This window comes from Ahaetulla prasina, chromosome 2 (assembly GCF_028640845.1).
Source record: "Ahaetulla prasina isolate Xishuangbanna chromosome 2, ASM2864084v1, whole genome shotgun sequence".
Lineage (NCBI taxonomy): Eukaryota > Metazoa > Chordata > Lepidosauria > Squamata > Colubridae > Ahaetulla > Ahaetulla prasina.
In genome coordinates, this window is record NC_080540.1 from 55,675,731 (window position 1) to 55,819,909 (window position 144,179).

General features: G+C 39.6%; 2 protein-coding genes across 2 annotated transcripts; both read right to left on the reverse strand.

Moving 5' to 3' along the window:
* Positions 1–2,678: 2,678 nt before the first annotated feature.
* C2H3orf20 (chromosome 2 C3orf20 homolog) lies at positions 2,679–74,836 on the reverse strand. The gene is made up of 16 exons (XM_058167818.1): positions 74,242–74,836; positions 72,823–72,930; positions 68,343–68,471; positions 65,843–65,945; positions 61,673–61,864; positions 58,677–58,826; positions 56,745–56,865; positions 55,331–55,462; positions 50,608–50,728; positions 48,047–48,251; positions 44,743–45,055; positions 43,023–43,130; positions 32,424–32,566; positions 7,283–7,330; positions 3,819–3,956; positions 2,679–3,159 (listed from the first exon to the last, which is right to left on the reverse strand). The coding sequence occupies exons 1-15, from the start codon at positions 74,834–74,836 to the stop codon at positions 3,836–3,838; spliced, it is 2,589 nt and encodes an 862-aa protein (XP_058023801.1). The 3' UTR covers positions 2,679–3,159; positions 3,819–3,835.
* A 7,031-nt stretch (positions 74,837–81,867) lies between these two features.
* On the reverse strand, positions 81,868–101,746 carry CCDC174 (coiled-coil domain containing 174). The gene is made up of 12 exons (XM_058172670.1): positions 101,595–101,746; positions 101,086–101,190; positions 100,578–100,678; positions 99,842–99,900; positions 97,541–97,721; positions 96,918–97,013; positions 89,310–89,312; positions 87,252–87,388; positions 85,909–86,003; positions 84,466–84,589; positions 83,328–83,480; positions 81,868–82,323 (listed from the first exon to the last, which is right to left on the reverse strand). Exons 1-12 carry the CDS (start codon positions 101,634–101,636, stop codon positions 82,007–82,009), a joined length of 1,413 nt encoding a protein of 470 aa, XP_058028653.1. The 5' UTR covers positions 101,637–101,746; the 3' UTR covers positions 81,868–82,006.
* Positions 101,747–144,179: the final 42,433 nt, after the last annotated feature.

Below are 144,179 nucleotides of genomic sequence, written 5' to 3' on the forward strand. Positions count from 1 at the left end.
CCAGCAGCTAAAACAAACAAACTAATTCCACTTTTTGTTTCCAAGTTCCACTTGTATCAATTCAGCAAACATCTTTTAGATGCTTTTTCTGTTGTCAGAAATGAGGACTAAAATTAGTTATACACCATAGACTTTTTAATGAATTAATTCATGCTGTCTTTGCAGAAAACATATGGCCAGGCCAAGATCCAGATGGATTTGGACTGCTGAGGTAGTAAGTTACAATCTCTCTGCCAGAATGAGGTCCCAATTACAAAGAGTAAGTTACCAGGTAGAACAGGTTGCAGAAGTCCCTGTTTGGGAAAAGGGATGTGGCATGCCACTGCCATGGTTAATATATTCTGTCCCCCCTTCCCTAATAGCAGCATATGGAAAAAAAGTAATGCCATTTCTTCCAGATTCATCCCTTGGGTTCATGAAGCATTTTCTGTTCACTGTAAGGCTTTTTAATATGAGCTATTTATCTTTGATAGCCTAATTTTTTGTTACTGTATATACTCATGGATAAACTGTGAATTTTAGGTTTCAAAATATACCCACCCACCTCCAAGTGGGTAATTTTATCTACAAATAGACTTACAAATGAGTATATATATTTGGGTTTTCCCTCAGCTTTTTAAAAGTACCCGTATGCCCCCCATAAACTTGTGGATAAGTCTATCTGTGGATAAATCCAAAATTTTCACCTGCAGATAAGCCAATTGTAAAAATTAAAACATACAAAAAAAATTGAGGGTTGGCTTGTCTGCAAGTATTGCATTTTTATGCTGTTTTGATTTAAAAATTGAGGGTTTGCTCATCCATAGATGGGCTTATCTGCAAGTATATACAGTCCTCCATTAAGGACTGAGTCTACCAGGCAGGCAGGCATGCTACAACTGATGAAAGCCCCAGAATGCACAAAGCAGCAGCCTTCTGGTTTGTGGATCAGTTGAGGCTAAGACTTCAAGCATGTTCTACCATGGACAGCTCCTCACCCAACCTGAACATATATCGGTATGTGGGTAAATTTGCTATTTTTATGAACAGGAGAAACTTGACACAAATCTCAGTTTATGTGGTGGCAACTTCCTCCCAGTCGGTTAATGATGGAAAACAAGTCCAGAGGACACAGACTTATTTATAAACATTTTAAGTTCAGACATTATCCTAAACAATATGTAGTTCAGTTCTGACTTTGTATATTTTTCTCGATCTAGCCATTGTGGTTTGTATACTATGTTTATGGTTTAATATGTGAACTCGTCTTAGCAATTTTTAAAATAATCTCTGTGTAATATTTTTGGAAATTGAGTGATGATAGCATAACTGATGTCTCAGAAATAACTAGATGAGCAAAACTCAGGATTGATATGAAATTTGGTATATTTTACTTTGTGGAAGATAATGACCGGTTCAAAATCTTCCAAAACTTTATGTCTGAGTGAGGATTTGCATTTGGGTCTTCCTTGATCAGCCCACTAACCCACACACTGCAATGGCCTTCTAATAATAATGTGCTTTAGCAAGGTCATTCTAGTATTGCCATCAAGCATATCTTTGTAGGATTTGATGATCGGCTTCTAAGAGAAAGCAATGCAAAATAAAGCAACCATACATATTCTCCTATGATCTAATTCAGCCACATCATCTTCTTGCTAATTTTATTTCTTTACAGCATTCACATGTCAAATTCATGCAGTGTTTTCTAGATAATGAGAATGTGCCTATCTGGGGGAAGACAGAAAACAAGCCTAGTAAAATGTCACTTTAACTCTGGCAATTTTCAGACCCATATTAATTTATTACAGCCTCTAGGGGACATTTGGTTTCAAAGCTATTACATCCAACACTTGCTTGCTTTATTGAAAGGTGACAAACTGAAAAACAAAATAGAAAAACCCAACAACCCCCCATATACATGCACACAAATCTCTAGTGTTGGGGGGGGGGTGGATCAAAACCATACTAATTTACCATGAACGTAACAGAAAATGTGACTGTAATTAAATGGAAATATTATAAGAAATTATTTTTCTGTCTTCCATTTTTTCAAGTAATGTCATTGTGCAAATAATCATCTTTATTGTAGAACATAATGAAGATGAAATGTTTCTTTCCAAAAACTAAGTTCTTTTGTTAATTTATTTATTCAATTTCTATAGCCATCCAATTCAACCAAGTGAGTCTAGGCAGGTTTAGAAGTATAGTGAATCAATTGTAACGTAATCTATACCTTTCCCTTTGAATTTAAACTGGAGATTTTTAATCAGAAAAACTCTTTGGCACATTCAGGTCAAGAAAATACTAAAACTGTCCTACCCCTTTCTGGATAACTTGGTATACCAGCTTCTTATTAAATAAGTTATTTGCTAGATCTGACTTCAGTTGATCTCTAAAAAGATTCAGTCTATTGTTAATATGAGGTCATGATCTCTTCTACTTCAATGAACATCTTCTCTAGTAACAAATTAGTTTAACTAACTGTAGCTTGATAGCTGACATTGCCTACTGGATAGCTTCATGTATATTCATTGTTTCTGATGGTTAAGATACCAGCACTGATCAAAGGATTTGGATAAACACATTAACAGCCTTTGAAATTCTACAGACATTGCTACATAAAGAGTAAATTCAATCTATGATATATTGTATGCTATTATTTGTTCCATGTATGGTATTATTAATGAGAAATGGGGTATGCAGGAGAAATTGAACATACACAGTGGCCAATATCAGATTATATATTTATTTATCACATATGTACTTCACTGTAGATTTCTTACACTATATACTTGTTTAAGCTGAAAGGTGAGACATAATCTCACTTTATTATCAGATAGAAGTGCAAGATTTCCATTGGGTGTCACAGCTGAGTCCAGGTGTCCTGTCAAATCTAGCCCTCATATCTAAGACATGGATGCAGCATTGTGGCCTTCCAAATATTGTTCAACTCTCATCAGCCTTAGTCAGTTCTACTTATGGTTAGGATAAGAACAGCTGCTGCCACATGATGTACAGAAAGCTATAGGCATCCACAATTTAGCAGGGGATTTTAAGATTCCAAGTGAAAAGATTAAGGCTTCTTGCTGGAAAATCAATGTATAAGGAAGGATGGTATTTTTTTCCAAGTGCTGGACATCATTGTATGGTTTTGAAGGAGGTTGTGGGTGCCAAAAACTAAAACAAAACAAAACAAATCCATGTGTTAATTTCACCCTTACTATTTCACATCATCTGTCAAATGCTTAAACAACCCCTCAAGCAAAACAACTCCTTAATATATCAAAATATTGGTATTCTTTCTATATCGCTGTTAGAAATCCCATAAGATTTCGTATGAGGTCCATGAGGGTATACCATACCATGAGGATAGTGATGATGATAATTTAACTAATTCTATTTTCAGTGACCTCTAATGGCCCTTCATTTCATTTGTTTATTTGCTGTATCCCATCTTAGCTGTCCATGCCTCTCTGCCCTATCAACTCACCAAACTTGCTATGCTTCCTGCATATTAGTCTGACCACAACTTTTGTTTTCTTTCCAAAGCCTTGAGATGTTTTATTTCTGCAGAACAAAGTAAGGAGATTCTTGCTAGGATCTGTAATATTTGCTGGGAATTGATCTCCAGATGTTTTAGAAAGTTTTATGGAAAGAAAGAAGCTCCTTTATGGGATGGTTGATGATAATAAGGCAGATACTTTTGGGATGTGGTTTGCTGTATAATGGATGCAATCCACTTGGCTATATCTGTATTGAACATCTGTAACTGCATTACATTCAGACTAGCATGAATGTATGTGCTAAACAAACAAACAAATAAATAACAGTAACACCTTCTAATCTCATTATACTATTTCTTTGTTTTCTTCTTTCCACGGCCAGCACGTTTGATCTTCTCTTCTACTTCTATCTTCTCTTCAACAATAGGCTCTTGCTCTTCTTCATATTCCTTAACATTGGTAGTATAAATACTGGATATGGAGAAAAATCAAAGATAAGTTTTCGCGGTAGATTGGTTAGCAGTCATAGATAATCACAACTTTAAAACATGTTCCATTTTCATGTTTCTCATATGAACACTAGCATCCATTTAAAGACCATACTCTGTACAGACCTTAGCAGAGCTTTTTATTAGATAACAGAGTTTCTTCTCCTAATCATTCCAGGGGTCAATCCACTGATGTGCAGAGATTTTATAACATCAGGGGGGGGGGAACCCCACATTAAAATGTATGTATTGTATCCCAGTATTAAAGGGGAAGGGAAGGGAGAAAGGAAGGAAGTGAAAGAAACTCTGAAATTCCCTAAATCTATGGATATTGTAAAATGGCAGCTAAGAAATAAATACAAGCTATGATTTCAAAATATTTTTTTTAAAACTGGAAAAAATAAATAGAAACTTTGTTTTAAAAACAGAAAGAAAAATATAAAAACCACATAAGCAATGACTGGTTAAATGTTTTTAAAATGAAAGCTGGGTAGACTAAATTTCATTTAACAAGTGATAATAATGCCCTTTAAAGCTTATGAAAAGCCAAAGTTGCCCTATTTAATTGCTTCTTTCAATAAATGCTTGTCCTTTTTTTGTTCTCAGGCTGCCACCTTGTAGCAAAAAACCTGAAGACAAGTCTCAGCAGCAAAATGCATTATGAAAAGCAGGTAGATACAAATTTAATTTGCATAGTTTACTATAAATGCATAACCTGAGTTTTGCTAGAAAGTGCAAGCAACACTATATTCAAAGGGCATTCAGCAGGTTTAAGTGGCAAGTTCTATACATTTAGCTTGGAAAAAAATCCATTAATTTAATAGAATTGATTTCCGAGAATCTAATTATGGATACAGTATATTTCAGGTTATTACACTTCCTAAAGCAATTCTTGGTCAGGAACGATCAACTTTCAGGTACCACTGAAACTGAAATACTTAAGCATCAACACAATTTTGAAGATTACTGCACCACTTATTTCTGTGATAAATTCTGAGGGAAGCAAATGGGCTTGTTCTGACTTCCCATAGCTTCTTGTGGCCACAATCCTGGAAACTTTTCAAGTAGTGCTTCATATGTAACATAAACATTTGGAGTTTCAAATTGGAATGTTTTGGTTCAGAATCCTAAACGAAGGATATTCTCATTGCCATTAACACTATTCACCATTCGCCTGTTCAATTTAGTTTTAGTTTATGGATATTTTTATTATTTATTTATTAAATTTGTATGCCATCCATCTCACTGTTTAAGGTGACCAGGCGGCTTACAGTATAAGAAGTGGCAGAAAAGGCTCTTCTCTTGATGGGGTCTGAGTGGTCCCTTCTGTCGGAATGAGTGGGGAGGACCACTCTCCTTGGAGAAAGGTGGTTCCTCAGATATCCTGGACTCATGCCATAGAACAGGGGTACAGAACAATGGCCCCTTTATGACTTGTGGACTTCAACTCCCAGAATTCCTGAGCCAGCATGGCTCCACAAGTCATAAAGAGGCCATTGTTCCCCACCTCTGCCATAGAGGGTTTTAAAAGTGATGATCAACAACCTGAATTGAACATTTTTATTATTCCTAATGACTCTATAAAGAATTGGGCAGCATATATATTTAAAAACATATACATGCACATTAAAATAAAATAAAAATAAATAAATTAAGTAAATAAAACCTTTTCTTTCCTTTGAAAGCAAATCCAGCCTACAGGTTTCAAAGAAGATGGGCCAATTTTGGGGGGAGAAATTTCTCAAACAGGGCATGAATTTGAATGACTGTTCCTACTTAGCACCTGCTCTACAATGCTACATTGCCTCTGTACAGGAGATTTCTCAGGAAAGGCAGTATTTGATTTAGCTTCCTACAATTTGGTCACTGGTTATGGATTCAAAGAAAAACACCTCTGGGAATGTGATGCATCTTATCTTCTTTTTAGCTACTTGAATGATTGCTCTTCGATCCCGCTAGTTAATACATTGAAAAGATTCAGCCTTTATCCTCTCCCCTAAACAACCTCAACAACAATATGCCAACTATGGCAGTCCTATTTACTGATACGCCACATATGCATTCAGTATTAAATACATAGATTGGATTTTGTCAACTGTATTGTGATCTTCAGATTCTCTGCACCTAATTGTCAGCTTTATTCTGAACTGAACTGACTTGTCAGAAAAGTCAGGAAGGACAAAGAAGCAAAAGATAGATAAGAAAAAAATATATGAAAAGCTACTTTTAAAAAAAAAAACCTAAGAAAATTTGACCCTTGATTTACTTTTTCAACAAAGATAAAACATTTAGGACTATCTTGGCCTAAATTCATTTCCTCCAAAAAGCGTGGAAATATCTCTAAATCAATCTGATAAAACCATGGTTTGTAGGCAAAAAGCTTTAAAAAAGTCATTTGCAAGCTAAATAAAGTGGAATTTTTAAAAAGAGGAATGCCGCAATATCTTTTCAGTTGTCATTAATTAAAAGGTAGTAAATACCAATAAAGAAAAAAAGGGTATAAAAATACTCCACCCTTTATCCACCCACCTCTAACTTCTAGAATTAAAGGACCTTTTGGGCCCTTTTAGATAAGGGGTGTCAAACTTGCATCGTCACGGTGGTGTCACGTGACATATTGTGACTTCCACCCCCCTTCGCTAAACTGGGCATGGGCATGGCCAGTGCATGACGCATCTGGCCCATGGGCCGCGAGTTTGACAGCCCTGTTTTAGATTATAGACTGTAATTTAGGTCCTTTTCTCTTCTCTTCTATGTAGCATAATAAGAGGCAACCTGGTGCATCTAGATATTTTGGGCTATAGCTTCAAAATTCTTTTCCTGCACTTGCTGCAGGAGGCGATAAGAGTCAAGGTCTAAAATCATCTGGAGATTGTCTGATTGTCTGCCCTATTTATTGTGATGCTTGTTCTACTTTTTTTTTTTTAAGCCAATTCAAAACCTCCTGGCTTGTTCAAAAAACAGATGAAGTGTGTGTGTGTTTTTCCTAGTGCCAGATGGTCTCAAGAGGGAGCTAGAGCAAAAAAAAAAAATTGTTACTGGAACCCGCTGCAGCCTAGTATCATATATTGAGCTTGAAGGACAATAGGCTTCTTGGCATCAGGAAACCTATATTGATAAAAAAAAATCTCTTAATCTCTTAGTTATACATGTTTGTCACTATGTTTATATTACATATTTATCTATCAATATTATGTATTGATAAATTTATAAGCCACTTCAGTCCAGGCTAGTCTCAGCAATATACAAAACCCACAGCCACAGCCAATGCCGTAACGTTAAAATCCCATGCTATTTAATCACACTGACCTTTCTATACTTTGGTAAGAGGGTTTCTTCGGAGGTTCAGCAATAGGACTGGGGAAAAAGAACAAATCTCTTTTGAGGAACGTGCAAAGTCATTTTGTTCCACCCATTATACATACCTGCAATGAACTGCTCAAATGCTTATTATGTATCTCGCCTTAAAACAAAAGTTGCAAATAGCACAAACTAAGAATACATAAATCAGCTTGGACTGCAGTGTGGAAGAGTGGTTAAGGCAGCAGCACCTTCTGGTTCTTATCATTGGAAAAGGATTGGGGCTTGTGTTACAGCACCGGATGCTCTGGCATCACTATACCCATTGCCATCCCTGGGGGTAGCATTCGTTCAAACGTTTTATTTAGGACTAGAGAGATCTAGATTCAAATCCACTGACAACTCTGGGTGGTCCCTTTAGGTCTGATAGCCCAAGAAGCCTCAAAGAAAGGGCAAGGGGTAGAAAGGAAAAAAATGTGCTCAACACCCACCCACCCCGTTATCATGGATACCATAGTACATATACATCAAGAAGAAGAGAATGAAAGCTTGAACATCAATGCACTGGGGGGGGGAATGTAGGAAATGAATTGATTGCCCTCTCTTGTTATCACACTTTTTCTCTCACACATAGCCCACCAACGTTTTATCAGTTGTAGTATTATTTCTATGAAACTTAGAGTCATGTTGTAGCAATGAGAATGTTGGACTGGAATCCCAAAACCAAGGACTTACTTGACCGCAGAACACAGTGAGTGACAGATCGATCATTTTTTCTCAACCCATCCTATCTCATAGAGTATGAACACAAATTAAGCTCCTTAGAAGAAAGTTAACATGTAGGACATTAATACTGTATTTTATTTTATTTCTTTCCTATCTCCATTTTAACCTCACAACAATGCTGCAAATTACATTAGGTTGAATCACATGAATGCCCACTTAACTCCGTAGATGAAGACTAAAGATTTGAACTCAAACCCAACAACTGAATTACTATCTTGCTATGCATCCTCCCATGATAACTTCAGGATTAAGTAACATGTATCCATTATTCAAACTATTCCAAAAACACAGTCCATGAGAAAGAAGATCTACTCCAAAAGCAACATATATACAACGAATTACAACTCGGTACTCATGCTTGAAAAATATCCCTATCCCTACTGCAATTACATGTCACATTGTTTCCACTTAGATCAAAGGTTAAATGTTCTTACAATATATTTTTAAAAAGCCTGTCTTGCTTTTAAGTGCTAAGAGATGCAGAAACCAAGTCTACAAAGAGTTAAATAATTTTAGCAGAGAACATTTCTGAAAGTCCTACCTCACCTGCTAAAGATTTCAGAGAAGTAAAACAACATTATCATGTGAAACTCATGGCTTGATCACTTAATTATTTTTTAATTTTAAAATTTAATCAACACGAACAGGAAATAGATGGTCTACAGTAAACACTATTCTAATTAGCTAGTGTTGAATGAATGACAATAGGTTGTTGCTTGGTTTCCTTCTACCCCAGCCACATAAACATCAAACTTGGATTGCTCAGAGTGAAACGCTTATAACTTCCCATATATAAGATTTCAAGTTTTCTTTAGTTTGGCAATTCTAAAAATCTTACCAACTGCTGACATTTTTATGTGAAATTCTGATGGCTTCACATCAAAGTGGATGCAGTTTTCTATCATGTGTGAATATATATATGGTATCTGCACAGGTGCATCATGACATGGATTTGTATGCTGATGTTTAAAAAGACTACCAATCCCCAATTTAGAGTCCGAGAATGCAAGTGTTAAAATGAACCTTGGTGGTCCATTTAGTCAGTCATTTAGTTTGGACCTTTGGCCCAAACCAGAAAGTATTTTATTTTTGTTTTGCAAAGTTTAGTTGTATATGCTTATGAAATGGGATGGTCTTATCCAACAAAGGATATATTTCTTGCAGATGTGAAGATTGCAGAGCAAGTTAGATTTTTGTTCAGCAAGTGCGGTGATAATTGCAAAAAGTCATTGAAATTCTCATTTCTAAGCAGATGTGGATTCTCTGTTCCAAGCAGCATAAATAAGTCTTTTTCTGTTAGAGTGGTCTATCTATATCAGCAAACTAGGTGAGCTGCAGAGGACAACGAGATAAGTTGAGCACCAATTTTTTTGAGGGGAAAAAATCCAAATAAAAAAAGTTATAATTTTTGAGGTTATGTGGATACTAATTGCATGGTTTGTCTAGGGCAGGTGTGTCAAACTCAATTTCATTGAGGGCTGCATCAGGGTGTGTTTGGCCGGGGGGCGGTGCAGGGGGACATGGCCAGGGTGGGTGTGGCTAGTTCGATGTCACTCCTGTGGTGGCCAAGTGCTAAGGCAGGACTTCCCTCAGACCCACCCTCACTTTCATTATAATCTACTTCCTTCCTTCCTTCCTTCCTTCCTTCCTTCCTTCCTTCCTTCCTTCCTTCCTTCCTTCCTTCCTTCCTTCCTTCCCTCCCTCCCTCCCTCCCTCTCCCTTTCTTCTCTTCTTTTTCCTTCTCTCTTCATTCTTTCTTCTTCCTTCTCCTCTTTCCTTATTTTTCCTTATTTTTCCTTGTCTTTCTTTTTTCCCTTTCTCCTTTCCTGTCCCTTCTTGCATGCTCAAATGCAAAGGGGGAAACATTTCTCCTTTTGTTTTGTTTTTAGCTTGTTTTGCTAGTCCTCTGCCAGCAAAAACAGAGCCTGCTCAAAAACTATCCGTTTTTGCTGGCAGAGAGCTGCAGGAGGGTGTTGTGGCTGAAAATGAAACCCAGGAGGGCCATGCGGGCTGGATCAGCGGGCCTTGAGTTTGACACCCCTGGTCTAGGGCATCTGGCCTGGGGCAACTACTGTTTCTTTGAATTCACTCAATTAGTTCTGATCAAGGAAAAGTTAAAATAGAAACTATTATCTACCATCATAGGAAGCCACTGGGCATTGAGGTAAAAACACACGTACATAGCAGAACCTTTGTTTATCCTTGTATTTGTTATTTCCCAATTAAAATGGAGACGAAGCACAGTCAAGACTCCTTTTCCCCCCCTTAAGATTTGTGCCTCTGTGACTGCAGTGAATGAATGAAAGTAGAGGGATTGCATCTTGATCTAAAGAGACACCATCAATTTCTTTTTCTTATCCCTGCACAAAATCTAAGGAAGATTTAGTTTACAGTTGGGACAGATAAGGACCAGAACAAATCCCAGGGGGGTCAGCAAAGTAATTCACTCCTATGACCCATCTTTCTCTAAAGCTCAGGGGCCTTGCTATAGAAAGGAAAATGTCTTTTGCAAAGACCAGCTTATTGGATGCTTTGTTGAAGTGAAGTTATGGCTATAGCAGCAAATACATCCTGGCAATAAACGCATGGTATTTTTCATGCAGTTTTGAGACAGCGGTTGACACAAACATTCAGTTTTGAATTTCACCAGCATGAACTTGGCTCTCACCGAGGAGGTCATTAACAGTCAAAAGAATAAAAGACCCCAGATTTGTCTGTGTATTTGTACTGTAGTGAGATGAATTTGTAAGAGAAAAAGTATGTTTTTTTCAAATGTTCCTTAGGTTCCTTTGCTTTATGGTGGATTTGTGTGTGTGTGTGTACCTACATCACACACACACACACACACACATCATCATCATCCATATCACCAAACATTCCTTAACAAATACATCTATTATTATGAACAAGCCAAAAGGTACCGCATGATATTCAGTCTAATCAGGAATACAGAAGCAAGCTACATCTGTTCAAATATACAAAATCAAACATGCAAGAGAAAGGAATGGCTTTGTTTGTAGGACAAAGAGCAAATGCCATGATATCTATGGCTCTTGTGCATTAAAAATACTGAAAACTGAAATGCCAGGAACCCTCGCTATTTATCAAAATGACATCTAAAAATAAAACATCAAGTCAAGACCAACGGAAACCTAAGAGTTGTAGTCCTTAAGATGTAATCTATTAAAAATTGAAAGAACCCACCATTCCATACAGACCCTATGATTAAAAATATTGTTTCTTTCCCTTCTTGACTACACTCATCTTCCTCCCTGGTCTCCACTTGTTTCTTGAGGTTATTTTACTCTATATAAAATTATTCACTCGAAACATGTGACAGCCAGCCTATTTCCTCACTCTTTTTGCATTCATTATTTTTTTTTTATTTACATTTATATCCCGCTCTTCTCCAAAGACTCAGGGCAGCTTACATTGTGTAAGGCAATAGTCTCATTCTATTTGTATATTTATATACAAAGTCAACTTATTGCCCCCACAACAATCTGGGTCCTCATTTTACCTACCTTATAAAGGATGGAAGGCTGAGTCAACCTTGGGCCTGGTGGGACTTGAACCTGCAGTAATTGCAGGCAGCTGTGTTTAATAACAGGCTATCTTACAGCCTGAGCCACACCGCGGCCCACACCGCGGCCCTTTAAAATTGAATTTAAAGTTCTCCAATTGCTTTTGATTTTAGTCCATTTTTTGCTAATCATCCTCCAAGTTCAAGGTTTAATCTGTATTTTCATCCCATTTGAAATAAAGCCAATACTAGTGTTTGATCAGAAATGCTATCCCACCCAGAAGATATCAACTGCAAGAGAAGGAACCATCCTGTCTCCCAGCAAGTTCCCACAGAAGTTTTTATCCCCATTTCTCCTCGTCCCTTTTCAAAGGGAGACTACACTGTGCTGCATAGATCTGTTCCAATCAAGAAAGAGAGCTAGGTTCTTCCAGCCATGTGATCTACAGTAGTGGCCAAAATTGTGGAAACCTTTTGGGGAAAGTATTTTCTAAAACTAGTTAAAAACACCACTTTTTTTGGCAGTAGTACCATAAAATTATATATCAGTGAAAAGATAATTTAATCAAGAATGTAACGCAATAACTTTTATGAAGGATTTGCTATTAGAATAGCAATTACTATATAAAGAATATAAATGAAACACATAGAAAAAATGAGATATACAAAAATTATCACATCCGTTAATACTTAGTTGAGTAACCTTTAGCATGAATTACAGCCTTACAAAGTCTTCCCATGGAGTGAACCAAGTCCACTCTGTTCTGCAGCTGTTATATGTGAAACTAAGATTGAATGATTGCTTCTATTAACTGGGTTTTATTGCTGGGTCGCTTCTGACTAACAAGATTCTTTAGTCAGCTTCATAGATTTTCAGTTGGGTTCAGGTCTAGGCTAGTCCCAGGCCATTCCAGCAGTGGAATATGATTATCTTGAAACTCAAAAAAAAAAAAAAAAGGTGGTGTTATTAGCCATCAAACCTCAAAAATACACTTTTCCCAAAAGGTTTCCACAATTTTGGCCACTAAGTTCTGTTACCCCTGGATAGATGACATGAAGGATGGAGTTTCCTGCCACTTCACCCTTTTTTTATGCCCATGACCTGTCAGATGGAATTTTTGGACCATGGGTTTAATGCTTTTTCAGAATAATGCTAGACCCTCTGTCAGAAAGCAGCCCAAATGACACATCACAGGTGCACAGAAGTTCCATAACCATATTAGTCAGGCAACAGATGGCTATACCTAGTGTTCCAAGCACCCAAATACTCACCTAACCTTCCCCAAATTCATTTTGTTTTTCTGCTGGCTGGCATGTTAGATGGTAGGAGAAATATTGCTGGTGGAACATAGCAATTTGCATTCCTGCCCTGTATTGAATCAATAATTACAGCATGACTTGCTAGCCTCATTACTATGGCAAGGTGGACTTGGCAACCAGGGCAGCAACTGATGTATTGGATCAGGGACTGAAAGATAGCATTTTAACATCATTATATGGCTGTGCCCCTTATATAGCCACTGTTTGGCATAATATTTGCATAATCACTGAAACATTTCCATCTAGAAAGCCCATTTTTGTCAAGGCTGGATGGGAAAGAATAATGAGTAAGTACACTAGTAACATAAAAACTTAACTCTGTTAATCCTTGGTGCTGGATTTACTGAATATTACATTGGGAACTTTCTTGTATCATTCATAATAGTATTTTTAATGTTCTTTGTATTAGAAAGGTATATTCTTCACAGAAAAGTATTAAGGGAAAGGTGCATCAGAAAATACAATACGACTTGCAAAAATGGAACAACTAAGACAAGAAAGACCGATCTAAGGCTCATGAACCATCAGTTTTCCCTAAATACTTTCTTTTATGGTTCGTGGTCTTGACACTTTTTTCTCGCCTCAAGATAAGTAACAGAGCTTTGCAAGAAAACTAATTTCAAAGGGATGAAGTAAACAGGAAAACTTCATTATAGTAGGCTGGGATTATGGCTTTGTCTAATGAAGTGATCAGCAGAGCCTATTATGAAGACCATCTGAACACAGTTCTCTTGTTAAGGCCCAATGCCATCTTGTCATTTCCTCTTATTTTAGCCTCATTCTTTTTCATTCTTAGTCATTTGGGAGTGGAAAGGTAAATTAAATCATCAACACTTACCTAACTGCAGGTTACCATTGTAAAGTATTTACTGGAATTGCTAAATATGCATCATATTTATCCAAGGTGCATCAGTGCGCTGAGACATTTATTTTATTGTGTCACATCAACAAAACAGGCTCAAGTACAGGTAGTCCTCCACTTACAACCATCTGCTTAGTGACTCTTCAAAGTTGCAACAACGAATAAAAGTGACTTATGACTGTTTTTCACACTTATGACTGTTGTAGCAACCCCCTGGTCACATGATCAATTGCAGTGATTCACTTAGCACCTAGCAAGAAAGGTTGCAAAATGCAACAAAACTCACTTAACTGCCTCAACATAAATGTTGGGCTCAGTCGTGGTCATCAGTCAACATCTGCCCGTATGCAACTGGAGGAATGGAATTTGAAAAGTAAGGGCTTTCTATTACATGTAGATAAAAATGTATGCACCAATCTTCTGCTCAGAATCCTTTTCGTAGAACTGCCTTTTAAACAATAGCCACAGGCAGGTGTAGGATTCAGCTGGTTCTGACGATCAGCTGAGAGCAAACTGGTTCGCTCCAACAATCAGCTGAGCCCACCCACCCGCCCCTGCACTAAACCAACCTATATTTCCTTTGTTTGAAGCCCAGCTGATAAGCGCAGCAGAGTGGATTACCACGCCTCAGCTGTTTTACTCACCGGGGCTGCAGTAGAAGATCAGTTTTAGAGCTATTTTCAAATTCACTGTGCATGCGCAAAGCAAGTGCTCAGTGAACTGGTTGTTATACCGGTTAAATCCCACTGCTGGCCACAGGACTTTGGTTACACATAGATTCTCATGAGTTGGCAATTGTACCTAGGGATTCTCCTCCTTTACTGAACAGTATTTCCCTTTTCAAACTCTTGGAGCAAAACAGGCAGGAATCCCCATCATGTATAAATATGGTTTCTCAGTCAACTCCCCCTTTCTGCCTCTCCTCCCAGCCAGTACAATAGTTGGCTAGAAAATAAATGCCATGAGCAGATACATTATGAGGGTCAACAAATACACACCTTGTAATTCAAGAAACTGATTTTAATAAACTCAGTAACAATAACTATCGGGGAAAGCCTTATAGGAATTACTGTATGTGGATGTTCTTTAAAAAGGAGATGCTAAAAGCAGAATCATAAGCAATTTCCCAGATATAAAACTGTAAGAGAAGGTGTTATGGTTGTACAAACATTTTAGTGACAACATAGGTGTTGGAAAGAAGAATAAATTGGTAAGGAAGAGTACAGGCCAGCAGGCATGTTATCAGGAAAGTGGAAAGCCCAATGAGTTTAGACCAGTGGTAGTCAACCTGGTCCCTACCGCCCACTAGTAGGCGTTCCAGCTTTCATGGTGGGTGGTAGGGGTTTTGTGATACTGAAGCACTTTCCTTTTTTAAAATTTAATTGACTTTTTTAAAAAAATTCATAGCATTATTTAAAAACATTTTCATTAGGTTTTCAAAAAATTCCCTGTGACAATTTAAATTTCGGAAAGTATACTATTTGTATCACCCATGCATAAGTTTAGTTCACGTTACTTAAGTGAAACTAAATGGTGCTATAGTGCGACCGCAAGCAAAAGAGCCTCATCCCAGAACAGCTCGTGCATCTCCCCCCACACCACCCAGCTGTAATAGACAAGCAGAGATGGTAGCCGGCGCCCCCCCGCCCCAAACCTAGTCCACAATGCGCAAGAGGCATGCGCAGATGACGATACACAGCGCATTACTGTGGAACCAGTGGGCGGTTAGAAAATTTTACTACTAATAGAGATACAAAAGTAGGCAGTAGGTGTAATATATTTGAAATTTTGGAGGGAAATTTAGGCGGGAAAATACACGTTGCTGATTGGCTGGTGCCTCAGCCAAAATACTATATAAAATACTTACGGGACCGCTGCTGTTACCGCATGCCTCCCACCGACCCGTATGCTCTCACAGAGGGACTTCTCAGGGTGCTGTCCGCCAAGCAATGTCGGCTGGCGGCCCCCAGGGGAAGGTCCTTCTCTGTGGGGGCTCCCACACTCTGGAACGAGCTTCCCCCGGGTTTACGCCAAATACCTGACCTTCGGACCTTCCGCCGCGAACTGAAGACACATCTTTTCATTTGCACGGGGCTGGCTTAAATTTTATCGATTTTAAATTTTATCGATTTTAAATTTTTTAATATTAATTTTAATGGGGTTTTAGTTTTATATATTTTAAAGTTTTTTAGGCCAATTATAAAATAAGTTTTTTAATTTGTATTTTAAATTGTATATTGTATTGTCTGTTTTTACTTTTGGCTGTATACCGCCCTGAGTCCTTCGGGAGAAGGGCGGTATAAAAATCTAATAAATAATAATAAAATAATAATAATAATAATAATAAAGAGAGGTGTTTGCCTGTTGTCTTTGCTGGGTTTCACAATAAACTAAAGAGCTGTTGTCACTTGCATCGTCTCCTGCCTCTTCATTGCCCAAACTTAACATTGGCGACGAAGGTGGGATATTGAAGGCAGTGAGACTAGGAAAAGAACTGAAGGAGCAACTTAGTTTCAAACCCAGCCAGTTATCAAGGACGGATACATAGCGATGTCTAGCTATACGCCGCCAGCGCCATTCGACCCAGCCAAGGAAAAATGGGGGTCATACATGGCTTGTTTCGAGTGTTTCCTCGAAGCCAACGAACTGCAAGGAGTATCAGATAATCGAAAGCGTGCTTACTTCCTGAGCCACTGCGGACCAGAAGTCTTCGATACCGCCGAATCGCTGTTGGAACCAACGCCGGTTCAGTCGGTACCGTGGCCAGTGCTACAGACAACGCTACGAGCACACTACGCGCTGGTGCCATCGAAGTTCTTGCAACATTTCGAACTAAGGCAAAGAGTTCAGTGAGAGGGTGAATCGATCAGCGTGTACATGGCCGCATTAAGAAAAGCCGCAACCCACTGTGAGTACAGGGACTTGGAGGACACTCTATTAGAACAACTCATTTGTGGAGTCAGGGACATCCAACTACAGAGGCGGCTGCTTTCGAAAAGCAACCTAACCCTAGCGATAGCCCTAGATGAGGCCAGGGCGCATGAGATGTCCACCAAAGCGGCGGAAACCTTACAGAAGCTGAACACGCCAAATTCCTCAGCGAAAGTGACGCCGATTCACAGCGAGGAAATCCAGGCAGAGTGGGAAGATGAAGAAGAGGAAGAGGTTTTCCACACTGGGAGGCCGGAAAGAAGCGACTGTGACGAGTGTGTGAGTTGCGGAGGCCAACACCAACGACAGAATTGCCGGTTCAAAGACGCAATTTGTCGGAGGTGTGAAAAGAAAGGACACATAGCTCAGGCTTGCCGAGCCTCCCAACCTTGCCGCCAAAAATTCAAACCGGCCAATCAGCAAGGCACTGGTTTCGCGAGGCGCACAGGGATTGTCCAATTCAAAAAAGGCACGAAGTCAAATCACACCATTGTGCGAGTGGGCAACGCATCGACACGACTGGAAAAGAAAATATTCACCAAGACCTACGTCGAAGGAGTGCAGTGTAAGATGGAGGTGGATAGCGGCTCATCAATCACGATTATGTCCTGGGACACAATCGCAAGGGACCTGCCAGAAGTCGCGAAACGCCAGCTGCAACCCCAAAAGCTGAGAGTGCAAGACTACCAGGGAAACCGAATCCCTGTTCGAGGAGTCACGTCGGTCAGAGTGAGATATGGACAATTCAATAAAACCCTGCCGATCACCATCGTCGATGGAAACTTGCCCAGCTTGCTGGGTCTCGATTGGTTCCGAGCCTTGGGAATGGGCATTACCGGGGTTCACAGCATCGGCGGCACACTGAAGGAGGAACTGTTGCGGGAATTCGATTACGTTTTTCAAGACAGCCTGGGCAAGTACATGGGGACCCCCATTTCATTCAATTTAGACCTCCAGGTAGCTCCGATTAGGCTAAAAGCAAGGAGGGTTCCATTCACGCTCAAACCCAAAATTGACAGGGAATTAGACAAACTAGTAAACCAGGGAATCCTAGTCCCAGTCGACCATGCAAAATGGGAGACGCCAATAGTGACCCCAGTCAAACCGGACAGATCTGTCCGTATTTGTGCTGACTATAAGGCAACGCTTAACAAAGCATTGCAAAAGAGTGCTTACCCTGTCCCCATCGTACAACATTTGTTGCACTCGTTAGGGCAGGGACAGGTTTTTGCCAAACTCGACCTGGCACAGGCCTACCAACAGTTACCAGTTGACAACGAAACGGCCGAAGCACAGACAATTGTCACACACAGGGGCGCTTTTAAATGCACTCGACTTCAGTTCGGAGTTAGTGTAGCCCCTGGGTTATTCCAAAACCTCATGGAATGGCTCCTACAGGGTCTACTGGGAGTAGTCCCATATTTTGACGATGTGTTAATATCAGCCACAGATTTGGGAGAGTTAAGGGTCAAATTGCGGAAGGTTTTGGAAATTTTCAGGACTGCGGGGCTTAAGGTTAAACTTAACAAATGCCATATTGGAGTTGAATCAGTAGAATTTTTGGGTTATCGGATAGATAAGGAAGGCATCCATCCCATGGAGAGCAAGGTGCGAGCCATTAGGAAGGCTCCACCCCCAAAAAACAAAGCAGAATTACAAGCATTTTTGGGGCTTGTAAACTTCTATGCTGTATTTTTAAAAAATAAGGCAATGGTAGCCGAACCACTACATAAGCTGCTAGTGAAAAACTCTGTATGTACTTGGGGCAGGGTTGAGGCTAAGGCATTTGAAGGCGTTAAAAGACTTTTGTCCAGCGACAGCCTTTTAATACAGTATAATGGGAAAATGCCATTAGTATTGGTATGTGATGCCTCACCCTATGGGGTAGGAGCTGTCCTCAGCCACAAGTTACCGAACGATTTGGAAGCCCCTATCGCATATTTTTCCATTAGTCTCTGGGGTAAAGAAATTCCACGAGTATCTGTTTGGGCGGTGATTTGAAATAGTCACAGACCACAGACATTTATTGGGACTCTTGGCGGGGGACCGTCCAACACCGGTTGCATTATCACCCAGGCTGACCCATTGGACTATTTTCCTGGCAGCGTACTCGTACCAACTGTCTCACCGACCGGGCAAGGACTTGGGACATGCGGACGCTTTAAGTAGATGCCCATTGCCAGAGACTATTGAAGACCCAACCCCAGGGACACCTGTATTGCTAATTGACTCTCTGGACTCTGGCCCGGTCACATCCACAGAAGTGACTAGGGCATCTTACAAAGATATTATTGTCTGGACTGTAATCGGCTGGGTGCAGAGGGGATGGCCAACTGCACCGGGAAAATGATTTAAAGAGTTTACCAAAAAGCATTCAGAACTGTCGGTACAAGGGGGTTGATTGTTATGGGGGGATAGAGTGGTTATTCCAGAGAAATTACGAGGGCATGGAACTATTACATGTGGGCCACCCAGGGATTGTGAGGATGAAAAGTCTAGTGAGAAGCTATGTGTGGTGGCCACAAATGGACAAAGACATTAGCGACCGGGTGGGGAAATGCCAAGCTTGCCAAGAATCAAGACCACTACCCCCCACAGCCCCCATAAGGGAATGGGAAAAACCCCAAGGACCTTGGTCTAGGATCCACATAGATTTTGCCGGGCCTTTCCATGGGCAAACCTTTTTGATTGTGGTAGATGCCTACTCGAAGTGGTTGGAAATTATACTCATGAAAACCACAACAGCTGAGGCCGTAATAACAGTTTTGCGGCGACTATTTTTGACACATGGGTTGCCCAACACCATAGTGTCTGATAACAGCCCACAATTCACAGCCACCCAGTTTGAGGGGTACTTGGCCGGAGAGGGCATCCGACATGCCCACTCGGCACCATTCCATCCGGCGACAAATGGACCTGCAGAACGCTTCATGCGCAGTGCCAAGGAAGCGCTATCCAGAATTAGCCCAGGAGATTGGCAATCCAAAATTGACACCTTCCTGGCAGTCCAACATAGAACAACCTGTGTGGCCACCGGCCGCAGCCCATCAGAGCCCATCGGAGTTATTAATGGGGAGGAGACTCCGGTGCCCCTTAGATCGGTTAAACCCAACCCTGATGGGTACCAGAATACGTGGGACAAAACTAGAACAATGACCACGGACGACCTGGTATGGGCACACAACTACAGTGAGGGTCCACCGTGGCTAAAGGGAACAATTGTGGGAGTGACAGGCCCAAAATCATATTTAGTGGACATGGGGGATGGCCGAGTGTGAAAACGCCACATAGATCAATTACGAAAAAGAGTGCAAAACAATCCAGAGACCAAACAGCCAGATCCTGACTACCAAATATTTGAACCAACAGCTAGCTCAATTCCAAGGAGGACTTAGCTGAATCAGAGGAAGTCCAGCGACGCCAACCAGCTCCTCCAGAGGACAGCAGGGATGACTCTGCCAATAATCCAGGGCCGGAGGTCCCAGAGGAGGAGCTGGGAGGAACAAACAGTCCCTCCAACCAGCTCAACTCCCTCCCAGGGAATGATTTGCACAGGTCAGAAAGAGTTAGGAGTCGCCCTGTCTACCTGCGTGACTACGTGGAGAAATAAACATGCAAATTTTATGTAAATAATGGGCTAAATGCATTCTAGGAGGGGAGGAGTGTAATGTATTTGAAATTTTGGAGGGAAATTTGGGCGGGAAAATACACGTTGCTGATTGGCTGGTGCCTCAGCCAAAATACTATATAAAGAGAGGTGTTTGCCTGTTGTTTTTGCTGGGTTTCACAATAAACTAAAGAGCTGTTGTCACTTGCATCGTTTCCTGCCTCTTCATTGCCCAAACTTAACAGTAGGTATAAAAAGGTTGACTACCCCGGTTTAGACTAAGAGTACAGAAAATAGCGAAAACAACCTTCTTCTGAAACATTCAAAATAAAGGAGGAGGGAAGCAGACCAGTTGCTGCAATTTCAGCTATATAGTAGCTGAGCTAGCAATAAATTAGCTCAGCTCCCAGCTACAGCTAAGATCAGGCAAACACAAAGCTTATTTTGAACTGATGCAAAATATCTATGAAGTCCTCTCAGCCTTCCCTGAAAAAAGGATATGCATTCCATTGGGCAATTTGTGAAGTGCTGGTTGAAGGAGTCGAGCACAAACTTAAGCACGACAGAAAAATAGGCGGGAAATATCTGCTGACCTTGAATAAGTTCAATTCTGTAAAGCCAGGTGGATTTTATCCTACAATGTTAAAGAAAGTTGCTGAGCTGGGCAACTATGTACAGTATTTGAGTAAATTGAGGGTGGAGGTTGGGTGAGCTTGTGGGTGGGTTTCTGAACGTTTTGTTATCAGACAACATCTTCAGCAGAATTTAGGGGATATCAGTAGGGGGGGGGTTTCTTCTGCTTATAAGTGCTTTGTGTGATCAGTATGTCTTGGGATAGTAAGATCATGACAGATGAGATCAGGTTCAGGTGATGGGTCAGGTGTGGGTTGTGTCAAGTGAGGGTCTTGTGATGGGGAACTCACATCAGGTAAGAGTCATCAGGAGGTAATGTGCTGGAAGGGGGGTTTTGTGGGTTAATTGAGGGATGGTACTATCTCTGGCTTGTTGTGTGACTGATTTGAATTCCGAGGGGTTCGTAGGCTGGTTGTAGGTCAATGTGCCTGTTGATGGAATTACTTGTGGAGTGCCAAGCTTTGATAAACTCATGAGTGTGGCAAATGGTAGTTGGCTGATTATTTTTGTACTGCTCCAATCGAATTGGTGCTGTTCTGTATCAGTGTGGATAGAGATTAGGGATTTGGGATTGTGGCATTTGACTGCCAGCTGGTGTTCATAAATCTTGGTTTTCAATTGATTTGATGTTTGTCCCACCTAGAACTGGTTGCAATTGTTACAGTTGATATTAGAAATTACATTGTTTTTTCATCCTTCTGTACCTTGACTTTCATTCTGGATAATTCTTGGAGGAATGTGGCTATGGGTTTATGGTAGGGGTGAAATCTAAAAATTTTCCCTACCGGTTCTGTGGGCGTGGCTTAATTGGTGGGCATGGCTTGGTGGTCAGATGACTGGGTGGGTGTGGCCAATAACAATAAATAATAAAAATAATTAACAAGGTATAAAAAATAATAAGAGGTACCAAAAACCAACTTTCACACTTTACACACACACAACACAACACAACACAACTGACTTACACACAATGTAAAAGCAGCTGCACTTCACACTTCACACAGCCACAAAAAGCTCAAAAACCAACTTTCACACTTTACACACACACAACTCACTCACACACTCACACACACACACACACACACAAACACAAAATTCCACATACAGCTTTCTGAGATATTGTGTGTTTGTGTAGTTAGAGTGAAACACTACAGAAACACACCAAATCTCAGAAAGCTGCAAAAATATTTTATTTTATTTTATTTTATTTTATTTTATTTTATTTTATTTTATTATTTTATTTTATTTTATTTTATTTTATTTTATTTTATTTTATTATTTTATTATTTTATTTTATTTTATTTTATTTTATTTTATTTTATTTTATTTTATTTTTATTTTTATTTTATTTTATTGTGGACTTCAAATCCCAGAGTTCCTCAGCCAGCAAAGCCAACCAGTTGATCACTGAGGAAATAGATTAGCTAAGCAATTGATTCTGTCTGGCTGAAAGTGAAACTGCTTTCGGGCTGGAAAAAGAGCTATGCATTCATCAGTAATCAGGTAAGTGCCTTAGAATCTCTACTCTTACTTGTAGAAAACATGTTTTCTACAAGTAAGAGTACAAGTAAGGTTCTGCTGATGAGGAACTCAGGTGAGATCGCCAGAGGAGACTTTATTTTTTTTTAAGTTTAAAGTCTCTGCCGATCTCAGCTGAGGAGCGGGATCCTCAAACGTTTTTTTTTCCTTTTAAAGGCATGTTTCGGCTGAAGCAAAACCGGCTTTTAAAACTAAAAAAAAAACCCCTCTGCTGATGGTGCAGAGGCAGCCGGGTGGGGCCAGGGATTTTTGCTACCGATCCTCCAAACCAGCAGCTGCTATCGCTACCGGATCATGCAAGCCCGTCCGATCCGGGAGCATTTCACCCCTGGTTTATGGGCTTATTGCTATGCCTAGAGGTTGGAGAATTCTGGCTGTCATCCCTGACACCCCTTTTGTGTATGGTAGGGTTTGAGTAAGTGTTAACTCCTGGCAACTGTCTGGACATGTCCCTGCAGTTTCAGAAGTAGTTTGCAGTCTATGAGTACCTTGAAAGTAATGCATTGATTGTTCCAAAGGTGCTTTTTCAAGAGACAACTGGACATTGTTTTTCTTTGAAGTCATTTTGCTTCTAAAAACAAACAAACAAGAAAGTCCAGTTGCTTCTTGAAAAGCATCTTTGGGACAACCATGACCTGGATGACTTAGAATCTCCAGAGACATTTAGTTCATCGATTACTAATCCATCTGGCATGGATTTGTTAAAAAAGGATTATCTGTAATATCTATTCTTATTAATTTCCTTAATAGAATGGGGGGATGATGCAGACATGTCTTAATTTCACCAAAATATTTGGCAAAGTAAACAGTGACATTCTGATTTGTGAATTACTTAGATTAAATAGGGATAACTAAATGGACTTGAAAACAGTTCGTATCTTGTTAAACTAGTGTAAAATATCAAGTCTCATACTTTTAGCCCAATGTTCCAATTTTCTTGAACGTTTTAATTTAATGTAGGTAAAGAGGTAAAGGGTATGCTTATCAAAGGTGACAAAAGGTAGGTGGGATAACCTTCTGGATAAAACTGCAGCACCTACAAAGTTCAAAATAATATGAAATTGGTTAAAGAGGTATGATGTGATTACAAAAAAGGAAAATGACATTTTAAACTATCAAAGTATCATTTTCAAATTATGGGAAGTCATGGTTCCACCATGTTTTACTCTGATCAAATATTACCTTAAGCATTATAATCAATTTTGGGCACCATACTTCAAGAAAACTCCAAGAAAACTGGAACAGTTGAAGAGAAGCTAAATCTTAAAACAAGGAACTGAAGCAACTAGGCATTTGTGGCTTTGAAAAAAGATTTATAAAGGATATCACAATACTTTACAGTGACCAAAAAGCCTGTGCAGGATGGAGAATATTAAGTTATGAAAAAGAACTTCCAATTGATTTGATTTGTGATTGACTCCCTGTTATTATTCCAATATCCCTTGAAACATGATGGCTCAGTGGCTAAGATGCTGAGCTTGTCAATCAAAAGGTCAGCAATTCAGCGGTTCAAATCCCTAGTGCTGTGTAATGGAGTGAGCTCCCGTTACTTGTCCCAGCTTCTGCCAACCTAGCAGTTCGAAAGCACGTAAAAAATGCAAGTAGTAAAATAGGGACCACTTTGGTGGGAAGGTAACAACGTTCTTCACGCCTTCAGCATTTAGTCATGCCAGCCACATGACCATGGAGACGTCTTCGGACAGCGCTGGCTCTTCAGCTTAAAAACGGAGATGAGCCGGAAACGACTAGTACGCATGTGCGGGGGAACCTTTACCTTTACCTATCCCTTGGTTGAGGACTGAGTCAGAGTATAGCAACTAAATATTGTTTTGATGGCTTTTAGGCTTGGATCTCCATCCACCCCATATTACTATAAGTATTTTAAAACAAGTGTGCAGCCTTTTAAAATCATTCTCTATAGCAAAATGCTACCAAACATGAATTCACATTGTTGGAAAACAGATGTGTGTCCTCTCAGTTCTCTGCATGATCTGACATGGTGCAAGGAAACAACTTCAAAATAAGAAAATTCTACAGCCCGGGTGCTTGCAACTTAGCTGGTGCAAAAAGATGATACATAGTGCCTTTGTGGTGTTGCTTTTATGTCAAATGCTATGATTTTCATACTGTAATTGCAGCCATTTAAATGCTGTCTCATTTTTAAGAGACACTAGGCTTATGCAGGGAAAGTCTCCAGAAGGAATTTGTTTCAAAGTTTATTTTAACAACCTCCAAACTGCCCACAACAAAGACCCAAATATATTGGGCCTGGCTATGATTTACAAACAATATTGCTGTTTCTTCCATTATTTGCTTTTATTAACAAAAGTCTAGCACGTGTCACCACACTCAGTTATTCACAGAGATGTTGACCAACTGCAGATGCATGAATGTAATTTAGGGATGTGCAATGTCAGCTCCCCAATTATTTATTCTGGATGATTATGCAGACGAAGAGAAAGTTGGGAGATTACTTACAATAAATTCACAGCCAATAATCCATCACAAACAAAATATATACTGCATATGCCCAGATCCTTAGGGTTTTGGGGATTTAAATTTCTATTACCAAGGTGATTTTGTTTCTCTTTAATTCAGCTGTTCCAGAATAATTCAGATCACAAATACACATCTTTCTACATAGACAGAAAAAAAGCTAAATTCCAGCACACCAAAAAGGTATATTCACTCTATGACAATTTGAGGTTGACATTTTCTTGAAGTCCACAATTAATTTTAAAAAGAATTCTAGTAGACTTGCTAGCATCCACCTACATAAAATCAGAACAAAAAGTCATAGGCCATATAAATAGGTATTCCGAATACTGCTAGTAGTTCTGAGTACTGCTAAACTGTTCGTTCCTAAAGAAAATGTGTTGCCATATTATATTAATACTACCCTGAAATCCTCCAGTTCTCTCTCTCTCCCCGCACTCCCTCCCTCTCTCTCTCTCATATAAATCTAATGATTATGGAATTATAAGTTAGGGTATGTAACTGGATTCTCTTTTAAAATTTCATATTAGTTGCAAATTAGAAACAACTAGCTTCATTGCTGTTTCTGTTAGTTTATTTGGCTACAATGATTACAGTACTCTTGCAGTTGGGAAACCTATATTATCCTAGAGCTATGGATTTGAAATATGTTTTTAAAAGTTAAAATGGTCCGGATTAATGCATCCAGCAAGAAGGAGTATGTAAACATCCATATCCAATATTCTAATAGTATGTGTGGATCTTGACATCGCCATAAGGAGGGCTACACAGAACATAGCATTGGGATGGAAACCCCTAATAAGAGAAAATATGCCGAAACACTCCACAGTTAAGAAAGAAGTGAAAAAAACATACCAGCTAATTTGAGAGAAATTGAAAACCTGGGAAGAAATGGAATAATTTACGGGATGACATGATTAATCTGAACATGTTTATCATTTAGTCACCACCTTTGGTTTTGCTTATTTTATTTCCAGTGAAATGCTTGTGGGTGCATCTCTTCCTAACTGCCTTGATCTGCCTTGTTTTAGCCAGAAGGATATTGATTATGCACCAGAAACATTTAATAGTCTATGCAAACAAAAGGATGTGGAATATACTTATTTCTAAAAGCTGCCCTCCCTGTAATAGTCAACTACCTTCAACTTTTTCTGAAAGGCATGTGAGAGATTTGTCTTGCTGACCTTTGAATGCACATACTTTACTTTCTGCTGCTTTCTAGCATTCCTCTGCTATGTCAAATGGACCCTATCTATCAGGCCTGAATCCTGCCCTGAATCTCAGGCAGCTCACATTGGAAAGCAGCAAATGTAGCTGCTGTATATTTACATGTGCTTCAGAGTCACTGATCAAACTGAGACCATTACTCTCAACTTAAGTTGGGCCATGTTAATGCAGAGGGATTCACAAAATGCTAATTGATTACTCTGATTTTTTTTTACTCTGGGTTTTGTTTTTGTTTTTTTAAAAAAACCTTAACACACTTCTCTTTGATGGATCATATAATTGAAGTTATTTCGGATTCTCAGCTCAATGAAAGCATTAACTTCCAAAAACATTTAAGTCATTCACTGTTGCTCTCCCATTGCCAGTTCTTTATTATCATCTCTGCAAAGAAGGAAGCATAAATGATCGTAATCATCTATATTTTTGCAAATTTTCCCAAACGGTTAACAACTCTTTATTCATTCTTTGCCCTACACAGATATGGATATTTATGGTCCTCTCTAATTTAGGCCAAGTGCTTGACTCCAGGATCCCTTCCATACACAAAGCCTGTTCCAGTTTAAGCTCAGAATCATTCCCTCTTCCTACATCCCTGTAAACTGAAGTGATTAACTTGGTGCTACAGAAGAAACTCAGCAAAGATAATTTGCAGCATTTCTTCCTGAGCTGAGGATTGGCAAATTGAGGCTAAATCATGGTTGGCTGGAAGTGTCTATGCCAAGTTAGTGTGTGCTATATTAAACTGAGGTCCCTGCCATACTTCAACTGGCACTTCTTAAATTAGCATTACAAAGCAAAACTGCAAAACATTTGATAATGGTCATCAGATGCAGTGCCTAGAAGGAAATTACAAAGTCTACTTCATGCTAAATAGCCTGTTGTGACCCAGGCCCAAGTAGGTAGTAATAAACTTAGTCCGTGGAAAAACAAACTTCATTCGAACAGCTGGGAATTACTTCATTCCCAGCGTCGTTCAACTCAAAGTAAAACAAATGCCTCCCAACACAAATTCCACAGTTATCTCGCAAACCTTGGTCCAATTAGGAAAACTACTAAAGGCCCTTCCTGGCAAATGTCCAGAAGTCACAAAAACAAAGACGTAGACAAAGCAGAAGACGAAGCAGAAGACACAGCTACAACGTTGTTTTCCGGCAAAGCTCAAATGCTGGTGCTGGTCTGTTTTAAGCCTTATGGGAGGGGCCAATCATCTCTTGGCCCTACTCCCGAGTTATCCTCTCTGCTTGAGCTGCTCTTGCCTTCTGGCAGCTCTTCTCATGCGTGCATTCGGAACAGGCTCCTCCTGTTCCTCTGCCTCACTATGATCAGGCTCTGGAGGCTCTGGAGTCCGCACCTCACTTCCCGATGGCCCTGGCCTCACCTCACCCTCATCGCTGTCCGACTCCGTTGCCAGCTCCGTAGGCTGCTGATGGACCACAACATAGCCCAGACCATTCTAGCATCTCTGTGACTGATGCGGTGGCCTAGAGTTGGAGCTCTCGCCTCATAATCAGGAGGATGTGAGTCGGGGTGGTATTCACTTACCTTCACTACCGGTTCACAAATGTGAACATGTGTAAAGCGTCAAAAACAGGACATCATGACATCCAGGCAGGTGGGCAGAGCCTCTTGCAGCCGCCGTTACTGGTTCACCCAAACCAGATAGAACTGGCTGAATACCACCACTGCTGTGAGTTCAACCCTAGGTAGAGGCAATTATTTCTCTCTCTGGGCACACTGAGAATATATCTGTTGAATATAACTCCGAAGAGCATCCAGCCAGTAAACACTCAGCTCCACTCAGTTGCCCAGACTCCATCTCGTAAGGGATTATGGGGTCATTAAAAGAAGATGATGATTCTAGCATCTATGTCATGTATTTGACTATTTAAATTATTTTTAGAAACAAGATCAGACTGGTAGCATCTGTTTTTAAATGTTAACCAGACAACCAGATTCTCAGTCCTAAAAGTTTTTATTTAAAAAGCTTTGAGAACTTTTGACCTTGGAAAATGCCAGCAAGAAAAGCCATCAATTCCCCCCTCCTTTTTCTTTTGCACGGAGACTATTGCACAGAGAGAATGAATAGCTGCAAACAGGGGTACTGAAATGCTTCCTGGTTTCCTAGTTATTTTGATGTTCTCCATCAGTAAATGTTAGCAAAATCCCAAGCAAATTCCGGTGAGACATAAAATGCTTCCTCTTTTCTCCAGTTCACACTGAGGAATCTTGTTATCAGCAGAGAATTTACTGATTCCTGGAATTTTTGACTCAGTCAGTAATAACAATCATAAAAGAATTAGTAATAACAAAATTCTACTAAAAAATAAAAACAGAACAGAACTCATATGACTCACAGCCTCATGCCCACAAACTGTAACTTTTTTTCCTGAGTTCTGTGTGTCCTGCCTACAAATACCTACTTTCTAGAATATTAAATCAACACTATATTCAAAAAGAATGGAACAAAATGGCTCCTTTCTTAATTATGAAGTTCTCACTCTTCAAATTCCTATGTGAAGTTAGTTTCAGACAGCACTTCTTGTTATCTGATTAATACTGTACTAAGGTTTGGTTTGTTTGCTTGTTTGTTGTTTGTTTGTACTAAGGTCAGTCCTGGAGGAGATCAACCCTGACTGCTCTTTAGAAGGGCAGATCCTGAAGATGAAACTCAAATACTTTGGCCACCTAATGAGAAGGAAGGACTCGCTGGAGAAGAGCCTAATGCTGGGAAAGATTGAGGGCAAAAGAAGAAAGGGACGACAGAGAACGAGGTGACTGGATGGAGTCACTGAAGCAGTAGGCATGAGTTTAAATGGACTCCAGAGGATGGTAGAGGACAGGAAGGCCTGGAGGAACGTTGTCCATGGGATCATGATGGGTCAGACATGACTTTGCAACTAACAACAACAACAAAGGTTTTTTTATGGCATAGAAAGAATCCCATGAAGTCTAGTATATTTACTCCTAAAAAAATGTTAAGTATTGAAAGGGAGATCAATAAACACAAGAACAACAAATTTGCTTGGAGCAGGTAAGAGACAAGTTTGGGGTTTCCCCCTCTGCCTTGTTCCCCTTTTGGTTCCCCTTTTATTTCCTTATCCATAAAATCTTTGTTATTTGACCACAGTGAGGAAAACTCTCCGGTTTCTCTTTCTTTCTCAGATACGTTTTATATTTCTAAGGTAAAGCTGCTGCCATTTCAATGTGATCTTGGTAGATGACAAAGCTAACCTGCAGGTTAATTACATTGGAGGTGCCCCGTCAAGTTGGATCAAGGGGTCAAAGGAAGTTTCCTTGGTATGAAAGAGAGTCTGAACATGGGGGAGGGAACCTAAAATGCTATCTCATCATCCTGACTGTATCAACTTGGGGATGGTTCTGTGAAACTATCCTGCTCAATGAAAATAATAAGATAGATGCACTATTAGAGTGATATTACGATAGTGAGGCAAGCACAAGACTTTCTTGATCTCTGTTTTAGAAGGATGTCTTTCTCAGGAATGCACTGTTTCCATGGCTATGTTGACCCCACAACGTTAATATTGTGGTGGGGGGAGAGAGAAAGAAGAAGAGATTGTGGAAGCTGGGTAGGCAATTTCTCTAACAACCAAGGGAAAATGGCAAGTCACTATATCCAGGGATTGGAGGGAGGGAAGCCAGCCTGCACCAGATTTGCCAGGTAAAATAAGAGCAGATACCTGTCCTTAACTGCATCTTCCCCAGACTCAGGAGCATCCATGGAGGTAAAATAAAAGTCAAAATGGCAACTGCAACTGCAGCTCTATCCCATATGCTTTGCTTTTCTTAGTCATAAATAGTAGTGAGATATTAAAGAATCGGGGGCCGCGGTGGCTCATGTGGTAAGACGCTGAGCCTGCGCTCTGCTGTGGTTGGCAGCTTGGCAGCTTGATTCCCGTGAGCGAATAAACCGTGTAGGGACAGGAAAGGAGCCTCCCCCAATTGCCTACTGGCATTCAGGCATCCCGCAATTAAAAGATCACACTGTCCCAAAAAATTCCTTTCACAGAGGCAGCCAGCCACCTCAGTGATCCCTGGCTAACACAAATTTAAAATACTAAAAACAAATTTAAAAATTAAAAAATCAAATTGAATAGTACTTTGGATAGGAAGGTTATAATCATTAGTACCCAAGAAAAAGTGTGATGCAAATAATCTCTTATGTTCCATGAGTGTTGAAAAGTGTAGCTGGTATAATTGGTGTAGTTTGAAAATAAGGATGCAGGTTGTCTCACGGACTGTGCAACTTGCTTTTTACTTATTTATTTATTGTATTTTGCCCTTATTATTTTTACAATTTTTATTTATTTATTTATTTATTTATTTATTTATTTATTTATTTATTTATTTATTTATTTATTTATTTATTTATTTATTTATAATCGAATTTGTACACCGCCCTTCTCCCAAAGGACTCAGGGCGGTTAACAGCCAGTTTAAAAACACAATATAATACAAGTTAAAAACAATATAAAATTAATATAATTTATGGCCAAAATACTAAAAACTAACAATAACAATAAACACTAAAACCCCATTAAAACTACATTTTTAGGCTACCTCTGCTCGATGGAATAAAAGAGTCTTCAGCTCATGGCGGAAGGTCCGGAGGTTGGGGAGTTGACGAAGCCCCAGAGGCAACTCATTCCAGAGGGCAGGAGCCCCCACAGAGAAGGACCTCCCCCTGGGGGCCGCCAGTCGACATTGTTTAGCTGATGGTACCCCGAGGAGGCCCTCCCTGTGGGAGCACACAGGTCGATGGGAGGCTGTTGGTGGCAGTAGGCGGTCCCGTAAATAGCCCGGTCCTAAGCCATGGAGCGCTTTAAAGGTGGTAACTAACACCTTGAATTGCACCCGTAAGAACACCGGAAGCCAGTGCAGACCGCGCAGGAGAGGTGTCACATGGGAGCCACGAGGTGCTCCCTCTATCACCCGCGCGGCCACTTTCTGGACCAGTTGGAGCTTCCGGGTGCTCTTCAAGGGGAGCCCCATGTAGAGAGCATTGTAGTAGTCCAGGCGGGATGTAACGAGGGCATGAGTGACTGTGCAAAGGGAAACCCAGTCTAGAAAGGGACGCAACTGGCGAATCAGGCGGACCTGATAAAAAGCTCCCCTGGCGATGGCCATCAAATGATCTTCTAGAGGCAGCCGTGCATCCAGGAGGACGCCTAAATTGCGAACCCTCTCCGTGTTTACTCAAGGTGTATAACTCAAGGTGGCGAACATATCTCACACATCTTCCTCCTCCTATTTCCCCCACAACCAGAATCCTCTGAAGTGGGCTGGGCTAAAAGAGAGTGATTGTTTCAAGGACACCCAGCTGGTTTTCATGGCTAAAGCAGGACTCATGGCCGTTTGCTTTCTAGCCGGGTGCCTTAAACCAGGGGTCTCCAACCTTGGCAACCTTAAGCCTGGAGGACTTCAACTCCCAGAATGCCCCAGCCAGCTAAGTTAAGGCTAAACTAAGCAAAAGGCAGAGCAAATAGTGGTGTCAAAAGAGAAAATTGGTGGCCCCCTCCACTGGTGCCATGGACACGATTAACCTCAAGGAAATGTGGCCTCTAACAGACGATAGAATCATAGATTTGGAAAGGCTCTTAAACCATTGAGTCAAAGCCTCTGTGAGCAGAAGAACTCAAATGGAAACATCCTCAAGATCTCTGCTTGAATAATTCTAGTGTGTCGAAGCCTACCATTAGTTTGATGAACTGCTTTGCTGGCTGGGGAATTCTGAGAGTTGAAGTCCTCCAGGCTTAAAAGTTGCCAAGGTTGGAGACCTCTGCCTTAAACAATGTATACGAACATTGTTTCTGCGCCATGTGACTGTAGGAATGAAATTATTATTCCCTATGCAAAGGGGAAAGGTAGCCAGAGTAAGTATAAAAAGTATAGGGGGGTCACTTCAAGAAGTCTGCTTGGGAAGAAGATTTGACAAAATTGTAAATTAGATGGTGCAAGAAGTAACAATAGGAATACTTTTATAAATTAAGTTCTGAATGTGTTCAGAGACCAATTGTTAAAACCATTAACCATAACAAGAATGAATGTGCTACCAAATTATTGCTACTGTTATCCCGCTCCTCCTCCTCTACTCCAGGTCACTCACCCTACAATGAGTTTATGGAATTTCATTCCTTTCATTGCAACACATTCTTGTCAAGTTAATGTTGTAGACATTCTTACTTTCCTCCTTAATTTTCTGTTTTACCTAAATTTGAAGCTCTGTGGCAGGAAGTGACCTCTTCTGCAGTCAAGGCAAACTTGGTTGATCTGTTTCATCAGGTCCTTCTTACTGTAGCTGTATCCGTTGAAAACACAGCTCCCAAAGAGCAGCTTCCCTCCGGCATACATCTGTTGACAAACAGACAGGAAAGAGAGGAACAAAAATGCTTTGCAACAAAAAAAAATAATAAAAATAAAAAATAAGGTTGAGTTTGAAGACTTGGACCAAATGGTTTCCTTTTCCTGTTTTGTATTGGAACTTTAAATGTTTTCACTCAGACATAAAGGCCTCTGACAGCTATATGCACACACACACACACACATACACACACACACACACACACACACACACACACACACAGAGTCTTCCTTTACGTCATTTAATACTACTAATGCTGAGTATTTTAATACTGTTTTAAATCTCATACAAGCTACATCAACATTCTCAAGAAATAAATTTGACTTCTATATTTTAAAATAATCCATTCACTTCGCCAGTTAAAAGGCGGCATTGGTTTTATTTTATCAATTCAATCCTAATTGCAATTATTCAGAAATCAGCTCCATTTAGTTCAGTAACACTTACTTTCAGGTTATGTGATTCGGTGAAACTATACAAAGTCTGTTGTCTGTAAGATGTGAAGTACGGCTAACGAACAAATAGAGAGCCTGACTGTAAGCTTATATTTCAATACCAGACCAAGGCTTGGTTGCTGATATAGAACAGCCTTTCCGCATGTTTAAACCACCTCTATTCTTAGTTTGCAAGCAACTGGACCAAATGCTGACTGCTTGAAATTATTCTTTGAAAAGAGTTATCCTATTGTAGAAGATTGCTCTTTCAATTAATAGAGGTATGCAGACTGGACCAGGACCCTAGTCCTATGCCTTTAAACCAGGGGTGTTAGGGAAAGAGGAGAGGAGGGAGGGACAGAGAGAGAGAGAGAGAGAATGAATATGGGATCCCATTAGACATTTTTTTTTATTTGCATTTATATCCCGCCCTTCTCCAAAGACTCAGGGCGGCTTACACTATGTTAGCAATAGTCTTCATTCTATTTGTATATTTATATACAAAGTCAACTTATTGCCCCCAACAATCTGGGTCCTCATTTTACCTACCTTATAAAGGATGGAAGGCTGAGTCAACCTTGGGCCTGGTGGGACTAGAACCTGCAGTAATTGCAGGCAGCTGCTGTTAATAACAGACTGCATTACCATAGAGCATTCAGTCTGTCTTGTCACCTGATCTTTATTGGTAGGATAAGAAAAAAACCCACTGTGTTTTTTGTTCTACTGTATTATCCATCCTTGTTATCATATATAATAGTACATTTCATATCTTGGATGCTGAGGTTTGGGATTCAGTAGAATCCATTGCTGAGAGTTGCCCTGTCCTCTGGTCTTAAAAAAAAAAACTGCCGCAGCACTCTAAACAGTATTGGGAACCTGAGTCTAGCTGACACAGTAATTTTCTACAATGCCTCATCTGTAACAAAACTCTGAGGTGTTATGGAAAATTACAGTGGTGATGCCAGTGAGAGCAGAATTCAAGTTGTACAGAGGGACACTTTGTCAAAGGCAATTTCCTGCCCTGTAGAGCAATATTTTACAGTAATTTAATCAGAGAAATAATCATATATCCTAAAGAATGGCAATAGGCTTCTTTAATTGAAAAGGCAGCAAAAAGGATAATACTGATGAGTTATGGGGAATTGGACAAGCCTTATAGATGATTCTGATTGGGTAAAAGAAAGTGTTACATTGCAGCACAAGAAAGACCTTTCGGGATTTCTTTTCCTGTGCAGAATCAGAATAATGTATGCCTATCACTACCACATCCGTGTGTGTTTACTTTGTCACTTGAATATCTGCATAATAAGTGCAATGCTACAAAATGGATAAAGGCAATTGAAAAGAGTAGATATTTATTTATTTATTTATTTGATTTGATTTTTATACCGCGTGAGGTAAATGGGGAGTTCAAAGAATGGGTGGGCATAAAATCAGAACAAGGGAGAGGGTAGAAAAGCCGATTGGCCAGGAAGGCATAAAAAAAGGGTGGTACACCTATTTGAATCATCATAATGAGATGGAGAGTAGAAGGCATAAAGTGGGGGGGAAGTGGAGGTGCAGAAGTAAGGAGAGAAAAGTAGGAGACATTTAGGAAAACAAGGTGGAGAGCAGAGAGAAACTTGTATGGGTGAGGTTATAGAGGAACGTGGATGAGGGGGGGAGTGTAAGGACACTCATTGGAAATGGATAGCTGGCAACCACTTGCTCACCTTGTTGATTTCACACAAGGAACAAAGAGTGCATTTTGCAGCCACAGAACTTGGCTGTTTTCACTGCTCACAACTCTCCCTCTTCAGAGAGCCAGCAGTTCCCTCTAGTGGGCTGCAGATATAAATATTAAAGACCAACCCTTGTTACAATCCCTCTCAAAAAAAAAATGTTATTAAAACTATGTTTGTTCAGGCAGAATTGAAAGTGCTAAAGGTAATTTCTATAATTTCCCCAAGAAATGATTTCATCCCTATTGCTAGTAAGATTTCACAATTTATTAATAATCAGTAGCTCCCTGGAAAGTTTTCATCTGCTGGGATAAAGAAGTAAGATGATTAAGATCAAGTGAAGAAAGTTACATTTTCCTTTTCACAACTGATTCTGTCAGACTTCAACATTCTAAAGCACCAATTCTACAATTCCGCAACAATAAGATGTGTGGATTTCAGCTCCTATAATTCTCCTAGCCAGCATGCTGACTGACCTGTATTTGACATTCTTCAATGCTTCAATCTTTCAATCTTGGGTAAATGGTTAGTCAAAACTTGCATTCCCCAGTCTGATGCCTTCAGCATCTGTCAGATTACAACTCTTACTGCTGTTAGTCATGGAAGTCAAGAAATAGCTATTTCCTGAAATGAATTCAGGATAAAACAAATTGAATTCTAACATTATGAATGAATGAAATTGTGGGTATTGTTCTTGAAAAATCACAGAGAAAGGGTTAATTTCTAGAAGATGGGAGGAAGGCAGATACTGTAGTTACCCTATTTTTTTAAAATAATCCAAGCCAGTGTGAATTGAGAAAATTGTAAAGTGGATAAAAAAGCAATCATTATACAAATGTCTTGAAAATAATGTGATGATTACTAGATGTTAGAGTAGATTTATCAAGAATAAATCTTGCACTAGATTAATTTTGTGTCAATTTTTAAATGAGGAACTTTCTTAGTAGATTTTGGGAATAATAGCATTTGTCAAAACAATGACATTCTGATTAATACACTACTTAAATGTGAATTCGGTGGCATGGCAATTCAATGGATAGAAGAGAATATCTGTAACTTAAGAGTTGAACTCTGAAATTCTTTATCTTTTCTGAATTTGGTTTTTGCTTGCAGATGTTTCATTACCTAACTGGGTAATACTATCAATGTGAAACACAAATATCATTTGGAATACAACAGGGCTTCATCAGTCTTCAATTCTTCTGTTAAATTAGGGCTGGGTACAATAGTTAAACTAATATCTTTGAACAATAAAATATTCTGAAGATATTTCATCTGTGGACCTTAACCTGTCTGTCTCTTTCTTATTGGTTTCTTTTTCTAAAAAATTTCCCTGACTTCAGATTTAATTGTAAAACTGTGAACTTACAGGAGTTATGCAAAATAAATAAATAAATGCAGTGCTATAGAGCACTGCACACCAGAACAACTAGACACAAGAACAGTTTTTTCCCAAAGGCCATCACTCTGCTAAACAAATAATTCCATCAACACTGTCAAACTATTTACTGAATCTGCACTACTATTAATCTTCTCATAGTTTCCATCACCAATCTCTTTCCATTTATGACTGTATGACTATAACTTGTTGCTGGCAATCCTTATGATTTATATTGATATATTGACCATTAATTGTGTTGTAAATGTTGTACCTTGATGAACGTCTCTTTTCTTTTATGTACACTGAGAGCATATGCACCAAGACAAATTCCTTGTGTGTCCAATAACACTTGGCCAATAAAAAATTCTATTCTATTCTATTCTATTCTATTCTATTCTATTCTATTCTATTCTATTCTATTCTATTCTATTCTATTCTATTCTAAATAAACAAATAAATAAATGCAAATAAATTTTTCTTGCTGTAGTGATAATCTAACTATATCAGCAGTCCCCAACTTTTGCAGCCTGACTGGGGAAGGAAGAGGAGAACTGGGCCACGTGAATGGTGGGTCGGTGTGCACACACAATCCTTGCACAAGTGGCAGGCAGTCTGGCAACTATAAACAGGCCAAGATACCATAGTCTGCATGGTACATGGAAAATCAGACTGGCTCAGATGGGTAAAGTAATGAGACAAGGGTGTATCCCTTATTTATTCAACCTTTTGCTCAGCTTATATTAAGAGAAGCTTGATTGGAAGACGAGTATAGTTTTAACACTCGAGGATGAAAAATCAATAACCTGTGCTATGCTGATAACACTATAGCGAAATGAAAATGTGCTGTTAACTCTGTAATGAAAGTTACAGCGCACAGTGAAAAAATGGGACTGAATTTAAATATATAGAAGGCCAACTAATCTAAACAGATTCAGCAACCAGCCTTAGAATTGATAATGAGAATATTAAAGTGGTGAACAGCTTTTACCGTTTACAATTGACTATAAACAGTAAAGGAGCCAGCAGTCAAGATATATGACATAGAGCAGGGGTCTGCAAACTTGGCTCTTTTAAGACTTGTGGACTTCAACTCCCAGAATTCCTCAGCCAGCAAAGCTGGCTGCGGAACTCTGGGAGTTGAAGTCCACAAGTCTTAAAAGAGCCAAGTTTGCAGATCCCTGACATAGAATAACACTTGATAAGATAGCAGTGAAGGCCTTGGAAAACATATTCAAACACCAGAATGTGGCCTTACCTATGAAAATCAGAATCATGCAGATCATGGTATTCCCCATGACACGATAGCAGGATAGAAAATTATTAATGCTTTTGAACTTTGATGTTGGATAAGACTTCTAAGAATACCTGGACAGGTAAGGAAACAAATATATAATAGAAGAAATCACTCCAGAATTCTTACTCAAGGGATGCACGACCAGGATCAAGTGAAGATCTATAATAGCTCTTTGGAGAAGTCTATAAATCTGAGAAAGATGGAAGGACAAAAAAAGAAGAGGACAACCAGCAACAAGGTAGATGGAGTCAATTACAGTGGCAATGCCTACACTATTAGAAGACTTGAAAGACCAGGTTAGAGAAAGATCATTCTAGAGAAGATGTATCTATGTGATCCCTAACAATTGACTTTGACATGATGACACATAATCAAAGTTACTGTAGACAACCTTTATGTGTTTAGATTTCCCTCTTGAAAGAGTTTGAGGTGACCTTTAGAAGAAGAAAATGGAAGCTAAAATTCCTGATTATCCCATAGGGAAATTATATTTTTATCCTATTGGTTTTTCTGTGCCAATAATATTGCTGGGGTCGCTTTATGATTATCAGAGGTGTAGGGTGGAATAATACAAGGAAGAAACTTAACTGTATTTGGGGAATTGCCATATTTACCAAACTCTTTATTACTGAAAATATATCTCCACATTGTTTACATTCTTGGAAATTCTGCTTTTGTGTAAGCAGGTTGTAATTTTATAACTCATATGTTAAAAGAATTTAACTATGATTTGGGTTTAATATTGTCTGGTATTAATGATTTTTATGATGTTAGCAGAAGGAAACGTCTAGGATTTATGGTGTGCATGTGTCCCTGTGTGTTTAAATAATAAATAACTAAATTTTAATTCATGGAAAAGCACTTTAAACTTTCAGTCCAAAGCAATTTTAACTAGGAGCATCTCCTCAACACATTACTAGCAGTTATTTCCATGTAAGCATGCAGACTGTTAGTTAATTTTGCCCACCGTAGAAAGCTGAATTGTTCTTCTACGTTTGAATGATTGCTATTGCTTGCTAGTGGCTATTCCAGCAGCCTGAACAGAAGACCCTGTGTTTTCATGGTTGAACAAGCAATCATTGGCTAACATCAAGGGACAGATGTCTTGACTTTTGCAAAATCAGCACTGATGAACCTTATGTTTGCAGCTAACTCTGCTCAGTTCAGGATCATTTGAAAATCCCTTTGTGCAGCAGTTTTGCTCTCAAACCAGACACTGCATCATTATTTTGATCACCTTGTAGGATGCTTGTGTAGTTTTCAGCAGAATGATTTATTATTCTCTGAATGTTAAAGTCCTGCTAGAGCCAGCAAGGCAACCTTTCATAAGCTGGCTAGCTTGCTGGTATGCCTATTGATATATAGTGAACAGAAATTAATTAATCTGCCATAATTAATTTGTTGCTTGTACTATGGTTGGCAATTGACTCTGTGTACCTAATCTATGGATCAAGACATTACCAGTAACTGCTTTTGCTATTTTTAAATTCAGGATGGACAAATTTAAGTTTGTGATACACTCAGGAAGTTTTTGAAGTGATTTTTTCCCCCCCGGTTAATGCTAATTATAACCATAAGCAATGGCTATATGCAATATTTTGAATAGGATTGGGCAGAGTTCAGATTTGTTAGTTCTATTTTGCTTTACATTAGATTAACCTGCCAAGAGAACATAATGAAGAAATAAATTAAGATTCCCAAAACTTTGCATCTTTTCACAGACAAAACTACTCCAGGTACTCCCATGGTATTTTAATTTCAGCGGCACGTCTACTATTTTATTTATTTATTTATTTATTATTTTGATTTTTATACCGCCCTTCTCCCGAAGGACTCAGGGCGGTGTACAGGCAAAAATAAAACAGGCAATACAATGTACAATTTAAAATGCAAATTAAAAAACGTATTTTATAATTAGCCTAAAAAGTTTAAAATATATAATAAACTAAAACCCCATTTAAAATTATTAATAAAAAATTTAAAATCGATAAAATTTAAGCCAGCCCCGCGCGAATGAAAAGATGTGTCTTCAGTTCGCGACGGAAGGTCCGAAGGTCAGGTATTTGGCGTAAACCCGGGGGAAGCTCGTTCCAGAGTGTGGGAGCCCCCACAGAGAAGGACCTTCCCCTGGGGGCCGCCAGCCGACATTGCTTGGCGGACGGCACCCTGAGAAGTCCCTCTCTGTGAGAGCGTACGGGTCGGTGGGAGGCATGCAGTAACAGCAGGCGGTCCCGTAAGTACCCAGGCCCTAAGCCATGGAGCGCTATTGTTGAACAACTGGATGTTTGATGTCCTTGCTAATCTATGTCATATCCCAGCCTGGATTTTTTTCCACACACCTAAATGGCCATCTAAACATTTCATACATGCTATTTTCATATCAAGACCACACTCACAAAACAAGAATCGTCCTTCACTCTCACATTCTTTAGAAAGATAGATATTTTCACTAAAAAGCATGAAAGATAATATAGAACCTTGTGTTGCTAGCCTGACATCCAGTTAATATCCACATTATTAATTGTCCCTGTCACATACACTATTATGGCTGAAATACCAAAGGTTAGCTATATTTACTTAAAAATCAAGTCACATATTGCAAAGAAGATATGTAAAGAAGGGATCCTTGATGTTCTCTGAGCTTGCTTGTTTTCTTGCAGACGTTTCATTATCCTAACTAGGTAACATCATCAGTGCTAGTAAGGACTGTTATTTGCTGTCAGTTTATATTCTGGTGACTTGCTTATCTGTGTGGGTGGGGCTGGTCTTGTAGACAAATAAGGTGAACTCTTAAGCTGTTTCAGCTGAAAATTCAAGGTAATAAGCTAACTAAATTAAATTGGGAAATGGGACTAGGGCAGAGGTGGGTTTCAGCAGGTTCTGACCAGTTTTGGAGAATCGGTAGCGGAAATTTTGAGTCGTTCGGAGAACCGGTAGTAAAAATTCTGACTGGCCCCATTCCCATCTATTCTCTGCCTCCCAAGTCCCAGCTGATCGGGAGGAAATGGGGATTTTACAGTAACCTTCCCCTGCCATGCCCACCAAGACACGCCCACCAAGTCATGCCATTCCCACCAAGCCATGCCCACAGAACCGGTAGTAAAAAAAGTTTGAAATCCACCACTGGACTACAGGAATCTATGAAAAAGTTGAAAAATAATACTGTCAGTTGAAATATAAATGTAACCCGCTATAGAAGCAGATTTTTAAGGACTGGCAAAATGAACTCTAATGTGTATTAGACAGCAACAGTACTGAATGGATCCACTAGCATTTATTTTTCTTTTCTAGTAAAAAGTTCTTGCTAGAAAAAAAAGTATAAAAAAAAGCATAGAAAGCATTAATTTCTGAAAGCTGCTTTCAAAAACATATCTCGGGAGTGAAAAAAAATGTAAGATTTAAAAAAATAAAATAAAAAAAAATGTGTTAAATTATGCATTAAAACTTATGTTGAAAATGGTAAGTGTTAGGGAAAGTTACACACTAAATTTCCATAGGGTAAACTGAATAAATGTGGATTAAAAAAGGAGCTGATTAATAATGACCTTCATAGGTCTAGATATTATTTTTAAAATAATCCTTGCAACATTTAAATCTGAAAGTGAAATCCATCTGCACATTTCTTAATTTGATAATTATGTTTCTTTCCAAATAGGTGTGAGGTTTTTTGTTTTTGTTTTTTGCTAAAATAAACAGAAACAGATTAATAGATATTTTCACAAATATCAGCTGTATTTTCCTCATAGCATTTCAATACCAAGTGGTAACCAATAGCTTCTGATATGCTGAAAGGAAAATGCTGCTTCTACAGCAGCAGAATCCTTGGAAATGCTGAGTATGTCCACCCAAGGCATTACCCTTCCAGACTGAGGGATTCACAAGCAATAAAAAAAGCAGTACTGAAACACAAAAAGATTCTGCGTTTACTAGAAGTCTCTGTTTTATCTGAGTAGGCGCCTCTGTCAATGGACTTGAACAATGAATAACTCCCTTTATGTGCCAAAGACCCTAAAATAAGTTTAATGTACTCCAAGTATAACTAGAACTATTATTTAACACAATTGTGTGATTTTGGCACATGGCATGAGATTTGGGGCAGTGAATAGGATTCCTATCCCGGACATTCACTTACTGCATGTTTATATATATGAAAAAGACCTTTTCTTGATGCTTCTATTTTCCTTTAAACTGAGATCAGGATGTTAATTTCACAGATCAGGTAAATAGATTAAATCAGAAAGAGACTGAGAATTAAGTCTTTTCTAAAAAAAGGAAATTAAATAGCAGTCAAATCTTTCACAACTTATCTGTGAATGTTATTAAAAGTCTGGTTAAAAGTCTGTAGAGATTCTCAGTCATCCAGGTCATGATTGTCCCAAAGGTGCTTTTTCAGGAGGCAACTGGACTTCCTTGTTTTTTTCTTTTGAAGACTTTTCGCTTCTCATCCAAGAAGTTTCTTCAGCTCTAAGATGGTTAGAGCTCTAAAAGCTGAAGAAGCTTCTTGGATGAGAAGCAAAATGTCTTCAAAAAAACAACAGGGAAGTCCAGTTGCCTCCTGAAAAAGCACCTTTGGGATAAGCCTAGTTAATTAACAATCCTGTTGAACCAGTGAGGCAAATGTATCACCATATGGATCTTTTTTTTAATTTAATCACACACAAAAAACACGACTCTCTAAATGTTAATTGCGACATCAGAGAAGTTTTGTTGAGACTTTGGAGTAAAATAATAAAGGGAAATTTCTTCATACCTACCAACCCCTTGTTGCCAAAGTTATCTACGATTTGCCATGTGTTTTCTTTAGAACAAAAGAAGTATTGCAGAATATTGTCAGAAATGCAGTTAGTGTCTGCCTCAGCAACAGGGTTACAGCACCTGACTGACTTTGTCTAGATAGGAACTTGCAAGAGGTGAACCAGGATTGATCCTGATTAGTACTTGCCCAATAGGATACCAGAAAACTTGACCAGGAAAGTCTAAAAAAAACATCCCAGAAAAATCCTTCCTTACCATTTAAGGAGTCAAGGTACTGCTGGTTGCTTTGAGCCTATATGTTAATAATGACAGTACACCAAGAAATAATTCTGTACGCCTTTGTTGCATCTGTGACATAACAGTCAGAAGCACAATTTAGATAAGCCCAGACTCTGTTAGCAAAATCTTAGCCAAAAGGTCAGTCAATTAAGCATATTAATATCACTTGCATTGGCTCTGAGCTGCAATCTCGATCTTTGCTTCTTAAATTGAGCCTGTGGCTCTCAAGAGTGGACAGGTTTGAAGCCATCTCTGCCACCTGTAAATATTGCTCACCTGGTTGATTCAAGCTGCCAGGAAGGGGACAAAGATCTAAGTTTAGAAAGTAGAGTTTAAAGTTAAAGAAATATCTTTGACTGTTTCTATCACTGCCCATTAGCAGAATGCATGGTATTTTCTCAATGTTTTGGACTCTCAACACTCATATCTTCTGATCAGCAAATACGGTTGTGGATTATAAAGTTATTTGGAGAGTACTGGGTTATGGAAAATTGCCTCAATGCATTATGAGGAAATAATTTCTGCAGAGTCAATGAAATGAAAAGGTCAATAGGCATTGCAAGAAGACCATCAGATACTTGCCACCACCATTCCAGGAACGACACCGTGTTTCTGCACCAGAAGAGGAGGCGTTTCATTCAGTGGATTCTCTAGATCATATTTCAGAAAACGGTAGGAATCATGTTTGCTCTGGAAAGGCAGTAAATTATTGTATTATTTTATGGAAATGTCCTGTGCGCTTGTCTCATAAACATTTTTTTCTCAAATGGAGAAACAATGCTTCACTATGCAGACAGGGTGAAGTGGATATTGCTAAAGCTCTTTCTGATCACAGGTAGGAGACTTATTTTTCTGTCTGCATCACCTCAGTCAAAACTTGTCAGATTTACATTCTGGCTGTGTGAATGGTCAGAGCCTGGTGGATGGCTTGTTAAACCCAAAGTCCATATGATAGATAAATGTCTGCATGTAGCTTTTATCTGCAGGTTGCATATTCCAACCAGACAGAAAAGTCTCACAAGAAGACAAAGGCAGTATGGAAACTCACTTCAGAGGCCCTCTATTTTTCTGTTATGGATACCAAATCCTTTTTTCTCTGTATTCCTATGTGATAAATTAAGATGGTTGCCAGATCGAAAGGTAAAGCTATGGAAAAAAGAACCCAAAAACTAAAAACCAAAACATGGATACAATTAAAATCCCAGATAGTCCATCATTTTTCCTCTTAAAAAACAAACAGAAGCTGAGGTCAGACATCTGAAATAAACATAAAGAGTAACTGGAGATAACTATCTCATTTGCCCTTAAAATATAATCTTTTTGTTTATATATGTTAAGAGGATGGTGAAATTCTCTGAGGAGACATCTATAACAGTTTAATGATCATAACAGCTAAATTAAACTTTGATATTCAGAACAAATATAAACCCCAAGTTCCTGAGTTCAAACAAGAGTCAGTAAAATGGCCACTGTCGAAAAAAATGGTAGAGAAGATGTTTCTTGCCTTGATCTGCTAGGGCAATTTTACTGTAATTAACAGTGTAACAGCTATTTATAATATATAATTTACAACAAATCCCACCAATTTGTTTTGTGGGGAAAAAAAAACCAGATGAGAAAATGGATTCAGCTGAGGGGTGTATATTACCTTTTTTATAATCTGACAGCTAATCAGATTTTGTGAATAAATTATGGAAATAAAATAAAATTCTGTGATACAGTTATCTTTCATAATTTACAATGCAATATTATGAACATTTATTTCAAGATAATTTCTGTCATGGCTATTTGGGCTTGTTGTTAAGATCTGGTTTATACTGTATATGTAGTAAACAGCTAATCTTTTCATTTATTTATTTTTTACTTTATTGTACACACACATGGCCTCAATTTCGGTTGAACCGTTGTAATTCAGATTGCAGAGACTTCTTTTATCACATTTATTTTATTTCTGAATCTTTTTCCTCCTCCCCCTGCCCATCTTATAGGAGTTAAAAGAAAACAAAATTCTCTACTAACGAATGACTATTGCTTTAGGCTCGTGTCCCAGGTACCAATAGCACAAATCATCTAAATTTGATTAAATGAATAAACAAACAAATAAAGAGGCTGCTTCTAATTCTTTTCTGAATCACAAAATAATAGCCTGAGCCAAATTTTGTGGTCAGTGAACTCCCTTATTGGCATGTTTACTCTTACATTACTACTTCAGCTCCATAAAATAGAAACACTGACTTTCTAGCTAAGAAGAATGAACCTGCTTTGGGAAAATCCATGTATAAAGCATCAACATTTAGTTTACCTGAATACAAGGCGAGGGACGGCCATGCTGCAACTTTATGTACAGCTGTTCAACAGACCACTCAAAGAAAGGAGAGTAGGAATGTTTTTGTGGTGACAACACACATATCACAATGACTTGTTGAGGGTCTCTTGGCGCAGTGATAAACTTTTCAAATTCCAAGTCCGTAATTAATGGGATTTTTACTACACATTTGCAACCTAAACCGTCATTAGTTTTGGTCAAAACTTTGCGCAGCACAATTGGACAGTCCATAGGAAAAATTGCCCACGGTTCAAGGGTAGGGCTTACGTCTGGGCTCTCTTCTTTGGCTCTGGGTGAAGCAGGTGAAGAAAAAGAAAAGAATGGGAAGAAAGAAATGGAAAATTAAACAGGTAGGTAATATTTGAAACACAAGACCTGGAAAGCATTAATGTTAGTGCTGTGTACATTTTTCAATACACTTTGAATTCTCTATTCAAAGTATTAATCTGTATTAGAGGTACATTTGGAACACATTAAAGGAAAAGCAGATGGTATCTAGACTCTACTCAAACCTTACCTGAAAAAACCCTGATTTTTTAAAACTTCAAATCAGACCCCTCCCCCCCCCAATACATTAAGACATCTACCATTCTCGTTACATCTTTTGGTATTTTCTTTACAATGGTTATCTGTCTAATTAAGTGGGATTATGCAATCCTACATAGTCAAGTGGGAATTATAACAAGAAAGAGACATTGAAGCTTATATAGAGAAGATACTGTAGCACTACTGGTGCATTTGTTCTACCTTAATAATTAGGTTAATAAGATTAGGGAAAGAATCAGGAGAAGAATCATGCCATTTCACAAAATGGCAGACTAGCTTTGCTACAATGATTGTTTCGGTGTACAGGTAGTTCTTGACTTATGACTAATCAAAATTATAGCAGACTTCCCCAGGGATACTTACTGTATGACCTAGATTTGAGGTTCTGATGGCCAACCCCCACCCCGTTCCATGGTCACATGATCGTATTTTGGATGCTCGGCAACCTGTCTGCATTTACAGTCATTTGTCGTACCTTCCAGTCACATGACCACAAGCTACAATTTATTTTTTTTTGGGTCAGAAACCAGAGTTTACTTTCAGTTTCTGGCAAAAAATGCCCATTGGAAACAATGGCTTCCTTAATAATAAATTCACTTCATGACTGCTACAAAATAAGGCATAAAATTGCCCATGGCTATGTGGTGACTTCCTTAATGACCGGCATGAATTTTGACCATAATTCCAGACTCAATTATGGTAGTAAGTTGAGGACTACCTGTACTATAATGGAGGGTTGCCTTTGAAAATAGACCAAAAAATATCAGTGGGTCCAGACTCAGTCAATCAAATTACTTTTCTACTGGAATAAAATTTCAAGTTATTAAATAGCTAGGACTACTGTATATGATATGAGCATATGCAACCCATATTTTCCATATGAACTTGTTGCCAAACTGTTTCCATTCTAAATTCAAAATGCTGGTATTAATGTTTCAAGCCCTAAATGGTTGGGCTTGTATCCTTTGAAGTAATTCTTTCGTCTACAATAACTTTGGATATTTTACCCTGATGTCCATATTGAATAAGTGCAGCCATGTCTGACAGACAAGGCCTTATCTGTCTTTGAAATATTCTGCCCAGAGAATCAAATTCGGACAAAGCTTTCTCTTTCCCTGGTATTTTTTAATATTAAGCTATTTTAGAGGTTTTTAAAAATTGCTTTACTTTTATCAGTGCTTGTGTTGCTCATATTTTATATACTAGCCTTATTACTTTTCGGAATCTAATATAGACCCCAAGCAGTTTTTGGATATTGGATATAAAAATAGTTCTACCACTCACTAATCCAAGTCAAAGTTTATAGTGATAATTATCAGCGATAGGTAACGGATAGGTCATATTATGTTTAAGTTTTCATTATGGGTTTATTTTTATAATATTAAATTATTTTAACCATCCAGGGGATATTTATTATAAAGTGTAACATAAAACATATTGCCCTTCAATCATACCATCCCAGTAATTACAAAAATAGTCATAGCTAAAAAACCCAAATCTGATGTGCTTCCTGAGAGACACAGATGCATATAAACTAAAAGCTACTACATTAAAACAGTATCTTAGAACTGTCAGGCAGCTTTTGGACTAACAAAAAGGCAATAAAAGTTATATAAGGCATTTTAGGGAGAAAATGCCCTATAACTAGGATGCCATTAGTGAAAAGGTTCACTGAAATCCAGAAGACAGCAACCACTGCCTATTACTTATTCCAGTCATTTAATACATTTTTTTCAAAAAGATTTCCCCCACTTCACCCCACCCCACACCCAAGGGTTACTTTTAGGAGTAATTTATTTGGGACTGCTTGCCAATGAACATTGACTCCAAAGCCAAACTGAATGGGGCCACTTTTTATTTTTCTGGACACTCTCTTTTCTGTCTTTCCATTTTTAACTCAATATGAGAAGCTGCCAGACAAAAAGGCAGATGAATCTAAATTAATTGAGAGTGATGGCACAGTGGTTAGAATGGGGTGAAATCCAGCAGGTTCTGACAGGTTCTGGAGAACAGGTAGCAGAAATTTTGAGCAGTTTGGAGAACCAGCAAATACCACCTCTGGCATGTGTAGGGGTGGGAATGAAGATTTTGCAGTATCCTTCCCCTGCCACCCCCACCAAGCCATGCCCACCAAGCCACACCACACCCACCAAGCCACGCCCACAGAACTGGTAGTAAAAAAATTTGGATTTCACCACTGGATGGACCCAATTACAGTGAAAATGGGTACACTATTGGAAGATTTGAAAGATCAGGTCGGTGACAGATCTTCTTGCAGAAAATCTATCTATGTGGCTTCTATAATTCAACACCAATTTGATGGTATATAATCAATACAAGTTAGGTGCAGAAATAAACAAAAGAGCAAGCCACAGGCTCAAAGTAGGCAAGCACGGCCACCATTGGTTTGTCTTCTGAGGAGCATGAAAAGCACCAGAAGTCCAGAAGGCACCTCTGAGACATCTTTAGTAACATCTGCTGGATCCAGCACTTTTGTCAATGTGACAAAAGCAGCCTCTCACCATTGCAATACAAACTTGACCCCCCTGTGTCTTGATGCCTGCCACATCAAGACACAGGTACAAAAGGGATGGAACATCATTATGCTTCTTGCATCATTGGGCCCTTGTCGCCCTCTCAATTAGCCTTTTGTGACTGACTCCAGTGTTTCTATTTTACAAGGAGCATATTGTTATCCCACCTAGTTAATCTTGTTTAAAATTGTCCCACTTACCGTGAGGGTGGCCTGAATTTTCTCTTAAGTGGGTGATAACTGGGTAAGCTCGTTGGCCTGACAGCTCGTTTCTCCTTTGGTTTTGAAACTGAAGCCATAGCTTCTTCTCTTAGCTTCCGATCCCAGGTCTGTAGTGGCGATTCCGCTTTTTTACACTTCACGGGTTTTGTACGAAACTCAGGCGGATAGTCTATGCAGCATATTCCTGCCAATCAACAGATAATCAGGCAGATTATCAAGATTATAGCATATTTTTAAAATTATTGTAAAGGTAATAACAATGTGATAAAAAAATAACAATGGTAGCAATAATGATCAATTACTTTTTACAGATATACAGGGTAGTATAGAGGTTAGTAAAAGTAAATAATCCTTTGGATTTTATAACGCAAAAGTTTGTTCTTTTAAAAGTCCTTCTTGGGCTTTCAAAGAATTTGGTTGTGCTTTCTCTGATCCAAACTCATCTGGACAAATAGTTAAATATTATATTTTCCCAGCTATCTGAATACAGAGAAGCTAATTTTATATAAATATCTTCCAGGATATATACCTGTACATAACAATATATACCTATACCCTGTTTTCCCCAAAATAAGACATCCCCTAATAATAAGCCCAATTGGGCTTTTGAGCACATGGCAATAAGGCCAAGCACTTATTTCATGGTTCAAAAAAATATAAGACAGGGTCTTATTTTCAGGGAAACACGATACATAAAATACTACACGTATGTATTACATATCTAACACATATATAAGAGTCTATTAACCAAGTTCCAGACTCCCATCTTGTGACACATGGATGCCAGTCACTGCATATACTAAGTGAATGTCAATCGGTCTCTAGTCTAACGCTATATACAACAGTTCTTACTAAACTGATGCCTTCTTTATGACCATATGGGATATAGATTATGCATCTTGGATTTCAATTATGTAAGGCAGTGGTCTCCAAACCTTGGCCATGGACCAGTACTAAACCGTAGCCAATTGGAACTGGGTTGTGCAAGAGGCAGGTGAGCGTGTGAAGCTTCATTTGCTCATGCACAGTATTAGATTTCTTGTGCAAAACTATCCTCTCCCTCCCATCACCACCACTGCTGGTCTGTGGATCCAGAAAGGTTGGGGATTGCTGATATAGTGTAAGGGACATCTAATAAAGAAATACTGGTCTATATTGAGAAGTAATAGCTTCAGAACTTTTTGAGCCATACCAAGAAATGCTAAAGAATGATTTTAGACTTTTGATTTGTATGTTAATCTATGCTCTAACATTGAATTGTGGTCTCTCCCTAAATAGCAAAGAATTCTTTCGAGTACAAAGGATGTTCGTATACCAGATATTTGCAAAAACTCCTTAAAACAATGATGTTTTTCTGGGATGTGGTTTAAGGAGTTGCAGGCAGGTTCACCATCATGTGTACATTCAGGATGTACCTTATATAAGGTACACTTCTAACTTTTTTCACAATAAATATTATTTCTAGGTAAATACGCCTACAACTTTCTTATTATTAAAGTTATAACAATTACGTAAGCAAGACTTCCACTGTTCTTGCCAGAAAGATGTGAGAGACAATGCCTCCTATCTCTCAAGAAAAATATCTTAGCAAGTTGGAATCTAGCTTAAAGGTAAAGGTAAGGGTTCCCCTCACACATATATGCTAGTCATTCCTGACTCTAGGGGGCGGTGCTCATCTCCATTTCAAAGCCGAAGAGCCAGCATTGTCCAAAGATGTCTCCGTGGTCATGAGGCTGGCATGACTAAACCCCAAAGGGACATGAAACGCTGATACCTTCCCACCAAAGGTGGTCCCTATTTTTCTATTTGCATTTTAACGTGCTTTCGAACTGCTAGGTTGGCAGAAGCTAGGACAAGTAACGGGAGCTCATCCCGTTATGTGGCACTAGGGATTTGAACCGCTGAACTGCTGACCTTTCGATTAACGAGTTCAGCGTCTTAGCCACTGAGCCACTACATCCTACAGATGTATAAAGAAGCTACAGTTGTATATTGTCTATCATCCATATGAGAAAGAATATTAACATCTCCTCTAGTATTCTTTTTTTTTCTTTCCCTCCTTACAATGCCTATTTACTGGTATATTCTATGTGAAAACTAGGGCTGTCCTACAATTAATGTTTAGAAACCTTTTCAAGCTGAAGGAGGAGGACTACAAAAATATCTACTTTTGTGGTCATTCTTACTTCCTGCAGCAACAAGTACAAATGTTATACAAACAATTCAAGCACAAAACCCAGAAGGAATCAATTTAATAGTTCTCAGTGTTATTTCAGATAAACAATTTGGAATGCAGAATTTGACCACTGGTCTTATTTCTTCACAACATTTCTCTGTGTCATTTTATCAATTCTGAAATTCTGAAAATTAAGACAATGTCATATTCGTACCATTATTCATTTCATTTCAAATTTAATGTTTTATCACCACTCTGTATTATTATGAAGGAGAGTGTATATATTTGTATGAGACAGTACATGACTATACACATTAATTAATAAAGCAGTCTGAATTTCATAAACCCAGCATAACGACAATACCTGAAATCATCAAAACACTGTTTATAAATTGTTTTATAGTTTTCTCAAACCTCCTTTTAATGTCAATAAGGCTTCTTCTCCAATGTTCTTTCTCATCAGCTTCAATGCTTTTTAAAGTCAACTTTGGAAAGGAAAAAGGGACATGAGAATTGTTTAAAAAAATATTGCATTATGGCATCTGGAAATCTAAGCAGCCATCATTGTACAACAGCAGAATTCAGTGACTTTTCAGACCAAAGATTGGATTGCATTCATTTTTTCTTACTTATGACATCATATGTGGTAAGACCCAGCCAAGAAAAGAGAAAAGAAGAGCAGAGCAGAGAAAAGTCAATTTATTTTCTTACGTTAATAAGAAAATATTACTAAGAAAATATTTCAAGAGTAACTCCCCCCAAAAACAATTAAGCCTCAGATATTTATTATATTCCTAATAAAACCTACACTTTAAGAGAGCTGAAATAAGTGAAATATTATTAAGATTGATTAGTGGACAAAACCATTATGTACGGGTTCTCCAGGTTCCACCTCTGGAATGACCAGTTAAAAGTACTGAGCACCATGTAAGAAATACGACCTCAGATAATAATAAACCACTGCCTATCAGATTTAGCAGTGGATGTTACTAGAACTGAAATCTCATAGTCATTCTGCTTATTCTAAGACATGGCATAGAGAGTTGCCAGTAACAGCAGTAGCACTTAGACTTATATACCACTTCACAGTGCCTTCCAGCACTCTCTAAGCAGTTTACAGAGTCAGCATATTGCCCCCAACAATCAGGCTCCTTATTTTACGCATCTTGGAAGGATGGAAGGCTGAGTCAGCCTTGAGCCTGGTGAGATTTGAACTGCCAAATTGCAGGCAGCCAGCAGAAGTAGCCTGCAATACTGCATTCTAACCACTGCGCCACCACGGCTCTTTAGTAATACTATTAATTGATCATTAAAAGACTCAATTTTCTTTCCATATAGATCCAAAGTTATCTCTGTAATTCCTGGTGCTGGAGTAAAATAAATAATTAATAAAGAAGACGCATAAAAGAGTCTTGCCTGTTTTGTGCAATAGATCAGCAATAAACAATAGCAAAAGAGCTGTTATGCAGCTGTCACACTGAGCAAAAAGGCACCTGTTCAGAAATCCTTCTTATTGGGTTAAAAAAAAAAACCTCCTTTATTTAAATTCTTCAAAAAACAAAACCCTATAAATTGTGTGTTTCAGCTACAAGCTGTCTAGTATAGGAACAGGGAACGTTCTCTTTTTTTTATAGCAGCTTGCTCGATAGCAGCATTTTCCCTCGGCTGAAAAGGCGTACCTGTCTGCAGGGTCGAGACCAATTTTCAAGGAGAAAAGCCATCTTTTTTCCTTGAAAATAAACATCCCACACCTTTTTCTTTCGCTCTAATTTTTAGCAAGGAACAAGAAGGAGGATTTGAAGATAGCAAGAGTGAAGGGGGGAAAAAGGGAATGTGCTATCGTATCTCATCTTTACACATTTCGCATACAAAAGCACCTTTTTAAAACACAGATATGGCCACAGATCCATGTGTTCGCAATGCTCTTCTCTCCACCCCTGAGCGTGTAAATCTTTTGAAAGCGCCAATCCTGCTGAGTTTCCCACTTTCAGAGCATTCCTGAACTGTCTTGAAAGGGCGCTTGAAGTGATCGAAATTGCCAGATGCAACATGGGGCCACTTGCACACGCATACAATGCACCCAGGCGGATTTCATCTTCAAACCATTTTTCATTTCCTTAATGCTTGGACCCATAGGTTTTCTTTGTTTCTGCTTAACAAAAGCCATTTAAAATGTATGTTTTACAGGGTGTCTCTTTGCATGTCTGGGTGGGGGATAAATATAAAAGCAGTAGGAGATGGAGAAGAAAATGACAAGCCGCGATGACTTCTTAATCTAAAGAATGGGCCAATTAGCATCAAGTGGCTGATAAATATGTCATTCAGCCACCCTGTGAAGGCATCCAGTGGAGTCATAAAACATTTTAATGCAAAGGCTGTCTTTCCACAAAAGTGCATCCACAGTATAAATATTTGGGGGGAAGGGACCTAGCAATTTCCTTCTGGAAAGAAAGTTGTCCTTACTGCCGGTTTTAGCAAAGTTCCTGGGAGTGTTCTTTCAAAGGTCAATGGAACTCCAGGGAAGCAATTTGAAAAGAGCCAAGTGCAGTGTGCATTGTGTGTGGAGGGCTGGAGGGGAGAAGGGAACAAGATAGAATGTGGTATAATTTCTCTATCGCTTTTATTGCAGAATTTAATTTTGCTGGTAAGCAGAAAAACTGGGAATAAGGTTATAAGGGTATGATACTGTAAGGCAATAAGTGTTTTATTCAAGCATTAGAAGACCGGCATCACCTAAGCATCAGGGGTGAAATCCAGAAGGTTCTGACAGGTTCTGAAGAACCGGTCACAGAAATTTTGAGCAGTTCGGAGAACCGGAAAATACCACCTCTGGCTGGCCCCAGAATGGGGTGGGAATGGATATTTTGCAATATCTTTCCCCCAGGAGTGAGAAGGGAATGGAGATTTTGCAATATCTTTCCCCCAGGAGTGGGGAGGGAATGGGGATTTTGCAGTATCCTTCCCCTGCCATGCCCACCAAGCCACGCCCACCAAGCCACGCCCATAGAACCGGTAGTATAAAAAAATTTTGAATTTCACCACTGCTAAGCATGATACTCGACCATGCTTTCTGTTATCTGTTAGCATTGGTGCCTTCTTTGTTTCAACTCAATATGTTACAGGAAGTACAGGCAGCCCTCAATTAAATTACGACCACAATTGAGCCCAAAATTTATGTTGCTATGTGAGAGACTTGTTAAATGAATTTTGTCCCATTTTATGACCCTTTTTAACACAGTTGTTAAGGGAATCACTGCCGTTCTTAAATTAGTAACACGGTTGTTAAGTGAATCTGGCTTCCCCATTGACTTTCCTTGTCAGAAGGTCCCAAAGATCCTGGGACAGTTATAAATATGAGTCAGTTGCCAACTGTATGAATTTTGATCACATGACAATGGGACTTTTGCAATAATCATAAGTGTGAAAAATGGTCATAACTCACTTTTTTCAGTGCCGTTCTAACTTTGAACTGTCACTAAGTGAACTATTGTAAATCGAGGACTCCCTGCATTCTTCCCTCCCGCACTTTCCCTACAAATCCATCCTGTGAGATAGGCTGGTTCAGAAATACTACCTGGCCTAAAGTCACCCAGGGACCATTCATAACTGACAGTGAATTTGAACTAGAATCTGTTCTGACCCAGCCTTAGCAAGTACCGTATTCTTCAGAATATAAGATGCACCGGAGTATAAGACGCACCTTAGTTTTGGGGGAGGAAAATAGGAAAAAAAAATTCTGCCTACCAGGTATTCATCTGGCTAATCCTTAGCCTGGTCAGCTTCAGCACATTAGTTTGCTTGCTGGTTTTGAGGCTGGGGCTGATTGGGGCTAAAACAGTTCTAAAGCACAGCTGATCGTTGGAGGAAGCAGCAGTTAGAAAAGCTTCGCTGGCGTTGGGGCTGAAAAACAGCTTCAAAAGCACAGCTGATCATCGGAGGGAGCTCCAGTGACTAAAGCAGGCAAAGCGCAGAAGGGGTAAGAGAAGGCAGCAGCTGTTCTGGGTAGCCGTTTTGGACACTGCACGTCTCATTTTCAGCCTCCAAATGCGTCACGTTTTCAGGCAGTGATCAGTGGTGATGTGCTTTGGCAATCCCTGCAGCCTTGAAGGGCTCTCAAATGGGGCAATTGGAGGCTGAAAACACAGTACGCAGAGCCCAAAAACACAAGCCATTGTCAATGGCAATCTCTGCAGCCAGGAAGAGGATGCATGGAGGCCGAAGGGTGGGGACTGGCGGGTGGGCGGGGTTACATTCAGAGTATAAGACGCACCCAAATTTTCAGCCTCTTTTAGGAGGGAAAAAAGTGTGTCTTATACTCTGAAAAATACGGTAATGATAAGCCACTTACTCGCGAGTAAAAACAACCCCCTTTTCAAATAGGGTAGGAACAGTCTTTTATTCATGTGGATAAACAAAAACAAACACGATTAGTCCCAACAAACCTGGTTCTGGCCAAGGAATCAAAACTGCTTGCTGTATACTAGAAAATGAAAGGTTGTCTGTGACAACCAGCCACTCCCAAAGCCCTACTATTTATTTCTTAGCCAGGGAGGGGCTGGCTAGCGTCCACATCTGCTTTTCCCTGAGAGCCAGCTTATTGCTTTCCTTTGCTCTCCTTTCCTTTCTGTGCATACGTGCATCTGGGATGCGCCCCATCTGTTTCTCCCCCTCATTCAGCTCAGGCCCCGAAGACAGCTGCTCTCCACCTGGGGAAGGACGGAAGGCCCCAGCTCTGCCTCTGTTTCTGATGCTGTTTCCTTATCAGAGCCTTCCAAAGCCTCCGAAACTGGCCCAGGCTCTCCCTCCACTTCCTCCTTGTCTGACTCTGCAGCTAGCTCTGCTGGCAGGTGACGGGCCACAATCTTCCCCATGCTACTTCAATGCTTTCTCGACTTTACCACACTGGGCCTCTCCTAGTAGGTCATTGGAGAAACAACATGGGCAAGCAGAAATTCTCCTGACATTTTATTAGGGTTACAGAATGCAGAGAGATCTCATTGTTGTGCCAGCCCGTTATTGGAAATCAGCCCTCTTTTTAAAAACAACAACAATAAACACTGGGGGTGCTTTCATTAGGTGATTGGTACCTGCTTATCAGCCTTGCATCCATGCAGACATCCAGGTCTTATCAAAGATAAGGTGATGGTTTCATTCAAGGCAGCAAAAGTAATGGTCATAGAATTTTGGCTAAGAACCTTTAATTTTAATTGTTCATTTATCTAAGAAATAATTTAAAAAAAGATAGATCAGAGTCATGGGGCAGATTCATACAGAACTGATACCTTCCTGTCATGTCTGACAGTCTTCTTAACTGGACTAGCAAAGACGCACATAGGCTGAAACTAACACATGTGTTTACATCCACAGCAAACACAATCTGAGACAAATGGAAACTTTGAGTCTACACTAGATATTACATTAATCATACTGATGGTGGTATTACCTGGCCAACTTTGTCTAGACTGGAATCCTAAGCACCACTGTACCTGGTTAGTATTTCAGTGGGGAAAATCTAGGAAATATATTTTAGGCTGAGATGATGTTGATGTTCATGATGATGATGATGATCTACATCCTGGAAAGGAGAAAGTGGCAAACTCCTCCTAAACTACTGTCAAGAAATTGCACTGCTGTGTTCCTGTGTTCCTATGGTTAAGCAGGAATTGACCTTGGCTTGAGAAAATCTTAAACTTTTTAACTAATGGGCGACAATGACTGTGAAGATGTTCTTCGCAATGTACAAAACGCTCTCACTGGTATCAATAGAGGCTTTGAAATAAAAATAATAATTTCTACTCTCATGAAGGTCATGAAGCCCCCAGATTTCATATTCATATTAGAAATGTCAGGAAGCAAAAGTAAACATCACATGACCTTATGGAGCACTTTGCTTTTTTATCACTACTTGTACCATGGGTAGCATTGGGAAAGGAAGAATAAATCTCAAACTCCCCTGCAAAAATCCAAATGAGAATTAATTAGCAGCAAAAAGTGAGTGTGTTCTGTAACTGTGGCAACCTAGGAAAACCATTTTATTTCACTGTAACCTATTGTCTGTTTCTCTGTCTGCCTGTCTCAAATGCTGTTTTGTCAATGCATTTTTTTTGTAAGGGTCCAATCCTTGAGAACAGGTATACATATTTTAAAAATGTGTTTCAGTGCCTGGTAGCAATGCATGAGGGTATAAAATGTGAAAGTAATAACCACAAGGAATCAATCCGAATATATCAGGGCTATCAAACCCGTGGGCTGGATGTGGGCCAGATGTGTCACCCGCTGGCCACGCCCATGCCCAGTTTAGCAAAGGGGGAAAAAGTTGCGATACATCACATGTCGCCACTGTGACGATGTGTGTTTGATACCCCTGGAATACATGCTCTCCGGTATTTGTAGGACTTGAACCCAACTGAAGACATGACTGATCTAAAAATTGTACAGTAATTGTTTAAAAGTGCAAAAAACAATGGGGGTGTCTCATTAGCAAGAGTCCCAAATTCATACCTGAAAATCTAATGACTGTAGAACTTCTTTTCTGGAATACCAGTTCCAGCGATGGGTTAAATGGCCAGTTTTGTCTCTAACCATCCCACCTGACTGATTCATAAGCAGCGCCACAGAAAAGCTGAGTAAGGGAAAAAACAGTCAAGTCACAGCAAATAATACTATAAAGTTGCTACAGAAGATGTTAATTAGTAATATTTTTGGCTTTTCTCATTGCAAAAATGTTATAAGCATAATAAATATTGAGGAATTCAGTGGTCCTAAGCCCAGAGTTCTGCCTCAGTGCTCTATTATACTGTATTTTTTATCCATTTAGTGTCCGTACAATACAACATAGCTATGATCAAGGATGTCCTACACATGGTGATACCAAAATGGTAAAACATAAGACACAAGCTCTGCCCTTTTGTATTTGTGATGTGATTACATTCAAGTTCATACAGGATGGAGTTTGCATCATGATCAGGGTGAAACGCTCCCAGATCGGACCGGATCACACGATCCGGTAGTGATTGTGGCTGGTAGTTCGGTGATCTGGTAGCGATGGCGGAGCAAAGCCCTGCCCATCCACCCGGGTATCATTACTTCCTGGTTTTAACCAGGAAGTAATGTGCTTTTTACCTTCTGCGCTTGCACAGAAGGTTTTGTGTATGCGTAGAAGGTCTGCACGCGCATGTGGCACTTCCGAACCGGTAAGGAAGGTAAGTAGATTTTACCCCGATCATGATGTATATTGCTCCCCTATCTACAGGATGGTCATGATAGAATTATGCCATGGTAGCTGAGTTCTTGTAAATATGAATACACAGTACACATATTTTAATATCATCACATAATAGTGAAACTTGTTGTTGGATAAAATGGCAATTAAAATACATATTTCTATTTGAAATTAGGTATTAATAGACATTTCAAAGCCCCGTTTCTATCTGTTCAAAAGAATAAGTATCATGAATACAGATGCTCAATTCAAAATGAGTTTGAGTCCTTGAACATCAGTGCATTCCTCAGACCTTTAACTTACCTAATCCACCTAATGTTATATCTCCTTAAAGAAGTAAGATTTCCACTGGTATACTACTCAGCTCCCATTTCTTTTCTGTGGGGTTTCCAAAATTCCCTCAATTGTTGTGCTCTTTGTTTCTCAGGAAATGTCTCACGCCATCATTTCAGGCCAAATTTTATGTTGGTCTCACACAGTCCACCTCTGAAATGTATTCCAATTGCTCATCACTTTGTTGACCTTTTTCTCTCCTAGTTACACCATGTGGCATCATCATTAATTACACCCGGTGGGGTTAAGCTTTTAACATAGGCCATTAATAGCTTGCCATTCACATGCTCCTTAAAGCCAGAGATTCAGGATATCTAATTACTTCACTTAGAAAAAGAGTGATGGATGGGAATCATAACAATAAAATAGCCAGATTAAATGGATCTAGTTGACCTGATTTTAAAAGTCCCATAACACTGATTAGTTATGTCACCTTGTACTAGTCTCTTTTCTGATTATTCATCTGTACAACTGAAATAATTTCCCTCTTACATGATATTTTTCCACTAATGAATGCATTTCTACAGGCATTCATTAATAACTTTATGTTTTTTGTGGTTACTCTTACAAAATTAAATTTTGCAGCCACAGTGTTGAATGTACTGGACAGAAAAAGATACTGTGAAGAAATCACATAGGATTATGATGTTCTGAATGACTTCTTTTACAGGAAATTTGGCTAGTCTCAAGAGAACTAACATAATTTGAATGAAAATATGAAAATATTTGTTTCTACCATTGGTTTGATGAATTGGTCTATTAATACACTACTATTTCTTTTGATTTAATAATTCAACGATCACCTATTAATTAATGGATGCTTTCTCTGGTGCATTTCTACCCACTTCAAACAATTAGGATCAATTAATGACACTCACCTTGATTTAAAGGAATAAGATAGACATGAGTGACCCGGGGAACACATGCCTAAAAGTCCTTGAGTTGGAACATCCTGAAACAGAAAGGTGATTGCCTTTCCTATGCAGCACATGGGAAATTGGAAAACTGCGATATTTCCAGATGGATAACTTTGAATTAGGTCAAGTAATAGGACACATGAAAATGATGTTTACTTAGCTATTCATTCAGAGAGTATGGAAAATTCTTGGTCCCTTTGAAGTTGCAAGGTGATACTATCCTCAATATGAGTCTAATAAAATAATGTGAAAGGATTTTAAAAAATGTTTAAATAACACTATGCTATAGATCTTCCTCAAGTGCAAACCTTGGATGACTTCCTGTTGAACTTCCACATTGGGCATGCTCAGTCACAGGGGACAATGAATGTAACAAAGAATGCTCTGTCTTACACATTGGCAAAAAGAATCAGAACACAAAATACAAGCTAAGTGGACATGACCTTGTAGATGACACTCACTCTATCAAGGACCTTGGAGTACTCATATCAAATAATCTAAGTGCCAAAGCCCACTGTAACAACATCACCAAAAAGGCATTAAGAGTTGTAAACCTAATCTTGCATAGCTTCTTCTCCGGTAATATTACACTACTAACCAGAACATACAAAACATTTGCTAGACCGACTCTCGAATACAGTTCATCTGTCTGAACCTGCACTGCATATCAGACATTAATACAATTGAGAGAGTCCAGAGATATTTCACCAGAAGAGTCCTCCACTCCTCTGCTCGCAACAAAATACCTTATGCCACCAGACTTGAAATTCTGGTTTTAGAAAATTTAGAACTACGCCGCCTTCAGTATAACCTGAGCATAGCTCATAAAATCATCTGCTACAACGACTACTTCAGCTTCAACCACAACAATACATGAGTACACAATAGATACAAACTTAAAGTGAACCACTCCAAACTTGATTGCAGAAAATATGACTTCAATAACAGAGTTGTTAATGCACTACCAGACTCTGTGGTCTCATCCCAAAACCTCCAAAACTTTAACCTTAGACTGTCTACTGTTGACCTCACCTCATTCCTAAGAGGTCTGTAAGGGGCATGCATAAGTGCACCAGCATGCCTACCGTCCCTGTCCTAATGTTCCCTCTAATTGTATTCATTTTATGTATTCAATTCATGCTTATACTTATATATGTACTCGACAAAATAAATAAATAAAATAAAATGACTGACACCCATTAATATTTCATACCAAATGTGGTGATACACTTCCTTCATAGCTTGGAATGATTTCATAACGCTTGGAGTAGAGACCCATATATTAAACTTTTCCTGCAGTTGCCCCTGTGTTTGTGGTGCTCAAAAATCATCTGAAGGAAGCAGGGAAGAAACTTAGTTTGCAGGGAGAAAGTGAAGAATTGGCAACTTATCTGCATCAGCAAAAACCTTTTCATGCAACCTTGATGCAATCACATTCATGGGCAACTTCCAGTTATCACCTCATGCCCTAAGACTATTGCACCTACCTAGATGCTGAGCCTGGTCAACTTACAAGTAGTGAAATATTTTCCAGATTATGGCATAATACTTTCTAATGGAGCCCTGAACAGCCCATCCTGTCCTATAGCCTGCCTGAGAGACTATTTCCTTCTCACATTTTCATAACCCATGCCATCACAGCAAACAAACCTATTAGCCGAAATAATGAACTCTAACAAGGGGGTTATAAAGGCTTTCCATCCAGGCCTTTGTTTAAATCACATTGTTAAAAGAGAAAGAGTCACTTGAGCCATCATAGCGATGTGGAAAAAAAAGGTGCTGCCTTTTTAAAATTCCCAGTTTAATGGCAAGATCAAATGCAGCATGCTCTTCTGTGAAATGGTTTCAAATAAGCCATAGCCAAGTGGATGTCACGGAAATTAAAAAGGGGGGAGGAGGGAGAGAAAGTATGCAAAAGATTTGTAGAGTTTAATTCTAGACTCCTGTTGCGTGAAATGGAATGGATAATATTCAGTCATGAGAGTGCCAGCACAGACTCATAGCTTGTTCCAACTTACCCTTTAAGATTGAACTACACATGGCTTTAGTGGCACTAATACCTATCACTTTCTTGGGTTTGGAAAATTAAATTCTAAGTAGTTACAAGGATGGTGGTAAGATTGGGTTACTGGATTTGGATGGTAAAAGTTGAGATGACCACCAACCTCTCCAGTCCTGGGACACTGTCTTCCGGGTCCATCCTGCTTTTGAAGCAGGGAAATTAGGTCCTTTTGATTTTGACTCTACTCTCAACTGAGTAGCTGTCTCTCCTCACTTCTTCCATTGCTCTGTCATATCTGGCAGCAGATCCATAAAAGAAGCGGGGAGCCAACTTTTTCACCAAGAGGTCTCTGACCTCAGGAAACGGAATCATTCAATCAGTTCCTTCAACCAATACCTGAGGAAGAGGCAGACCAGGACTATTTGGGTGTAATTAAGAGTAAGAATCTTCTTAATTGTATAGCATGCACACCTCTGGGGTAGGTGTGGCTTTAATGCTCTTTCAGAAGTATTAAAGTTTTGAAAAATAGAGCAGTTCTGAGTGTACTAATTCTACTGGAGAAATAAATCCAGGTGATTTGGTACAATGTAGATAAAGTGTATACTAGTATTTTTCCAGAAAGTTTGGTCATGGCTAACCCATATATGAGGAGTGAGAGTCAAGTGAAACTGATTTAGGACTGCTCCAATTTCATGTACTTTTAAATGATAGATATTTGAAGCATTTCACCATAGTAGAGCAGTTTCAAGTGAGAACAAGGTGAGAAGTTCTTATTCAATGAACGCTTTGGAATAGCAGCACTCAAATGCCTGGAAGTCACATGAAGGTGGCAGCTAGACCAAGAGGACAAATCGATGAGCAGCTGTTTACATGCCCTCAACACTGCATACTTCTAACAGGTTTTAGTAAGTGTAACAGTAACCCACCAATTTGCTCCCTGGCAAAATAAGGATACTAAATCAGCGATGTTCCATCAGGAATGGAAAAGAATAACTTTTTCAATTTTGAACGTCTGATCTCAGCGGCTAATTGAGACAAGGAAGCTCTTCTCAAGGCCTGAGATGGTGACTTGTGCACAGTTGGATAATTCTTCAGTATTAGGGGTCTCATGTGGCCCTTTGCTATGGCTTCAGACTTCTCATGTTCTCTAAAAGAAAAAGAAACAATGGCATGTTAGATATAGTGATAAGGAGTAAGAATCAGAACTTCAAATAACACCATACTGAGCAAGTTAAGAGTTTTGAGGGTAGAACCACTCCGGCTCTAGAGATTAAAGATCTCTCCAGCAGAGAGCTAGAATCTGAGCTTTTTAGGAAATTAAAGGCTGAAACACAGTTCATATACCTTCCTGTGCACAGAGCCAGATGCAAAGGGCAAATTGTGATACAGGGACATGCATGAATATCTCCTGGAAACACTTTAAAACAGCAGTGTATTTTTCTCCATTTGCATCACTGTACTTTATAGCGGATGCATAATTTTGAGGAAAGATGGATTGGTTTAAGGTGTTCCTGAAGGATGCTGTATGCACACTCCACATGATCCAAATCTTCTTTTGTCCTTTCAATTTGGATCAGTACACGATGCTGTTATTTACATGTCTGAGGCCCAAACTATAATCGTATGACAACTAATAGGTTTTAAAGTCAGATACAAAAGTTGCTTGCATAATTACATACATAAGTTGAACTGACGCTATGTATCAGCACAGAAAGGCAAGGAAAAGAAAGAGCATTTGTTACTTGATTAGAAACTGAAAATATAAAATAATAACTCCAATATTATATTTTTTTATTTTGACATAGAAAATGGAGATTAAGTAGAAATTCTCTCCTGACACACACAGTCCCCAGAGCAATAAACTGTAATTAGCGAATTGTGATAGTAATTGGAAAGAGATAGAAGGCATTTCCATATTGCATCATTTCTATTCTCCAATCCCTTGGAAACAAGTCAGAAGCATCTGTGATCAATTCATTTCTGCAGATCTCAAAATTGAAAGGTGAGCCAATCAATATTATCCCCCTACTATGACTTGTAATTCTTTATGTTTTTATTTAAAAGACCCTGTAATCTGGGACAATAACAGAATAGGATGCTGTCAATGTTGCAACCCAATGCTTTTCTTAGTATCTTTTCCAAATGGTTGCAGAGTATGTGATAGTTAGAAAGGGAGAAATCACTCTAGATCAATATTTGACGGATTGGGAACACAGCCCAGCAGATTGCAGAGGCCCTTGGAAATTTCATAGCAATTATTGTGACAGGTTCAGGGTAGAAATGATAGCAAGAAGCCTCTGAGGGGCGAACTAATGCATTCTTTGAATGACTGGAAGTTTTTTAATGACTCAAACTCCCATTTTTGCAGGCCCTTATATAGAGCTTCAAGATGTTTTAACAGTTGGAATAAGGTATGAGGTATTTTTGAGAGAAAAACTGCTCCCACTTCTCCCCCTAAAACGTCTCATCTGTCCAAAAAAGGCCCAAAAGTTCCATTTTAGATTGATTTGGGACTGCATGTATGTATTTACTACTACAATCAAGTATACTTTCTTCTGTGTTTAGAGGAGATAAGTATGAGAATTTGACAGTTCACCTCTCAGAGGCTTTGCACTCTGTTCACACGTCAATCATTTCTGCAAAATGTCAAAGCAACAGCCAAAGTTAAGATGAAAAAGGATTTTTTTAAAAAAATGTTCTTTAGAGACAGCCACCTGCTCCCACCCCACCCTCACTTTTGAATTTATCTCTTAGGGGGTTGACCAAATTACTTGGCCCATTTTTCAGGGCTGGGAGAATGCATGTAGGCCACAGATGCCTCAGTCCTGTTCTAATCTTGCAGAAAAAGAAAATCTTGACATTTTTCTGGATACAGTACTGTGGCAGTAATAATCCTCATCACCCCTGTACCTAAAAGAATGAGAAAGGAAATCACTATCACCTACATATATGTGAAAATGTCAGAACTTCGCATTGATGGTTTTGACTTTTAAAAGCATATTTCAACATATAGATATTTGACCTACATCTTAACAAGAGTAATAGATAAAGGGAATATAATATAATAAACATCACGCACCATTTACTTTTGTAGTCCACTGCGTAATTTAAATAAACATAAATACAACTTTTATATGTGGAAAAAGTGCATTCCTACATTGAACATTAAGTAGTTAGAATTAAGAATCAGGTGCAAATGATTAGCAATAACATTTAGACTTATATACAGCTTCACAGTGCTTTTCAGCCCTCTCTAAGTCAGGCTGGCTGAGGAATTCTGGGAGTTGAAGTCCACAAGTCTTAAAGTTGCTAAGGTTGGAGACCCCTGCTCTAAGTCAGGGGTCCCCAACCTTTCAGACTTCAGGGACCACCAAATTCATAAGTTTAAATCCCGCGGACCACTAATATGATCTGCCTAATGACTGGCTAGGTGGGTGTGGCTAGGTGGTCATGTGACTGGTGGGCATGGCCAACTCAATGTCACTCACCTCACCAGCCTCTACTCGCCCCTCTCCTCTCAGCCCCTCCTCACCTCCCCGCTCCTTAGGGCCCCAACAGGAAGCAGTTGTTGGAGCTAAGCAGCCATCATGAGAAAGAGTTGGCAAAACAGCTCAGTTCAAATTGGATCTGACAGATGAGGCTCAACAGAAGCACCTCACTGAGGACTAGGAGCATAGGCTTTCCAAGCAGAGAGAAGACCTGTGGGAGTGTGGGAAGGCCAGGTACCAGCGTCTGGAGGCTCAGTGGGCTGAGACGGTCAGCCAGTTCCAGGCCATGATACAGTCCCACTGGAACAAGGCCCTCTGGCTCTTTGCCACCAGTGCCGCTTCCCTCCAGCTTTTGCCCAAAGCCCAGGAGGCTGAAGCAAACCCCAAGTCGGAATTTCTCCCCCCACACACACACAAAAAGACCTCGAAGGGGGAGACTCTCTGCAGCAACACAAACATTCATTGCATGTATCCATCCCAGGGGCCGTAGTTTGAGGACTCCTGATTTAGTGCAATATAAAAAATGCAAATAATTTTTCTGGGGACCACCAAAATTTCCTCGCGGACCACCAGTGGTCCACGGACCACTGCTCTAAGTGGTTTACAGAGTCAGCATATCACCCCCAACAATCTGAGTCCTCATTTTACCAACCTTGGAAGGATGGAAGGCTGAGTCAACCTTGAGCCTAGTGAGATTCGAACTGCCAAATTGCAGAGAGTCGGCAGTCAGCCGAAGAAGCCTGCAGTACTGCACTCTAACTGCTGCGCCATCACAGCATTCTCATTAGAATGTCATTTCTAAGGAAGTCTTACTGAAACGTCGAACATTTGGTTTGCTCCAGATTGAACAAGTCAATGTAAATGCACAAATATTTATAGGTATATCTGCAAGAAAGTAGCCTTAAATTGTTTCTTTGCCTCATACATGGATGGCCTCTCTATCCCAGGCCATCCATGCTCCATGAAATACATTGTTTTATCATATAATATATATAAGATAGGGATGTGATGGCTCAGTGGCTAAAACATTGAGCTTGTCAACTGAAAGGTCAGCAGTTCGGCGGTTTGAATCCCCAGTGCTGCGTAATGGGGTAAGCTCCCGTTACTAGTCCCAGCTTCTACCAACCTAGCAGTTCGAAAGCACATAAAAAATGAAAATAGAAAAATAGGGACCACCTTTGGTGGGAGGGTAACAGCATTCCATGTGCCTTTGGCGTTTAGTCATGCCGGCCACATGACTACGGAGACATCTTCAGACAGCACTGGCTCTTCGGCTTTGAAATGGAGGTGAGCATTGCCCCCTAGAGTCAGGAACGACTAGCACATATGCGCGAGGGGAACCTTTACCTTTACCTTTATATAAGATACAAATGCTGCAACCTGTTGATGGGCCGTGTGATTTGCCCACATGTTGTTTCACTGTTTCCCTCTAAGCCTCTCTCTGCCTTCAGATATGTTACCTATCCCAATTGGCATTTCCATATTGCTTCATGGAAGGTACACACTGTGTCAGTTTAGATACAAAACTATTATAGACCTGAAGCATTTCTACAAGACTGCAATCTATGAAAGCCGCTGGTGCTTATTTGTTGTAGAAATAATGCATTTTCTTTCCTAATTGTTTGAAAACAGCTCACATTTGACGGCATATTTCACGGAGCTTCTCCCTTGCTTCAGGACATGGATCAAATTTGTCAGATAAAATGGAGTCCTTGTCTTGACCAGTGGCGCTGCCACCCCCTTTGACTTTAAGCAGACCTATAAAAATATATTGAGAAATACAGAATTATTTTTTTTAAAACCTCATAACATAACATCAGAGTTGGAAGGGACCTTGGAGGCCTTCTAGTCCAACCCCCTGCCCAGGCAGGAAACCCTACACCATCTCAGTCAGATGGTTATTCAACATTTTCTTAAAAATTTCCAGTGTTGGAGCATTCACAACTTCTGAAGGCAAGTCGTTCCACTTATTAATTGTTCTAACTGTCAGGAAATTTCTCCTTAGTTCTAAGTTGCTTCTTTCTTTGATCAGTTTCCACCCATTGCTTCTTGTTCTACCCTCAGGTGCTTTGGTGAACAGCCCGACTCCCTCTTCTTTGTGGCAGCCCCTGAGATATTGGAACACAGCTATCATGTCTCCCCTAGTCCTTCTTTTTGTTAAACTAGACATACCCAGTTCCTGCAACCGTTCTTCATATGTTTTATCCTCCTCAAAGTCATTCTCTAAACTAAGGTTTCCCAACCTTGGCAACTTTAAGAAGTGTGGATTTCATGCTGGTTGGGGAAATCTGGGAATTGAAGTCCACTGGCCCTATAGTTACCAAGGTTGAGAAACCTTGCTTTAAACATACCATAAAAACGTATTGTCACCAAATACTTTATTCTATCAAACCTTTATCAGATTTAATTTAGTAACTGAACATATTCTAAAAAGAGCTAAAGGGGGAAAAACCCAGATAATAGAATGAACAGGGCTTGTTGTGCTTATTGTTTATTATTCTATATAGTTTATTAGGAATTTTAATCTATCTGTAAAAATCATATTTAATAATTTTTCAGGTTAACCTGTGGCTGCTGAAGATGTTCATGAGGTCATATGCAGAGGATTTAGCAATATCAACATCAATATCAAGCAATCAATGCACTCTTTTTAATGTTCTTGCAACGCTTGTTAAAAATGCTTGTTACTCACTTGCGCCTGCTAGTTTGATGCTGTTGATCCCTTTCCCAGTGGATCCCACTGAATACTTGGTCCTCAGCAGTATTATTTGGGGACTAGCGAAGTCTTCCCCAAAGCCTTTGACCCTGTGGATGTGGCTTGGTGGGCATGGCGGGGGAAGGATACTGTAAAATCTCCATTCCCACCCCACTCCAGGGGAAGGTTACTGCAAACATCCCCATTTCCTCCCGATTAGCTGCGAATTGGGAGGCAGAGAATAGATTGGGGCGGGGCCAGTCAGAATTTTTACTACCGGTTCTCCGAACTACTCAAAATTTCCGCTACCGGTTCTCCAGAACTGGTCAGAACCTGCTGAAACCCACCTCTGCCCTATTCTATTTACAATCCTGCTGGTACAAACTCACTGAGTATGCTATTACAAAGAATAGCTGGCATTAATGATAACATGATAGCTGTCAGGCTCCCAAAAAACCCAAGAAAGACATGCTGAGTTTTTTCTAAGCAGTTTCCTTTATTGTTCTTTAGCTACAGACAGAAATCTTGTCAAATTAAAGCAAACTACTTTCAACATTAATGTTGTGACCCAGGCCCAAGTAGGTAGTAGGAAACTCAGTCAGTGTAAAAACAAAGAAACTTGATTAAAACAACTGAGAATTACTTCATTCTCAACGTAGTCCAACTAAAGTAAAGCAAATTCCTCCCAACACAATTCCTCAGTCCTATTACCAACCTTGGTCCAATTAGGCAAACTGTCAAAGGCTTTTCTTGGGAAAAGTTTAGAAGACACGATACAAAACAAATGCAACAAGACAAAGCTATCAATGTTGTTTTCCGGCAAAGAGTCCAAATGCCGTTGCTGGTCTTTTAAGCCTTATGGGAGGGGCCAATCATCTCTTGGCCCTACTCTTGAGTCATCCTCTTTGCTTTAGCTGCTCTTGCCTTCTGGCAGCTCTTCTCATGCATGCATTAGGAACAGGCTCCTCTTTTTCCTCTGCCTCACTAATGTCAGCCTCAGGATGCTCTGTAGTCCACACATCACTCCCCGATGGCCCTGGCCTCACCTCTGCCTCCGACACAGAGCCCTCATCCGGGCCTTCCCCAGCCTCCAAGACTGGCCCATGTTTTTCCTCAGCCTCATCGCTGTCTGACTCGGTTGCCAGCTCTGCAGGCTGCTGGCGGACCACAACAATTAAAAATATACTCTGAAAGTGTCTAGGGAGGAGCTATCTTGATCCTCTTCCTCCCAACCAAATTTCACTGTCTCTTGCTCCTCCCTCCTGGGAATCCAGACCACGTTCCATCACAACAGCAGTCAATTTCGTACTTTCTGCCCATTGATCGTGACTGCATATAAAAATGGCATTCAGATGTCTCTCCTGCATCTCTCTTAGTTTACCTCTTCCCGTTTGAAGTACCATGTGGTATTCCCATTCAGCAATCTTTGCAGTGGTCCTTACCTGAGCTCTTCTGTGGTTTGACCTCTTTGAATGACAATGAAAAGCAAAGGCAGGACAATGACATTTGCTGTATGAGTTGGGTAGTGGACGTTATAGGAATTGCTGGTCCCATTGTGGCCGCACCACGCCCTCCTGTAGGCAGAAAAGATCATTATTGCAAAATACATTATTTTTGAAATAAAAAGTGTGCTCTGGTGCCATTGTTATTAATGAAAAAAGAAAGAAAATCCGGAAAAGGAAATGGTTGATTCCTAAATTCATAGGAATGATTCAGGAAAACTACATCTTTTGTAGATATGTGGTTTAAGCAGGAAACCAGAAGATTAGTCAGAATAGCATTGACCCTGATTATTTATTTTCCGCTGGTATGACATCAAACATTTCCTTGTATTAAACAAAGATTATGAGATAATCCAGTGCAGGAATAAATAACGAAAGCCAAAATTCTGTGTGTACTTGTAATTTTAGAATTAATTACACATATACCTAAATAATTTCATCATCAACATCATTGTAGCCATTGTCTATCTACTGCAGGATGAAGGCCTCTTCCACGTGTTTCCAACCAATATGGTCCCAAGATTTCTTTTGCCAATTGGGCCCGGAATACAGAATGAGAGCCAATTTGGTGCAATGGTTAAGGCACCAGGCTAAAAATTGGGAGATTATGAGTTTTAGTCCTGCTCTAGTCCTGTTTTAGGCATGTAGCCAGCTGGGTGGCCATGGGCCAGTCACTTCCTCTCATCTCTAGGAAAGAGGCAATGGCAAATCACTTTTGAAAAACCATGCTAATAAAACTGCAGGGACTTGTCCAGAAGGTCTGTGAGAATTGGACACATTTGAATGATTTATTTCTGAGTAGATACATACAGAATGGCCTAGTCAGGTTACAATTCTAGGCATAATTAAAGGAAAGTGTGCCACTGACATTGCAGTGATTTTTCTGAAAATATAGCCACAGGACTACCCTTCAGGATAGTACATTTCTGTATGTTCATATATTTTAAAAAATTATCCTCTCTCATACAAAAGAATCATGAGTACTTTCAGAACCTGAGGAGCCTTTGGTGTATGGTGCTTATAAGCTACTGGACTCTGGTGCAAAAATCAACTTTGAACTGACAGTTAAAGGTTCAGTTAAATGAGAGGGAGGAGTTGGATGCCATCTTGCCCAAACTCATGTTCAGTGTAAAAAAACTAAAATCTTTAGTATTTTAGAAGAAAACTTCCTGTCTTCTGCTTGAATGTATTCCACTGAAAAATGATACTACAGTATTATTCTAGAGACAAAAAAATTCACATCCAAGATTAGCAGAATGAGAAATATGACCAATATAAGGAAAGTACAATAAGGGAAAAGAAACATATGGAAGTAAGGGAAAAGAAGAGAATGCTATATGAATTGACATAGGTACTGTATGTCAGGGATCTCCAACCTTGGCAATTTTAAGACTTGTGGACTTCAACTCCACAAGGAATTCTGGGAGTTGAAGTCCACAAGTCTTAAAGTTGCCAAGGTTGGAGACCCCTGCTCTGGAGGACATTTTCTTCTCTAGGTTTAATCTTAAAGGGAAAGAGCTGAAACATGTGGGTTGCCACCTGAAAATACCAGACTATTTCAAGCCAGAAGGACAAAATCATCTTAGAGAATTGAAAGTCTCCCGTGAAGATTTTCTATGTCATTACTTCTTTTTCTATTTAATTGGGGCTTAAAGAAAGATCCTCAAGTATCTGAAGTGAAATTGGCTTAGGAATTTCTGTGAAAGTGAATCTCTCCTTCCTAGGGGCCTTTTCCTAGGGAGTGCCCTGCTTTGCATTGTCACTTAGCTATTTCAGGCTGACAGCAGGAATTTACAAAAAGAGAGGAAGGCAGAAAAGGGAGCTGAGAGCTCACTAAAGCTTACTTACGTTTTCCAATGAATGAAATACAGCTAAGACTTATTAGTGGGCTCTTGAGATAGAAATCAAACTTGGAAGTGGATATTGACTCTGCCAGCATTATTTCCCTAGTCTAATTCTGAGGGGGTGGAATTTGAAGAAATGATGGTCTCAGAAAGATACATCAACACCAATACAATAACCATTCTATAGAGATGGGTAAATTGACTGTTCTGATTAAAGAAAAAAAAACATAAATACTTTTGTTTCTACTTGGAAACCACTTCTGGACTTGGGGCTTGAGGGGGGGGAAAAAGAAACGTTGATTTTGGGTTTTACTGATTATATTTTTTGTTATAGAAATGGCTAGTTTATACTATTATGTAATTATGTAAAAGTAAAAAGTTGAGATTTGATGTTACTGTCTTATTCTACTGCATCAGAGGGAGTTGGAAGTCAATGCCTTTTTTTTCTTTTTTCCCTACTTTTCTACACTTCTCCCTTCCTCTTTCCCTCCCTTATTTTTCCTATTTGCTTTTGTATTTTTGTATTTTATATTATAAACTAATAATTTATGTGTTGTAAATGTTGTACCTTGATGAACGTATCTTTTCTTTTACGTACACTGAGAGCATATGCACCAAGACAAATTCCTTGTGTGTCCAATCACACTTGGCCAATAAAAAATTCTATTCTATTCTATTCTAATAAAAACTGTAAACAGAAAAAAACAATAGGTCATTCTATAAACTGGAAAGGAAATAAAATGCCAGGTATAAAAAGCTGAATTTTACCTACAAGCACGAGAGAATTTTTCTTTTTCAAATGGCCAGAGTAACGTGGCACACCACATTACCAGGGCAATCCTGCAAAATGTGCCTGTGACATAGCATATTTTTAATTTTATGCAACCATTCCATTTATGAATAATTTTTCACCTCATTGCACCTTTGGCATTCATGATAAGCTCCAGTTTTAATGACAAGGCAGATTATTATTATTATTATTTTATTATTTATTTGATTTTTATACCGCCCTTCTCCCGAAGGACTCAGGGCGGTGTACAGGCAAAAGTAAAAACAAACAATACAATATACAATTTAAAATACAAGTTAAAAAACTTATTATAATTAGCCTAGAAACTTTAAAATATATAAAAAACTAAAACCCCATTTAAAATTAGTAGTAAGAAATTTAAAATCGATAAAATTATAAAATTTATAAAATTTAAGCCAGCCCCGCGCGAGTAAAAAGATGTGTCTTCAGTTCGCGGCGGAAGGTCCGAAGGTCAGGTATTTGGCGTAAGCCCGGGGGAAGCTCGTTCCAGAGTGTGGGAGCCCCCACAGAGAAGGACCTTCCCCTGGGGGCCGCCAGCCGACATTGCTTGGCGGACGGCACCCTGAGAAGTCCCTCTCTGTGAGAGCGTACGGGTCGGTGGGAGGCATGCGGTAACAGCAGGCGGTCCCGTAAGTACCCAGGCCCTAAGCCATGGAGCGCTTTAAAGGTCATAACCAAAACCTTAAAGTGCACTCGGAAAGCCACAGGTAGCCAGTGCAGTCTGCGCAGGAGCGGTGTTACGTGAACGAAAACATAAGGAGAAGAGACTGAAGCTACAGATAGACTCAGATAAATGTGTATTGTTGTGCTGTACGTGGATCCATGTGTGTTCGTGTATGATAATCCAGGCTACAGTTGGATAAATCCATTAGACATGAAGAGATTTAGCCTTATATGACATACCTAACAAAAATAATTGAGTCAAAACTTCCAGAGAGCATGCAGGAAGGATGGGGAGAGCAGGGGGCTGTGGCAGGGAGGAAAATCCACAAATAATTCCCTCATGTTAATCCTCCAAGTGTCTTCCTTTTTTTAGGTATTACGACTGTCTGATAGTCTCACATAAACCAGTCCTCCGTGGCTTGCCTTTAACTACCTCTTTAAAGCTATCTGCTACAGGGCAGCCAAAGTGAATTGCCTTTCTCTAAATTTATTTTAAAAGTGGGAAAAGAATTATTCTGCTTAGATCTGTAGTGACACCGAGGGAGGTGAGGATTAACCTTCCCCTTCTAGGGCATTCCAAACTGCATTTACTGCATTTGAAAGCGCTCCAAGGAAATGCTCCAAATTATATTGTCTTTTCTCATTATCTAGGCCCTGGCAAATCCATTACACATTTACTAGTGTTTATGTGAAGAATCATTAAAATGTCACCCCTCCTCAGCAGTGAGACTATATAGCCCATTTCCTCTGTGGAGTATTTTGTAACCTCATTTTGCACAATGTGCATCATTGTGAGTCTTTACTATCAATCTGGGTTCCTGCATCACTAGAGTTTAGCTTTCAGAGGAGCATAGCAAAGCTGGGCAGGGCAGGAAGTTTTAAAACTGATGACAATAACAAGCTAACTGCACCTGCTACTCAGTTAAAGAATCAGAACTCTTCTGGAAGTTTTGAAAGATAGCTTGGTACCGTTTGTACTACCCATTTCCAACTTGACCCGTGTCTCAAGTTTATAGAAAGGAAAGTACACGAACTACAACAGGAATAGCAGACGATAATTTCTAGGGATCCAAATGCATAGTGAGTCCATTTGTTCTCTGACCTTTCCTTCTGGGTTCTTTCATAAGCTCCACTGCTTCCTCCCGGGATTTGGGACTTAGTTGTTGACCACTTTCCAGGAATCGTTTTGCAATCTCGTCAGCGTTGGGACCTAAAAATGAAACAATGACCATATATTCCAGTGATAATTCAGATCTATAAACAGAACTCTACACAGAAAAGCATAATCAGCATAATGAAAGCTAGTTAGTTGAAGTGGTGAAGATGCTGGCCAAGAAACCAGGAGATGGTGAATTCTAGGCCTCCCTTAAGCATGAAAGCTGGCTGACTGACTTTGTGCCAGTCATTCTCTCTCAACCCAAGATGACAATTTTCCTGGGGAAAAGAGGAGGTGGGAGTATAGACTTTCCAATTGTATATGTGTGTTTGTGTATGCATATGCATCACAATATAATTTCTTGCTTTTACTTTCCTTAATAAACCAAGTTCCTAACCCTCATTATTGAGGACTACTGGTGAATATGCTACAGAGGATCTTTCCTGAGGCAACCAAAAATTATTCTGAAACTAGCTCTTATTTTTATTAATTTTTTACCCTGGTGTCTGTGTGTGTGTGTGTGTGTGTGTGTGTATCTGTGTGCAGGTCTTTGTGGGTCTGTGTCTGTCTGCCTGCCTGTCTGTCCGTCCATCCATCCATCCATCCATCCATCCATCCATCCATCCATCCATCCATCCTGTGATATCACCTGCACAACAGGCAAGGGGTGGAGCTTCCATTGTGAGACTTATTTTGCCATTCTGATAAAACTATCAATTTTTGCAAGGAATCCCACAGTGGACATGATAATTACAAGATACGAAATAATCAGATTTGATTTCAAATAAGAACTTGCAAAACTTATTTAGAGTGAAGCCAATGTTTCTTACATCATTCTCAGTTGGTGCCAGAGTGAGAGACATATTTGCTATGCTGTTGCCATTATTAACTCATCTCTCCACTCCTAGAATTATTTTTTATCCTAATCCCAAAATGTTGCACAGGGCTCCTGAAAAATATTTCCAGTCCACATTCCAGTATGATCTGAACTAGTTCCTTCAACATGAATCCTATTGGAAGTTTCCTCCTCCCTATATGCAATGAACATATCACAAACAGCCATATATATGTGTGTGTGTGTGTGTATGTATATGTATATGTATATGTATATGTGTATGTATGTATGTATGTATGTATGTATGTATGTATGTATGTATAATTCATGTTTTGGTGTGTTTTAGCAGAACTCCTTGTCATTAATAGCTCTTATTTCCCCTCTAGACACTAGACACACTTGATGCATTGCATTTAGTCTTCCCACATTTACCAAAGCCGAGGAAACTTTTGGCTGAATAGGTTCAAGTCCTCCAGACAGAATTCCATAGGTTATGGCAGACAAAAAAACTCTTAAATAAGGGGTCTCACCAGCAACGGCATCAATCATTATCTTCATCTTTAACTTCAGAAGTTCTGTCAGGAGATGGATGGACCGCTTTTGGAATTTCATGAGCATCGGCTGGCTTTCAAGTGAAACCACATAATTAGCTCTCCTCGCTGAGGGTGTAGCACCCACCTTTTGAATTCTTGATGTGGTTCCGGCCAGCTCAGCCTCATCATAGGGGAGGAATTTGACCACTGGACAATATAAACCAGTGAAAGATTTTTTTGGCGCTATCTCTATGAGCTCATCCCAGGTAAACTCAAATATGTTCCTGACACCTCGTGGCACATGGAAGCCCATTTTCTGCCATGAGATAAGCATGTGTACCATATCAGCCAAAAGCTTTGGGGCCTTGGCTTTCATTTGCTCAAAATCAAGATTTTTACGTTCCTCCGTCTTTTGCTCATCTTTTGGCTCATCTTTTTGTTCAGTTTTCGGTTCAGTTTTCTGTTCAGTCTTTGGTTCAGTTTTCTGTTCAGATTTTGGTTCATTCTTAAGATCATTCTTATGGTCAGATTTATGTTCATCCTTTTGATCAACCTTTGGACTACTTTTTGTGTCAGACTTTTGGTCGTTCATATCACCAGTTCATTCATTTCATCATTGATGTAACAACATCTAAACAAGGAGAACAATATATAAGAAATATTTCTGTACCGTTACCTTTAGGACTAACATATCATTTGATAAGTGAATGATGTGCTAATCTGTCTCTTTCAAAATGTATTCACTCTTTAATATCCTATCTTCAGTATAAAGAATTCAACAGAGCATAAAGAAAATTTCCCAAATGATCTTCCTTCCATACTGGGCATGTCCAGATTACTTTGCATCAACCAGATTGCTCCATCCTATTTTTTTTTTATTTACATTTATATCTTGCCCTTCTCCGAAGACTCAGGGCGGCTTACATTGTGTAAGGCAATAGTCTCATTCTATTTGTATATTTATATACAAAGTCAACTTATTGCCCCCAACAATCTGGGTCCTCATTTTACCTACCTTATAAAGGATGGAAGGCTGAGTCAACCTTGGGCCTGGTGGGACTTGAACCTGCAGTAATTGCAGGCAGCTGTGTTTAATAACAGGCTTTTTACAGCCTGAGCCACACCGCGGCCCTATGTCTTCAAAACATACCATATTGGGAGCTGCATGGAATTCAGCTGCTGCTCAGAGACTTAGGGTTTTTAAAAAGGTAAACAAAGGTAATGCAGTTTTTAAAAAGGTAAACAAAGGTAATGCGGTTTTTTAAAAGGTAAACAAACAGAATAAAGAAGATTTTTAAGTGGTAGAAAAAAGGAGTGAGTCAGTAAAGATTTACTAAAAACTGAGTACAAGAAGGACTTAGGAAAAGAATAATGCCATAACTGAAGAGTATGTGTTCTGGACAGATGCAAAGATCTCACAGCTTAGGCAAAAGCATCCATACTCATTCTAAACTAACATAAAGTTCAGATCAAGATTTATTGTAATTTATGGTACAGAGTAAAGCCAAGACCTTTTCATATACAGTTCATTGTTCTGTCCCAGCATAACATAATAATATTAATTCAGTCAGAACAATTAGCAATGCTGTGGTGTTTTCTAACAAATGCTGACTTTTACACTCTTGCACTCTTGGTTACCAGATCTGGATGGCAAAAATCCAGGTTGATCATGAGGTGGCAGCAGAGAGTTACGATTGTTCAGCATGTCTTTGCTGCCATCTAATGGGCATTACCCAGGCTTGTAGAAACATCTTAGACAAAATTGATTGTGGTGAAGCCTGGAGTCTAACGTATGAGCAAGGAGCTTGAAGAAGAAGATACATAATGGTTAAGAAAGGAAGTATCTCCAAGAAATAAAATGTGGCATTAGAAAGGCCTCAACTCTGCTTACCAAAAGCAGCCCTTTTTCTTTTAATTGCCTTTGTGCTCATCAGTAAGAAGTACCAAGAAAGTCCACGTTTAAGTATGACAGATAAATTACCATTGATTTAATTAAAAAATAGAAACTGAAGAATTTTCTTAATTAGAAAGTATATTTTCAACTGGAACTAATAACCTGTCAGTCTAAGCTTTATGTCAGTTGGGTTTCTACGGCAGACTAGAGCTGATCACCTCAGGAGTGAAATGGCTAAATAAATCCAGCCCCCAACCCAGATATTTCTGCTCTGTGATTAGGGCTCATTTTGTCTAGCATTTGTAAAGATCCCACATGTGACCATGTGTTCTCTAGGCCAGGGGTCCCCAATCTCCGGTCCGTGGATTGGCACCAGTCCACAGCATGCCAGCAATCGGCTCGCACAAACAAGCGAAGCCCCGTCTGCAGGACACAGGCAGCACACAAATCCACTCCCTTCTGGTCTGTGGAAAAACCTCTCCCCACAGAACTGATCCCTGGTGCCCAAACGGTGGGGCCCTGTGGCACTAGAAGACCTACCTCTGAGAACCTAGGCCAATCTTTTTTTTTTTTTTTGCAATGTCAATGACTTTTTCCCTATTTGAATGCTTTTTTTAAAAAAAAAATCTCCTGGAGGAAACATTTTCACTGTCTTATTTATTTATTTATTTATTTTATTTATTAAATTTTTATACCGCCCTTCTCCTGAAGGACTCAGGGCAGTGTACAGCCAAAATAAAACACAATATATATACAATTAAAATCAAAATTTAAAATAAAGCATATTACAAAAAGGCCAATGTTTAAAAATTTAAATTTAAAATTTAAAACCCCACAACAATAAAACCCAGTTTAAAATGTTAAAAAACCATTATGCCAGTCCAGCTTGAATAAATAAGTATGTTTTTAGCTCACGGCGAAAGGTCCGAAGATCAGGCACTTGGCGTAGGCCAGGGGGAAGTTCTCTGTCGATGCTCCAACAGAGAAGGCCCTACTCCTGGGGGCCGCCAGCCGACATTGTTTGGCGGACGGCACCCTGAGGAGACCTTCTCTGTGAGAGTGTACCGGTCGGTAGGAGGCATAAGGTAACAGCAGGCGGTCTCATAAGTACCCGGGTCCTAAGCCATGGAGCGCTTTAAAGGTGGTAACCAAAATCTTGAAGCGCACCCGAAAGACCACAGGAAGCCAGTGCAGACTACGGAGCAGTGATGTTACATGGGAGCCACGAGCGGCTCCCGTTACTACTCGCGCAGTCGCATTCTGGACTAACTGTAGCCTCTGGGTGCACCTCAAGGGCAGCCCCACGTAGAGAGCATTGCAATAATCCAACCGAGACGTAACCAGAGCGTGAGTGACTGAGCATAAGGTAAAAATAAAGAATAGTGTATGATCATGTCTCTGCACAGCTCACTGGACCAAACTCATACAGAAAATAGTGGCAAGTGTCTGCATGCGCAGGAAATAGAAGCAGAAACAGATCATTCATGGTGCCCAAAGTCACTTTAGGACAACTATCTATAAACTGAGCACAACTCACTTTAAATGTCTTAAATCACATTCCAAAAGCAGTTGCTTGGATACAACTTTACAATGCTGTGGAGAGGATAAACAATGCTAGAAAGAAACTTTAGATGAATTTTTTCTAAGATCACATCTGCTGAAAAGGATGAAGTGAGGGAACTTTAAACATTTCAGTCATCGGTATGGACTAACACAGAACTAAGAATCATGGTGACTCAGTGACTTAAAGATGTTGGAGATGGCCTTTGCTCCAGCAATTTGAGTGAATTCCCATCACTTGCCTCAGTTTCTGCCCACCGAGCAGTTCGAAAGCATCATACATGCAAGTATGGTAAATAAATAGGTACCACTTCAGTGGAAATGCGGTGGTGTTTTGTACAGACGGTGGGACCCTACTGGTGCTGGACCTGCCCAGATACGATGCCCCAGGCCTAACCCTAACCCTAACCCCAGGCGACATTGGTGGTGGGAGAAGGCCCCAGATGCTGCTGCTCATCTTTCTGGTGTGGAACTAGTTCGCCCCCCTGTGGTGCACTCTGGGATAGCGTGCAAGAGTAAACTAAATGGACGAGGACTCTTCAGCAGCCAAATAACTATGGTACTTTGCATTAACACTGTAGTCTCCTGGCTAATTGTAACATTGCCATATGTTAAATAAATAATCACAGAACTGATACCAATAAGGAACATAACAGAATAACCAGAAGACACAATGAATCCCTTGGGATCAGTGGTGGGATTCAGCCAGTTTGCACCACTTCCGGAGAATCGGTTGTTAACTTTCTGAGCAGTTTGGTGAACTAGTTGTTGGAAGAAATCATTAGGGCAGAGAACCGGTTGTTAAATTATTTGAATCCCACCACTGCTTGGGATCATCTGTTCTTTCTAGCTTCAATAACAAGACCAGGGAGAGTTGCATTTTTAGCAGTGTGGTTTTAGAAGATTAAGCTAGAGGAGGACATTCACCCACACGGGGGTCATAAGTTGGAAAGGAATAGTCAACAAAAACAAACCTAAGAAAAATCTCCAGGATTTCACATTAAATCTGAAATTTCAGTGAAGGAGACTTTGAATTATTTACCTGTTATGAGAATGATGTTCTAATAGTCACAGCATTAGGTGGGTGATATGGCAGCACCCTGCATTCCATATGCCAGTATTCATTCTTATGTCATAGTAGCAGAGAACTTCATCATTCTACAGTTGTTGTTGTTGTTGTTTTTGGTCCAGAGTTCTCGTCACCTAAAGGCTAGTTAGGGTTCATGTGTTTTTATGGTGAAAATGAAGAATTGGTTTTGGAACTTCTATCAGCCATTTCTAACACATGGGGCAGTCTCCCTGCTGCTTCAAATTAAAAATAGAGAGAAATGCAAAGGGCATGCAGCATCATTATGGTTGGGTATATGCAATTCAGATAGCCATAAGGCTTTCATTAACGTGAATGTATTTGCAAACTCTTTCCACCAAATGGAGTGACTACTCAACCAGTCATCTGGGGGGGAAAAAATCCAGAGGTAGCATTTGTTGATCCTGTACTTTAGTGATGAGGGCACAGTGTATGTGCAAATAGCTTTCTTTTCATCTACAGTCCCCTTTGAAGCAGCCTACCTTTTTGGCTTCCCATGCTCTAATGCAATCCTAATGGAAGATATCATGTAGTGTCCTCCCGTTGAGAGAGGTTTTTTTTGTTTTTTTTTTGGCAGCAGCCCTGCTGTTACTGCTAAAGAGGAATTATGCCTTTGAGGAATTCTTGAAAGTTATTCCTCCTCATAAATTTGATGGAGAATTTCCAGGGACCATTTGTGCCCAGTAGACATGTACTTTGGATGATAAGTTTCCGGACTGTTTACCAGTATCTTTGGGTGATAAGGCAGGGAATAAAAGGATTGCTTAAAACTCATAGGAAATATGTTCCTCAGCAGAAATAAGTAGCAGGTGTGTGACTTTCAAGTCAGTCTTGGTTCCTGGCAAGTACACAAAACAAGAACCCTGCAGTTTTCTTTACACCATTTTTCAGGAGTGGTTTTCTTTTGCCTCTTTCCTAGGGTAGAGAAAGAATAAATAGCTCAAAATCAACTGGCTGCCTTCCAGGTAGAAATAGAATTCAGGTTTCCCCACTTTTAATCTATAATTTCCCCCCATGGATAATAGCTACTCTAAATTATTAAAGTTCCACATAAGATGATAAAATTAAAAAAAAACCACATTCTACTTTGTGGATATTCAGTGACTATTTTTATAAGCAACTTGTGCCATCTACTGGACAGGTTTGAGGAATTTCAGGTTTAAGGGCTGACAAGAGGAATTGTACTTAACTGGCTTTGTTCCTGAAGAAAAATGTGAGACAGGTTTCCCATTAAAATCTTGCATTCTATACTTGACTAGAACAATGTACGGTAGTTTACTCTCACTTTTGAAGATAGACATTTTTAATTACAGTAACTCTCTTAAATATAAATCAGGCAAGACATTATGTCTGTTGATGGTCTATTTGTTAAAGCCAGTACAAGTTTATGAACTCATTTTTCCCCCCCTAAGGAGCACATTTCTGAAGAACTTGCATTTTACTTCATTATTGCAAGGCATCTCATTAAATAATACAACTTTTACCTTTTTGAAGGAAAAACGGAACCTTCAAAACTGGAAAATATAGTTTTTTATTTTGCAGCCACACATCACCAATCGAGAGGACATTTAAATATGCACTGAAGTAACATAAAATTAGTTTAGAATAATGGGCTGCTCTGTAATAATAATCTGGAAGGTCAACAATACTAATCTGTGAACATTAAGCTTGTTTAACACTGGAAGAATTTCAAGGGCCGCGGTGTGGCTCAGGCTGTTAGAAGCCTGTTATTAAACACAGCTGCCTGCAATTACTGCAGGTTCAAGCCCCAAGGTTGACTCAGCCTTCCATCCTTTATAAGGTAGGTAAAATGAGGACCCAGATTGTTGGGGGGGGGCAATAAGTTGACTTTGTAAATATACAAATAGAATGAGACTATTGCCTTACACACTGTAAGCCGCCCTGAGTCTTCGGAGAAGGGCGGGATATAAATGTAAACAAAAAAAAAAAAGAGAGAGAGACTGATGGAAAGTAAAGAGAAATAAAAAATTGCCATTTAAAGGAATTGTGTTTATAGCACGTCATATGTGAATGTTTGATTATGAAGAATGTACACATAAGGAATGCCTGTAAGGAAAATATTATAATCACATATACTGTATTTTTGGAGTATAAGACGCACCTTAGTTTTTGGGGAAGAAAATAAGAAAAAAGCTGATTGGCAGGTGGATCCGCCTCCCGGAATACCCCCAATCAGCTGTTCCCAGAGGTGAATTTTAGCAGCAGGTTCCATGGTTGTGAGCTGTGCCTTTCTTTTTTTTTTTGCTTTTTTTTCTGCCTCTGAAACTCCCGTTTCAGAAAATATTTTTTTCTGCCTCTGAAACAGAGCTCCAGAAAAAAAGTCTCTGAAGCTCTGTTTGGGGCTTTTTTTCTGAAGCTCCATTCTGAGTATAAGATGCACCTAGATTTTCACCCTCTTTTTGGGGGGAAAAGATGCATCTTATAAATACGGTAGTAGGATCTAAACTTATTTTTTTAAAAGAAGAAATCTAAGGAACGATAATCCGTATCAGAAATGGCTTCCATCTGAAATTTTGCAGCTCCTGCAGTCATTTACTACTGACAGGTTAAATGAAGAGACTGATGGTGGTATGGGAGCCCATGGAGTGTCATGATTATGTTGCTAAACCAAGACTGGGGAGAATCATGTTCACTCTTAGTATCAAGAGCTTACCGGTCATGCTCAGCCCAATCTATCTGACAAAGATGTCATTGGGAAAAGCTGAAGGATAAAATGTTAGATTTATTGTCTTGAATCCAGAATATGACTTTAGAAAATTAATAAACCCCTTTCAAAACAATGACACTTTTCAACTACCTTCCAGTGTTCCTTCTGTGAGCTTTAAGTGTTAAAAAAAAATTGCGGTTCCTAAGCTGCAAAAGTTGCTCACCTCTGCTTGACTGCAAATAATTGGGCAAATGGTGAAGGATGTGTAGCGTAAATCTTCTTGAGTAACTCTTGCTCTAGCATAGCCTTTTTCATTAATTAAATAAGGACTATCATTATAAATATTTATTTATAAAACCTGATCATATCCAAGCTTTTGTGTGCCTTAAGAAATGAAATTCCAGACAAAGACGGTATCTTTGAAGTTAATTCTTTAATATTAGAAGTGATAGGAGAGACGGGAACTGCAGGAAAGTTCACCTGCTCACAGAAACTATCCTTAATTTGTTTTAATAATTAGGGAACAAATTGTTTTCCTAATGGCATCTGACGTTCATGTGACTTGCTTGTAATAGGAGAGCATATCATCCAAACTTTGGTAAACTGGTTCTTGGTTTGATGTCCTCATCTCAGGTGCCTGAGTAGGTATGAAATCATTGTTCCACGAGTTATGGTGAGTCTCAGCTGATGTAGACGGAAAGTTGCCTGTAAGACTATCTTCTGTACTTACATAGGAGGATTCAGATTTGTTCCAATTTTGATTGTAACATTTCTTTTGATTTATAAAGTAAGCAGAAGGTGGTGCAAACTCTGGATCTCTTTCGTTCCTGAGTTCATTCTGCTTCTTTGACCAAAGTCCAAAAGTGAATTCTATTAGTGGGAAGAAGAAGAAATATCAAGTTTAGCTTGCTTTTTCATATTTAATTGAACTCAAGCTTTATGAAGCTTTATAAAAGTAAGGATTACTTCTTAAAAAAACCTTCTTTACTTTTGTTTAAGAAATCCCATTTTGCTTACCTTAATGGAAGGTTTAAAAAAAGGCTGAAGTCACCTAAGTTATTCACATTGGGTGCCATCTACAAAACAGGTGATCCTCCACTTACGATCACAATTGGGCCCAAAATTTATGTTGCTAAGTGAGTAAGTGAATGTGTTAAGTGGTTTTTGCCCCCATTTTATGATCTTTCTTGCCAGAGTTGTTAAATGAATCTGGCTTCCACATTGACTTTGCTCGTCAGAAGGTCGCAAAAGATGGTCACAAGACCTGGGACGCACAACCGTGAACCAATTGTCCAGCATCCAAATGTAAATCACGTGACCATGGGGATGCTGCAATGGTTGTACCTATGAAAAATGGTCCTGTCACTTTTTCAGTGCCGCTGTAACTTCGAATGTATCGTTTAGTAATCTGGGGAAGGCTGTGAAAGAGAGGCAGCTTACATGCAGCTATAACCTTTCCATTATGTCTGGATGAACAGACTTGTTTTCATGTATTATGTTGGGATTCAGGAGTCTCTCACCTGAAATGCTTGTGACCCAGCCAGAGTTTAAGCTGCTTAGTCATGGGCTGTAACAGGGTTACAGAACTTGTTAATGGATTACAGAAAGTCCTTCCTTGGCAAAATTTAAAACTTAAAAACTGTCTCAACACCACCATCACCTCCTCTCCAAATCAAGGGGAAAAAAACACACTGCTAAAATCATTAAGCTTGCTGTCGGAGATTGACAAAGCACTATCAGGGTTTTTTTTTGGGGGGGGGGGAATTTAAAAGGGAGTACTGGGGGTTCCATGGGCCAAACCAACATGGCTTAAACCAAAGGATTCTCGACATGCTGAGAGTCCAAAACGTTGTGTATACACTGCAGCTTCCTACCTTTGCCTTTATCCCATTCACGAACATAAGGCACACCCGGCTTTGTATCTTTCCTCTCCTGAATGATAACTTCTACTTTTCTAGTTTCTGTAGGAACTCTGGGCAGTTCAGCGGGCTTGCTTGAAGGTAGGACTGGCTCTGGCGCTTCCTCTTCTGTTATGAAGAACAACATATAGATTTTAGGCAATGCATACAATGGATAGATGATAGTGCAATACTATCATCATAGTACTGTCAGCATAGTACTATCAGCATGATATTGTACAGTAAGTGTATTTATGAAATGATTTCCTCACAGTAAACATGTCACTGAGCTATTTACCTGTTGTCTCCTTGAAAGAAAGTTATTATGAAGTAAGCTGCAAGCAATTAAAACCACAACTCCCTCTGGATAGCAGAAGCAGAACAAAAATTACCACTTGGCAACATACTCTAGAAGGCCTATATCGTAATACAGTTGCAGTAACAAGCAATAAGGAATATACTTCATACTGCTCCTTTCATCAATTTCACCATCTTTTCAAAAGTTTATCAGTGATAAAAAAAAATATTAGCGGGAAACAGAAAGCATTCAAATTGATGTAATTAAAGCATCATTTTCTGAATATCTGAAAAAAATTAGTTTGGCGTTTATGAACAGAGACCGCTGTGGGTTATTGCTATGTCTGAACTAGAAAAATCAAGTCTGGTCCTAATCCATCATCCTGTTTCTTCAATGCACGTGCACAAGTTATTACAATATGTCTTTCTCTAAAACTGCAACTTTTTTCTGATTGAGACTGTGAAACCATTTGGAATAAGCTGCAATACAGTATAGCCAAATTTGTGGTTGTCAGTGAATAAGAGAAACGTCATCATCTAATCAAATATATAAATCTTTCAAAACTGCTTTTAAATTTAAATAGAATAGAATAGAATAGAATAGAATAGAATAGATTTTTTTATTGGCCAAGTGTGATTGGACACACAAGGAATTTGTCTTGGTGCGTATGCTCTCAGTGTACGTTCATCAAGAATCATAATGTACAACACTTAATGATAGTCATAGGGTACAAATAAGCAATCAGGAACCAATATCAATATAAATCGTAAGGATACAAGCAACAAAGTTCAAGCAAAGAAAACAGTTCAAAATTACCTCCATTTTCTTTCGTATCGCCATCTTTTAAGCGCTTTTTCGCTCGAATTTTAGACAACCTGGATTCCAAAATAGCTTTACGTTTTTCCTTTAAATGTTCTCGCTTTGCTCTCTGACCGATGGTCTGGAGAAATGCAATACAATAGCAATTCATTTTCTCTTCAGATATTCACAGATATTATTTCTTTTATACATTTCCTGCCATACTTTTGAGATTCAAGCTTTAATTTTACTATAACTATGATGTAACTAAACTGCATTTCCTAGGTAAACAAAACAATTGTATTGGATGGCATTTTTCACTTCATCAGCGTAACTGACAAGCATTTCTTAAAAAAGAAATCAATACAGTATTTCAGTAACAAAGCTGTGATATTTTAATACTATAATTTATTCCCATACTTAGGTTTAAGCATCAAACTGTCATCCAGTTTACACTTTTTAAATTGAATTCTTTAGTACTGAACTTATTATGCATATTAGATGTATTATACATGTTCTATGTGAGTTAAGGTGAAGTCTGTAGTGCTTTTAGTTGATTCAACCACAACAACAATTTCTGTTTACAGGTAGTCCTTGACTTACAACAGTGACTCTTCAAAGTTACAATGTCACTTAAAAGTGACTTACGAGCTTTTTTCACACAACCATTGCAGCATCCCTATTTCATGTTATCAAAATTTTGATGCTTGGCAACTGATTCATATTTACAATGGTTCCAGTGTCCCGTGGTCATGTGATCACCTTTTGAAATCTTTTGACAAGCAAAGTCAATGAGGAAATCAGATTCACTTAACCACCGTGTTACTAACTTACCAACTACAGTGACTTAACAATTGTGGCAAGAAAAGTCATAAAATGGGGCAAAACTCATTTAACAAATGTTTCGCTTAACAGCAGAAATGTTGGGCTCAATTGTGGTTGTAACTTGAGGACTACCTGTAATTAGGTTGAAACATTGAGGGATTTTTTTTTCCTTTTTTCTCAATAATCCAGATGATTTTCCATCAACGAAGGGAATAGATGCACGAAAAGCTGGAGTGAGGGAGATTTACATTTCCTTCCAAACTATCCTATTTTTGGGTTCCTTCTATTCCGCCCATTTTATTGAACAGCCATTTTAAAAGCAGGAGAATCATAGTACCTCCCTTCTGCAGTTCAGAGCACAACTCTATAACCCCCTGGTCCATCAGCTAACAAATGCTCTTGGACTGAGGAGAAAAACACCACTTCTTTATGTTATTCAGAGATCCAGTTCACCAAGAACAGAGGAGACAAGCATCCGAGAAAAGCCCAGGTATTTCACAGTGTAAGTTTAGGGATAGAGAAATGATGTTGAATTACAATTACCAACAGCCTAGTCAACATGGCCGTTGCTGAGGGACGCACATTTCAGAATGTCAGGAAACTTTCCACACTTGGTAGACTGTTAAAAAATCGTACCTGCTCTCTCAGCATTTCTAAAGTGTCCATTTGTTTTTTTCTCAAAGTCTGATCACGGGCAAAGGCAAAGTAACCAACACCAAGCTGTCGCGCCTCTGAAAGAAAATTGTACCATATTAGAGTTCATCATACATTGTAATTCCTGAATTTCCTTTACTTTAAGTGATGATATAGTAAAGGGTGTCTGGCCAGAATTCTTCCAATAACACTCGAATATGCCAGAAACTAGCATTTTGCGGTACTCTAGAAAGTTAACATGGATTCTAATATGGACTTAAAATTTTTCTCCAAGATTATATCAGTGCAAAGATAGACATTTCTGAATATATTTTATATTACAATAACCTTCGCCAATCATATGCTGTCCAAATCTGTTCAACTATATACCCTGATATCGTGGGGTAATGGTACTGCAGGCAAACTATGCCCGCAGTCTGGAGTTCGATCCTGAGAGGGCTCACGACTGACATAGCCTTCCATCCTTCCAAGGTTGATAAAATGTGGGCAATATGCTGACATTATAAATCACCCAGAGAACGCTATAAAGCACTATGGGGCAGTATACAAGTCTAAGTACTATTGCTATTCATTTCCAGTCAACGTTGCCCCCCAAATGCTTAGATACAGACTAATTGGAGACCTGAGCATCATGAAACAGGTGAGCTTCCCTTTCTGCCCCAGCTCCTGCCCACCTAGCAGTTCGAAAGCATACAAATGTGAGTAGACTTCAGTGAGAAGGTAACAGAAGCTGTCAGGAAAGATCACAAATGGCGACTGTGTAATTGTGGGACACTCCAAGTAAGTATGAACTGGTTGCCAAGTGCCTGAAATTTGTACTACAAGACGGGAACTTCGAGAACCGGTCACAAGTCCCTTTATTCAGCGCTGTCATAATTTTCTTGAACAAATAGTCTTAACTAGAGGACTATGTGTATTTCTCTTATTTATAGTCCCTGCAGTTTTTTGGGCAAAATTTTCAGAAATGGTTGCTATGGCCTTCTTCCAAGAACCGAGAAAGAGAGGGGCTGGCCTCTAATCACCCAGCTGGCTTTGTGCATAAGATGGGACTAGAACTCACAAATCTCCCAGTTTCTTGCCCGGTGCCTTTAAACCATGACACCAAACTAATTTTCATTTTCCCAGTAAAGAGTGGAATGGGGTAGTTTTGTATATAAAACCCTAAATACAAAGAGTGATTAATATAAGAGCCCAACAAGTCTGCATCGGAACTATCATTCTAAAAAAAACCCCACTCTATTTTAACCAATGAGAAGAGAATTTAACTTGATGTTAAACTGTGTGGTATTTTCAAACCAGATTTGAATCACAGAATATCAGTATACCATTTTCTCGAATGTCTTCATAATGAATTGGCCCCATAGGTTTCTTCAGTGCTTCTTCTTCCTCTCTTTCCCATTCCTGTCGCTGAAGCTCCCTTCTCATGTCTTCTGACAGTAGAGTCTTTTTTTCATTCTCTGGCCTACATGAATAATTAAAAAAAAACCCATTAAGAATTGGTTATATGAGAGAACATCCCAAACTTTGTAACTATTCCAACAACACCCCAATATTCAATTTTATACAACATAACAGATCCCAATGGTGTGGGTTGGTATAATACTGCATAGGTGTGAAACAATTAAAAGGACACTCAACTAATTTTAGTTAGGCAAAATAATTTTTAGAAATCAAAGTGCCATTACTGAAAATATGAAACTATGGAGATATGTTCTTTCCAGTCCTCAACAAGCATAGGCTTGTAAAACTGTATTCTTTAATGTTTGCAGTATTATAATTTTATTACAATTTACATGACTTTGGATAACATTCAGTACATAATCAACTGTTGATAGAATAATATCAGCAGATTATATATTCTGCCTTACTACTGTCCATATTTATATACAGTCAAAAAATCTGTTTTGGAGGATTAGAAGTTGCTTAAGCACGTTTTTGGAATATACAGATGACTACAGAAGGAGGAACAAAGTGAAATCCCACCTCAAGTGTATTTCCAGAGATTTACATGTCTCTCAGTCTGTGATCAGAAGTTAACATGTGATCACGGTCAAAAGAGAGGCTTATTTTTGGATTTAGCAAAGTCCCCTCATTTAAATCAACATTGTAAAGGCACAAATGACATAGTACCAAAAATGTACTTATTCATGAGATGGTGGTTCATTTTATAGCCAGCAAATCCTTTGCAAAAAGAATTAGTTGTCTGCAGACTGAATTTGTATTTAATTTATATATTCAACATTATAAATGATTAGCCCAGGTTTGAAACCCGAGTGCCATGCAACAGAGTGAGCTCCAGTCCTTGCCCCAGCTCCTGCCAACCTAGCAGTTTGAAAGCATGCAAATGCAAGTAGATAAATAGGTATAACTTTGGTGGGAAGGTAACAGAGCTCCGTGATATTACACTGGACACATAACCACGGAAATATCTTCGGATGGTGCTGGCTCAATGGCCTTGAAATGGAAATGGAAATGGAAATGAGCACCACCTCCCTATAGTCATCAATGACTAGCAGAGTAAAATCCAGAGGGACTCCTTTGTCTTTAGCTTTTATTCAACATTATAAGTGTAGTAGAGTGTTATTCCATCTGTACAGTAAGTGGGAGAGGCAGATATGGCGGAGGCAACGGGTCGTACCGTTCTCTGGGAGCACGTGCTCGATGTTTAAAGGCGATCACGTGCTCCGGCCCCTCAGTCCTCACTCGTTCCCCGGATGGCCAAGATCCTCAGAGCTTGGGTCTTCGGCTGATGCTATGCAATGCCCGGTCCGTGGTAAATAAGGCTCCCTTGATTTATGATCTTATACAGAGGGAGTCCACGGACTTTACGGGCATTACAGAGACCTGGTTGGGCACAGAGGGGGGTGTTCCCCTGGTCGAACTGTGCCCTCCGGGTTTCCGTGCATTTCATCAGCCGAGGGCCCAAGGTAGGGGTGGCGGGGTGGCGGTTGTGATTAAAGAAAGTCTAGAGCCGAGGGAGTCCACTGTGCCTCAGATATCTGGTTGTGAATCCCTCCTTGTGAAGTGGGGCCATAGGAATCAGATGGGTCTGTTGATCGCGTACCTGGCTCCTTGCTGCGTGACTACAGCCCTGCCTGAGCTACAATTTCAGTAACAAAGCTGTGATATTTTAATACTATAATTTATTCCCATACTTGGGTTTAAGCATCAAACTGTTATCCAGTTTACACTTTTTAAATTGAATTCTTTAGTACTGAACTTATTATGCATATTAGATGTATTATATATGTTCTATGTGAGTTAAGGTGAAGTCTGTAGTGCTATTAGTTGATTCAACCACAACAACAATTTCTGTTTACAGAAATTCCTTGACTTACAACAGTGACTCTTCAAAGTTACAATGCCACTTAAAAGTGACTTACGAGCTTTTTTCACACAACCATTGCAGCATCCCTATTTCATGTTATCAAAATTCTGATGCTTGGCAACTGATTCATATTTATGATGGTTCCAGTGTCCCGTGGTCATGTGATCACCTTTTGAAATCTTTTGACAAGCAAAGTCAATGAGGAAATCAGATTCACTTAAACACCGTGTTACTAACTTACCAACTGCAGTGACTTAACAATTGTGGCAAGAAAAGTCATAAAATGGGGCAAAACTCACTTAACAAATGTTTCGCTTAGCAGCAGAAATGTTGGGCTCAATTGTGGTTGTAACTTGAGGACTACCTGTAATTAGGTTGAAACATTGAGGGAATTTTTTCCCCCTTTTTTCTCAATAATCCAGATGATTTTCCATCAACGAAGGGAATAGATGCATGAAAAGCTGGAGTGAGGGAGATTTACATTTCCTTCCAAACTATCCTATTTTGCGTCCCTTCTATTCCACCCACTTTATTGAACAACCATTTTAAAAGCAGGAGAACCATAGTACCTCCCTTCTGCAGTTCAGAGCGCAACTCTATAATTCCCTGGTCCATCAGCTACCAAATGCTCTTGGATTGAGGGAAAAAACACCACTTCTTTATGTTATTCAGAGACCCAGTTCACCAAGAATAGAGGAGACAAGCATCTGAGAAAAGCCCAGGTATTTCACAGTGTAAGTTTAGGGATGGAGAAATGATGTTGAATTACAATTACCAACAGCCTAGTCAACATGGCCGTTGCTGAGGGATGCACATTTCAGAATGTCAGGAAATTTTCCACACTTGGTAGACTGTTAAAACATCGTACCTGCTCTCTCAGCATTTCTAAAGTGTCCATTTGTTTTTTTCTCAAAGTCTGATCACGGGCAAAGGCAAAGTAACCAACACCAAGCTGTCGCGCCTCTGAAAGAAAATTGTACCATATTAGAGTTTATTTATTTATTTAATCAAATTTTTATACCGCCCTATCTCCCGAAGGACTCAGGGCGGTTTACAGCCCGATAAAAATACAAATATAATACAAGATAAAACACTAAATTAAAAAACTTATTTAAATAGGCCAAAATTTAAAATTACAATTAAAATGGTAAAAACCCCATTAAAATTAAATTTAAAATTAAAATTCTAGTCCAGTCCTGCACAGATAAATAGATGTCCTGGAGGAAGTTCATTCCAGAGGGTGGGAGCCCCCCACAGAGAAGGCCCTTCCCCTGGGTGTCGCCAGTCGGCACTGCCTGGCGGACGGCACCCTAAGGAGTCCCTCCCTGTGAGAGCGCACAAGTTCATCATACATTGTAATTCCTGAATTTCCTTTACTTTAAGTAATGGTATAGTAAAGGGTTTCCGGCCAGAATTCTTCCAATAACAGTTGAATATGCCAGAAACTAGCATTTTGCGGTACTCTAGAAAGTTAACATGGATTCTAATATGGACTTACGATTTTTCTCTAAGATTGTATCAGTGCAAAGATAGACATTTCTGAATATATTTTATATTACAATAACCTTCGCCAATCATATGCTGTCCAAATTTGTTGCACTATATACCTTGATATCATGGGGTAATGGTATTGCAGGCAAACTATGCCCACAGTCTGGAGTTCGATCCTGAGAGGGCTCACGACTGACATAGCCTTCCATCCTTCCAAGTTTGATAAAATAATATGCTGACATTATAAATCACCCAGAGAATGCTATAAAGCACTATGGGGCAGTATACAAGTCTAAGTACTATTGCTATTCATTTCCAGTCAACATTGCCCCCCAAATGCTTAGACAGACAGACTAATTGGAGACCTGAGCACCATGAAACAGGTGAGCTTCCATTTCTGCCCCAGCTCCTGCCCACCTAGCAGTTCGAAAGCATACAAATGTGAGTAGACTAATAGGTACCACTTCAGTGAGAAGGTAACAGTTTTCTGTGTGCCTTTGGTGTATAGCCATGCTGGCCACATCACAGAAAACACTGGCTCCCTTGACCTAGATGAGCACCGCACCCTAGAGTCAGACATGACTGAATAGGAAAACCTTTACATTTTAGACAGACTTGTATTGATCCATATTTATCATTCCTCAAGCCCTGTCATAACTTTGAAAGCCAGCTCAGTGACTTTGGGCCAGCCACTCTCTCTCAATCCAACACACCTCAGAGAGTGATTGTTGTGAGAAAAATGGGAGGAGGAGGGTATGCTGGGTATGTTCGCCAATTTGTAAAAATTATAAACAAACAAACAAATCATAGTAACTTACAACTTTGAAACTTTAACCTTTTATTTTTGTATTTGTATCTTCTGTTTTTAGTTGCTGCTTAGAGTGAGACTTAGGACTTCAACTCTTTGATTAAGCAGAGTAGAGGGCAATATAGTTATCGATAATACAAATTTGAGTAGTCCCCTAATCTTGCTACAGGTAATCCTTGAGTTACAACTGCCACTGGGTCTGGGATTGCCATTGCTAAATGCTGTGGTGATAAAGCACAATATCATGAGACCACAATGCTTAGTAATGACAATCCAGGCAATCCCAGTTGTCATCATAACTTAAAAGATGTGGGTTGTTAAGTGGGAAGAAAAGAGAGACCCAGATGAAAAGTGCAGGAGTGGGTGGGGGAGGCCTTGTGCAGGCCATGTGTGAGTTGCAAGAGGGGGTGCTGTGATGAAGCACAAGCTCAGGAAAGCTAAGGAAGGAGGGTGCAGGGTGTGTGTGAAGGTGTAGAGGACAGAGGAGGAGGCTCCTGGTGGGTGAGAGCAAAGATAAGCCAGGAAGGACATACCCAAGTGACCTGTCATCTTCCCTATTGATTTTGCTTGTGAGAAGCTGTCAGGAAAGATCACAAATGGCGACTGTGTGATTGTGGGACACTCCAAGGTAAGTATGAACTGGTTGCCAAGTGCCTGAATTTTGTACTACAAGACGGGAACTTCGAGAACCGGTCACAAGTCCCTTTATTCAGCGCTGTCATAATTTTCTTGAACAAATAGTCTTAACTTGAGGACTATGTTTTTCTTATTTATAGTCCCTGCAGTTTTTTGGGCAAAATTTTCAGAAATGGTTGCTATGGCCTTCTTCCAAGAACCGAGAAAGATTAGGGGCTGGCCTCTAATCACCCAGCTGGCTTTGTGCATAAGATGGGACTAGAACTCACAAATCTCCCAGTTTCTTGCCCGGTGCCTTTAAACCATGACACCAAACTAATTTTCATTTTCCCACTAAAGAGTGGAATGGGGTAGTTTTGTATATAAAACCCTAAATACAAAGAGTGATTAATATAAGAGCCCAACAAGTCTGCATCGGAACTATCATTCTAAAAAAAACCCCACTCTATTTTAACCAATGAGAAGAGAATTTAACTTGATGTTAAACTGTATGGTATTTTCAAACCAGATTTGAATCATAGAATATCAGTATACCATTTTCTCGAATGTCTTCATAATGAATTGGCCCCATAGGTTTCTTCAGTGCTTCTTCTTCCTCTCTTTCCCATTCCTGTCGCTGAAGCTCCCTTCTCATGTCTTCTGACAGTAGAGTCTTTTTTTCATTCTCTGGCCTACATGAATAATTAAAAAAAAACCCAACCCATTAAGAATTGGTTATATGAGAGAACATCCCAAACTTTGTAACTACTCCAACAACACCCCAATATTCAATTTTATAGAACATAACAGATCCCAATGGTGTGGGTTGGTATAATACTGCATAGGTGTGAAACAATTAAAAGGACACTCAACTAATTTTAGTTAGGCAAAATAATTTTTAGAAATAAAAGTGCCATTACTGAAAATATGAAACTATGGAGATATGTTCTTTCCAGTCCTCAACAAGCATAGGCTTGTAAAACTGTATTCTTTAATGTGTTTGCAGTATTATAATTTTATTACAATTTACATGACTTTGGATAACATTCAGTACATAATCAACTGTTGATAGAATAATATCAGCAGATTATATATTCTGCCTTACTACTGTCCATATTTATATACAGTCAAAAAATCTGTTTTGGAGAATTAGAAGTTGCTTAAGCACGTTTTTGGAATATACAGATGACTACAGAAGGAGGAACAAAGTGAAATCCCACCTCAAGTGTATTTCCAGAGATTTACATGTCTCTCAGTCTGTGATCAGAAGTTAACATGTGATCACGGTCAAAAGAGAGACTTATTTTTGGATTTAGCAAAGTCCCCTCATTTAAGTCAACATTGTAAAGGCACAAATGACATGAGCCAAAAATGTACTTATTCATGAGATGGTGGTTCATTTTGTAGCCAGCAAATCCTTTGCAAAAAGAATTAGTTGTCTGCAGACTGAATTTGTATTTAATTTATATATTCAACATTATAAATGATTAGCCCAGGTTTGAAACCCGAGTGCCATGCAACAGTGAGCTCCAGTCCTTGCCCCAGCTCCTGCCAACCTAGCAGTTTGAAAGCATGCAAATGCAAATAGATAAATAGGTACCACTTCAGTGGGAAGGTAACAGAGCTCTGATATTACACTGGACACATAACCACGGAAATATCTTCGGATGGTGCTGGCTACTCAGGATGTGACACGAGGCTGGCTCCAGGGAATTATAAATGCTTCATTGTTGGAAGGGGTTTTCCCCGCTGCCTTGAAAGAGGCGGTGGTGAGACCCCTCCTCAAGAAGCCTTCCCTGGACCCAGCTGTTTTGGGTAATTATCGTCCAGTCTCCAACCTTCGCTTTGTGGGGGAGGTTGTAGAGAGTGTGGTTGCATGGCAGCTTCCCCGGTACCTGGATGAAGCTGTCTATCTAGACCCGTTCCAGTCCGGCTTCCGGACCGGTCACAGTACGGAGACAGCTTTGGTCGCGTTGGTGGATGACCTCTGGAGGGCCAGGGATAGGGGTTGTTCCTCTGCCCTGGTCCTATTAGATCTCTCAGCGGCTTTTGATACCATCGACCATGGTATCTTGCTGCACCGGTTGGAGGGGTTGGGAGTGGGAGGCACCGTTTATCGGTGGTTCTCCTCCTATCTCTCCGACGATGCATGACGATGTTGACAGGGGCAGAGGTCGACCGCGGGCACCTTACTTGTGGGGTGCCTCAGGGGTCGATTCTCTCGCCCTCCTGTTCAACATCTGAAGCCGCTGGGTGAGGTCATCAGTGGTTTCGGGGTGAGTTATCATCTGTCGCTGATGATACTCAGCTGTACTTTTCCACCCGGACCACCCCAATGAAGCTGTCGAAGTGCTGTCCCGGTGCCTGGAAGCCGACGGGTCTGGATGGGAGAAACAGACTCAAGCTCAATCCCTCCAAGGCGGAGTGGCTGTGGATGCGGCACCCGGTACAGTCAGCTGCAGCCGCAGCTGGCTGTGGGCAGTTATTGGCCCCATGGAGAGGTGCGCAACTTGGGTGTCCTCTTGGATGGGCGGCTGTCGTTTGACGATCATTTGGCGGCCGTCTCCAGGAGGGCCTTCCACCAAGTACGCTTGGTGCGCCAGTTGCGCCCCTTTCTTGACCGGGATGCCTTATGCACGGTCACTCATGCCCTTGTCACTTCCCGCTTGGACTATTGCAATGCTCTCTACATGGGGCTGCCCTTGAAGTGCACCCGGAGGCTGCAGCTAGTTCAGAATGCAGCTGCGCGGGTAATAGTGGGAGCGACTCGTTGCTCCCATGTAACACCAATCCTGCGCAGCTTGCACTGGCTTCCTGTGGTCTTTCGGGTGCGCTTCAAGATTTTGGTTACCACCTTTAAAGCGCTCCATGGCTTAGGACCCGGGTACTTACGGGACCGCCTGCTGTTACCTTTTGCCTCCCACCGACCCGTACGCTCACACAGAGAGGGCCTTCTCAGGGTGCCGTCCGCCAAGCAATGCCGGCTGGCGGCCCCCAGGGGAAGGGCCTTCTCTGTTGGAGCTCCTACGCTCTGGAATGAACTTCCCCTGGTTTCGTCAAGTGCCTGATCTTGGACCTTTGCGTGAGCTGAAAACGCACCTATTTATTCAAGCGGGACTGGATTGATATTTTATTGGGTTATTTATGTCTTATGATTTTAAATGGTTTTAAAATTTTGGCCACGTTATAATATTTCTTTTTAACTTCTTTTTAATGTTTATACATTGTATTTTTACTAGGCTGTACACCGCCCTGAGTCCTTCGGGAGAAGGGCGGTATAAAAATTGAAATAAATAAATAAATAAAAAATAAATAAACGAATACTTAATAGTGAAGGTTTTGGTTCCTGCCTTTGAGTCAATCTTGACTCCTTGGGACTGCCTGAGTCCTTGCCGTTTTCAAGATTCAAGCGGTTTGCCATTGCCTTCCTCAATACTAGATACTGTTTATCTTAAACAGTTATTATGAATTGCTAGAAATTACCTTGAGGACATCAAGGATAGCTAAATACTGCCTTCATACTCTATTCTGAAATAATTCAAAAATGATTCTAAGTTCATATGAACCTTGTTCAAATTTAAAAAATGGAAAATATATTTTCTTCCAAATCTACACTTCTCTAGTAAGAAGACATTATCTTGAAAGGAAGATTGAATGGAAGGTGCATTCATAAACAAAGCATGGTCAATATATAGTCCTGTTTCAGAATCTTTTATTACTGCTATTTAACTATAAAGATATTTAAACATGAGCATTTTTTCAACACTAGAGTATTAACTACAGAGTATTTTTTTCTAAAATGTTCAGTTTTACCAAGATATGAAGAGACACTTGTTAAATAACCAAGGTAGGTACTCTTTCACGTAACTTTACATGCCTGAGTTTATACATTTGCAATTCCTTTAACTAAGAACAGAAATGCTACAATAGGTTCCAACAGAATGAATTAAAATTCAGTTCTACTGGAAAAATCCCACTGCTTAAATACTATTAAGGTATTGCTAAAGTATATATTGGTTTGGCTTTCACATTGGTCATATTGGTTTGGCTTTTTTCTTGGGTGGTATTGGGCTTAAACGGTTAATGACCATGGTCTAGGGAACAGGTTTCCTGACATTTCAAGAGCAACTGCTGCTCGCATCTTCAGAGGCAAGGCTTTATAGCAGGGGTGTCCAAACTTGGTCCCTTTAAGACTTTTGGACTTCAACTCCCAGAGTCCCTCAGCCAGCAAAGCTGGCTGAGGAACTCTGGGAGTTGAAGTCCAAAAGTCTTAAAGGGACCAAGTTTGGACACCCCTGCTTTATAGCTTATAAAGGCAGGAATCCAGTCAGTCCCTGCAGTTGCTTGTGGCCTGTGTAATCACTAAATACTGAAGGATAACACTACTGCTAAATTATGCCTGCAAATAATACAGTACAGTAGTGCTATATTTATCATTTTCTATTTTTTAGAACTTTTAGCAGCGTGTTTCAAGAAATGTTGGCAATTTTCAGTTACAACATAGATAACTATTTTGCATGGCTTTCCACATTATTTTTGTAGTTCCTACAGACTCGTTTCCTCATTTTGTAAGTTAACACATAGGATTTCAGATCTAGACTAGTTTGAGGAGCTGCTACAAAGACTATAAAACTATTACCTCTGGTAAGAGAAGAAAACCATGTCATTTCAGCATCCATTCTTGTCTTTTGTCCCTATAAAATTGGGTGGGTTTTTTTTTTACATGTGTTTTTCTACAAATAAATTTACCTCTCATCCTGGTTCAGTTTATCCATTTCTAGCAGATGGGGCAAATCTTTCTTCCTACATTGTCTTGAACGGCCTAAATAATCCACATATTCAACCCTAAAATGAAAAACAAAATTAACTTTGATGAGTAGGTTACTTTTAAATCTTTCAAATGCAGAACAATTTAACATGATTATGACTGTCAAAAAGAATAACAAGCAGTCCAGTTCAGCTTGATACATTAACTTCCAGGTCTAGCAGTGCAAATATATTATAATAACGCTACAATATAAACTGAAGTCAGATTAGCGGTATTTCATTTGATTTCAGTGAAGCTATGCAATGCACAATAGTACTGTCGTGTTTCCCCGAAAATAAGAGCCTGTCTTATATGTTTTTGAACCCCGAAATAAATGCTTGGCCTTATTTTTGGGGAGGTCTTATTATTTTGGGGTGCGTAGAGCAAGATTGGGCTCCTCTTGCTGTCTTACCTGATTTCCAGCTCTGTATTTAAATATTTTCGGGGGGGGGGCTTATTTTTTGGGGGGGAGGCTTATTTTAGCGCGCTCAAAAGCCCAATTGGGTTTATTATTAGGGGATGTCTTATTTTGGGGGAAACAGGGTATTATGATACAATCACCAACCATTCTTCATCTGGGTTCTGTATAGGTGGGACTTCTGCTTCAGAGAATCTCTCTTCTTCCCCTTTTTCGTCTCCCATTGCTTTACTGGCAGTTTCACTGGTACACATTTCTTGTACTTCTCTCTGTTTGTCAATTATCTTCTGAGTGAAATCCACAAGATATAAATCTTCAGTTTCTTCATCTATGACAGAAAACCAATTTTAATGACAATCTACTGACCCTCCAGGCAACAGGAGAGCAGCAATGAAGCAACTACAAATTTGTCCATGTTGAATCCCGTGAGAATCATGGAGCCTGGATTTTGGACACATTCTGTAAGTTAGCGGATTTGATCTACCTTGATTCAAAAATTGTTGCCCTATGATGGATGCACTATTTTGCCCAGTTAAAGGTTACACAGAACTTTTACTTATATAACAAGAGTCATTAATGAGACCTATCTAGTTGAGCATACAAGTACCTGAATCATGAATGATTTTAACATACTTTTATCTTAGATAACAGCAATGTCAAGATTTAACACTGAATAAAAGTAGCTTCTAAATTATCCTTTTCCAGTTGTTGCTGTTGCTTTATAGCAGTGGTAGTCAACCTGGTCCCTACTGCCCACTAATGGCCATTTCAACTTTCATGGTGGGCGGTAGGGGTTTTGTCCAAAATGAAGCACTTTCCTTTTTTCTAATTTAATTGACTTTTTAAAAAAAATTCATAGCATTATTTAAAAACATTTTCATTAGGTTTTCATAAAATTCCACGTGACAATTAAAATTTCTGAAAATATACTATTTGTATCGCCTGCGCATAAGTTTAGTTCACGTTATGTAAGTGAAACTAAATGGCGCTATAGTGCGACCGCAAACAAAAGAGCCTCCTCCCAGAATAGCTCGCGCATCTCCCCCCACACCACCCAGCTGTAACAGACAAGCAGAGCTGGTAGCCAGTGCCCCCCCCCACAAACCCAATCCACAATGCGCGAGAGGCATGTGCAGACAATGATACACGGCGCATTACTGTGGAACCGGTGGGCGATTAGAAAATTTTACTACTAACAGAGATACAAAAGTGGGCGGTAGGTATAAAAAGGTTGACTACCCCTGCTTTACAGAAAGGCAGTACAATTTGAATTCTTGATAGAAATCCAATGCAGCACAAAAATATTTTTCACACATTTATTCCTAATCTTTTTTTTTTTTTTGAGGCCCCTTCCAATCTTCTGGAGCACATTTTGAGATTACACTGACTATGAACACACATAAGAGCCATGCATATCTGGAAATTCCCTATCAGGACAGAAAGATGCTAGCTTCTTCAACTTTTGCTACTGGGAGTGAAAAAGATTCATGTTGTTGTTGATTTGCACTATTTCCTGAATAGGACTTCTAAATGTTGATCAAAGGGGGCGTATGGGCTAAAATTAGGTAATCCCCAACCCCCTTGTCCTCATTGTTTTAAAATGAACTGTTCAGTAAAAATTTGTCAAGTTTAGAGTGCCCTCAGCAAATGGAAAAGAGTATCAAATTTGTTCTGGACCTAAAAGACATTCAAGCAATGCTGAAAGAAGAAACATATCGTATTCTATGACAACATGGAGGATTTACAGGGGGAACTCCCCCCCCCCTTTGCTAAGTGCAATTGAATTAGCACTTCTGCACAATTAAATGAAGTAGAGGAGGTATTTCAAACTATAAAGAACATTGGCTGTATCAAACCTGGACCATTGAGAAAAGCATCAAATATATGATGCTCATGGAAAAATGCTTTTCTTCCAAAGTTATCATCTGTTATACCATTATCTACAGTTGCTTGGCTGGAATGGAATCTCCACAAAGAAAAAGCCGCCAGTGCTGACCAAGTTCTTTGCAGGAAGAGGACAAGTGGCATCTACCTTGACAAATGGCATTGTCTACAACAGTACTTTTCAACCTCAGCAGCTTTTAAGATGTGTGGACTTCAGTTCCAAAAATTCCCTAGACACTGGTCTTCAGAAGTAGAAGCATAAGCTTTCTTTTTAGGCACTGCAGTTTTCCAGAACTTAATGTCAAAGTAACTTAGACAAGTTTTCACCATTGCTCTATAGCATTATCAAGGACAAAATCTGTTGTTTCAATGAGAAAGGCCTATTCTTTTCGTAAGGAAGGTTATGATAGCTGCAGACAGATCATACACCTTTATTGCCTTCTTAAACATGCCTATTTTGAAATAAGAATTACTGAGTGCTTATTACTAGTAATAGCATTTTACAGTTAAGTCTTTATCAAAAAATGTTTCACATAAAATCCTAAGAAAACTAAAGGTATTCACCTGGAAAATCTCCCTTGGTCATTTTTTCATACAGACGTGCTTTCTCTTCCAGTTTTTGCCTAAAAACAGTAACACACCATTTTTATTAATTAAACTGTTTAACTGCCCATCTCCCTTTTCATCATTATTTCATAGCAGTGAGTCTTTTTGCCATGCAGAACGTGAGACAATATAACTTGAGACCACTATACACTGTCAAGATTGCCTTCTCTCGAAGTAGTTTTGAAATGCTATCAATGATTAACATGCCTGCAACCACATAGAGACAAACTGTTTTTCTGAATTTTACCAATTCAGAGTCATGTTTTCATTCTTGGGAATGAGACTGAAGCATTATGACTTGTAACAAATTTTTTTTAATGAAAACAGTCCATAAATTACAGCTCAATACCCTCATAATAGCATAGCTATCTAGTCATTCTGAAGTCTTATCTAATATCTAGTTTAAAAAGAGAGTCTTCAAGGTTTTCCGAATGCTAAGAGGAAGAGCGGCATTTTGATTTCTGGGGTGTATTCCAGAATGTCAAAGACTGCCTTTGGGTCCCATTTCTTTCTCCTTTTGGGGGGTCAGGGTCTATCTTGATGCTCTTATCAGGAAGACAGAACCATTCTGGATAGGTTCATAATGTAGCACAATTCTACATCATATGGGATTTATAGATAAATTACACCCTATTTTCTTTATAATCTTATTTACAATATTTAGTAAAGTCTGCTTTTCTTAGAAATGAAACACCTTGATTTATCTAGAGTTTGCTGTTCCTCTATCTTCTGCTCAACGTCTTTTTCAGCTCGATCCGAAACTCCTTTGTTCTGCTTAGTCCAAATGGTTGGCTTCTGTAATAATAAATTTTCAAACAAGTTATCTGGCTGTTTTTGACACTAACTCATAGATGATCTACAGAGCTTTTACAATTTGCATCAATACGTCAAAAAGCAGAATTGAAATAAATGCTGTTAGTGCAAAAAACAAAGCTGAATATATTATTTACGGTAGACGTGCAATAAAACAAAAGACAGGGTAAAGAATAAATAGGTATTGAATGAATATGGATAGAATACAAAATCAGTACGAAAAATATATTGAAGTGGTTTCATCATGTAGAACGAATGACTGAAGCTCAAATAAAAAGCAAACGTATGAAGGAGGAATGAATGCATTTAGAAGAACGGAAAGACTAAGAATATTATGCTTGAATCCTTAAACAGAGATTAATAATCTAAACTCTGTAAACAAACTGTACCTTATTTATTGTTTTGGGCTTAACATGGACTCCGGCATCTTTTAGAAGTTTCTCTCTCTTGAATTCTTCCTGTTTTCGGAACAGTTCAGCTTTCAAATCTACCAGCTAGAATAGGAATGACAAAAAGAGAAAAAACAAATCCAACCTTTAGACAACGGAGTCTAAATTTTTAAGAAGAGACGAGGTAGAGAAGGAGGGCAGAAAACCAAGATTTAATTAATGCAAGATTTGCGGTGTGGACAAGATTACAAACAGTGAGTGTCTTATAACACTACATAGTTCCCTTTTAACTTTAGAGGTGAGGAAAAAGACCTTCAAAGACGTGAGAAAAGCTATTCACCCTAACAGGGATGGGGAAAGATGGCACCCTTTTATGACTTATGGACTTCAGCTCCCAGAATTCCTGAGGAGTTGAAGTCCACAAGTCCTAAAGGGAGCCACCGTTCCCCACCTCTGTCCTAAAACGACAATCGCTTTGAAATCCCGCCAGTTCCCCCATTGCTACTCACCGAACCGACTGTTATATCCAGAGGCTTTTTTTTTCGGTCCATAATTCTCCGGGTGAGGGGAGCCGCTCGCCAGCAGCCCCACCGCAAAGCCGGAAGAGTCTCAGCCGAATAAAGATTGCGATCGCTCGAAAAAAAAGACTCTCCAGCACCACTTCCGGCTTTAAGGCGTAAAGCAAAACTAAGCTCCCAACCTCCGGTGACGTTACTCCATATCACGACAATACCCGGCTTGTAACGACAGGAGGAGCCGTATTACGGCCTGGGGTTGAAACTCCTCCCCCGCTCTGCTTTTCCCGGGAATTGTTTAGCGGGGAATCCCATCATCAATCAAGACAGAGGTGGAAGGGACCTTGGAGGTCATCTAGGGGTGACATGATAGCAGCATTCCAGTATTTGAGGGGCTGCCACAAAGAAGAGGGGGGCGAATTATTTTCCAAAGCACCTGAAGGCAGGACAAGAAACAATGGATAGAAATTAATCAAGGAAGGAAGCAACCTGGAATTAAGGAGAAACTTCCTAACAGTGAGGACAATTAACCAGTGGAACAGCTGGCTCCAGAAATCGTGGGCGCTCCATCACTGGAGGTGTTTAAGAAGAGAGTAGACAATCAGTTATCTATATATTATCTAAGTTATCTAAATAATAGGTTCTCTTGCTTGAGCAGGGGGCTGGACTAGAAGACCTACAAGGTCCCATTCTATTCTATTCTATTCTATTCTATTCTATTCTATTCTATTCTATTCTATTCTATTCTATTCTATTCTATTCTATTCTATCCCTATCCCTATCCCTATCCCTATCCCTTATTTCTTATTCTATTCCTATTCCTATTCCTTCTATTCTATTTTAATTTTCTATTCTGTTTTCTGTTCTATTCTGCTCCAACCCCCTGGTCAGGCAGGAGACCCTATACCATTTCAGGCAAGCGGCTGTCTAGTTGTTCCTTAAAAACCTCCAGTGATGAAGCACTTACAACTTCTCAAGGCAAGCTGTTTCCCTGGTGAATTGTCCAAATAAAACATTGAATGGTTGTTTTTGTAAACGGTGGGGCAGGTTTGAGGCGATTATGCTTCTCAATGAAACAACTAAAGGATGGATATGAACGTGTGAAATAATACCAATGTATTATTAATATATCAACCAGAAGAGTCAGTTTGCTGTAGTAGAGAGCACTAAGCCAGAAATTGGGAAATTCGTGAATTCTAGTCCTGTTTTAGGCATGAAAGCCGGCTGGTGATTTTGGGCCGGACATTCTCAGCCCAACTCACCTCACAGGATTGTTGTTGTGGGGAAAATAGGACAGAATGCAATAGAGCTGGAAGGGACCTTGGAGGTCATCTAGTTGAACCCCCTACTCAAGCCGGATACCCTATACCATTTCAGACAGGTGGCTGTCCAGTCTTTTAAAAACATCCAGTGATGAAGCACCCACAACATCTGAAGGCAAGCTGTTCCTCTGGTGAATTGTAATCACTGTTAGGAAATTTCTTGTCTTGGCTTCTGGCTTTGGAGAATAAGTCCCCCACCCCACTTCTTTCTGGCAGCCCCTCAAATACTGGAAAATTGCTATCATGTCAGCCCTAGGAGGATTTTTTTTTTAAAAAAATCTTCCAGTAGAACATAGCTATTGTTTGTTCAAAAATTATTTCGGAAAATAATAGTTTGCATCAAGTTGAGATCAATCCTTGATGATTTTATGGAAACATTCATCCTCCCCCCCCCTTTTTTTTTTTTTTTTGCTGTAATTGCAAAGTATTTTGCCACTGCTTTGGTCCAGGATGTTTTCTGATTTTCTAGCCTATCCTCTAGCTCTGGGATTACTTGGTGGTCTCCCATCCAGGTACTTTCAGCTGCTTAGGTTTTTTCAATATGAGCCAAGGCTGTTAATTATGGTCCACTGGTGACAATATTTCCTCTTGGAAATAATTCCCATTTAAATCAATGGCCCTGCTATAACAAGCTCAGAATTGCAGTATTTATGCCTCAAACTTTTTTTTTTTTGTTTACTGCTGAGTTCTATAAACTTTGTCCTGGGTATAATGATCCAAAAAAAAAGGTTGGGCTTGCTAGGGCTAATATATTTGAGTTACAGAAACAGATCTGTATTTCTCTCTTGCCCTCTTGTAGTCCTCCTGAATTTTGTGGCTCAGAAATGGTATGCTCAATAAAGATCAAAGTATAAATCCCATTCAGACTTTCCAAACCTGGTGCCTTCTAAACCTGCAGGGCAGAACTGGCTCCAAAAGAATCATTCTCTCCTGCTTCTGCACCCCACACCCTTCTCCTGCCATCCATGGGTGGCAAAATATGAGGGAGAGAACTTGGGCGGAGGGGGAGGAATGGCTCCTTTGCTGCCAGTTCTTCAATCCTACGGATATATTGTTTGTGGGTCCCCGGCTGCCAGAAACTGGCACCGTTGTAGATAATACCCATTCCACCACCTCTGCCCTCCCTCCACTTCTGTATGGAGAAGATCTCTCTTCCGCTTCCTTATCAAATCAGAATGTGTTAGAAGTGTGGTCAGCATAATATTCGGCCAGCTGTGACACTGGCTGACAATACCTTGTGGTGCTATGTGGAAGAGCCTAGTGAGTGGCTACAAAGCAAGCTGTTTTTCTTTTTTCTTTCTTTTGGGGATATTTTTTAAAAAAACTTCCCACTCCTATTATTTTCTTCTTGACTCATCGTGGCTTTATTTTGCCTACATATGGCTTGATGCTTAACAAACTACTTTTTGATTAATATATACAGTTGTAGTGATCTCCATCTTTAAGATATTCTGGTGTACTATACCATACCATATCCCAGAATTCCCAGCCATGGAAAATATGGAATGTGTAGTCCCAACAGAATTAAACTAATACAAGGGCAACCAATAGATTTAAACTTAATGTAAACCGCTTTAATCTAGATTGCAGAAAATATGACTTCTGCAACAGAATCATCAGTGCTTGGAATACTTTACCTGACTCTGTGGTCTCTTCCCATAATCCTAATAGCTTTAACCAAAAACTTTCTACTATTGACCTCACCCCATTCCTAAGAGGACCATAAGGGGCGTGCATAAGCGCACAAACGTGCCTACCGTTCCTGTCCTATTGTTTTTCTTTTCTTCTTCCTATATATGTTTATATATGTATATACTATATAATCTTTTTGTATGATGTTGTGACAAAATAAATAAAATAAAATAAAATAAAGTGTGCCACATGGGAAGCCTGGCGTAAATTTGATGAATGTATTTCATCAAAACATGGGGAGGTAAAGATTCTTATCACAGAATTCTGTTTTACCTTTCAGAAAGCTATATCACTTAAGCATCATGCCATCCTTTTAGCACTGTATTATAGAGATTAAGAATAAATAGCAAGCATAATATAAACAGGGAATATTGTACTCATTCACATAGGATCCCTTCAGGATACTCTTTTATTTCTCCTCTCTCAGTTCTGCTACAAAGAGAAGGTTCTATTTTTTTTTTCAGATTGATTCTGTGAACTGCTGTACTAGCTGATAACTCACACTGGATTGTAATTAAAAGTTCACTGTACCCTTAATGGCTGTGTTGAGATGCAGCCTGAATCCGTAAGGAGTAGCTCTCAAAAGCACTGCAATGCTGGTGTTTTCCTGCAGCAGAGCTTCATAGCACTTAGGCTTTGAAAAAGGCTTCAGAACACTAGCCTGGACTTTTTAAAAAAACCCTCTGGTAGACAACTTGCAGGTGTTTCTGGATAATCTGACGTCCTTCTTAGTAACAATATAAGATTGAAATGCTGGGTCACTTGAAAGATTTGCAGAAACACAGCAGCAACCCAATCAGATATACCCTTCAAAAACCCACAAGAAAGTCATTTCCGGTGACAAAGAAAAATCCTGATTATTTCATGGACACCTCCGTGAAGTTTCTTTAGCACACAGCTGTCAAACTCGCCATGTCACGTTGCCATCAAGTGATGTTTCATGATGTTTTTCTCCTTCGCGGAGCTGGGGTGGGTGTGGTCTGTGCGTGACGCATCTGGCCTGCGGGCCACCAGTCTGACATCCCCTCATGAAGTTTAGTAGGGAACATCTCCCAGGATTTTATTTTATTTTTTTACATTTGAGTCTAGCTCACATCCACATAGGAAGAAAGGTTAACCACAGCTCGGTGGAGATACAAACGTATTGACTAAGTGGTCTAGCATGCAGCCACCCAGAGCCTGGCTGGCCTTTCAGATCTTGGAGTCAATTTCTTTGTACAAAGACCCATCTCTTGAGATGATGCTTCCGAAGTATTTGAAGCTGTTTACCTTTGTCAGCTGAGTATGGTCAACAGTGATTTTTGGTTCTATGGGGTTTGTATTTGGCACAGATAGTAAAGTACTTCAGTCTTACAGGGGCTTATAATGAGGCCAAGGATACACCTTGGCAGCATCTGAGAATTTGTTCAGCATCAATTGCAGATCACTTTCTTTGTGCGACAGGAGCCCATAGTCATCAGCAAAGTTTGGAAGAGCAGAGTCCAGCACAATGAGGACACTGGAAGTCCATTGTTTGTTTTATTCTTGTTTGCAAATCTGAGCATTGTGTTAGTGATGTATAGGTTGTGCTTGGCATACTTGCTCAGAAGCAGCGGGTCTTTACTATTTAGTTTTCCTACTCCGTGTCTCACAAGGACTCCATCCCAGGCTGTTGCTGTCTCTTCCCATCCTAGCATTGAAGTCTCCCAAAAGGATGAGTTGTTTGCTGGCAGGGATCGTCCGAATCGTCTGCTCCAGATCCTTGTAGAAATAGAAACTTTCCTTGTTTTCATCTGAACCTACATGTGTGTAGGTTTGTCACTGCAACTGCCAGTAGCTCCTTTATATTATGAGCGACAAGGACTGTCAGAATGTCATTCAGCACCAGCGGACTTCAAGACCTCCGTCAAGTCCAGTGTTTTCAAGATGAATGAAAAAATATCCATCAATTTACTGCTTGTGGGAACCTGTTCTGAAAAAGGAATCCAGTTTAAAGAAGTTATGCAGACTGCAACAAGTTTACTTGAACTGAGAACCCAGGTGCCTCAGGTCTGTTTCATCTGTTGCTTCATTTCTACCACCAGAGGATTTGATGAATTAAGTTTGGGCTGAGATGAATTGTCCCAACAGAAACTTGGAATTTGAAGTAAAACAGCTACTGCACAGGGGAAATCCCGCTTGCTTAGCAGAACAGACCTAAATCCACTGGCGTGGATAATTGCTAAGGCTGGAGATCTCACCTGCTACAGTGGATGACCAGGATGTCTTAATATCTTGTGCTTATGCTGTTTCACTATAACTGCTGGTCCTGCCTTCTTGACTGCTGGACCATTGATCAGTCTTCATTCAGTCTACCCTGTGGGCCAAATCTAAGCACCCTTTGGGCCAGATCCAGCCCCCGGGCCTTGAGTTTGACACCCCTGACTTAGAACAATAGGCGAGAACTGAGCACAAAGTGGGGACCAAAAGTAAAAAAAAATCATCACTAAAAGAACATTTTTTTTTTAATTTACATTTATATCCCGCCCTTCTCCGAAGACTCAGGGCGGCTTACAGTGTATAAGGCAATAGTCTCATTCTATTTGTATATTTTACAAAGTCAACTTATTGCCCCCCCAACAATCTGGGTCCTCATTTTACCTACCTTATAAAGGATGGAAGGCTGAGTCAACCTCGGGCCGGGCTTGAACCTGCAGTAATTGCAGGCTGCTGTGTTCTAATAACAGGCTTCTAACAGCCTGAGCTATTATGGCAAGTCCCTCCACCAGAAGTCTATCCCTCCCTGGACATCTCATATATGCTGATAAAATAAAGTAGCTGCCTACCTGAATGTAATATTTTTAAAAGACACCACTAGCTGCAAAGCAAACCTGTTATTTCTGATAGTCACGAACCATTTAGGAATAATCAATTTAATGTTTTAATGTGCTATTTTTGTTGTTAGTGAAAAAACACCAAAATGCATTCATATCCCTATATGGAAGTTCTATTTAAGAGCAAATTGAAAGTTGTTTACTGTTTTCTGGGATTATAAAAGATTTGTCAGTAGGGATTTCAAGTATCAGAGTCATTTGGATCTGGAATGTGACAAATAAATTGGTATCTTAATTTCTCAAGAAATTAATTTTCCTTTCTGCTTCTTGGTGATGACGAAAGCATCACTAATTTAGAACAAGCAATTTAAAGAATTATTTTTAGCAAACTATAATTTACTGGAACAAATGCCTACTATTCTGAGAACAATATATGTCACAACATGTCTAAGAGAGAAAAAATCCTAAAAATAGACCATCTCTAAAATCCAAACAGAATAAATGTTTATGTGTGTAAGTAAATATTTAAACCTAATGCATAATCCAGTCAACAAGTACCTCAGGAAGGGGGTATGCTTCACAAAAACATTTATTACATTTATCTTATTAATTAAATGTCTCTTGTCCTGGACTTGAATGTCAGCCCTCCACATTTGGAAACCAAAGAAATACAATCTAATACCTTTATTATAAATAATAATCATTAGTCAAATAATAATCATGACAGAAATTTACAAAGATGGAATGCGCTTTCCCTCTCCCTTCCTTTATCTTTGTGAGAACTCACATTTTCAAAGTTCTTTTCTCTTATCTATTTCTTTTATCTGACCATTGTCATGATTGTGGCTATTCTTCCTTGAAGTTATTCCTTCTGCCAATTATATTGGGCCAGCCTTGATTCTAAACTAGCTGAAACAAATCTAATCCAGATGAGACACTTCGGCAAACACTGAATTGCAGATTCTGTATCTTCCCAGTAGGTAATCCCCTGCCAGTGTGAACTGCATTTTGCTTCTGGAAAAGCAATTTCTAATCTTTTTCTTTCCTTAACATATGCACATATATATGTACATGTGTGTTCATATATTCAAAGTTAAATATATACAGTTCACATATACGTTTATACAACACATCAAAGAAAAATTATCTTTGCCCACCCTGTTCCGTTCTAAGGTTTATAACTCCAATTTTCTCAGCAGAGCTGAAACAGCACAGTTGTAAACTATGATCTTTGCTTAGCATAGAAAAGGTTGCCAGTTCAACATCTGGTAATTTTAAAAGAATGGGATTTTTATTTTCCTGAATATCTCATTTTCCTCCAGGCCTTACTTGTTTCAAAAAGTCATTTTGCTCATTTGCAGAATGATTTTGATGGACATTACAACAATTTTGGAAGGAGTTGAAGAGGGCCAAACAAGAGTCCCATACAGAGTGAACAAATTAAAAAATAAATAAAAATGATGAATATTTTAGTGATGTATTGAAAAGTGCAGTTGAAATGACTGCTATAAGTGTTGGCGTCCAAGAATACATTAATGAAAATTAATTCATAAACGCAGTGAGCATATAGAGAAATGGCAATGCTGCAAATGTAGCTGGTGTAGCTGGAGAAACGTTAAACTTTAGAAATGGTTTGTTTAGAGCAGGGGTGTCAAACTTAAGGCCTGGGGGCCGGATCCGGCCCGTGGGGTGCTTAGATCTGGCCTGCGGGCCTGCCCTAGTAATAACAAAGGTGTATCTGCCAGCGAAAAGGTTGCTCAGGAGGGCTGTTTTGGGTCGCAACAGCCTCCTGCAACCCTCTGCCAGTGAAAACAGGGCTTGGGGAGGCCGCATGTGGCCAAAAACAGAGCCTCAGTGAGTGACATCGAGCTGGCCATGCCCACCCTGACCAGCCCCCCAAGATCAAACAGAACCCTGATGCAATGAAATCGAGTTTGACACCCCTGGTTTAGAGCTGGCTATGTGATTTGTTTAAAAGTGTGAAGACTTGTATCTGCCTTTTGAAGAATGCTGTTACAATATTCTATGTGGAGAGAAGGCTCATCAAAAACTACAGATTAGTGTTCTTTGTTGGCATATCTCTGATAAAATGGCTATGAAACGTGACACTGAGCAAAATGAAGTGCAGGTCGCCAAATGCCAGGCAGGGCTTAAACAGACCAGGTTTTTGCCCTTCATCAAATTCCCGAGAAATGTGCAAATGTAAGATAATTGATTTAATGTTATTGACCAAAAGAAAATGTATTGATTTAGAGAAGCATATAATAAAGGCTTGAATTATGGAATGTTTTGCATGAATATAGAGTTAGTGGTTGGTTGCAACAAATTTAGATAGCTTGTATACTGTAAGGGAGAGAGGAATAGTTTTGAAAATGAACATGTTAAAGACTAGTATAGGTAGTTAGATATCATTTTATAATACTGCAAAGGAAAAACAAAGATAACATATATTTTACCACATTGAACAGATTCCTTTACATTTGATACTTATTTTTATATTATATTATTTTATTTTAAATATCTGTACTTGCTATTCTTCATGTCCAAAATTCATTTCAAACTACACAGAATAAAAGAAGATTACAGCCATTCTCCATTCTGAAAACAAGAAATAAACTGATTAAATAGAGAAGGTGCACCATAAATAAAAAAGCTAATGTGGGGGAAAAAATGCCCTGTCTTATTTCTCTGCCAATTATAACCTCTGGCTAGCTTGTGAGTAGAATCTCTAAAAACAATTTTAGACCCTGATTAGTTTACCATGAGGGGATGTGATTCTGGAGTGGTCATGCTTTTTGGATGAAGAACCTCATTTGGAGTTTTGAATATCCTCCCCCTGTTTTATAGTTTTGGTGTGAAGCTAAGCCTTTCAGGGTTTCCTGCAATCATTTAGGTTTCATTTTAGGATCCATATGAATTTCAGAGGCGTTTTGGTAGAGAAAAAAATTATCCAGAAGACTGGAACTTTGCTTTTTAATACTGTTAATTAAAAGATCCCCCTCTCCCACTAAATTAAACATCTGGTGTAGCATAAAATTTTGTAGACCACAAGGGAAAGTCATATTGGCACATAGATGCCTGTGAACGCTAGTAGAAACCCATGTTTTGGGCTTTAAAAACCAAAACCAGCACTTCTGTTACAATCAAGAAACATTTTGTTCGTGACATGAAGATGCAATTATAAAGTAGTACCAAGGGGGAAAAAACAGCGAGAAAGAAAAATTGAATTAGTAAGCAGTTCATACAGTTGATGGCCCATAAATATATTTTTATTATCTTTCCTTGATTATAGAGAAGCCAAATTTATTACTTTCCATTTAGCTTGATGAGGAGAGTTTGGCAAAACCCCATTTTGACTAAATCATAAAATATTCTCTTTCAGATGAAGCTTATAGATGAATAAATGGTTGACTTACTTCATAACAAATAAGATTATTGGTTTCGGGGGTGGGGGGTGGCAGGATGCAAGGAAGGGAGAAAGAAATTCTAGCTTAACAAAGGCATCAAGTTCATGAATGAGGAGAAAAGAAAGTTTCAAGTCTCTTTTAATCATCCCCACTTACTTTCTGATTCTGGGAAGAAAGCCACCCCACTGTTTTTTGGTAAATTGAACATGAGTGAGGGTTACTCGTTCTTTAATCTTGGGTTGGGGAAGTAATTGAGACAAATCTCATTTTCTCGAAAACCAATATCCCTTCTTTCTTCTGCTCCTCACTTCTCCACCTAAAATAAAGGAAGATTGAAAAGAAAGAGCCTTCTGGCAACCATACCTTTTGGAGAGAGAAGACAATTTGTCTTAGTGCCATTTTCCTAAATCATCTTTTTCAATATCATCATCTCCACAACAGACATTGCAGACCAACCTTCGTCTGAATTACTAGCATCGAAGTCTTGCATTCTTTTTTGTAGACTTCTTGTATCTGACCTTTAATGTAAACACAAACATCACTTTTTGCTACCATGTAATGCAGAATCAAAGGTAGAATTATTTAAACCCCAGTGATTTCATTCTATAGAGAGTGCCAATTTTGTAGAACATTATGGTGTACTTACTTAAAACTAGTATCATGAGACATTGAGAAAATATGGACACTGTATTTTTCATTCCCTAGTGAAATTCCCCAAAATTTCATCTGGGAGCATTTGGAATAGTTTGCAAATCATGTACATGTTGTGTGTGCTATGAATAGCAATCGCAATAGCACTTAGACTTATATACCACTTTACAGTGCTTTACAGTCCTCTCTAAGCAGTTTACAGAGTCAGCATATTGGCCCCAACAATTTGTATCCTCATTTTACCCCCCTCGGAAGGATGGAAGGCTGAGTCAACCTTGGGCCTAGTGAGATTTGAACTGCCAAATTGCAGGCAGCCGGCAGTTAGCAGCAGTAGTCTGCAGTACTGCACTCTAACCACTGCACCACTGTGGCTCATCAAGCTGTCATTTATTGAACTTTGTGGAAGGGTGGTGGCTCAGTGGCTTAATGACACTGAAGATGGTTTTTGCTTCCCCAGTTTGAATAGAATAGAATAGAATAGAATAGAATAGAATTTTTTTATTGGCCAAGTGTGATTGGACACACAAGGAATTTGTCTTGGTGCATAGGCTCTCAGTGTACATAAAAGAAAAGATACGTTCATCAAGGTACAACATTTACAACACAATTGATGATCAATATATCAATATCAATAAGGGCCGGTGAATGGCGCAGGCTGGTAAGGCCTGTTATTAAGAACAGCCTGTTATTAAGAACACAAAGCCTGCAATTACTGCAGGTTCGAGCCCGGCCCAAGGTTGACTCAGCCTTCCATCCTTTATAAGGTAATACTAGCACTGTGTGGCAGGGTGAGTTCCTGTCACCTGCATCAGCTTCTGACTACCTAGCAGTTCAAAAGCATGTTCTGTGCAAGTAGATAAATAGGTACCATTTGATGGAGAGATGAGCCAGCGCTTCATGAGATGGTCAGAACCCAACCAATGCTGAAATTTCTCACTTGTGATGCCATTTTGTGATGTGGCTTCAGTGGAAGGAGAGGGCCCTGGATGACATGGCAAGAAACCGCTTGTATTTTTTCTTTTGGTACAGTGCAGGGGTGAAATCTAAAAATTTTCCCTACCAGTTCTGTGGGCGTGGCTTGGTGGTCAGGTGGGCATGGCCAGTGACAATAAATAATAAAAATAATAAAGTACACAAAACAATATGAGGTACCAAAAACCAACTTTCACACTTTACACACACACAACACAATACAACTGACTCACAATGTAAAAGCAGCTGCATTTCACCCAAAATGGCCCCTGCAACAAGCCACACAGCCTCACAAAGCCACAAAAAGCTCAAAAACCAACTTTCACACTTTATACACACACAACACAATACAACTGACTCTCTCTCACACACAAAATGCCACATACAGCTTTGTGAGATTTTGTGTGTTTGTGTAGTTAGAGTGAAACACTACAAAAACGCACCAAATCTCAGAAAGCTGCACAAATATTTAATTTTATTATTTTATTTTATTTATATTTTAGATAAAAGCAGCTAAATTTAAAACTTTCTTAACTTTAAATTGCTGTCTAAAAAAATAAAATAAAACTCCTTAAAAAAACCCAATTAAGTATTTTTTTAAAGCTTCCCCTCCCCCCCAGTTACTTACCCAATTGGAGGCAGATAGACTGAGTTGCTCACTGATGAGATGGATTGCAGGCAGGCAGATGCAGTTGCTAGCTGATGCAATTGATTGCAGCAGCCGAAGCAAGGCTTTGCGAGCCCAAAAGAAGCAGCCAGTAGGCAAGTGGGAACTGGGCGATTGGGTGGGCAAAGGTGGGGGGGGAAGGGATTTTGTTATTGGTTCTCCGAACTACCTGCCCCCATTGCTACCGGATCGCCTGATCTGGTCCGAACCTGGAGCATTTCACCCCTGGTACAGCGCTAACTCACACTACTGTGGCACAACTTGGAAAGCATGCAAGTGTAAACCAAACAGGGCTAGCAAAACAAACAGCCTAATTACCACTCTGCATTAGCATTGCAATCTCCTGGCTAGTGCAATATGTGCTAAATAAATAAGTGAGCTTTGTTACAAAATAAAGCTATTTCACAGCACAAAACATAATTGTTTTGAGCAGATTTTATTTAAAAAAAGGTTATCCAACAGAAAATTGAGAATTCATTTCTCCACTTTTAAAAACCCTGTATAGTTTATGTCTGCATTGTTATGACTAATGTATGAAATCAATATCTGCCTTGTTCTTTTCCTGCTGCTGTGTGTTTCTAAGAGAAAGTTTTAGCTTGATTCTAACATCAATCTGGTATTCATGTGGGCTCCGTGAAAGTTTTTCATAATCCTTTCGTAGCATTATTTCCAACTCACTCTGGGTCTGGAATTCACATATCCCAATCAGGGGTAGGTTCCCAATTTTTTTACTACCGGTTCTGTGGGTGTGGCTTATTTGGTGGTCATGGCTTGGTGGTCATGTGACTGAGTAGGCGTGGCCAACTTGAAGTCACTCAGGGCAAGGTGAGGTGACACTTTGCTGTGAGTGACATCAAGTTGGCCACGCCCACTCAGTCACATGACCGATGCTGCAGAAACAGGGCGATTTTTCCCGGGGACAGCCAGAGCTTCGCCGCCTCCTCTTTTCCTCAGAGGAGCTGCCTCCAAGTCCTTGCGAAGGGACACACATACACACACACAACACAACACAACATAACAGACTCATTCACAATGTAAAAGCAACTGCACTTCACCCAAAATGACCCCTGCAACAAGAAGAACCTCACACAGCCACAAAAAGCTTGAAAACCAACTTTCACACTTTACACACACACACAGCACAACACAATTGACTCTCTCTCTCACACACACACACACAAAATGCCACATACAGCTTTGTGAAATTTTGTGTGTTTGTGTAGTTAGAGTGAAACACTACAGAAACACACCAAATCTCAGAAAGCTGCACAAATATTTTATTTTATTATTTTTATTTCTTTTTTATTTATTCATATTTTTATACCGCCCTTCTCCGAAGACTCAGGGCGGTGTACAGCCAATAAAATGACAGAAATCCTAAACAAATTAAAATACTATAACAAATTTAAAAATCTGATTCAACCGCTGTATACTTAAAATATTAGCTAAAATTTTATCAAAAACTAAAACCCTATTAAAACCCACTAAAACCCCCCATGCTAAAATCAATCAGGCCAGCCCCGCTTGGTGAAAAAAGAAAGTCTTGAGCTCGCGTTTAAAGGTCCGGAGATCAGGGAGGAGACGGAGTCCCACTGACAGCTCATTCCATAGAGCCGGGGCCCCGACAGAGAACGCTCTTCCCCTGGGGGCCGCCAGCCGACATTGCCTAGCCAACGGCACCCTAAGAAGGCCCTCCCTGTGAGCGCGCACTGGACGTACCGGACAATGGGAGGTAACTGTCGGCAGCAGGTGGTCCCGTAAATATCCTGGTCCAATGCCATGGAGCGCTTTAAAGGTGATAACCAAACTGGAAGACCACCGGCAACCAATGCAGCCTGCGCAGGAGAGGTGTTACATGGGAGCTATGGGGGGCTCCCTCAATTCCCCACACGGCCGCATTTTGTATCAGATGGAGCCTCCGGATGCTCCTCAAGGGGAGCCCCATGTAAAGAGCATTGCAGTAATCCAGACGGGAAGTGACGAGGGCATGAGTGACCGTGCATAATGAGTCCCGGTCCAGGAAAGGGCGCAATTGGTGAATCAGGCGAACCTGATGAAAAGCTCCCCTGGCGACGGCTGTCAAATGGTCTTCTAAAGACAGCCGTGCATCCAGGAGAACGCCTAAATTGCGCACCGATTCCCTGGGGGCTAACGATTCGCCCCCCACAGTCAGCAATGGGGTAAGCTGACTGTGCCGGGACGCCAGCATCCACAGCCGCTCCGTCTTGGATGGGTTGAGTCGGAGCCTGTTCATCCCCATCCAGACCCGAACAGCCTCAAGACACCGAGTCATCACATTGACGGCTTCGTTGGAGTGGTTCGGTGATTTTATTTTATTTTATTTATATTTTTTAGATCAGGGGCCTCCAACCTTAGTAACCTTAAGGTTTGTGGACTTCAACTCCCAGAGTTCCTCAGCCAGCAAAGCAGGAAGATTCAGTTGCTAGCTGATGCAACTGATTGCACTAGCCGAAGGAAAGCGTGCCCGAAAGGAGCAGTAGTTAGGTAAGTAGGGAGGGGGCGATTGGGTGGGCTAGAGGAAAAAAATATTTTAAAAGGCTCCTCTGAGGATCCCAGCTTAAGTTGCCTAATGGCAGCCCAGAAGCTCTTAACTCAGCTGGGATTGCCAGAGGAGCCTTTTAAAACCTTTTGTCTTTACAAGTCGGCCGAAGAGGTTGTTAAAAAAAAAAACCTTTTAAAGGGCTCTGATGATCCCTGCCGCATGATCATCAAAGGCTTTTTTTTTTTACTTTTAAAAGCCTTTTTTTGGCTGAAGAAAAGATACTTTTAAAAGTAAAAAACCCCAAGCCTCTGATGATGGTGCTGCTCAGCTGGGCAGGGGGCGGGGCCAGGGATTTTTGCTGCTGGTTCTCCGAACCACCAGCCGCCGTCGCTACCGGATCGGGAGCATTTCACCCCTGGCTGCTTACCTTCCATGGCAGCTGGTCCAGAGTCGGGAAGGCAAGCTGACCCAAGTTTTCGGAGGCCCCCAGCCAGCCACCGCTGCTGGAAAGCGGCTGCCAGGAAGCCTCCGAAAAGGCTTTTATGCCAGCCGCTTGCTCCTCAGGCTGCCAAAAAGTACCGGTGGCTTCCCATATTCTTTGCACATGTGCATCCCATTGGACTTGCAAGGCAATGGGATGCACATGCGCAAAGAACATAGCAGTGACGAACATGGTGGCCAGGGAACCAGTTCGGGGGCGTGGCCAGCCAGCCATTACTACTGGTTCTCCGAACGCCAGCAGATTTTTACTACCGGCTCTCCTGAACTGGAGCAAACCGGGAGCAACCCACCACTGATCCCAATCATAGTTCTCTTTCTGTCAGCGTTCCAGAAAACCCCTCAACTCCAAGTAAAAACTCCAAAGCAAGCATCTTTAAAAATTCTATTTACTAGGATAGGTAAATTGGCACATCTGGGAAAACCCAAATCTGAGAGGTCTGGGTTTTCCCTCAGTAAATCAAAAACCTCAAGACCATCCCCTGAATTTGCAGTCGATCACATGATCCTATCGCCAACCGTCCCATCTCGAGACAGTACTCCCACCACTCCTTCTCTAGATGCAGGATCGGCCTGACCTTGACTGACAGGAAGAATTGTATTATGTCTAAAGACAACCCCTCTACTAAATCCCTCCTCCTACTTTTCCACACATGAGAAAGTGGCAGCACGGAAGCTTCTGGCCTAATATGGCTTCCAAATCTGACACTTTCCTTGAAATAACTATCTCTGTTGTCAAAAATATGTTTGCCTTATTTGACCCAAAATGAGTTTTTTTCTTCTATTAAAATACTCCTTGGAGCCTCAAACTTCATTCTATCTGTGGCATAACCTGGAAACTCCTTATTTCCATTTTTTAATAATTTTGGTTTTATTTTACTAATTGCTGATGGTGGGCAGAGAATCTGAACCCTTTTCCCCCCAAATAAATTACAGGTGCTTTTTGTTTACTATCCTGCATTAAACCTGTTGATATTAACATAATCTTTGCTTGGGGTCTGCAAGGTGTAAGTAAGAGAGGAGTGTTAATGGAGATAATAAAATGGAGAAAACCAAAATTGAATATTATCGAGAAGGATACAACTATAGATGATATGGAGCAGAAAATTAAAAAATGCTGAATTAGGAAACAAGGAGACGCACAGAACAGATTCAGATGGATAACTTCCCTAGTGTCTGAATTTGTCTTTCCATATGTAAAGGCTGTTTGGAATAACATAGCAGCTCACATAACAAGAAGTGAATAGCATAGTCACACTTCATCCTCTTCATCATACTATATGAACTTATACGTTTGTTTATAATACCTTTTGGGGGACGGGAACATTTGCTAGAGGAATATCTTTTTCCCTTGGTTGGAAGAGAAATATAGAAATCTCTACATGAGCTACTTATCTGGAAAAGATCACAAGCTAGGTCAGTTCTTGGGTGCATAAGTTCAGATATCCCGTACACATGATGAAAATGTGCTGTGGTATCTCAACCCAGCACCTTGTCCTATAATTAAGAACCAATCAGGGGTTAATTACAGTTATACAATGATTAAATAAATACATTTAAAATATAAGTAGAATACCCTAAACACTTATAAATGAAATTTCTGTTTATTCAGATTTTAAATGCCTCATATTTCACTTTTTTCTACTCTCAGCTCAATTGACATTTCTCTAAAGTAGTACTTAAAAGCTTTAATTTTGATTTTGGCAGAGGGATTATTTTCTTGTCTCAAAACATTTCAGCTCACACCTTCATATTCCTGCAGTGTCAATTCGATGTCACAGAACTATACATGTCTCAGACACTGTTTGCAAAATTATACTGTTTATATTCCTCTGTGTTTCAGCTGAATTATTTTTAAATGTTCAAGCTGATGGCACCTAGCCTAGAAACTCTGAGCAGCCTTTCAAAATGGCAGAAATATTTGACTAGTATTCTGCTGTCTTAAATGTGGAAATTTACTGACATGTTAAAACAGAAATGTTGAAAATGGAAGTGGTTTTATGAAAGAACTATTCATATAAACATACAGTATTGTGGTATTGGAAAGATCAAATTTAAGGAAGTGGACCAATATAATATTACTACAGATCTTTGTGGAGGGTAGAGGGAATAACCTTGAAGAGCAGGAGGAAGAATTGCTACCAAGGCAACAGTCAGATAAAAGATGTAATTTGAGTAAATGCTCAGATAAACCACTCTTTAGTTCACACAAAGATAAAGGGAAGGGAGGAGAGACGTGTATTTGATTGATGTCAGCCATTCAAGGTATACCAAATAAGGCAAGCAATGTCACATAGGCCAGTACTACCTTTACTGTAAAGTTTTAGAAATAGAATCTTTAGATTACTACTAGCAGGTGGGTGGGTAGGCTCAGAGCAACATTTATTAGCTCTTTCAGACTGTGCAGGATGTCTTCTGGTCCACATTCAACTTCCTCTACCACCATTCTGTGTCCTCTATAAAGGGATGAACATAGTAAGAAGGGAGACAAAAAAAATTATTTGTAAATGTTTCAAATGGTGCAACAGTGAAGAATACTGAAGTGGTACAACAGATTAACCCTGCAACACTGAAATGATGTCAAAACAACATAACCTTTCAAATGCGGCATGAAAGTGAAGAAAGTTAGCATCCACCCCCCTCCTAGAGGAATGAAATATTTTAGGATATATTAAAAAGGCAGAATATTATATTTCCCTGGATGAGAAAAGAGAAACATGTTTTTAAAGACAAAGCAGCTACCTGCAGCTTCCTGCCCCACCCTTCAGCTCTAGGGTGATGGGATTAAGACATGGCCCTCAGGACATGTTAGGATAAACCTCTTCCCATCTAACAGCAGGGCTCACTGCATTGTAAAATCACCTGGGGACATTACATCAGCCCACAGTTCAACCAGACTTATTTTGGGCAAACTCCTAGGATTTGCACATGACCCCTACAGCAACCAATGGGATATCTGCTCTTGTACGGAACAGGAAGCTCTAGGGCTGGGCCCAAGAGAGGGTATAAATCTCTCTCTCTCTCCACTCCATGTGGTCAGCTACCCAGAATCACACGTGCTTTGTGGTTCTACTTCACCATTAAACCATCCTTCCAAGCATTCCCCATGTTTCCAGTATCTTTCTCCCCACTTGGAACTGAATCCAGATGGACATTTCTTCCAGCAATTGGATCTGAAAGTGCCCATTTTTTTTCTTATATAAAAAAAGAGAAGAATGAGACAGAGCTATTAAAAAGCCTGGCAGGTACAGCTGAATACTTTCCAAAGTAAGAATTATCTTAGAGATCGACAGAGATGTATCTGTATTTCTCTATGAATTGATGGAAACCGTTCTGTATGTTCTGAGATGATTTTAAAAATTAGAAACAAAAGAGTCAAAGGTTAGTTCCCGCTCCCCAATATTCAATGATCATGTTCACTCTTTCTCAAGTCACATTATAAATATTGTATGGATTATATTCTATGATTATGGATTCTATAATTAATACAGTTTATGTGCAGTAATAGTTTTTGACCCACAAACTAGTTTTTCTAGGGTCAATGACTTGCATACTAACTGGTCTCATTTCTCAGTATGTTTAGAGTACAGGAAGAAGAATCAAATAAAGAGATGTAGCAATTTATTTTTTCAGTTTCTTTTTAGTATTCTAATAGTGTTTGATGCACTGCGTATCACTCCTAAAGCAGATTCAAGTGCAGCATTTTCGCTTGCAAGCTAGTTGCTATATTAGAACTTCAGTCATGAATTTAAGAGAGTTTGCTTGGGGCGAAACTAGGCTTGGTGTTATTAATATCGTTAGATTTGTTTTTTATCCTTCTATATTTGGTCAATGCAAGGCAGTGAGCATACCTAATACTCCTGCCTATTTTCCCCACAACATCAACCTGGTAAGGTAGATTGGGCTGAGAGAGTGTGTTTGGATCAGATCCAGCCAGATGGCTTTCATGCCTAGGGGAGGCCTAGAACTCACAGTTCCCTGGTTACTAAGCCAGCATTTTAATCATTTAATCAATAAAATGAACTTTTTTGGAGGACATGAAAATTACTGTGTATGTAAAACCACCCTTCTGTCCTATTCGATATGGAAATGAGAAGTGGGTGTGCGGAGAAACATAAAAATGGAGTACTGTGGGATTGGCATAATTAAGAGCGCATTATAAAATCCGAAGAGATTTAGTCCATAATCAATGCAGACTGAATGCAAAAATGAAGTTTGGCCATATAGAGACAATAAATGACAAATGAATTGCAAAATCAATTTCTGAAGGAAGAGTGAAGGGGTGAAGGGGAAAAAGAATGTTTGATTGAATACAGTTGATGAGCTGGTGAAAAGTTTAAAGAAAAAAAGGCAACATATGAAGCAGTTTATGGATATGATGCGAGGATGGTTTGCAAAAAAAAAAGAAAAAGTAAAGCAAGTGGTGTTTGTATGAACTATCTTGTTTAATATTTCCCTTTCCTTTTCTTATTTCATCCCATTAATTTTTCTCTTTTTTAATTTCTTTTCTGTTTATCCCCAAAATAATGAGATGATTGGCATCTTTGTTTGCATGTATGTATCTATCGCTGTAATAACATATTTAGAATTACATTCCTCTCAATAGGTGGCAGTAAAAGATTATTGTTAGGCATCATGACTCACAGCTCAGCAGGATAGTGATAACTTAGAACATTCGGCTTATTAACAAGAACATCTTTCATTCCTCTAGCCAATCTCCTCTCTCAAATAGCTACACTGTATTATGAGAAATAAATTGATTTTGCCATTGTCTTTCCAGTGTGCTGCAGGCATGATTTAATTCTGTATTATAAGATTGCACCCTCTGCAAAGTGAAAGGAACCAAACAGCTGAGGATCAAGAATGGCTACTTCATAGAAACTGAATTTGTATTCATTATGTATTGCGTTTGTATTCAACTTGTTTGTATTTGCTATCAAGTATGTAGCAAATGTAAATGTAATGGGAGGGGGCACAGTTGTTACATAATTGAAAAAGGCATTATTAGCCTCAAGCAAATAGTTTGAATGTCATGAAAAGACAATGAATTATGTACAATACAAGCTAATACGTTTCTTAGCAGTGAGACTCACACAGATGGCAGCACCTGGTTGACTTTGGCTCAAAATCTATGAAGGGCAGGCCTTCATAGGCTAGATGACTTATCAGAAAATCTCCGGCCTTTACATTACACTAGGAAGTTGAAATACATCTTGCAAGAAGGAAGTAGCAAATCAGTTTTACCTTTCTGCAATAAACATGGATGGATGTGTTTCTCTACATATTTCCGCTTTCCAACAAAAATGTGCATAGTATAATATAACAACAGAGTTGGAAGGGACTTTGGAGGCCTTCTAGTCCAACCCCCTGCCCAGGCAGGAAACCCTACACCATCTCAGTCAGATGGTTATCCAACATTTTTTAAAAAATTTCCAGTGTTGGAGCATTCACAACTTCTGTAGGCAAGTCGTTCCACTTATTAATTGTTCTAACTGTCAGGAAATTTCTCCTTAGTTCTAAGTTGCTTCTTTCCTTGATCAGTTTCCACCCATTGCTTCTTGTTCTACCCTCAGGTGCTTTGGAGAACAGCCCGACTCCCTCTTCTTTGTGGCAACCCCTGAGATATTGGAACACTGCTATCATGTCTCCCCTAGTCCTTCTTTTTATTAAACTAGACATACCCAGTTCCTGCAACCGTTCTTCATATGTTTTAGCCTCCAGTCCCCTAATCATCTTTGTTGCTCTTCTCTGCACTCTTTCTAGAGTCTCAACATCTTTTTTACATCGTGGCGACCAAAACTGGATGCAATATTCCAAGTGTGGCCTTACCAAGGCATTATAAAGTGGCACTAACACTTCATGTGATCTTGATTCTATCCCTCTGTTTATGCAGCCCAGAACTGTGTTGGCTTTTTTAGCAGCTGCTGCACACTGCTGGCTCATATCTAAATGGTTATCCACTAGGACTCCAAAATCCCTCTCACAGGTACTACTATTGAGCAAGGTACCACATATACGGTACCTGTGCATTTTGTCTTGTTTGCCTAAATGTAGAATCTTACTTTTTTCACTGTTGAATTTCATTTTGTTAGATAGCGCCCAATGTTCAAGTCTGTCAAGTGAACAATAGGTATGCTTAACAATAAGTGAACAATAGGTTTGCTTAATGACCACAGTGGTTGCTTAATTAGCATGGTGTTCACTTAATGAACACATGGTGTCACATCCTATCACATGGTGATCTGCTTTACAATTGTCACAACATACGATTATAATTGCCAGGCTCAACTATGATTATAAGTTGAGGATCATCTGTATAAAAAAACCCTAAGTTTCTTTTTTTATCCATAGGAACAAATTTCAAAAAGATGGTAATATTCTTATGCTGCTTCAGCCATTGCTTACTTTTGGTATCCTTTGACTGATTCAGCTATTTCAGGTTTCAACCAGAAAGGGCTCATATGATCTTTAAATAAGTAAGTACCATTCCATAATAAGATGGGCCACCTATAAAATGAATGAATGAAAGAATGAAAATGAATGAATGAATGAAGTGAGATTATTCCTTTGTCACTTCAAACCTCTGCCTGGAAATATAAATACAAAAAGATTAACTCAGGATTGTTTACACATTTTGCAGAGAGATTATATGTTCAACTGAGTGACATAATCAACCTTGACTCTGTGCAACTATATGATGCATGTCTTTTCATGGTACACTTCAAAAATTATTTCTACTCACTTTTGTAAGCATAAAATCATTTATAATCACATAACTTTTAGCAGTTTTAGTAAACAAACATTATCTTCAAGAGATAGTCAATAGGTCATATCACCTTTACCAACTAGAAACCAACTTTCTTCCTTTATGAATATGTATGATTCAGTTACTTGGAATAGAAATGAAGACAGTTAGCAATAGTATAGTATAGTATATTAGACTTATATACTGTTCCACAATATATTTCCCCCAACAATCTGGGTCCTCATTTTATCAACCTTGGGAGGATAATCTTGAGCCTGTCAGTATCGAACTCCAAATTGTGGGCAGAGTTAGCGTGCAATACTGCATTCTAACCTCTATGTCACCAGGGCTCTATGTAGGAAGATTTTCCTGATCGATGTCTGGAAATGTGGAAAAATCCAAGACTTATGGAGAAATGCATCATTTTAGGGAAGACTTAGTATAATTAGCTGACTATACTGGGCAATCCACTATAAACTTTGTCATATTTCTACGAGTAAGAAAGAAGTACACTTGAGCTGTGTATCACAGATGTAATCTGAACAATGAAGGAGTAGTTTACCAAAAGCAATTAATAAAAGTCTTTGGAAAACACATTATTAGCCTGGAAAGAATTGATTTATACTAATTAATGATATACTCACATTGGCACAGGATTGTCCCACTTTTGACAGACTCACATTTGAATAGTTAAGCCTGTGGAAAAGAAACCTACAGTTTTAAGTGGATAGTGGACAGATTGTGGCCAGAGCATGGCATTCCAACATTCACCATTCATCTTAACAAACAGCTTCATAAAGATCTTACATGCGCAGGAAGTTGAGGTGGAGAATGATGATACCATGAAACTGTCAGCAAGGACAGCAATCACATTGTTAATACTCTTCCTTCATAAAAGAGTAAGAGGATTTTTCAAATGCTCACTTATAGCGTTTTTATACTGTCACCCAGCCATCACTGATTTGAGATAAAACATTACTTTGGTGTTACAATGGTTGGATAACTCCAGAAGACACTAGCAGAAAAATGATCTCAATCCAACTAGGGTGCACAATTTATAGTTCCTCCAAGTCCACACCAACTTTGGACTGTTGTTCCCAATGTCTTTCCAAAACATACCAATGGATTATACAGAAAGGAAAAATCCTAAATTCGTGGAGAGCGATTTGAGCCAGTCAATGTCAGCCCATAACATCAGGCTCGGGAGACAAGCTGGTTGGTCTATTCCTGTTGCAATCAATAGTTGCACTCAGTTGATTAAAAAAAGAAAGGTGAATCTTGCATTTTTTGGGGGGAAAAGCAGGTATTTGATTAACAATACTAGTTTTGCGATTAGGAAGCACATGTTATAAGCACAAACTAAGAATAAGCACAGAATACAATTGCTTTCCATTCAGTAACTACTTTGTTAAATTCGGAAGGAGTTGCTCATCCCATTCTTCACACATGCTTTTCCATACTGAGGATGCCGATCATTCTCAAATATCACTACGAAAAAGATATGTCAGTGTGATTTAATGAAGCACTAAAAATATCTATACTTTTACAGAAACAGAGATGCATTACAGCAGGGAAATCTATCTCCCTTCAGACATTGCAAAATGATCACTTCTTCTATCCTGTTGGACAGGCTGAGGCTGTTGGGAGCAGATAAACAACTTGGTCAGATTTTCTTTAGCTCTCAAAAGATTTCCCCACTAGGATCAATTTTCAATGGATTAAAAAAAATCATAGGATTGCAGATTTTGCACATTTAACCTAACTTATCTCAAATGGTCCCAAAGGCAGTAAAATTTTGCTGTGCTTTTATAAAGGAATTTACTGTGTACAGTTCAACACATCTAAGCTAAATTAGTTATGGAAAATATTGTGGTGGCATTCCATGATTGAAATGCCAGCAGCTAAAATTTGATCCAATCAAAATGAATAGAAGAACAGCTGTTATCTCCTATGTTATACAATGACCATAGAATGAATGTTAATAGCATGAAGCATTTGTTTAAACCCCTTGAGTGCTGATTTCTTTGCTGATGGCTTGGAACAGGGGATCTTATAGGATGATACTTTGGCACAATCATTATGTGCCAATAGATTTAACTATGAACCCAAGTGTCAGTCAGAAAGAGTTGTGTATCAGTCACAATGAAATCTGAAAACACTTGCTAGAAAACTAGAACACTTAGGAAAAGTAGAAGCAAGATTTGTTTTGGTTTGCTATATGCCATCTTAGGGCATGTTGTGTTTGTTCAAAAATGTCAAGAAGAAGGGAGAAATGATCCAGAAAGCAACTGTTGTTTCTAGCTTCTGCTCAGTTTAGAGAGTGAAATTGTTTCCATTCTCTGCCTAAGTAATAGGTGCACAAAATGCTTTATCCCTTTGTTTTCTTTGCAGGTCAGTGTTATTCTGGGTAATTGAACTTGGTATCTTGGACCATGTTAGATTTATAAAGATAAGAATATAAAATCCCTGCTAGATCTGACCTAAAGTCAGTGGAGTCCTCCTATCAGATTTTAATCTTCAAACAGATGCAAATGGGAATCCCAAAAGATGATAACAGAGTCAATATTTGAGGGGTGTACTTTTGATTGTTTTGAAGGCAATGGAGATCAAAACCAATTCTAATGATTACCTTTCTTCTTCCATGGCTGCTTGTTTATGAATCCTACATAGTTACATTTTCGCCCTTGTTTGTAGCATATATTTGAGAATCAAGGAAGGCTGTTAGTTCATTGAGGTTGCCCAACAGATTATTCATTTTTATGAGATTTTAAGAAAGCATTGAAAATCTGGATTAGTAGCTGATCATGGTAAATGATTACACGGAACAACTGGAACTTTGTGTAGACAAGATGAAAATCTTATTCCTTGGAAGATCTGTTCATACATTGTTCAATGTACAACTTACTTTTGCTGAAACTTCACTGTTTATGAAGATAACAACAACAACAACAACAACAGAGTTGGAAAAGACCTTGGCGGTCTTCTAGTCCAACCCCCTGCCCAGGCAGGAAACCCCACACCACTTCAGACAAATGGTTATCCAACATTTTCTTAAAAAATTCCAGTGTTGGAGCATTCACAACTTCTGCAGGCAAGTTGTTCCACTTATTAATTGTTCTGTCAGGAAAATTCTCCTTAGTTCTAAGTTTTTCTCTCCTTGATTAGTTTCCACCCATTGCTTCTTGTTCTACCCTCAGGTTCTTTGGAGAATAGCTTGACTCCCTCTTCTTTGTGGCAACCCGTGAGATATTGGAACACTGCTATCATGTCTCCCCTAGTCCTTCTTTTCATTAAAGATGGAAATCTAGTTTATCTTTAGAATCAATGGTATTTTAGAGTGGTAAGGCAAGGTCTCAGCAATTAACTTTACTAAAGTCTTGGTTTGCTGAAGAGTATTACCCTGTTTCTCCCAAAATAAGACATTCCCTGATAATAAACCCAATCGGGCTTTTGAATGCATGGCAATAAGACAATTGAGAACCTGTATACTGCACGAGTCAAAAAAAGGGCTGTGAAAATATTTACAGACCATTCACATCCTGGATATAAACTATTTCAACTCCAATCCTCAAAATGATGCTATAGAGCACTGCACACCAGAACAACTAGATACAAGAACAGTTTCTTCCCAAACACCATCACTCTGCTAAACAAATAATTCTCTCAATACTGTCAAACTATTTACTAAATCTGCACTACTATTAATCTTCTCATTGTTCCCATCACAGAACTCCTTCCACTTATGACTGTATGACTGTAACTTTGTTGCTTGTATCCTTACAATTTATATTGATATTGTTTTCTGATTGCTTATTTGTACCCTATGACTACCATTAAGTGTTGTACATTAGAATTCTTGATAAAGGTATCTTTTCTTTTATGTACACTGAGAGCATATGCACCAAGACAAATTCCTTGTGTGTCCAGTCACACTTGGCCAATAAAAAATTCTATTCTATTCTATTATTTCAGGGTTCAAAAAAATATAAGACAGGGTCTTATTTTTGGGAAAGCAGGGTAGTACCTTTCCCAAGGTAATGCAAGCCAGGTCATTCTAGTGACTTGTGCTTGAATAGCTCCATCCTTCTCATTTCTAATGTACAATATAACTGTCTGCCCTTAAGAAACATCAGAAAAAGGTCAACTGGTGAAAAATGCTGGTATTTGAGATAGGTCAATCAGAACAATGAGCTGCTAGAGTGCAATATGCACCTGTTCTCAGTTTGTTTCTGGCATCAGTTAAAGTTGCCTATTACTTTGAAACCAGGATTGGTGCACTAAAGACCTTTCCCATATATCTGTATTGTACCCTGCCTGCCATATTAGGTTTTCTTCAACATCTTAACGTTCAACATTTCAGTAATCTTTCGGCTGAATTACTGCAATGTTCTCTACCCTTGAAAGATATTTGGAAGCCGTAGCTGGTGCATAATGCAGTGGTGTACACAGTCCTGGGAGCCCCCAAGGCTGCACATATATCACTGCTATTGTACGAGCTGCCTTGGTTACAAGTTTGCTTCCGGATCCAATTCAAGGTGTTGGTCGTTACCTTTAAATCCCTATATGGCATGGATCCAGGCTATTTGAGAAGCCATCTCTCCTCAGTGGGACTAGCCCACCAGCAAAATAGACCCGCTAAGGAATTTCAGCAGGCAGGTTCCAGGAGAAGAGCCTTTTCTGCTGTGGCCATCCCTGTGGAACACTCTACCATTGGAAGTGCTCCCACTCTTGGCCTTCCGGAAAAGTATTAAAACTTGGCTTTGGCTGAGGGGGGCATTCACCACTGGAAGTTGTTGACAGGGTAAGACCACCTCTTCCTCATCCCCTCCCCCCATTTCTTAGTTCTGGTTTCAGTAGTTTTTAAAATCATAATCTGTATAGTTTTAGTATTTTAATTATTTTTCTATTTGTTTTATAATTTATAAGCTGTCCAGCGTCACATCACAAGGGAAATGGGTAGCATAAAAAGAAACAAACAAACACCTATGATTTGGTTTATGTCTTCCACCACATATTCACTATATTTGTTTTTCAGCAGTTACAAGAGTGAGGCCCTTTGTCTTGAAGTACATTTGACTTGATCAATTAGTACATTTCAATGCTTGTCAAATCATTCAAGTATCTTTTTCCTGCTTGCTATTTTTAATGGGAGAGCACATTTTCTTTGTGACTTGTTTTTATTCTTTCTCTTGGTTTTAGCTTAAGAATTATCTTGCTTTATTAGCCTTGCTGCTTTAATATAAAGAGAAATGGGAAATTGAACACATAAAGTAAGAATTATTAATTATTCATTTCAGCGATAAATGCATGAAGTATTTTGAACAAAACACTGCATACCCATGCAAATGCACCACACAAACCCACAAAACAGTAGTATATTAAATGTTATAAAGTCTTCACTTTATCATTTAGCATTATTTAACATTTATATATTACCACAATGTTTGTCATTAATGACAAGAAGGAAACTGAACGGAGGCTTATTGACAACGTAGCTGGTATAATAGATAAAGCAAGACACAGGACACATTTTCACAGAAAAGTTAAGGAATGAATAATTTGCCCAAAAATTTGAATGCAGGGTAGAAGAGGATCATACCTAACTCACAAGTTCTCTCTCTCTCATTAAGCAATCTGTCTCTCTCAATCATCTATAATCCTAGTCAGATAAAGAGACATCATTGTTGTAAATTTAGAAGAGGATTTAAATTAGAAGTGTACTCTTGAGAGAAGATAACTTACTCCCCCTAGTTCCTAACTCAGAGACAAAAGGGAAAGATGAGATCTACCACAGGTTCTCTGATTTAGATGAGTGATGCCTTGATGAAGTATGTCAGCATCAACACAGCAGCAAAAACCAAGAGTGGAAAAATATTAAAAGTCAAGTCAAACTTGATCCTGGTGGCTACTAGGCAGAGTCCATGTAATTTTATTGGCAATAGATTAAAACCTCTATTTTCTTGCAGATGTATCCAGAGATTTCATAATGATGTACCATCCTAGTACTAAGGGTTCAACCCTGCATATTTTCTGAACTCAAATCAGGTTGGAGTTCATATTGTTCAAGGGCAGAAAGGAATAGTTGTAATGAAACTAGGCAAAACTTGGCAAATCTATGTAGTGTGTTTCTCTGAGTGTTAGACCATAATCATGCAAAATTATTTGTCACAAATATAAAATCACTGCTATAATACAAACGGAGCCATATTGAGATACAGCAGTCTACTAATAAAGGCTCTAGGAAAGAACAGAAATAGCTTCCCCTCTCTGCTAAGAAATTTTCTCCTCAGGAAATTAAACATTGTGCGGCATTCATTGCAAATACCTTTGTTGTTGTTATTACAGTATTAAGGCTGTGATAGAATAATATGAAATTATTCAGTAATTTTTTATTCTTAAAACTTTGTAATAAGTTTCCAAACAATGAAAGTAGTAAAGTCCTATTTTGCAAACCTATTTCCATAATTTCTCTTATGTGTATATTTGTGTTTAATTGGAATGAAGAATACAAAATGAAGAGGTGCAAAGGGTAGTTTAGTTACGGTCCTACATTAATATACCCCCAGAGGAAGGTTCATTGAAGTCTGTGAGACTTATTTGATCATAACCTTCTACAGTCTGCTATCCTCAGCTCTGCTAGATGGGAATTTTGAAAAGTGTCCACTTAGGGCAATCTGCTAGAATAGCGGCCCCCAACCTTTTGGGTGCTAGGACTGGTTCCATGGAGGAGGTTTTTCCATAGACTGGAGGGGGCAGTTTTGTATGCTGCCTGCATCCTGTGGATGACACTTCACTTGTTTGCATGGCCCGGTTACTGGCATGCTGCAGCCCAGTGCCAGTCTAAGGACCAGGAGTTGGGGATCCCTGTGCTAGAAGACTTTCATTCCTTGACACATTTAGTGACAGGATCTGTGATCTTTTTGTTTACAGCATGCTTTTTTCTTTGCAGCTTGGATCTTGAAAACAAATGATGCATGTTTCACTTCTGTATATAAACAGACTATTTACTTCAGGCTCCCAGTTAGGGTGAATGATGTTCATCTGCTTAATCAACCATTTAAACCAAACAACAGTTCAGAGTCTAATAGGGCAGGGGTCTCCAACCTTGGTCCCTTTAAGACTTGTGGACTTCAACTCCCAGAGTCCCTCAGCCAGCAAAGCTGGCTGAGGAACTTTAGGAGTTGAAGTCCACAAGTCTTAAAGGGACCAAGGTTGGAGACCCCTGTTCTAGGGGATATCTTAATCTTAAAATTGCACAAGTAGTACAGATTTCAATGATAAAAGGGCATGTGAGGAAACAGTAGCATTTTTATTGTTATATTTTTGGGCCTGCCTGCTTTGGCTATCTTTGTCCATGTGATCAAGATGAACCTGAACTCATGAACTGAGGAACTTCTTTTTCTTCAGCATTTCTTTCACAGGTTACCCAGTTTTTGCCAAGCTGATGTCCTCCAAATTCCCTTTAACAGTGCTGTTGATAGACATGTAGGAGTTATAGCCTGATAGAGAGAGAAAGAAATATTGTTTTCAGTGGTATGGAAATTAATTGCAATTCTGCATATACAGTAGTTTATTAAGCAATTTATTAGCTTTAGGAATCGCCTGTGTCAAAGTAACCTTATTAATCTGCTTTTGATTACCTGATCTACAACCAAAGTGACTGCTTGTTTGCTCATTTAAAATATACCCCATTTGTTCATTTAAAATGTAGCCCATTCCAGCGGTCACCTACTGGTGGTCCGTGGACCACTGGTGGTCCATAAGAATATTTTGGTGGTCCCCAGAAAAATTATTTGCATTTTTTATATTGCAGTAAATAAGGGGTCCTCAAACTACGGCCCCTGGGACGGATACGTGCAATGAATGCTTGTGTTGCTGCAGACAGTCTCCTTCTTCGGGATCTTTTTGTGTGGGTCGGAGGGGGCAAAAATTCCAACTTGGGGTCTGCTTCAGCCTCCTAGTGGGGGGTTTTGGGCAAAGGCTGGTGGCGAAGAGCTGGAGGGCCTTGTTCCAGTGGGACTCCATCATGGCCTGGAACCTGATCTTGCACTCCTGCAGGTCTTCCCTCTGTTTGGAAAGCCTATGCTCGTAGTGCTCAGTGAGGTGCTTCTGCTGAACCTCTTTCTCGCTCAATCCAATTTGAACTGAGCCAGTTCTTTCTCGTGGTGGCTGCTTAGCTCCAGCAACTGCTTCCCGTTTGGGCCCTAAAGGGCCCGGGCAGGCAGGCAAGAAGTAGCAAGTAGAGGCTGGCAAGGTGCCCCTCGACGTGAGTGACATTGAGTTAGCCACACCCACCCAGTCATATGACCACCTTGCCACACCCACCCAGCCAGTCATTAGGCAGATCATATTAGTGGTCCATGGGATTTAAAATCATAAATTTAGTGGTCCCTGAGATCCAAAAGGTTGGTGACACCTGCCCCATTCTATCCTTTGGTATCCAAATCTTCAAAACATATAGTTTGTAATCAAAGCAATGGAAAGTTGACAAGACCAATATTAAATCAACAGAACCCTAAAACAGTAAGAGCTTTAAGTGAATCTAATTGTATTCCTGTGGCCCTTGAGTGACACCCTAAAGGCTCAGAATATAGGAGGAGAATTCATTCTGAAAGTGAATTGAGAGAAAAAGAATGAGGCAGTAGCAGGCAGGCTTCTTGTAGAAGATCTAACTTCAAATTCTCCTTCTGTGTCCCACAGGAAGTTCTGCATTATTTACTACAACCATCACCCCAGAGTTTGGAACTCAGGAGAACAATTAGATTGGAGGTCTGGACTGAGTGGATCAGCCTTCAAGATTCAGTATTTTCCTAATCTCAGACATGAATGTAGTATGGTGGGAGATTTTGTAAATTTGCAAAGGGGAGTGAGAATTTTACTTTCCCTGATTTCTGCCCTGTTGTCATGATGGAGTATCTAACAATGGAGCTGTCCAAAAAGATAGATTGCTGTGCCCATATGAGAGCATATACACCAAGACAAGTTCCTTGTGTGTCCAATCACACTTGGCCAATAAAAAATTCTGTTCTATTATATTAAACTAATGGAAAGAACTGATGTAAGAAAGTCATAAAATATTATATATAAGATTTAGTATGAAGTAAGAACAAATATCCCAAACAAGTGCTAGGAAGGCTTTTTCCTTACTTGCTAGTCATATAATCTTTTTTCTTGGTTTCTAGTCATATCATTTCTGACATAGGAGGATGAAAATCCAGAGTTGTTCTCAGTATTTGGACATGTTCATTTGTGAATCATGTGGCTTAATGATGGTTTACTTCTTGAACAGTTTTAAAAGTATAGTTGGCATTAGGCAAGAATAATAATAGAAAGGTACAAAAGGAGAAGAGATGTTCAAATATTAAAGCTTACTAGATGAAAAATGAGCAAGATATAAAATAGGTTTTACATTACTTAATATATTGGAAAAATTATGTTGGGTAGTATTCAAAAATGCAGTCCCAGTTAGGATGAAGTCCTTACTCAATACATATTCTTAGCAATAAATATAAGATTGCATGCAAAAAAGGCAAAGGCCATCAAAAGTAAGAAACAGACTGCAATTTAATTGTAATGGGTTGAAAAAGTAAGTTAACTTAAGCATATTTAAAATTATAGTAATGTTAAAATAGATGACATTAGATTTTTTTAAAAGAAGAAAAACATGGCAAACATCCAGATTGAATAGTACAATAATGGAGGTAAAACGTCTGGAAGTATGCGTATCGTTCATCTTCGGGTACAGATGTGTATTTATGTATACAATATTTTGTATGGATTCAGATTGTGGATAAATATTCAGCAGCAGCAATATGATTAAAAGCCTTCTGTGAAAGGGCAGGCGCTGCATTTTTATGATGCTTAGTGTTCATGTGATGTATTGAACCAGGATATGCACTAGAGACAAGAAAGCATTCATCTTCCTGTTGCAAAATTATACTTTTAAAAACCTGGGACAGCTGAAATTTGGACAATTAATACTCTGACAGCTCATATTATTTTTTTTTTTTACTGATGGAAAGGCATTCTCAAAATCTCCCTTAAAAGCAAAACAATTACAGCATTTTACTAAGGGATATATACACAAGTCAAATTTGTCTGTCTCTGGGAAGCCGTAAAAAACTCTGGAAAAGCGTTACAGTTCAAAGATGGGGCATGATAAATGCATACAGAAGATTCCAGGATCAGTCCCTTGTAAAACTTGGAAAGATCATATAAAACTTTAAAGAGTAGCTACCAATCAATGGCAACAATAAAGAGCTGGATTAAATATTAGTCTCAGTCTCTATAAAATAATTTCGTGTGGTTCTATGGACAATAGTTATAATGAGGAGAAACTCTTGAGCCAGCTCTCCAAAATCTTCAATTTAGTTTTCTAAGTCTCTGCATCAGATTATACCAGAACCATATGAACTGCATTTCATTTATTTCATTTTCAATTGAACTGAATCACATTTCTTTCCTCTTCTGCCCTTGCTCGCTGTTTCTATCCACCTTTTGGGAGTCCAGCCCCAGGTATATCCTTCAGCTGAAAACAGTTTGCACATCCTTTAAATAAGATGCTATTGTGACAGTTCTATCTAGCAAAGGAACATCAACTTAGAACCTTTGTTTGTAAAAATATCCGTTGTCACGTTCGGATTCTGCTAGGTTGTTATATTATTGAATTTTTGTGAAATCATCCCTGACGGAGGATGCTATGGAAATCAACAGATGAATTAGCTAAATAACGCATGGTCATTTCTGCAGGGCATGTCCTGTTTAAATCTGGATGGTACAGATTAGTCACATGCTGCTGGTTGCTTTAGAGGTCCTGCCTGCTTCCAGATTAGACCGAATACCTTTCAGCACTTGCAATAGTTTAACTTGAAACTCCACAATTTTATTGGGTGGTCCCTGTGTTGAACAGAACCTCCACACACCAAGAATATATGATCATTATTTCGGTTTCTTTGTTTCCTTCTGTGCTGCATTGGGGACAGAGAGGGGAGCCTTCAACACCTCTACAGGGCACCAGATGGGGAAGACTGATTAATGGTGTTCCCTTGATTTGGCTGAGGGGGAAAAAACAACAACAACCCTGCAGCAGCAATGTGGCTTGAGACAGAGATTATCTCTCCCTGTGTCAGAGGCATCAAGAATTTTGCTTTTAGACCAGACCGTGTGGGCTGTGCCATCTTTTAAAACTCTCCTAAACTAGGAACCATACAGGCTGTTCTCTTTTGCCTTCAACCTCACGCCAATGCAGAAGCATGCCCTAATGATTTCTCCCAGCTTTCCCTCACCTGATGGAGTGAAGTGCTAACCCTCATCCCTATCGGCTGGGAATAATGGGAGGGCAGCAGGGTGAGACAACAGGGGAACAATCTGGGATTTTTCTTAGTCTTGCTAAGTAAAGGCCACAATTGCACTCCAGCTTCTTTACAGAGGAACCTAAAGGACCAGGAGTTCCCTTTCTGTGGGAGCTGGCCACGGACAGCAGCTTTTAAACATTACAGGTAGTCCTTGATTTACGACCGCAAAGGAACCCAACATTTCTGTTGTTAAGCGAGACATTTGGTGAATTTTGCCTCCTTTCACGACCTTTCTTGCCACAGTTGTTAAGCGGCTCACCGGAGTTATTATGTAGTAATGAAATTGTTTGGTGAATCTGGCTTCCCCACTGACTTTGCTTGTCAAAAGGTTGCAAAAGGTGATCCCATGATCCTGGGACCGCCATAATACCAAGCATGCCAGTTGCCAAGCATCTGGATTTTCATCACGTGACTACAGGAATGCTGCAACGGAATGGTCGTAAGTGTGAAAAATGGCCACAAGTCACTTTTTTTGCGGTGTCATTGTAACTTTGAACGGTCACTAACCGGACTGTGGTAAATTGAGGACTACCCACCTTTTTACAGGGGGGGGGAAGAGAGAGAGAGAGAGAGAGAGAGAGACGGGGAGGTGGGGGGAGAAGGGACAGTGCACTTCTACTTGCTCCCCACCCCAGGCAAAAGAGCCTTGCACGTGTGGAGTTCGCAATTCGGATTACCACACCCCTGCCCCCCAGGGGCTCCTACGGTACTACCCGGTCCGAGATTGTGGGATTGTGCTACCTCGCGCGGCTCACGCAAAGCGTGGAATGCCAATGCGGGAGCGGGACGAGGGCGCGGGACCGAGCTCCGAGAGCCTCCCGCCACTTACCCCCCAAACCCCAACTCCGCGTTGGCCGCGCGTCGGAAGCCCGCTCCGTCCGAGAAAGGCTGGTTTTCGGAAGGGAGAACCAAGCCAAAGGCTCCCCGTCCCCTCTCGCAGCTCCCCTGGCTCCTGCGGCGACTTAGTACGATCCCTCCCCACCGGCGCCCCGCGGCCAACTGCAGCTCCCGTGGCCGTCTTATCCATTCTATCCTATCCTCTCTCCCTGCCCCTCCAGGGCAGGCGAAAGAGAGACTTCGCGCAACAAAACCGGGGAGATCCTGGCGTCTGGAGCGGCAGCGAGCTCGGTCTGCCGGCTTCGCGCCTTCCTCTTCGCCACCTCGGCCAACCCCCTCCGCTTGCCCTCCTCCTCCTCCTCCTCCTCCCTCCCCCCCACATCAACTCCTGGCTTTCCTACCGGTCCAAAACACAGATGGAGCACGCGGCGGCCGCCAATGCTTAAGCCGACTCGCTCCGGAGACACCTCGCTTCCTTAGAGCAGCTCCGTCTGCCCCCTGCACTTCTGGCCTGGCGAGGTGGAGGGTGGGGGGAGCGAGGAGGGTGGGGGGAAGGGAAAAAAAGCGGGGAGGGGGGTGACTCCCTCCTGTCTCACGCCTGTCCCCGGGAGGAAGAGCCCTCCGACCCTTCTCCACGCCGTTTGGCGGCTTGACCCTCTGCCGGGATGCCGGGCTGGAGGAAGAATCTAACCCTGTGTCTGCAGAGGATGCAGGAAGAAGGTAAGGGGGGGGGAGCTCGGCGGAGCCCCTCCGGGGCAAATCCTACCGCTGGAGGGCATGCGTGAAAGTGCTTTGAAGCTGAGCGGGGAGGTGTGTATGTGTCTGTTTGGGTGTGTGTGTGGTGGGGAGGGGGGGGGGTTTGAGGATGCCGAGAAGGGGGCGGCGAGTGGGGTGGGAGGAAAGAGGACGCCTGCATTGGTCTGTTGGGCTTGGGCCTGGGGCAAAATGCAGGCAAGCTTTTGGAGGCTGCCGTTGAAGCTGCTGGATATTGATTGATTTCTTTCCAGGGGATATAAGACAGCAGGTCTTAACGTTAAGCGAGCAAGAGAAGTCACCTTAAAAAAACAAAACACAACAAAACACAACAACAACGACCGAAATGTGCCTGCCTTTGGCTCTTGGAGTGAACGGAGGGGCCCTTTGGGGTTTTGCCCTCTTGTCAAGAGAATGGGAATGGAACTGCTCCGATTTGGCAAGTGAATTGAGGACAAATGAAAGAGAAAAGCCCAAAATGTTGTTGTTTTTTGGTGTGGTTTTTTTTGACAGTCGGACCAGGCAGCAATTAGGTTGCCAGGGATGGGTTTCTGCAGTGGCTTAAATAAGGTTCTTGTGAAATGTCACTATAATGGTCCTTATAAGATTTCCTACTTGCTGGTGAACAGTTCTCGGAGTTAGGGGAGGGGGGGGGATTGGTGTGATCTGCAGAGAGGGATGTCAAATTAACGCTGCACCAGCGGCTCATAAAAGTTTGAGGAAATGTCCCACCAGGTGGCAGAACGTGAAGGAGATTGAAATCCTTCCACCAGAGTTGATTTTTCTTCCTGTGTTTAAGAGTGATAAGGAAGTAGACTGGAGTAAGGAATGTACTTGGCTTTAGGGATTAATCGGCAATGCCTCCAATGTTGATCTCTCTGTTTTTATGCCTGTGGGCAGAGTGTGTTATTCTTTTGCCTTGATGTGGCTGAAGGTCCTATTGCTAATGCATCTTATTCTTGCCACCAACAGTGTTCTGAAACGTCAATGAAGCTACAGAACTATATTAAGCAAATAAATTGCTCTTGCTCTGGCTAGTCACAAATTCCAGGTTGTGTTTTCAACTTTCTATATTCTGTGAGATAGATATCATATCTGTAAATAAATGATTTTAAGTATTTAGATTTCTACCAGCATCCTTTTGTTATTATATGTGGGTTTTTTTAGCATTGTTTGATCATTGTGTCTTCAACTGGCAAGTCAGATATTTTATGGTGTGGTATGGTCAGATATTTTATAGTGTTGTTCAAAGATGATCCCTTTTCTTTCTGGTTTTAAAATTATTGTACATTGTTTCCAGGGTCATATTACGGCAAAACCTACCATCTTTGATGGCACATTGCAAGAGATACACATTAGTAATTCTAAAGCATTGACTGAACTCACAGTTTGTCATATTTTTGTGCCTTCCCCAGCAAGTTACACTCCTCATTCCCTTCGCCTTCGTTGAACTTTTTTCTATTACTTTATAGATTTTCCCCCTTATATATGCACCCAAATTATACAAGATGGGCTTGATAGGCAAAACAGATAAGTCATTTGTGTTGGACTGAAAATGCACTACAGAACTCTTCTCTAATTGTTAGAAATATTGAATTGAAGAAATAGAAGAACAGCAGATATTGCTTATTTTGATTCCCAGCCTCTGAGAATATGATAGAAACATCATATTGTGATATCACGATTATGATAGATACGTAGAGAATATATGATAGAAACAGTGCACTGCTAAACGCTGTAGAACTATCGCCTGCCTGGCTTTTGTTTTGTTTTTTACTGAAACTTTGATGATGTGGCTCTATATTGACTACTCTCAGAGAGACTAAATAAAACCTGGGTTAAAGAAATCACAGAGCTGATAAAACATGGCAATTTCTATATGATTACCTCTGTTCACTTGAGAACATTGACCTGATAAAAGAACATGTTAGCATTTAACCAAATTTCTTATCATTTCTAATATATAACTATGAAACCAATGAGACATTTCATGCACAATAATTTCCTGAGCTTAGAGGCTCATTAAGATTCCCTGAGAATTAAAAAGCAATCTGGTCAGTGTTTAGGTGATATACTGATGTGCTGAATATCTTGTAGTGGTGTGTTGAATTGGACCCAATTCAATTTGACCATTCAGTTCAATTGGGAATATTGATCTAATTCCGAGTCCAATTAGATTCAGACTGATTGGATCATGCACAGGCATGGAAAACAAATTAGTCTGAATCAATCAGAATGAATTTGGAACATCAGATATACACTCTGGCATAGTAACTAGAAAAGGGATTTCCCTTCTCATCTTCTACGCTGCTATTTTCCCTCTCTTTTTTCACAAAGAACAAAAACACTAAGCAATAATATTCCTGTACAACAGACCATGACAGTGTTTTTCCACGGGGAAAACAAGAGGCTGCTCATCAAATATCACACTGCATCTGGACTCCAAGAAAACTTTACAATAGTATTGTGAACTCTAATATTAAAAGAGAAACTGTACTTGTTATAGTTCTTCCCAATTCTTACCTCTGTGTGTATTTTTGCCTGTGCCTGTTCTCTTAATATAATTCAGAAAACATGGCCTTTCCAGTTTAATGAACCAGGATTTGGAGACATAAGACTTACTAACTTACTAATAGAAATTTCTGATTCTGACTTTATTGATCATGCGCATAATGCAATATGACTTTGGATTTCACCCAGCTAGCAGTGGCAAAGCTACCTTTTTTTTTTTTTTTTGAAGTAGTATGGACCAAGCAGAATATCATGGTCATTAGGTGTCAGACATGTTTAGGCACAATATTTTGCATTCATAGGTAAGTTCTTAGAGTTATTTATCAGGGTACATTCACATGAAAATGTTGCAATTTGCCCACTGTATACATTCACTAAGAGGGATTTGTTGGACTACATTCTGCTTTGCTTCAAGATTGATCTCAAATATATTGGATAAGGCCTTGTCCACCTTGTACAGTATAACATTTTAGAACTGATATATAATGTTATGGTACTGCTCCAAAAAAGGTGGTGTTATCAGCTAGTTTTAGAAAATACACTTTTCCCAAAAGGTTTCCACAATTTTGTCCATTTTAGAACAGGGAGGTATGGGTTTGGGGGTCCATCGCTACCCTTGGCCTTCAGATAGCGTGTTGAGGTTTTACGCTACAAGTAGATGAGATAAGAACAAAGTAGTGGGTAAAGATGGAGAAAAGATGAATTTGATTTAATCAAACGTGTTAATAGCATTATGTTAAATTGATTAAATATAATATAGATACTTATTCCTTAATAGTAAATATAGGAAATAAATTCCATCCAACAGGAAATATGTGGGGAATACATTCCAGTAAATAGGTGATGTAGGAACAAGAAGGATCTTGAGAGGCTGTCATTGCTAGGAAGGTAGCAATCAGAACTTTCTGATTCCATAAGAGACCACTGCATCTAGAGCAAAAAAGTTCCATACAGCAGGCAGTGGTGGGTTGCTACCAGTTCGCCCTCCCACCTGCCCAGACGTCTCTACGCATGTGCATGTGCAGAAGCGGCGCGCACACACGCATGCCCACGAGTGAACCGGTAGCAGCTGAAATTGAAACCCACTACTGATATCAGGACTGTCTTAGTCACTGCCTTAAAAATGTCCTGTAAGGCAAGTCAATGTTATTAACACCCTCATCCTGCCTCCTTTGTTACAGTCATAAAGTTGAGGTTAAGAACCTGTTTAAGCCAGAGAAAAGATTTAGATTATTGTTCAGCCTTGTAGCTACTCAGCTACAATAGCTCTCAGGAGGTTGCATGCACGAAATATGCAGATGCAATTTTTCATTCAGGAAAACATTCAGGCTTTGGTTGGTCAATGCAAGACGTTTTGTGGCAACTGGCCCCAGTTTCTGCTGAGCAGGTTAGTATCAAGGCACCAGACCCACATGGTTTCATGCTTACGCACATCATTCTTATTTTTATGAGTATTGAGCAATGTGCCTTGGAACAATGTTTTCCAATCTAACATTTAGAACATCTTTGTGAACTTCACTGTCACTTCAGAAAAAGAAAGAAACTTAATGTATATTTTGTGCTATTTAGCATTCATGTCCTCCCTTTAAAAGGTGGGGGGGGAGAGCAATTTTTTAAGTTTGTGAATAACTTTCTCTGCATGAATCAGCTGGAAAAGAAGTGTGCCAGAGTGCTCAAAGGCAGAGATAGCACAGGCTAGGATTGGTGCTGCATTGTACCTTTCCTTCTGCTGTGCTTCTCCAGTTTATATTGCTCTGTGATGGTTACCTAGGAAACAGATGTAGGAGTATACAATGGCATTTCATTGGCTGCATCATTAGACTGACTGTGAGATTTGTGGGCCGAATTGGAAATCTGAGCCAGTGAAGCCTTGAGATTGTTTTGAGTTGTAAAATGAAACAGTGCTACCCAATCTTTAATAAGGTGCAGTACCTACTAGGCTTTTTTAAAGTACAAACAATGCCATACATTAAGAGATCAGATTATAGTGAGAGAATTTCAGAGGAATTAAGATTGAATTGAGTGCTTATAAAGCAGGTTCCATACTTGGTTTTGACAGAAAATTGCTTATCAGTTAAAGTTTTTTTTTTAAACCGATTTTAGTATTAAAGAATATGAGTTGGATATTCCCAAATTATTCCCAATGCTCGCTCCTATTATTTATGCATTTCTTTATTTACATCTTATGTTTATTTATTTTTTAGGTAACTGTTATTTGTTAAAGGGATTTTACATGTGAGCAGTTGCTGCAAATTAAAATAATATTGCAGATTTACTAGAAAATTTGGGTTGAAGGAAGATTCAGTCTTGTTAACATTTTGTAGGGATCTTAAACATGTTAGTTAACATAAGAAAAGCCATGCTGAATCAAAGCAAGTTCTTTTTAATTCAGCTTCACTTTTCCTCAGTGGGCAACAGATGTCTCTTGGGAAGTTCACAAGAAGGAAAGAGAACAGCAGTATCATATGGATGTTCCTCAGACATTTGATCTCATTCCAAAAACATCTAAGGTAGTAACCGTCAAAATATCTTGGAGTGTCAGTACTGTTGTTCCTATATATAGTTCTACTATATGAAGGAGTAATTTCTTTGGTTTTTCATGAATCCTCCACATTCAGCTTCATTGACTGGCTATGGGTTCTATTTATTTTGTGTTAGATATCTCCAAGTGCTCAAGACAATATACATTGGAATCATCCTTCACTTTATAGTAGCAGCAACAACTCTGTGAGGTAGGTTGGTCTAAGAGTATAATTGACCCAGTGTCACATTATGTGTTTCCATGGCTGAGTGCCAGTTTGAAGTAGCGGTTTGAGATTGTGAGTTGTAATTCTGCCTTGGACACAAAGTCAGTTGGGCAACCTTGGGCCAGTCACTCTCTCTCAGCCCTAGGAAGGAGGCAAGGGCAAGTTACTTCTGAAAACTTGTAAAAAATATATATGCAGGGTTAGGGTTAGACTTGAAGGTTTGTGTGCACAAGCACATGCATATGCCTATGTACACAGAGCCCCAAAAACATCATATTATACCTTTTTACTACAGAGTATGAAAAGCATTTTTCACTGTATCATGTCTACACCAAGGGAAATTGTATTACATGAGTAATAAATGCAATGTTTGGACAAAGCCTTATAAATACAGAATGTTATATACTATGTTGCCTTGTAGTCAAGGATGATGTCTAGCCACATAATCATTATAGGCTAAACTTCAAGCTTTATTAGATTATGATTACGATAAATCTAATCTGATCATTAAGCAAAGTTTTTGGGTAGATTATAAATATTTAACGTTTCTTTGTAAAATACAAACAGTAAAATAATAAAAGCAATAGAAATGGCATCTGAGTGACAGCACTGCTTAGGATTTTGCCAGGAGCCTTAGCCAGGCTGTGCTGTAATGAATCATAATATCTTTTTGAAATTTTCCTGGAAAACCTGAAGTTGGTGGGCCAGATGGACATGGAGGAGTAAGTGAGGAAGAAAAAAAAAGAAGAGGGAAGGGCTTGATGAATTAATGTTAGAGGAATTATTATTCACTGTAATTTTGGGAGGCATTTAACATACTAATTAGAATGTGACATTGTTGGGTTTTGCTCTGCTGGCTATGAAGGCTATAGGTCAGGGGTGTCAACTCACAGCCTGTGGGCTGGATGCGTCACGTGCTGGCCACGCCCACCCCTGGTTTAGTGAAGGGGAGGGGGGAAATCACAATACTTCACATGATGACACACCATGAGTTTGACACCCCTGCTATAGATGAAAGAGGGTAGTATATTCAGGACAATAGTTTCTTTGATTGCATGGAAGGTACATTCTGAAGGAAGGATAGGCTATTGGGAATTGCTGAGCTAGGGAGGTGGTATCATAACAGGACAAATATATGTAATGGAATGTATTAATGATCTTGAGGAAAGAGAAGGAGAGATGCTGCCTAGGAAATAATAAGATAAGAGGGGCAGGATTCTGCAATCACTTAATAGTCACAGAAAGAAACTGAGAAAGGACCTGCCCTTAATGGACCAGGCAGTTAAAATTGGTGGGCAGGAAGTTTGTACATCCAGCTTGGCAAGATTCTATTAATGTAGCCTTGCAATAAAGTAGAATTAGATCATCTACTCCTGTTCCCTGTCTGCTTTATATGGGAGGGCCAACAGCATCTGAAAGTAAGGGTCAGAGAGTTTGTCTATCCCTCTGTGGTGCTTTGTTTCCAACTTAGGGGAAACACTCTTGCATCTTCTCTTTTCTCCTGTTGAATTCTGGGTAATTACTAAAAACCATCTTCTGGGTGATTTGATTCCAAGTAGTAGTAAGGTAGAGTGGTTTGTGTAATAAAGATCTGAAATATGGATGATATAACCTAGGTCTCAGGGGTGGGTTCTACTTACCTTTACTAGCAGTTTGCAATGGGAACACACATGTGCGCTTGCTTCGTTCACTCGCGCTTCTGTGCCTGTGCAGAAGCTTCTGCGCATGCACAGATCACCATGATGACATCGTGGTGGGTGGGCAGAGCCTCCCACTAGTTTTACTACCGGTTCTATGGAACCGGACCGAACTGGGAGCAACCCACAACTACTAGGTCTCCTTTCCAGGTCCAAGATGTGAAAGGCTAAGAGTTTAGTGTGTGCTTGACTAGAGCTGAGAAAGCAAGATAAGCTGGGAATTCTGCTGGTGTTCTATGAGCTGGTGTACCATGAGTGACTACCAAACAGTTTCTCTGCCTGGAATGATATTGGAGGTTGTATTATGAGTCTCAAAAGTTTTAGTTTTCAATATAGTTTATTCATGCAGTCTTAGTTCCTGATCTGATCAGAAAGACAATACAATCTTTCAGAACTGGAAGGAATGCATGACCACCACAACACCCTGGACCTATCTCAGACATTTGCCCTCACTTATCCAGCGGGTTATCCTGCCTTTGACAATGATAATGATGATTACTAATGCCACTCTATACAGCCCTAGTAAGACCACACGTAGAGTACTGCATCCAGTTTGGCCACCACACTATAAAAAAGATGTTGAGACTCTAGAAAAAGTGCAGAGCAGAGCAACCAGGATGATTAGGGGACTGGAGACAAAAACGTATGAGGAATGGTTAGAGGAACTGGGCATGGCTAGTCTAGTGAAGAGAAGGACCAGGGGAGACATGATAGCAGTGTTCCAGTATTTGAGGGGCTGCCACAGAGAGGAAGGGGTCAAACTATTTTCCAAAGCAACTGTAGACCAGACACGGAATAATGGATGGAAACTGAACAAGGAGAGATTTAATCTGGAAATAAAGAGGAACTTTCTGACAGTGAGAACAATCAACCAATGGAACAGCTTGCATTTGGAAGTTGTGAGAGCTTCATCACTTGAGACTTTCAAGAAAAGATTGGACTGCCGTTTCTCAGAAATGGTATAGGGTCTCCTGCTTGAGAAGGGGGTTGGACTAGATGACCTATAAGGTCCCTTCCAACTCTGTTAATCTGTTATTTTTGGCTGACAGAAGTGATTTCTTTGTCATGGTTATCTCACCATCTGGCCTTTGCAGTGTTTGGTTTCATCCCTTCCTTACAGAGGTACTGGCCAGTTTTGAAGGCCTATTCCTACATCTTCTGAATCTGGTAGAATTCCAAAATCTGTTTGATGGTGCACTGAACCTTTGGATAACGCTTTGTGGGCTGGCTGGAATTGACTGCTGACTCCCAAGCCACATCTGTCTATATAGTTGAATTACAGAATTTATTTTAATTTTATTCACTGTCAGAGTCACTTATTGAGATGGACAGTCATACAAATGAAGGGAGGGAGGGAGGGAGGGAGGGAGGAAGGAAGGAAGGAAGGAAGGAAGGAAGGAAGGAAGGAAGGAAGGAAGGAATTTTGTGCAC

Excerpts from the sequence above, each read along its gene's own strand:
- C2H3orf20 (XM_058167818.1), bottom strand. The coding sequence starts at position 74,836 with ATGAACGACCAAAAGTCTGACACAAAAAGTAGTCCAAAGGTTGATCAA. Across the intron at positions 48,252-50,607 it reads CAGTGTTTTGATGATTTCAG|GAATATGCTGCATAGACTAT; the intron begins GTATTGTCGTTA and ends GTTGATTGGCAG. Across the intron at positions 7,331-32,423 it reads CCACAGAGCTTCAAATTTAG|TCCTATTGCTGAACCTCCGA; the intron begins GTAAAACAGAAA and ends CTTTTTCCCCAG.
- CCDC174 (XM_058172670.1), bottom strand. The coding sequence starts at position 101,636 with ATGGACCGAAAAAAAAAGCCTCTGGATATAACAGTCGGTTCG. Across the intron at positions 100,679-101,085 it reads AGCCCAAAACAATAAATAAG|AAGCCAACCATTTGGACTAA; the intron begins GTACAGTTTGTT and ends TTATTATTACAG. Across the intron at positions 99,901-100,577 it reads CAAACTCTAGATAAATCAAG|GCAAAAACTGGAAGAGAAAG; the intron begins GTGTTTCATTTC and ends TACTGTTTTTAG.